General features: G+C 41.9%; 1 pseudogene; it reads left to right on the top strand.

Annotated features, from left to right (window-relative positions):
• The first annotated feature begins 28,117 nt into the window (after nt 1-28,117).
• LOC142440929 (citramalyl-CoA lyase, mitochondrial-like) lies at nt 28,118-132,993 on the top strand (annotated as a pseudogene).
• Nucleotides 132,994-139,852: the final 6,859 nt, after the last annotated feature.

Genomic DNA, 139,852 nt, shown 5'->3' with positions numbered 1-139,852 from the left:
ATGAGGGGGTTATCTTCCCCACCACCAAAAAAAAAAAAAAAACGGATTTTTTTTCAAAGCTGTGTATTTAATTTTTTTTTTTTTTTTACAAACAACCTTACCACCTTCAAAAGTACTCTCCATTACACTAACACATTTGTCAAATCTGTGATTCCATTCTTGGAAACATTTTTCAAACTCATCTGTTCTTTTATGTCCCTCTTCATTCCTGGAAACAAAAAGAAGTCACACGGAGCAAGGTCAGGTGAGTAAGCTCCATGGGGCAAGAGAGACATGCTGTTTTTTACCCAAAACTGGTGTGCTGAGATGGCTGCATGAGCAGGTGAATTGTCATGGGGGAAAAACCAGTCCCCCCTCTGCCACAAATGTCACGCACCGTTAAGAAGTCTTTTCAGAACCTTTTGATCAGTGGTCTAAACCTGTGGGTCACAACCCCTTTAGGGATCAAACGACCCTTTCACAGGGGACGCCCAATACATAACTAGCAAAATTACAGGTATACAGTAGCAATGAAAATAATTTTATGGTTGGGGGGGGGGTTCACCACAACATGAGGAACTGTATTAAAAAGTCACAGCATTAGGAAGGTTGAGAGCCACTGCTCTAGATAGAGAGTGTGATTAACAGTCTGACCTGTTGGAATACTCTCCAAATGCACTTCCCTCTCATATCAGCGAGTCTTTTTTTTTTCTGGTCCTTTTGGGTATCTCCTCATATAAGTTTGTTTCAACCATATAAAACAGAAAACTGTGTGAATGTCTGGGGATGAGAAACCATAAGCCCAGAAATTCTAAAGAACACCTCCCACAATCCCAGAGCTCCCAGGATCAGTTGGGGATGAAACTTGTACTTAAAACCTGCTCTGTCTTCAAAGTATTTCCTGTCCCATCCGGAAGCATTTCTTTTTTTTTTTTGTTTGTTTGAAACATCTCATGTAAATGTAGCTTATTCTCATCATCCTCTTTGCTTATTTCTCCCTTGCCTTTTAAAGCTATTATTTACACCTAAAGAAAAATTAAAAAGAAAGCTTGGGATTAATAAAGTAGAGCCATGGAGTACTGTTCCTTTTATGTACTGAAATAGTACAATGGGTTTCCTCATTTTTATAATATAAAGTTGTGAATGATCACCAAAGTATTTCAACTAAGATCAAAAGAGCAGCCTTCAGGAAGTTAGAAACCAGGAAAGACAAGATTGAGCGAACATCTCCGGAATCCTCCCTGGTCACATGCCACTGAGTCAGTTCTGACTCATAGCAGCCCAAGGTCTAACAGAATGAAATACTGCTGGATCCTCGTGGTCCTTGCAATGTTGGATCAAGCCCATTGTTGATGCCACGGGGTCAGTCCATCTCGTTGAGAATCTCTCTCTTTTTGTGATGACCCTCTACTTTACCAAGTGTGATGTCCTTCTTCCAGGATCAGTCCCTCCTGACAACAAAGCCCCTGAGAGTAAGTCGTTCCATCTTCATTTCTTTTTTAAAAAATCATTTTATTGGGGGCTCATACAATTCTTATCACAATCTATACATACATCCATTATGTCAAGAACATATGTACATTTGTTGACATCGCCATTCTCAAAACATTTGCCTTCTACTTGAGTGCTTACTACTGCTGCTCATTTCCCCCCTCCCTCCCCACTGCCCCCTACCTCATGAACCCTTCATAATTGATAAATTATTATTATTTTGTCATATATTACGCTGTCTGATGTCTCCCTCCGCCTTCTTCTCTGCTGTCTCTCCCGCAAGGAGGAGGCTATACGTAGATTCTTGTAATCAGTTCCCCATTTCTACCCCACATTCACTTCACCCTCCAGGCATCGCTACTCTCACCACTGGTCTGAAAGAGTCATCTGTCCTGGATTCCCTGTGTTTCCATTTGCTCTCTGTACCTATGTACATCCTCTGGTCTAGCCAGATTTGTAAGGTTGAATTGGGATCATGATAGTTGGGGGGGGGCATTTAAGAACTAGAGGAAAGTTATATGTTTCATCGTTGCTACCCTGCTCCGTGACTGGTTCATCTTCTTCCCACAACCCTTCAGTAAGGGGTGTCTGGTTGGCTACCAATGGGCTTTGAGTCTCCACTCTGCACTCACCCACATTTTCAATGACATGATATTTTGTTCCTTAATGCTTGATACCTGATCCCTTCAACAGCTCGTGGTCACACAAGCTGGTATGTTTCTTCCATGTGGGCTCTGTTGCTTCTGAGCTAGATGGCCACTTGTTTATCTTTGAGCCTTTAAGACCCCAGACGCTATATCTTTTGATAGCTGGGCACCATCAGCTTTCTTCACCACATTTGCTTATCCACACATTTGTCTTCATTGATTGTATCAGGGAGGTGGGCACCCATGGATATGAGTTTTAGTTTTTTCATGTCTGATAACTGGTCCCTTCTGCACCTTGTGGTCAGACAGGCTGGTGTGCTTCTTCCATGTGGGCTTTGATGCTTCTCAGCTAGAAGGCCACTTGTTTATCTTCAAGCCTTTAAGACCCCAGATGCTATATCTTTTGATAGCCGGGCACCATCAGCTTTCTTCACCACATTTGCTTATCCACACATTTTTCTTCAGCAATCATGTTGGGAAGGTGTGCATCCTGGAATGCCAATTTAATAGAACAAAGTGCTCTTGCATTGAGTAAGTGCTTGAGTGGAGGCCTAATGTCCATCTGCTGCCTTAGTACTTAACCTATAAATGTATGCACATAGATCTGTTTCCCCACACTCTTATATAAATATATTTACATATGTACATTCCAGTCTTTGGACCTCTGTGATTACCCTTTGTCACCTAGTTCATTCCTCTATTTCCTTTTACTTTCTTCTTGTCCCACTATCATGCTCAGCCTTCATTTGGGTTTCAATAATTTCTCTCGGTTACCTTGCCCTTGCTGAATCCCTACCAGGCCTCTCATACCCTCCTTGCTACTGATTTTGAATCACTTATTGCTCCCCTGTCCCTGGGTTGCTTAGCACCACCTCCTTAGTCCCTCCTCCCCCTCTCCCATGTCCCCCTGGAACCATTGATCCTGTTGTTTTCTCCCCCAGACTAGTCATCCAGTCTATCTTATCTAGATAGATCTGTAGAGATAATAATATGCACCAAAAATCAAGTCATAGCAAGGTAAGTGATGAGTGAGAACACAGGTATGATAACACAAAAGGAAACCAATTGCCCATAGAAGAATAAATTGATTAAATGAAAAAAATTTAAAAAGAATGAACACCCTGTAAATAGATCAAGGTCTGACTTTTGATCTCTAGGTGTGTCCTTCAGTCAGGTCCAATGGAGTACCATGCTCTGGCCCCAGAGTCTGTCCTTTGTACTCCCTCAGGAGCTCCCTGCTCTGCTCCCACAGTTGCTCTGCCACATGCTTTTAGTGGTTTGCCTCAGTGTCACATGGTCAGTCTGGGCTAGTCCCGCCCCTGAGTCTCCAGTGTTGTCCTCCTTAGGGCCCTGGTCCATCAAGGGTCTGGTTGTCTCATAGTGGGATCAGCCGTATTGTCCACTTTGTTCATTGGGTGTTCTGAGCTGGGATATCGTCCTCCAGGCCTGATGGGCCAGAATGTGCTCCACTCTCTTCCTCCCCCTTCTTTGCTCCCATTTGTTCTGATGGAAAATGCCCCTCTCACCTAGCTGCAGCTTCAGTATTGTCCTCTCAAGTAAATTCTTCTGGGGTGAGGGGCAGTTGTCCATGTAACTGGTATGGGGGACGAGCCCCCAGGCCTCTCCACCGGCTCCCCACTCTTTGCCGGCACCCTGCAGTGGTCTGGCACTGGCTTTATATCTGGTCTCTCTTTCCCAGTGGAGACACAAACAATACCCTCTCCTTGGGTGGGTCAGTGTCCTATTCCCCCATCACACATCTTTTGTTTTCTTTCCCCTTTCCTCCCTCCACCCCCATTTTAGTTGACTACCATCTGTACCCCTGGATTTGGTCTGGCCCCTACCATACTACCTGGACCACACCCCTGGAGTGTTTGTATACAGTAGCTTTTCCCCTGTGGCCCTTTTGTACTTACCTTTCTGTTCTTTATATATATATATATATATATATATATATATATATATATATATATATATATATATATATATATATATATATGTATATAAACTTACCTCAGCAGACTCATGTTATGCTTGTCCTTTTGTGCTTGGCTTACTTCACTTAGCATAATTTCCTCCAATTCTTCCCATGCTTCGATATGCTCCATGCGTTCATCACTGTTTTTTAGCGGTGCATAGTATTCCATTGTATGTGTATACCACAATATTTTAATCCATTTGTCTGTTGATGGAAGTTTGGGTTGTTTCCCACTCCTTGCGATTGTGAACTGTGCCTCAATGAACATTGGAGCACAGATGTCTGACCATGGTTTGTTTCTTGTCTCTTCTGGGTATATGCCCAACAGAGGGATTGCTGGGTCATATGGTAACTCAATTTCCATCTGTTTGAGAAATTGCCAAATCGATTTTCATAGTGGCTATACTTACCTACAGGTCCGCCAGCAGTGGATGAGTGTTCCTATCTCACCACATCTCCTCCAACACTTGTTGCTTTCTGATTTTTTTAATTGGGCTATCTTTGAGGGTGTTAGGTGGTATCTCATAGTTGTTTTGATTTGCATTTCTCTTATGGCTAATGATCGGGAACATTTTCTCATATGTTTATTGGCCATTCAGATTTCACTCTGTGAAACTTCTGTTCAGGTTCTTTGCCCACCTCCTCAGTGGGCAATTAGTTTTTCTCTTATTGAAAGCTTGCAAAGTATTGTAGATTTTAGTAATAAGGCCTTTGCCTGATGTGTCATTGCTAAAGATCTTTTCCCAGTTGGTGGACTCTCTTATTACTCTCTTGGTGAATTCTTTCTATGTACACAAGTGTCTTATCTTCAGTATATCCCATTGTCTATTTGAGACTTTTCTGTATTTGTATCCTTCCCTATTTCTGGTAGCCTATGTAATCCCTGTGTCAAGATTCTCAGATTTCTCCCAATTCCATCATTGATGGGCCTAATTGTTTGGGGTTTTATCTCAAGGTCTGTGATCCACCTTGAGTTTATTCTTTTGCATGGAGTGAGGTAAGGGTCTTGTTTCATTTTGCTGCCGGTAGATATCCATTTTTTCCAGCACCATATATTGAAGATGGCATCTGCTTCCCATTTAATATTTTTTGGTCCCTTATCAAAGATCAGTTGCTGATGTTTTTATTTCTGGGTCTTCCGCTCTTTTCCATTGGTCTGATTATCTGTCATTATGCCAGTACCACGCTGTTTTGTCCACTGTGGCCATATAGTATGTGCTAAAATCAGGTAGAGCAAGCCCTCCCACTTTGTCCTTCTTTTTGAGGAGTTCTCTGCTAATTCTGGGCTTCTTCCCTCTCCATACGAATTTGGTAATCTGTTTTTCCAATTCGTTGAAGAAGGATGGTGGTATTTGTATCGGGATAACATTGAAATTTTATAGTGCCTTGGGAAGAACTGACATCTTTAGTATATTCAGCCTGCCAATCCACGAGCATGAGATATTCTTCCATTTGTTGAGGTCACTCATGATTTCTTGAAGTAGTGTTTTATAATTTTCCGCATACAAATCTTACATTTTTTTAGTCAGTTATATCCCTAGGTATTTCAATTTGTGCTTGGCAATTGTAAAGGGTACTGCCTTTTTAGTCGTCTCTTTTGTGGTCTTGTCTGATGTGTAGAGCAGTCCATTAGACTTCTGTTTGTTGATTTTGTATCCTGCCACTCTTCCATATTCCTCTATTGCTTCCAACACTCTGCTTGTGGGGATTAAGGGATGTTTAATATATAGAATCATATCATCTGCGAATAATGACAATTTTGCCTCTTCCTTTCCCAGTTGAATACCTTTAATATCTTTCCTTTGTCTTATGTTGTTTGCTAGGACCTCCAGTACAATGTTAAATAGGAGTGGGGACAAGGGACATCCTTGTCTGGTCCCCTTTCTCAGTGGAATTGTTTAGTCTTTTCTCCATTAACTACCACATTAGCTGTGGTTTTTCATATATGGGTTGTATAATAATGAGGAATTTTCCTTCTATTCCTATCTTCTTAAGTGTCTTAAACAGGAATGCATGTTGGATGTTGTCGAATGCTTTTTTACGCATTTATTGATATTATCATGTGGTTCTTATCACTTTTCCTGCCAATATGGTGAATAATGCTGATGGTCTTTCGTATGTTGAACCATCACTACATCCCTGGTATGAATCCCACTTGGTCGTGGTGAATTATTTTTTTAATATGCTTTTATATTCTCTTGGCCAGTATTTTGTTAAGGATTTTTGCATCGATGTTCATTAGGGATATTGGTCTACAATACTTGTGGTGTCTTTGTCCACTTTAGGTATCAAAGTTATACTAGCTTGATAGAAAGGGTTTGGGAGTTTTCCGCCTTTTTCTATGTTCTGGAAGAGTTTGTATAGGATTGGTGTCTGTTCTTCCCTGGATGCTTGATAGAATTCTCCTGTGAAGCCATCTGGCCCAGGGCATTTTTTGTTGGTAATCCCTTGATTACCTTGTCTATTCCTTCCTTTGCTATGGGTCTGTTGAGGTTGTTGACATCCATGTGGGATAGCCTAGGGAGGGATTGTGTTTCCAAATATTTTTCCATGTCTTCCAAATTGCTGTATTTGTTAGAATATAGACCTTCATAGTACTGTGTAATTATCCTTTTGATTTCATTAGGGTCCATTGTAATGTCCCCTGTTTCATCCCTCATCCTTGCAAATGCTGTTTGTTTCTTCCTGTCTTTGGTTAGGTTTTCCAGAGGTCTATCAATTCTGTTAATTCTTTCAAAGAACCAACTTTTAGCGGCATTAATTTCTTCCATAGTTTTCTTGTTTTCCCTCTCCTGTATCTCTGCTCTGATTTTTATTATATCTATCCTCACACTATTATTAGGATTGTTCTGTTGACTCTGTTCTAATTGGTGTATGTTTTGTGTCAGCCTATCATCCATGATCTCTCTTCTTTTTTAATGTGTGCATTTATTGCTATCAGCCTTCCTCTGATAAATGTCTTTTCTGTATCCCACAGGTTTTGGTACGTTGTATTTTCATTCTCATTGGTTTCTAGAAACTTCCTGACTTCATCTCTGATCTGGGTCAATACCCACTCCTATAGCAATAGGAAATTGTTCATCCTCCAATTGTTGACCCTAGTTTTCTTCACTGTCCTTCTGTTAATTTCCAGCTTTATGACCCAATGATCGGAGAGAGATGTTTGTATAAACTCTATGTGCTTGAATTTACTCAAATTCTACCTGTGTCCCCGCATGTGGTCTATTTTTGAAAAGAATGGGCTTGAAAAGAATGTGAATATTTTGCATGTGGGTGGCATGCTCTGAAAATATCAGTCAATTGTGCAAAAATCCATCCAAATGTGCTATTTAGATCTGTAGCCTCCTTGTTGAGTTTCTTTCCCAATGATCTGTCTTTATCAGAGAGTAGTGCATTAAAGTGACCAACTATAATTGTTGAGCCTGTGTCCATCTTCATTTCTAAGGAGCATTCTGGCTAACAGACAGGTTTGTTCATCCTTCTGATAGTCCATGGTATTTTTAATGGTTTTCAACTCCTACCTCAATGGCATCGATCTAATGGAAAATTTTTAAATATCTGCATTAATTTTCTTGTGAAAGATGAACTTGCTATACTTAATAGAAGACAGGAATGTAGTGAGGATGCCTTGTGGCGAATGCTTTACATGTTGGGCTGCTAACCACAAGCTGGGTGCTTCAAACCCACCAACCCCTCCACCAAAGAGGGATGAGATTATCTGCCCCCGTAAAGAAACCAACAGAGGCAGATCCACTCTGTCCTATGAATTGGGTTGATATTAATGAGCTTAATGATCTAATGTTAGGGGGGAGTATGGAAATGTGTGTGTGTGTGTGTTAGTTATAAAGGAGCCCTGGTGGCACAATGTCTTATAACTGAAATGTTGGCAGTTCAAACTCACACTGTGGTTCATGGTGGAAAGACCTGGTAATCAGCTCCAGGTAAAGATTGCAGTCTAGAAACCTGGAGGGGAGGATAAACCACTGGCTAGAGGTCGACAGTGTTCACTTGGGTGAGGGAAGAAACAAAATACAATAAAAGGGAGATTTGGCCAAAAAATGGTGAGGGCAAGGGAAAACACTGGGAAGTTTGCAAGTGTTAAAGGTGGCAGAGTCAAATACTGTTACGGACATAATATCACCATAGTGGTGATCTACATAGTCACTCAGGCTAAACAGATGTGGTAGGGAGACTGGCAGAACACCCAAGGAAAAAAATATATATATATAAAACAGAGGATCTTTATATGTGTGTATGTATGCTTACTGCAAAAATACAAGCAGATTTTTTTCAAAGCTTTGCATTAAACATTTTAAAGGACAACCTTATCACCTTCAAAGTACTCTCCATTGCACTTAATACATTTGTCAAATCTGTGATTCCATTCTTGGAGACATTTTTTAACTCATCTGTTTGGATGGCTGACAGCACCTCTTTTGTTTTTTCTTCACCTCTTTTTGGTTGTCAAATCGCTGTCCATTCATGTTCCTCTTCATTTGCCGAAACTAAAAGAAGTCGCACAGAGCAAGGCCAAATGAGTAAGGTGAATGGGGCAAGAGAGGCATGCTTTTTTTGTCAACGACTGATGCACTGAGATGGCTGAGTGAACAGGTACCTGGTCGTGGTGGTAAAACCTGCTGCCCACCCCCCACCCCCATCTGCCACAATCAGGCCTTTTTTGTTGTACACTGTTAAGCAATCGTTTCTAATTAAAAAGTTTGATTAACAGTCTGATCTGGTGCATCAAACTCCAAATGCACTACAAGTTTCTCTTTTAATCCATTCAGGAAGTTGACCAATGTCAGAACAAGGTTTGTCATCAATCAACATTTCACCATTTTGAAAGAAAATTGCTCGCACACTTGAGATTTCACCATAGTGGTATCCTTGTAAGCTGTGTTCAACATCATAGCAGTTTCTGCGACATTTTTCCCAAGCAGGAAACAAAAATTCTTAATCGTGCTCTTAAATCAGCCATCACAAAAGATGAGGTTCGTGTGAAAGTGCTTTTACGAAAAAATTCACTGTGACCAAAGAGATCCTTCCCACCCGATGCCACTGGGGACAGTAACACAGAGTGTTTCTTAATGCTCACCTAGTGGGGAAAATGCGTACTACTAAAGTTTTGCCCAGTGGAGTTTTTTTTTCCTTTGGTGGTGGGGGCAGGGGTGTAGCCCTACATATGCTTGAATGTGGCGGAGCCTGTAGGAGACAACGTGAGGAAAACTTCTTAGACATAAACAACCACCTTGGGAAAGTAGGTTGTTGAACCTCAGGCCCCAGGACCACAGTTTGGGGGTCAAGGGGATGACATCAAGGTCAATTGTTCTGTTGTTGTTGTTATTGTTATGTACTACCAAATTGGCTCTAACCCATAGTGACCCTATGCACAACCGAACAAAACACTACCTGGTTCTGCACCATCCTTGCAACTGTGCCTGTGTTAGAGCCCAATGTTGCAGCCATGGTTTCAGTCCATCTTGTTGAGAGCCTTCCTCTTTTTCTCTGCTCCTCCACTTGACCAAGCATGATGTCCTTCATCACTTCATCCACTTTACCAAGCATGATGCTTCAATTGTTCTAGAAAAGAAAAAACAGAAACAAACCTACAGGGTGGATCCATGTTGTCTCAGAGTGTTGTTATGAATAGAAAGCAACTTGATAGCACCTAGCAACAACATCTATGTATGCATTGTTAAAGAGTGCATATAAATTTACAATAAGACACATTTGAAGGTTTTTTTTGCTAGTAAGCATAATTTGTAATCACAGGGAGAAAAATAAAATGCATCAGTGTGTGCTGCTCTAGTGACTACCAGAAACATGACTGTGCCCATTTCTCTGTTCCTCCATCATTCGTAAACACTTAGCACGTGAAGGTGTCCTTACACAGTCTATATTGCATCCTAAAGATGGAAGTGCATTCACACAGCCTTCTGGTACACCCGGGGGCTTTCCAACTCAAGCAGATCAGAGAGTAAACGGCAGGAGATCACAATTATGATCTATGTGCATCACTCGTATTGCTGTTTGAAAAATCGCTGCCCCCCCCCTTTAAATTACACAACTAATGTGAAATGTTCCATCGAGCTGTTGTAGAGTTCTGTATGTACTGGTAGTTAGACCCTTGTCCAAGGGGTCACTGGTAAAACAAAGTTTCCCAATCTGTAGGCTCTTGCTTTACTCTCCAAATAAAGTTTTTTTAAAAAAATCATTTTATTGGGAGCTCTTATAGATATCACAACATTCCATAGCTCAGTCACATCAAGCAGTGCTGTATAATGCCTACCACATCAATTTCAAAATATTTTCTTTCTTCTTAAATTCTTGATAGCAGCTCCCTTTTATCCCCTCCCTCCCCCACTGTACCTCTCAGGAACACTTATTCTTTTTCTTTTTCCCCCCTTATATAGGCCATATCTTACACAATCCAATATATTGATTCACATACAATTCTGATGTTCAATCCCATCGAGTGGGATTGAGTTTCCCATTGTTTCCCCATCTCAGGGGTGAAGCAAGCCACATTTACAAAGTGTTCTTGGCAGAGAAGTGTTTGCAGTTGGGTCTAAGCCATCTCTCTTGTCATTTAAAAATAAAACATTATAGTTTTTAAAATAAAATGATGGCCTAAGCACCAAATGCAATCTTTCAAAATACCAGGAGTCACAAAGGTAGGTTTCCATTATCAATTTCTAGGAATAAATACATTTCCTCTCTGTTTTAAAATAATCAACCCCCTAAACCAAATACAGTAAATCATTTAAAGATCAATATGATTACAACTCATGCTTCTTCTTGGGAAGTTTTGAAACCAATAACAATGCTCACCTGTGAAGCAGGTGAAATGCTACTGTGGATTTCCACTTACCTGACCTCTCTTTGGTGCATTGCTTAAACACTTGACTGCCAAGCAGAAGATCAGTGGTTCAACAGCAGCTCTAGTGAGAGAACGTCTGCTTCCATAAAGATTAGAGTCTTGGAAGCCCACTAGGGCAGGTCTACTCTCTTCTTCCTGGTTGCTGTGGGTTGGAATCGACTCCACAGCCACAGGTTTGGAACCTCTGTTTACCCACGTTCTGGATTCCCATGGCCAGTAGGTATGAAGAGAGCCCTGGTGGGGTAATGGATTACACTTCAGGCTGCTAAAAAGGTCAGCAGTTCAAAATCTTGGCGAGGGAGAATGATGAGGATTTGTACTTCCAATAAAACCTTAGTCTTGGGAAACCACAGAGGCAGTTCTACTCAGTCCTATAGGGTCACTTTGAATCAGAACCGAGTCTATGGCAGTGAGTTTGGATTTGTTGTTGTTGAATGGTTCTGAGTCTGGTCTCCGGACTAGCAGTATGAGTCTCTCCTGTAAGCGTATTAGAAATGCAAGTTCTGTGGTTCCACTGACGACTGAATCAGAAACTCTCGATGAAACCTGACAATGTGTATCCTTTTTGTTCTTTCTTTCAGTCATTTTATTGGGGCTCTTGGAGTTCTTATAACATTCAATACACCAATTGTATCAATCACATTTGTACATCATCATTTTCAAAACATTTTCTTTCTACTTGAGTCCTTGGTATCAGCTCTTTCTTTTTTTTTTTTTTTGCCTCCCTCTCCAACCCTTCCACTCTGTAAACCCTTGAAAAATTATAAACTATTATTTTCATATCTTATACCATCTGCTGTCTCTCTTCACCCACATTTTTGTGTCATTCCCACTTAGTGGTGGGGTAGGGAGCTGGGGGTTTTACTATGTCTATCAAGCCCTCCAGGAAATTCTGATGCATTCTCAAATTGGGCTTATGCTCCTGATTCACCCTTGAAAAACACAAAGTGACTCTTGAAATAAGCTCCACAGTCAAGACTAAAAGGCCACTTTTCAGAAAGCTCAGGTACCCCTGCCCCCAAGGGTCTAACTGAGTATTTACCAAGAATCAGTTATGTTTCTTTTAAACCATTTTCTGTTGAAACAACAACTCTGCTTTCTGGAGAGTCCTTGGGTATCAGTGGAGAACTGTGCTCCATAGGGTTATAAATGGCTGTGACATTTCAAAAGTATGTAGACCCTCAGGCCTTTCTTTTGAAGCACGTCTAGCTGGACTTGAACCATCGGCCTCTGGTTTTCAAGTGGGTTGACTGGTCCCCTGCCCAGGGATTCTATGTTGCTTCTGTTGTTCGTTGTCATCAAATCCCTTTTGACTCACGGTGGCCCATGTGCGTTCTGAAACTAGTTTATTCCATTTGCACCGACTATCATATTTAACTCAAATCAGTAGTACATCAGCCAATTAATGAGAATAAAAGAAGACTGTAAAATCTAGAAGAATTCTACATTCACATTTGTAATTCTCTAAATACAACCCTGCAATTTAAGGTAACTCAAATTATAATTGTAGACAGTGCATTATAGATGTGCATTTATATAATAAATCCAATCATGGATTGGCTCCATATCAAAACATTTCCAAGTGAGAGTGTATGCAAATGCCTTAAGTTAAAATACTGAAGCTACTGATTCACAGTTTCTAAGAATGCCTGTGTAGCCAAGAAGAATTACTGAAACTCAAATGAAGGCCAAACACAATAGTGAGACAAGAGGAAAGTAAAAGGAAATAGAGGAAAGAACTAGGAGGCAAAGGACATTTACAGAGGGCTAAAGACAGATGTGTACACATGTGAATATATTTATATATAATTATAGGGAAATAAATCTATGTACATACATTTATATATTAAGTATTAAGGTAGCAGGTGGATATTGGGTCTTTACTCAAGTAATCCCTCAATGAAAGAACACTTTGTTCTAATAACCCAGCATTCTGTGATGCTCACCTTCCCAACACGATCACTGAAGACAAAATGGGTGCATAAACAAATGTGGTGAAGAAAGTTGATGGTGCCTGACTATCAAGGGATATATCATGTGGCATCTTAAAGGTTTGAGGATAAACAGCGGCCATCTAGCTGAGAAACAACAAAGCCCATATGGAAGAAGCACACTAGCCTGTGTGATCATGAGATGTCAAAAGGATCAGGTATCAGGCATCAAAGACCCAGAACAAAAAATCATATCAATGTGAATGAGTGGGAGTGCGAGGTAGATACCTAAAGCCCATCTGTAGGCATTGGACATCCCTTACAGAAGGGTCACAAAGAAGAGACGAGCCAGTCAGGGTACAGTATAGCACCGGTGAAACATACAACTTTCCTCTAATTCTTTAATGCTTCCTCTCCCCCACTTTCATGACCCCTATTCTACCTTACAAATCTGGCTAGACCAAAGCATGTACACTGGTACAGATAAGAGCTCAAAACACAGGGAATCCAGGACAGATAAACTCCTCAGGACCAATAATGAAAGTAGTAATACCAGGAGGGTAAGGGTAAGGTGGAGGGAGAAAGGGGGAATCGATCACAATAATCAACAGATAACCCCCTCCCAGGGAGATGGAAAAAAAGAAAAATGGGTAAAGGGAGACAGGTTGGGGTAAGACATGAGAAATGTTTTAAATAAATTATCAAGGGTTCATACAGCGGGCGGGGAAGGGGGAAATGACCTGATACCAAGGGCTCAAGTGTAAAGAAAATGTTTTGAAAATTATGACGGAAACATACCATATGTACAATTTGGTTGACACAATGGCTGTATGTAGGGATTGTGGTAAGAGCTGTAAGAGCCCCCGGTAAAATGTTTTTAAAAAAGAATGTCTATTTGATTATTTTTTGTTAGCCCAAAACTTCCCAGTCCTGGATGTACATATTGTACTGTAAAGAAGATTTATAAGGCAACATCTCATGTTTTAGGTTTTTGAAAAGATTTTTTTTCATCTTTAATGTTTGTTATTCATGGCACAGATCATCATATGAAGAAGAGTCTGCCATCATCACCATAATTCATTGTAGAACAGCGTCTTCTTTCCAGTAGCTGTTGTGGTTAGCTCCACATTTCTCCTCAACTTCCCCTTGTGGGTATTATTATCAACAGAAAAAACATACAAAACAAAATCAAGAAACAAACAAAACCCCAACAAATATAACCAAATAGAACTGAGGAAAAAACACAATAAAAATTAAGCAAAAAATATATTTTTAAAAAGGACAAATTTGAAATGATTCAAAAGGAGAACTTCTGCCATACTCGACTTTACAATGTTCTCTGCTAGCAAGCTCTTCATATTCCTGAGCTACCGTCAGAGAGCATTCGATGGAGAGTTAATCCATGTGGGGTTCCGACAAATGAAATTTGGCCTTCCACTGTCATCCATGGCTGCTGACCTCAAGGTCAGCAGTCTGAAACCTCCAAAGAGAAAGACATGGCTTTCGACTCCAGTAAACAGTTACAGTCTGAGGAAACCACAGGGGTAGTTCTGTGTGATCCAAGGTATATTAAAAAATAAAATCCAAATTTGAAGGAGGGAGCAGTACCAGAACTTAAATTCTGAACCATCAGTTTGCAGAAGGCTATAAGGATGACAAAACCCCAACTCAAATTCACGGTCATTGAGTCGGTTCTGACTCACAGCCACCCTAAAGGACAGAGTACAACTACCCTTGTGTGGACTTAATTCATGCCTCACTTAGATGGCTGCTTGTTTTAAGACAAGCTTTTAAGAACCAGATGCTATTCTTTTTGACAACTGGACACTATCGGAAGTCACCAAACATTAAAAACTGATTTTATTTAAAATATAGTTTCTCATTAAAAAATTCTTAAGATTCATATATTTTAAAACTATTTATGGTGATTTTCAATCCCCCTCCCCCAAATTTAGGTAGTGAGGCTATTATTTACTTAATTAAATACATGCTACTAGAAATGGTGTTTATCTTCAATTTATTAATATTATAAATTATTCTAAATAAGCCTACAGTCGATGTAAAAGGGTCATCCTATTAGTCTTAAACCTTAACTCATAAAGTGAGAAAATAAAAAGTTGCTATCTTGGTTCTTGTGTCTACTCATGGCAGAGAGTTTTGACAATGCCAGGGAATTGCTATTTACCCAGAATGTAACCTGGCAGGCTTGGGACCAGGCAGGACTGCTCCATCGGTCTGAACAAAGTCAGGACTGTTAACATTCTCAGAAGAGCATCCCTGCAGTCAGTTGTCCCTCTAAGCTGTTGAAATCGGTGTGGTTTAAATTCAGAAAATCCAGGGCAGAAAAATAGAGAGCGAGCCACTTGCTTGGACTTGGGCCCTCAGTCCACGGTGAAGGCAATCGTGGGGCCTGTAGACAGGTACTCTGCAGACCAACAAGCTCCAGTCTTGTGTACTGTGCTGCCACAGAAAATGCAGTGTTCTTGAGAGATGGCTTCAGAGCAGTGGCTTGATTAAAATATTTCATTCCGTGGAAAGGGGAACCGATTACAAGCATCTACATATAATCTCCTCCCTGGGGGAGGGGGACGGACAACAAAAAAGTGGGTTAAGGGAGATGTCGGACAGTGCAAGATATGACAAAATAATAATTTATAAATTATCAAGGGTTCATGAAGGAGGGGAGAGTAGGGAGGGAGGGGAAAAATGAGGAGCTGAAGCCAGGGGCTTAAGTGGAGAGCAAATGTTTGAGAATGATGAGGGCAATGAATGTACAGATGTGCTTTACATAATTGATGTATGTATGGATTGTGATAAGAATTTTATGAGCCCCCAATAAAATGATTTTTAAAAAAAGAAAGAACTTCCTATTGGCCACCCAACTTGAGCTCTCCCAGGAGCCTCTCTTCTTACTTCCTCTGCTTGTATTCCTCTCTGTGCCTACTCTTCACGGGAGCCCTGGTGGCTTCGTGGGTTCCTCATTGGGCTGCTCACCACAAAGTCAGCCATTCGAGACCACCAGCCCCTCTACGAGCGAAAGCTGAGGCTTTCTGTCTACTCTTGTGAAGAGTTACCATCTCAGAAACCCACGGGGGAGCTCACGCTTCTCGCTGGCAGTGAGTGAGCGTGAGCAAGGCCTTATTTATCAGTCTTCCCCCAAACTCGGCTTCCCTCTTGATACTGCCCTCCTTCGTCTTCTATCGAGATCTTCCAAATACATCCCATGAAGCCCCTGTGGACCACAGTGGTCCGATCTGCAGCTGGGCATGGGGCTGGGGCAGGCTGGGCAGCCTCGTGTTCCTCGGTGCATGGGCTCATGCTGCCAAGAGTGGGACCAAATGAGAGCAGCGACACATCATCCAGAAGCTAAGTGTTGTGAAGGTTATTGACTCTGATGAGACCCCAGCGTGACGGTCCCCTTAGTTTCAGTTCATAAAAAGCCTTTCTGGTCATTTCCCACCACCAGCCAAGCCATTTATTAAAGTCAGAAAGGATTGCATTCCTTAGTTGCTTCGTCCTTCTTGTAGTAGTTTGCTTTGGTCTACAGCCAGCAGGTGGCGGTGAAAGATAGTTTATAGATAGGCGTTAGTGGTAGCAAATAAACCAGTGGTTCTCAGTCTGTGGGTCGCGACCCTTTTGCGAGTCGAACAATCCTTTCACGGGGGTTGCCTAAGACCATCAGAAAACACATAAATATTTCACAATATAGAATTACATATTGTTTTGTGATTAATATTATACTTTATGTTCAATTTGTAATAATGAAACTATATCCTGCATATCAGATATTTACATGACGATTCATAACAGTAGTAAAATTACAGCTGTGAAGTAGCATCGAAAATAATTTTATGGTTGGGGGTCACCACATCATGAGGAACTATAGTAAAGGCCCGCGGCATTAGGAAGATTGAGAACCACTGAAATAGACCTCAGATGTGCTGGGTTATGTAGCATTTTTATCTTTCACGTCATTGAACAATAGTCAAAAACTCGGACTGTCTGCTCCTTGAATATGTTACCAGGACCCTGGCCCCATAGCAGACCACAAGTTTCACACTCAACAGCAAAATTCCCCACAATCTAACATCACTTATCCCACTTCCTCTCATGTTTCCCTGTTTCCATTCAGCTTCCTTTTACAATCCCCTTGCACTCTGTAAACGCTGCCCTTTTGATCTCTAATGGTTGATGATTCTAACGTGTGTGCACCTCACTAGTGTTATTATCTCTCTTACAGAACTGCTTATTTTCAGGCTGAAAATTGAACTACAAGGGCGAGCTCAGATCCACATCTGAGGGGTGACTAAGTTCAGTTCCAGACCTGAGAGAAGTCTGGAAGCTTCCATCAGTCTCTACCGACTGATTATACACCCAACATCGTCTTTGTGAGCAGTTTGACTTCTTGTGCCTTCGTGATATCCTGTAAAGTGCCACTCTTTGATGACCGATCATACATTAAATTCATGATCCCTGATCCCAAGTGGACCCTTCTCCATGTTTGGCTGCCTCCCTAAGTTATTCTCTCTTCCCCAGGTGCTCTCACGGCCCTTCACCTCTCCCCTCCTCTGTGTGCTCACTCTCCTTAGACCAACCAAGCATCTGGACAATGATCTTGCTTCACATTTCACTGATGGGATCGTTGCCATCAGGAGAGAACCCCCATATCTGCCCATCTACATTCTGCACCTTCCTCCATGACTGGTGTCCGAAGTGAAGCTCATTACCCACTGTGCAGCTGAGCCCATCCTTTGTCAGCTCCTCAAGGAACATCATCACTGATTTTCCCTCTTTATGTGACCTTCCAAGGAGCCCTGGTGACACAGTGGGTTACACATTAAGCTGTGAGGTCAGTGGTTTGAATCCACCACCCACTCTTCAGGAGAAAAACGAGGCTCTCCCCTCCTGTAATGATTTGCAACTCATGAAACCCCAGGAAGCAGTTCGACTCTGTCCTATAGGGTTGCTATGAGTCAGCACGGGCTCAATGGCAGAGGGTTTTGGTTTTTGAAATGGGCTCCAATTAGAGCTGTCATTACCTCATGTTACCTCGGAACATTTTCCTCTGGATTTCAGTATGCCTTCCAGTAATATAATACAAATACCTGATACAAACAAAATTTCAAAGCAGAAAATGATTCAATCAGCAAAGGTTACCAATAATTCCACTTTCCCTGTAGATCAGGTGGAAAGCCCCCAAATCATCTTTGACTTCTCTCTTTCTCTCTCATAGTCTTTTCCCAGTCTTTTAGCAAATCCTGTCCCCTCTTCTTTCAGATTATATCCAGAATCTGACCAACTCTCACCACCTACACCATTATATCTCTCATCCGAGTTGCCAACAGCTCCAACCTGGAGTATGATAATGGCCTCCCAGCTTCCAGCTTTGTCTCCTTTGGCCTATCTTGAAGACAGCAGCCCGTTCAAACTTGAATCAGAGCTAGAACTTCTCCAGTCATCATTATAGAGATGCCCCCCCCCCCCCGCCAAAGTAAAAGTCAAGAGAGATGCAAGGGCCAGCCGGGCCAAATATATAATCAGTCCCCCTGTGTCCTCTGGCTCAGCATCTTCTCCTGCTGTTTCCTCATTCACTCTGCTCTGGACACCCCAGCTTCCTGCTATTCCACAAACACACCAGGCCTGGTCTTGTCTCAGAACCTCTGTCCTGTTCCCATCTCCTGGTGCACTCTCCCCCACAGATAGACATCATGGACCATTCTTCCTCACCTCCTTAAGCCCAGTGAGTTTTTCCCTGAGCACCTTGATGAAGTCCACAGTCCCAACACACCCATCATTTCCCTGATTCTATTCCAGCATCACTTTTCTCCATTGTGGGAGATACGGATGCAAATATACATATAGGAATACCGATAGCTACCAAGGGCCCTGGGTTATGTCAATGGTTAACCTGCTGGGCTGCTAACTGAAACCTTGACCACTGGGAGCCACCCAGGAGCACCTGAAGAAAGGTCTTGTGACACCCCCCCGGCACCCCCAAAAAGCAGTCCCTGAAAAACCCATGGAGCCAAGTTCACATGGGATCTCCAAGAGTTGAAATTAACTCAACAGCAGCTGATTCATAGCCATCGCTGAAGTTGCAAATATAGAAGATGTAGATGGTAACCTGTCTGCCTCTCTCCATCGTTGGAAGAGGGTCCGTGAGGACAGCAACTTGTGTCAGTCTGAATCACTTCTGTGTGCCCCCTACCAAGGAGCATGCCAGCAGATGGTTGGTCCTTGATGCACGCTTGTTGAGTGAATGAATAAATGCAAGATTGTTCGTGCATTGAGTTCACGGTTGGATGCCAGAATATTTCTTGGCACTCAGGTATTGCCTATCACTCCTTGTATGCAGTCCTTTGCCCTTTGAAGCACAGTACAAATACTCCAAGCCCTTTGCCAGTGTTGATTGACAGGGAAGATGAAAACTCAGAACAAATGGACTGACACGCTTTTCTAAATCATCTTCCAGCATGAGTTCTACAAATAACTCCCTTTCCTTGAGCCAGTTTTTATCGGAGCTCACAACTCTTGATAGCATACATCCTACAATGCTGAACACAAACAGGTATTTTGTAAAATACCAGCCAACAGCAGAAAGGTACTCCCACCCTCAGCATCACTTGTGCAGTATGGTTTCCCACATCCTTTTCAATATATTAGGAATCTGATCGTGGATAGCCATAATTTTTTTGAACAGCACTAAATTTCTCTACTGATGTGTCTCTATGTCCTAAGACACATGCATTCATCTCAATATAAAGGAAGGACTTTGTATTGTCTTCTAAATGACAGAAGGTTCTATATTTCAAATATGCAGGGTGTTGTTAAGTCATTTCTCTGGCTTTTTGTCAGACAAAATAATTACAGTATACTTGCTTGGAAGAGTGAGACCACATCCAAACTCTTTTGTACCAATTTTCTTTCAAAATCTAAGGTCCTTTTGAGGGAAACTGGAGAGATGGGGATGAGAGGCATTAATTCCTATAAAAGAAGCACTGTATTCTAAGGCAATACTTTTTGGGAATCTACACCTTTTCCATCACATCTAGTCTTGAAAACCATTTTCCAACCCAGCTGATATCCCCAACACTCATCTCAAGAGTGACTCTGCTGTCTTTTTCATAGAGCACTTCTGCTCATGAAGAGACAAGACTGCCAGTACTTCATCATCCAGTCCTTATGCCACACATGCTCATTTGGCTTCTAGCCTACACTGGACATCGTGCTAGGGTTTGATCATACAGAGATAAATATAATTCAGTTCTATTTCAAGAGGCTCACCATCTATCAAGGAGTCCCTAGGTGCTGCAAAGAGTATGCTTGGCTACTAACCAGAAGATTGAAAGTTCAAGCCTACACAGAGGAACCTTGGAAGAACGTTCTGGTGATCTCCTTCTTATAAGTCATTTAAAGTTCTACTCTGACACATGGGGGTCACCATGAATTGGGCTCAAAAGGGCAACGGGGGCTTGAAGAAAATCTAAAGCAATAGAAGTAGACTCCCCAGGAATGTTTTGCCCAATAAAAAAACTTAAGAATAATATTTCTTCAAGAAGTTTCCAAAACTCTTTAAGAAAGATGTTTTTGAAGAATTTTAGAGGTAGAACCAGACTACAAAGAGTTAAGATTTAAATAGGAATAGGCAAGAATTTATTGTGATAACAGATTAAAACACACACACGGAAGAGTGAGGGTTTATCCAGGAAAGGAGAAGTAATTGTTATTATATTGTGATGATGGTGATAATTAATAGACTTGGTGAACATATATGTGAACTAAGGAACAACTAATATTCAAAAGTTGAGAATCTTAAGGTTCAAATAACACCCTGTCATCATGTCAGTAGCAGCTCATAAGTTAACTTAGATTGATTTCTCTCCTCTGTGATTGACAATCTATTGGACTCAGACCTAGCTTTTATTATGTCCTTCAGGCCACAAGGCAGAAAATAGAAAACCACACGCACTGTCATGCATCATGTCAACTCATGGTGACCCTGTAGGACAAGGTAGAACTCCTTTTTTTGAGTTTCTGAGACTGTAGCTCTTTACAGGAATAGAAAGCCCCATTTTTCTCCTTTTGGGGGAGCAGGTGGTTTTGAACTGCTGACCTTGCAGTTAGAAGCCCAACACATAAACACTGCACCACCAGAGTTAAAGCATCCTTTAGATGAGTAGGTTTTAACAATTGGCTAAAGTAAATTGCAAGTACTGGACCACAACTTGATTTGCATTTACCTCAAAAAATGTTAATTAATTGGTTGTGGGATTGACTGGGGTCCATTTTTGTCGTACAATCTAATAGCACTGGCTAAATTAATTAACAGGAAAAATGAACTGTATTATCTGGATAGAACAACAGCTTTGCTATCTTGTACGTGAATGTTTCCATTCTGCCCCATGGTTCCAGTATCCATATAAATGGTGAAATTCTTGCAACCAGGAATTGCGAGGTAATCACTGTTCTCTTTGTGGCAGTTCGCTTCTGTACACCCTCTCCTGTTTGGTTATTTTTAGCATAATTCAAGTTGTAGATCCCAATGTGCCTGTAATGAGCCATGCATTCACCGGCATTGCTGTCTACTGTGGTCTGTAAAGTTCTTTAATGAAGAGTGTTGGAAATTTCAATTTTAAGGAGAGGGATCCTGGGAATATATAACCTGAAAGATGAATTAAATAGGTCTCTCATTTCTCCTATGAACAATACCAAGAGAACTTTCATTGAACTTAATTACTTCCCCTTCTCATTAATCACTGGCTCTTATAAAGGGATGCATATTCATCAGGGTGCTCTATAGAAACAGAACTACTAGGGTAGCTATCGATCTAATACATACTTAGGACCACGGTGTGGGATAGGATGCAGCTAATGCAAAAATTGCTAAAAATCAAAATTATGTTACACTAGGAATGTTTGTACTCTAATACTAAATAAATTATGGTATAATATTATTTGTAAACATTTATTTCTATTGAATTCCTTAATATATCTATATCCCTATAACTGTTTATCAATTGTGTATCGACCTATCCATGTAGGTATTACCTACCTATCTATCTGCCTATCTACCTACGTATCTATCTGTCTAGGTTGACTTACTTGAAGGAATTGGCTCATGTGGTTGTGGATGCTGGTAAGTCTCAAATCCACAGGGCAGATCATTGGGCTGGGAACTGAGGCACACCTTCTGTAGTATAGTCAAGAAGCAGAATTTCTTATTTTCCAAGAAACCTCAGTTTTTCCCCCTAATACCAAATGATGGGATGAAGCCAACCCACTCCTTTGGAAGGTAATTTCCTTTACTTAGGGTCAACTAATTGCTAATGTTCATCATATCTACAAAATGTCTTGGTGACAATACCTAGACTAGGGCGTGACATCACATTAGCCATCACAGGATGAAGACAGATGTAAGAGAATGGCTGCAGTTAAAATAATAGGAGAGATTATGCACCTATAGAAATGTCTGATTTTAAAAGACTAACAGATATTTCAAAACATAGACAACTCAATGTAAAGACCTGAAGTCATAATTACACCTTTGAAGGCAATCAATAAAAGATGCAAAATTTTTGCACGGGGCAAAAGAGGAATGTTTTTTGGAGTTGAAGATGATGCAGGTAGCTTAAAAACCCTTGAAATCACAGTTTATAAACATTATCTAATGACTGATTGATTGATTTAGCATTAGGGCCTAAACACTTCTAGATGCAACATGTTCTTTGTTTCTATTAATTTTGGTACTGCAATTCATTCTATCCCCCATCATGGTTCTAACTTACAGTTTGTTAACCTTTGCCCTATTGTTTAATACTTGAGCTGATTTTGATTATTACAGGTCACATGAGAAACATCCTTGTCCAAGTAGATTTTCTAGTGTCATGAGTTGTTCCGTAAAGGAAATTTGGGCATCGAAGAATAGGAACCTTTTGTAAGCCTTGATCCACCCCGACAGTTGAATTGCAAAATGGAAGTTCATTGGCACACTCATTTTGTCAACACTAACACGTTGTTGCCATGGAGCTGACTCCAAATAATAGTGGCCCCGAGTATATCTGAGTAGAACTGTGCTGCACAGGGATTTTAGTGGCTGGCATTTGGAAGTAGATCACCAGGCCTATCTTCTGTGGTGTCTCTGGGTGGACGGGAACTTCGAGTCACTCGGCTAGCACATTAACCATTTGCTCCACCCAGGGATTCCTTGTTAACAGTGTCATTCAAAGAGCTTTCATGGTAATTAGAAGGGGAAAATCCTGAATTGCATTCATATGATTGCTGCTGATGAGCAGTTTTGATATAGTCCATACTAATTCATTTCCCCTTTTTGGTAATGATTAGCTTGTGTGATAGTTGAGAAGCTGATGGCAGAGGCAAAGTTGAGTTTCACATCTTTCTAACGCCCTTTCCTCTCGTCTTTTCAGCCATTCCCAGTCTCTATGAATTGCAGTCAGAAAATTACCCAAGGGCTCTCTCTCTTCCCATATGGTGTGGTTCAGTTTCAGAATTGCCAGTTGCCAGGAGGTTCCAGGCAGATTCCAGGTAAGTTTTCATGACTTCTTCCTTCTTGCTCATCTCTACTACCCCAGAGATGTGTTGCTGCAGCTTCCTCGCTTGAGAAAATGCATTCCTGGAATCAATGGTTTGAAACCTTAATTCTGCATTAGACTCATCTGGGACCTTTTAAAATTCCCTATACACAGAACATTCTACACACCAGGTAAATCAGAGTCTCTAGGGATGGGATCCTGGAATTATGTTAAAAAAAACTCAGAAGACCCCATTTTGTAGTCAATACCATCCAAAGTCCCATGCAGTATGGCTGCTGCTCTTAGGAAACTCACAGCCTGGTGACAGGGACAATAAAGTGGCTATCTAACAAAGAGGCCCCTAGAAGACGCCGGAACAAGGAACTGGAAAGTGGTAGCATACAAGGAAGGCCTGGAGGAGAAATCTTTTGCTTCCAAAAGAAATCAAACTCAAAACTCAAATTCATGGCCATCAAGTTCATTCTGACTCCTGGTTATCTTATAGGACAGAGTAGAACTGCCCCTGTGGGTTTCCATGACTGTAACTCTTTACAGGAGTAGAAAGCCTCATCTTTCTCTCACAGAAAGGCTGGTGGCTTCAAACCATTGATCTTGCAGTTAGCATAAGTCCTATGTCTCCTGTGACACAAAGGAGTCCTTACTTAGTCAGAATAGACTAAAGGATCATGGATAATAGCTTGTATGGATATTTTGGTTGCTGTTGGTGATGATGCTGTTTTGATTTGTTATGCACAGTAAAACACTCTCTTAATGCTTTAAAAGGAAATGGTGGTAGTGGTGTGTGTGTGTGTGTGTGTGTGTGTGTGTGTGTGTACACTTTAGTGGAGCTGTTGGGTAAGCATTGGACTGTTAAGTACAAGGTTGGCAGTTCAAACCCAACAGCCACTTTATTGTCTGCTCCTTTAAAAATTGACAGCTTTGGACATCCTATGCCAGCAAGAGTTGCTGCGCATCAGAACTGACTGGATGACAGGGTGTATATATATGAAGGAGCTTCAAACCGTTCATGGGAAAGTGGTATTTTAAAATAATGGAATTTTTCAAAGAGTTTCATTAATCTCCTTCATGTATAATCAAACATTATCAATTTTAGTAGCATCGACTGGTGCTTTTCAGAAGGTAGTTTTTGTCATTATGAATTCTTGTATGAAAGATGACTTTTGTTAAAAATACGCATGTAAGAAAGATTGAGAGAATTTGTGATGATCCTCAAACGTTCAGCTAATACTAGCCTCCAGTGTTGATCTGATCCTCCACACCAAACCACACCCATTGTCATGGAGTGGATTCTGACTCACAGCAATGCTAGAGGACAGAGTAGAACTGCCATTCAGGGTTTCTGAAGCTGTAATTGTAGCCGAACAGACGGCCACAACTTTCTCACAAAGAGTGCCTAGTGGCTTCCAACCACTAGACCTTTCGGTTAACAGCCAGGAGTTTTAACTACTGCACCACTAGGGTGATTTGATTATCTCTCCACACTGGGAAATGACTCCCTTGAAGGGTGACCTTAAAGCATTAAAGATGCCGCTTAATAATAAGCCAGAGAAAGTCAGAGACAGGAATGTCAAAAACATGTTTTTTTGTTTTTATATTTTTTCTTCCTAACCTGCTTGAGAAATGATTGGTTGCATTCCTTCTTTTGTATTTACTAAGATAAATAAACAAACAAATGTACAGATTAGAAAAATCACTTTAAAAATGGGAATTTTGATAGCCAGGCACTATCAGCTTTGTTCGCAACTTTTGCTTAGGCACCCACTTTGTCTTCAGTGATCTAGTCGGGACAGGCCAGTGTGCTTCTTTCATGTGGGTTTTGTTGTCTCTCAGCTAGATGGCTGCTTGTTTATCTTCAGGTCTTTAAGACTTCAGGTGATATATATTTTGGTAACTGGGCATTATCAGCTTTCTTCACCACATTTGCTTGTGCACCCATTGTCTTCAGCGACTTCAGGTGCTATATCTTTTGGTAGGCAGGCACCATCAGCTTTCTTCGCCACCTTTGCCTGTGCACCCATTGTCATTAGCAATTGTGCCAGGCAGGTGAGCATCTCATAATGCTGAATTGTTAGAACAACGTGTTCTTGTGTTGAGGGAGTATTTGAGCAGGGGCCAACTGTCCATCTGTTTCCTTAATACTAAACCTATAAATATATGTACATAGATCTAGTCCCCCCCCCTCATCGTATAGCATTAGGGGTCTTAAAGGTTTGAATACAATCAGGCAGCCATCTAACTAAGAAACAACAAAGCCCACAAGGAAGAAGCACAACAGCCTACCCCAAATCGGATGCTGAAGACAAAGCGGGTGCAAGGGTAAGTGCGGTGAAGAAAGCTGATGGTGCCCAGTTGTCAAAATATATAGACTCTGGGGTCCCATGGGCTGGAAGATAAAAAGGGGCCATCTAATTGAAAAACAACAAAGCCGACATGGAAAATGCACACGGGCCTGTGAGATGACAAGGTATCAAAGGAATCAGGTATCAGGCATCAAAGACAAAAAAAAATCATAGCATTGTGAATGAGGGGGAGTGCAGAGTGGGGACCCAGGGCCCATCGAGGGGAAATTGGACATCCCCTTGCAGAAACGTTATGGGGAGGTGACGAACCAGTCGGAGTGTAGTTAGCAACAATGAAACATATAATTTTCCTCTGGTTCTTGAATGCTTCCTCTCCCCCCGCCCCATCATGATCCCAATTCTACCTTACATAACCGGCTGGACCGGGAGATGTACACTGGCAAAGATAGGAACTGGAAATACAGGGAATCCAGGACAGATGAGCCCCTCAGGAACAGTGGTGAGAGTGGCAATATCGGGAAGGTGGAGGGAGGGTGAGGGAGAAATGGGAAACAGATGGCAAGGTCTACATGTAACGTCCTCCCTGGAGGACAGACAGCCGATAACTGGGTGAGGAAGACGTTGGATGGTGTAAGATATGATAAAATAATAATTATTCATAAATTATCAAGGGTTCTGGGGGAGGAGGGAGCGGGGAGGAAGGAGAAAATGAGGAGCTGATGCCAGGGGCTCAGGTGGAGAGTGAGTGTTTTGGGAATGATGATGGCAACATGTGTACAAATGTGCTGGACACAAATGAGGTATGTATGGATTGTAAAAAGAGTTGTATGAGCCCCTAATAAAATGATTTTGAAAAGAAAAAAATGAGAATTTTATAAAAGGTTTCTGCTTTACTGCTGGAACTGTAAACTATCTCATCGGTGTCTCCTTACTGGCGTTCTTTCTAGTCTTTCTCTATTCACTAGATGGTGCTGTGGGCAAACCCATTTGTCTCCATCTTTGCCAGTTAATGCCCCTACAATGCCTTTTCAGACAAACTTGTTTCATTCTCTAGCAGAAAAGGCCTTTAATTCATGATCTGGATCAAAAGCAACCAGAAAATCTTTTAATAAAAAAAAAAGCATCCGGAAAGAATTTTCTTATCTTTGTTTAATTGAGAAATAATTAGACCTCCTTGAACTGGATTTATAACCCAAATCAACCCAAATATTGCCTTCAGATGAAAAAAAATTGTTGGTATTTTATTAAACTGCATTACATTTCTCCCCAATTGTTAAGACAGTTACAGTTTTAAAATGGCTCCACGGCTTCTTCTTGCCATCATTTAGTCTGTACTTTTCTCATTAAAGCCAATAATGACATACAGCTCCTATCATATATAGATCTCCCCAAACACACATTAGTCCTGAAAGAATTAGATTTATTATTACAGGCGAAAGCACGTTACTGCTGTGTGAGACAGGATTAAATGGGAAGTGTTCCTCACCCGAAATAGGACCATCCCTGGCCCCAAGCCGGAGGTTCAAATCTCTACTAGGGTATCCTGTGGAGTTAGTTAATCCCCAAAACAGGCCTGGTGCCAAAGTGTCCCTCAGGTTGGAATTGCTACCCCTAGCAGATGCACAAATTCCCAGGATGTTAGATCAGAACTTGCAGAGGCAATGCCACAGCTCTTCCTTTAGTCGCCCGAGAAAGGGCTGGATTCTTGGCCATCCAGGAGATTAAGTCACCACATTAGACTCATTGTTCAGCCTGATCTAACCAGGGGTCTGTCCTGCCTCACTGGCTCTTCGCTATGGCACCTGTGTTGGTAGAGATCAATGCTTCCCCAAATGAGCAATAGTAATCCCTGGGGTGGGGTGGGGGTTAGGGGGTGTTGGAATGACACACGGCATCTGCAAAAGCACATAATCGCACTGTGTTCTGGATTAGGAGTTATAGTTTTAAAGTTTGTTGTTTTTTGTTTTGTTTTGTTACCTATGATATAGATAGGGCATTAGAAGAAACTGGAACTCTTCAGTAGTGGAACTAAGCTTGACATGGAGAGCCACAAAAGGTCAAAGATATGTTTGTTTCCTTCTAGTGCTAGAAGAAATGTCACCTTAGGAAACCTGGAAGCAACGGGTAGGGAAACAACAGCAATATTTCATCCTTCCATTGGTATTGCCTAGAGTTTGGCTAGTTTCTGACTCTTGCCTCAGAAAATGTGATGCACTTGACATTCATAGCAATTTTTTGGATGAGCATATTGGTGCCTGAGAGTTTACATGGCACTCTTTCTGATGGCAAATTGGCTATCTTTCCCGACACCCTGTAGAGGTCAAGCTACTCATCTACATGGTTGGCCATCTACAAAGAGCAATGGCACCTATGCTGGTGCTCTCCTGTGATTACCGCCTGTTTCCATCTTCTAAGGAGACAGGCATCTGGAATGAAGACATGAGTAACTATGGAAGGTGAGAGGAAGGAGAACCAAGGCTCAGTCATCTAAGAGTTTGAAGGAGACTGGAATGGAGAGCAGTATTCCATTCAAGACATATTTGGGAATATATGGCAATTGTATAACAACAAATTAAGTAAGTTAGATAAGAGAGACAAATTCCTAGAAAGATACAGTCTACATAGAGTGAAAGGATAACGCAGGGAAAATCTGAGTAGACAATGAAGAGATTGAATTAATAATTAAAACACTACCCATTGAATTTTACCAAGAATTTGAGGAATAGTTAGAACTAATTCCTCATAACTCCACCTAAAAATAGAAGAGATGGGGACCTTCCCAACTCATTTTATCAGGTCAGTATTGCCATGATACCAAACCCAGGACAAGAAAACTACATACCAATGTCACTTATGAATGTAGATGTAAAAATCTTCAATAAAATACTAACAAACTGAGCCCAACGACATCTAAAGGGAACTGCACACCATGGACAAGTGAGATTTATCCCAGGAATGTGAGGTTGGCTTAGCAACCGAAAATCAATTAGTCTAATACTTTATGCCAATAAACTCAGAAACACAAATCACAAGATAATTTCAGGAAATGCTAAACAATAAAGTAAACCCAACACTCTTCATGATAAAATCATTTAGCAATCTAAGAAACCGAAGGTACTCTCAACTTAATTATAGAGAATCTACATAAACCCACAGCTAACATTATACTCAATTGTGGAAGATTCTTGGTCTAAAATTAAGACCAAGACAACAAAGTTCACTCTTGCCATTTTTCTCCAACAAGATGTTGGAGCCAACAGCAAGGACAATTAAACAAACAATGGCATCTGGATTGTGGAAGAAAAAATAAAACTATCTCTATTTACAGATCAGATGATTTTTTAATTGGAAAAGTATAAGGTTATACTAATACTACTAATAATAAATATTATTAGAACTAATGAGCTATTCCATGTGGTTTCTGGATAATCAATATATGAAAATCTGGATAATCAATATATGAACTAATGAGCTATTCCATGTGGTTTCTGCACACCTACAATACACAAGTGGATGATAAAATTAAGAAAGAAATAGCATAAATAATTTTAAAATACCTAAGACTATCTTTAGGAAATGTAAAAGTTACATAAGAAGTACAAAACATTGTTAAAAATTAACTAAATGAGAAAAAACCCATGCACATGGATCAGAACACTTTTAATTGTGATATGTCAATAGTCTTCAAGTGATCTACGAAGTCAAAGCAATCTCCTTCAGAATCACATCTGACTTACATGTAGAAATTTAAAAGCTAGCCTGTAAAATTAAACAGATTGTAAGGGACCCATGATAGCCCCAGCAATCTGATCATGAAGGATAAAACTACAAGATTCAAACTATCTAGTTTAAAATATATTACAAGGCAATTCTGATCGAGACAGTGTGATATTGGCACAAGGCTAGACATCAGACCAATGAAATAGAAGTGAGAGCACAAAAATAATCCAATGTGTCTAGGTGAAAATGTTAACTAATTTTTTATGTGGTTGCTAAAATCTACTTTCCCAATAACACTGGGCTACTAATCAGTCAACTGTGGGTCTCAAACCAATGGAGAAAGTAGATTTTCAACAAATAGTATGGGGAAAACCAAATTTTTTATTATGATTTGATGCCATCGGTGGGTTCCAACTCATTGTGATCCTATGTGGAAGGAAACCCTTTCTGATCCTGTGCCATCCTCAAAATTGTTGTGTCCATCTGTCTTTGCCAAGGTCATCCCTCTTTTTTGCTACCCCTCTACTTTACTAAGTGTGATGTCATTCTCCAAGGACTGATCTTTCTTGATAACATGTCCAAAGTATGCAATCTGAAGTCTCGCCATCTTTGCTTCTAATGAGCATCCTGGCAGCACATCTCACAGATGTGTTTGTCAGTTTAAACTCTTACCCCACACCATACGCAAAAATTAACTCAAAGTGAATTAAAGATATGAATATAAGAGCTAAAGCTAAAGTCTTAGAAGAAAACGTGGAGTAAATTATCAGTAACCTTGGATTTCGCTTAGATGTGACACTGGGGAAAAAAAGAAAGAAACAGAAGAAAAGGCAGATAAATTGAATTTCATCTAATTTAATTTTTTTGTGCTTCTGGACTCTACCTCACACACACTTGTAACTTAAGTGAGAAAACACTTGGTGTCCAAAGAAGCAGAAGGCAGGTGTACCAAGAGCAATGTGCTGTGGGTTGACAGACAGACAAGGTCTGGCTACATCAACACCCTATATGCTGTATTAAGATACATATTATTCTGGCAATCCTGTGACAGTCATTGTGTTATATTCTGCTTATGTTCTTTTATATTAGGGCATATCTCCGAGGTGCTTCACCATTGGGGATCACCCACTTGAAACTTTGTTATTGATTTCTCTGTTTTTTGGTAAAGGAAACCCAGGGACGTGATCCTATAGGGAAAGAAAGTGTAACAAGGGTTTGGGGAAAGGGCAATATAGATGAGTGTGGGAAATGATGAGATGATGTCAAGAAGTCCAGGAAGGAAAAGTATGTTTGGAAACAGATTATGGAAGCAATTGTACAATTATGCTTGACAGGATTGAACTACGAAATGATATGACACATGTATCAATGCCCAGGGTACAGTATACTAACAACTACAACAACAAAAAAGCACAGATTCAGGCATGGGTTATGACTCACACTAAATCCTAACTCTAAATTAGAACAATTCGTTGTTACATCATGGCCCTGCTCAATACTCACCTTCATGAAATGATCACTGAAGATGAGAGTGGTACAGTAAAGTGTGTCTAAGAAAGTAGATGGTGTCCGGCTATCAATTAGAATAGTGTCTGGGGTCTTAACAGCTTGTATTCAAACAAGCAGCCATCTGAGTGAGGAGTCAACTAACTCTACACAGAAGAAACACACCAGCTTGTGTGATCCATAGATGATAATATCAAAATTCGAATATTGTGAAAAGTATCAGAGCTAATGTTATGAATGCCCAATTTGTAGAAGGTTATGGAAGCTATGGGAGCTTAAAACCCATCTGCCAAGAGTGGTGCCAGACTGTCAGATCCATTCTAGCCAAAGACAAGAATCTCAAACAGCCTTTCTGTCAGGCAGAGACCCTTGTAACTTTGATTATGCTGGATCGAACTCTACACTTGGGCAATTGACCCCCCTATAGACATGACCTGTAATTTTACTGAGGGTAAGCATCTCTTACTTATTCCACGACAAAATTTCCTCCCTGATTTTTTGAATGCTGATCCTTCTTATGCATTACTTATACTTTTGTCTTTATATAAGTATTATTTTAGCCTTACCACCTGTGTTAGTCTGGGTACTTTAGAGAAACAAATCCACAGAAACTCATGTATAAGAGAGAGTTTTATACAAAGGTTACGTGCACATCAAGAAAACAACCCAACCCAGTGCTGCCCACAAGTCCAACATTAACCCACATATCCAACACCAATCCACAAAGTCTTCCTCCATCTCACACAATGGATGCAATGATGCCAATTGTAGGAGGAAAGCCAAGTGAGTGATTGTGTCAGCATCTCAGCACTGGCAGGGGTCTCCACACGGGTGCTCCAGCACCCAGGGCTGCATCAGGGTACGTCCATGCGACTTCTCCTCAGGGATGTCTTGCAGGAAGTGAGCCTTGCCAGCTAAAGCAGGCAACTGCTAAGGCAGCTGTACACTGGTCTGACCATCACAAAGCAAGAGACCCAAGACCTAGAAAGACAAGTCTCACTGAGCCAGTTATCCCTCCACCCTTCAATTAATCCCACGTGTGTTTATTGGCCAGGTTGGCACAATAAACTAACTCACCACCTTAGTGTGATTTTGTTTTTTATTGTTTTCTGTGGGTCTCCCAGCTGTAAAGCACAGGAAGAGTGGATACATAATGAGAATAACTGATGCAAGGGGTTTTAGGGAACGCAGGGGTGGGGGGGCACAATAGGAAGGGAAAGGGAATTTCAGTAATAAATAAGGCACGGGGGGAGGGAGCCCTAGAATTAATTGTGATTGTAGAACTCATTTTAAAGGCAGTTTAACCATGGGGGGTTGCCCTAAGATTGATTTGGCAGTGACTGGACAATGCCCCTTGATAGGATTGTACCATTAAACTATTGAATTGTATGATACGTAAATTACCAAAACTGTTCAGGGGAAAAATATAATTTCAATTGTGACCTAAAACTGTTCAGGGGAAAAAATGACATATAATTTCAATTGTGACCTAAAATCATGATCTCTAACCAAAAGAATAATGGTAAGTACAAATGGGTTACATTAAAAAAAAAACTTTTGTTCTTCAAAGGACCCCATCAGTAAAATGAAAAGATAATTCACAGAGTGGCAAGAGACGTTGAAAAATCATATATCTGATAAGGGACTTGTATCTAGAAAATATATATAAAAACTGCTACAGCTTAATAATAAAAAGATAACAATCCATTTTTAAAGCTTGGGCAAAGGATCTAAAAGACATTTCTCCAAAGAAAGTATACAACTAGTCAATAAACATGTAAAAAGATTCTTGACATCATCAGTCATCAGAGAAATGCATATCAAAATCACATTGATGCACGACTCCCAACCTCCTACGCCAGCTAGTATCCGAAAGGCAGATAATTACAAGTGCTGGTAAGAATGTAGAGAAACTGTAACTCTCGTATGCTGCTGGTAATAATGTACATGGATATGGCCACTTCGGAAAACAGCCTAGTAGTTCCACAAATGATTAAACGTAAAATTATCATATGACTCATCAATTTTACTCCTAAAGTGTCTAAGTTAGTTATCTAGGGCTGCTCTGGCAGAAATAGCACCTGTAGATGGCTGTAACAAATATGAATGTATGACCTCACAGTTGAGGAGGCTAGAAGTCCTAATTCAGGGTGCTGGCTCAAGAGGAAGGTTTTTCTCTCTGTTGGCTCTAGGGGAAGGTCACTGTCTTCTTAAAACAACTGTGGAGCCTGCAGTCCTTGGAGATCGCTCTGTGGTTGCCACCGATTTCCTGACTCTAGGGTGCTCTCAGTGCAGGGATCCCAGATCAGAAAAGCACACTCTGCTCCTGGCTTTTCTTTATGGGTGGCACTAAGGTCCGTCCCTCTGTCTTTCTCTGTTTGCTTCTTTCACCTTTTATCTCTGGGAAGATGGAAGGTGGTGCTGAGCACCCTCCAGGGAAACTCCCCTCGCTCCCCATCAGGGCTGCCTCCTCAGGAAGGGGGTTGCAGTCCAATCTAACCTCCTCGCAAATGACTGCCTGTCACATCATACGAGACGATTCCATCTCTTATCATTGCCAAACCATATAGTTACATAACTGCAAACTACTGAGAATCGTGACCCCGATAAGTTGGCACACATTTGGAGAGAACACAATTCCATCGGTGCCACCACGAGAAATGAAAACATATGCCCATGCCAAAATCTTTGCACAAATGTTTATCAGAGCATTATCCAAAAGAGCTCAATGTTAGAGATAAGCTAAATGCCCATCAACTAATGAATTGATAAGTAACATGTAGTATATCCACACAACTTAATAGACTGGAAGGTGGACATGTAGTGTCATGGGTAAAGAGGAAGATGATAATCCACAAGAGGGAAAAGAGAAATCAAGAGGGAGATGTGTAGTGTAAGCTATTGGGCAGGGGAGGTGGTGTCAATTTAAACTATAGACCACAAAATTGATGCTCTGAAATGTAAAATGCCCACCTAATTCACAATAAGAAACCTGTTTAAAAAATTAAAGGATGTAAATTATTCATACAGCATTGGTGAACTTTGAAAATATTTGGCAAAATGAGAGGAGACAGTCAAAAAAACCCCTGTGTTACATAATCCCACTGACACAAATGTCTAGAAGAGAGAACGGAATAGGGACAGAAAGTAGAGGGCCGGCCGCCTAGGGAGAGAAGGGAATCCATGGAGGGGCAACAGCTGAAGGACATGGTCTCTCTGTCTGAAGTGACGAAATGTTTGAAAATTAGCCCTACTGATGGGTGCATGCATCTGAATAGAAATCAATGCATTTTACATGGGTTAATGGTAAAGTGTATGAGTCATGTATCTATAAAGTTATTTTTTAAATCAAAAAGGTATATAAAACCACGGGTTTTCTTGTCCTGATAAATATATTGTAGTGTTTATTATATCCTTATATTTACCTATGATTCTAAGTATTTTTACACAATGGTTCTTAAAACAACATTCCAAACAGGACAACTGGCCCATTTTAACAAACCAGGATGAGTATTTTGACTTATGCATAAATGTTCTCTCTAGGGAAGCAATACTATATTCAAGGCAATATCATATTCAAATTACTCACACAAAAAGGATTTTTTATGTCACAAAATCAAGACTTGCATTTCTTAAGGGAGATGTCTCATGCTTAATTAGGCTGAAATATCTCAATTTAATTTGATGCACTTTCCAAAGGGAACTACTGATCCAGATATGTGAGGGCTAGTGTCCAGGAGGGGGTGTGTGCCTTGCCAATCTCAGCCAATCAGAGCCCTTCCATGGCATATTATGTTCATCTTGGGATTAGGGATAGTGTATTAGTCCTGTTCTCGTTGTGGGAACAGTGAGTGGTAAAATCTGGGCAGGTCTGTGGTGAGAATGGATCCAATAGTCAGAGAAAAGCGGAGACAAACCATCGATGCTTGGGGGTATTCAAGATCTCATGACCTTAGAATCAAGCTACTATCTGCCCTTCTTGGTCAGCTGTTGCCTGTCCTTAGAGCATGTCAGAAACCCCTGTGTCTTTCTTTTTCAAATCCCTTTCTGTGCGGAAGTTAGCTTGATTTGATATCTTATTACATTTGAAGAAAAGGGACTCGTGACTTATGCCAAACTGAAAATCAATGGAAAACTCTCCATATTGGGGCATTGCAGGGCAGTGTCGATTTTTAGCTTCTTGATACACAGAGGCCAATTATTTGGACAGAACATGTTAAGTGGTCTCTTTACCTTAAAAGGACTCCATTAGAAACGAGAAAGATGAAAGCAAGTCAGAGGCTAGCCCTGGTGTGGATCAGACACTTACATCAAAGGCCAGCGTTCCACACATCTGCACAGCACTGTACAGCTGGGTGGGGCGGGGGAAACGCTAATGAAATCTCATTCTGTTCTGGGCGGTGCTGCTGGAAAGGAGCTACATTGCTGAGCCTGTGAGATCTGAGGCTTTGACCCTAGAGACCAAGTCTCCAAAACAGTACCCCGGGGAGGTGGTTGAAAAGAGTCCAACTGTGATACAAATGACAGAGGCTGCTTGCTGCTAGCCTAAAGGTCGGAACCTGCCAGATGCACTTAGGAAGACAAGCCTGGCCATCTACACTTTCCAAAACCCATCCAGGATCCAGTCTGAGTCAATGAGCAGGAAAGAGATAGAGAGGATCCAATCACACACAAGCCATGTCAATAAGAAGCAAAACAGTAAGCCTAGACAACTGTTGCTGATGTTGTTGTCCTTAGGTGCCATTGAGTCCATTCCAACGGATAGCCTTAGGTAGGCACACAGTATTTTGAAAATGCTTCGAAGGTTTCCGGGCAGTGTTTCATTCTGTCATCATAGGTTACAGTGGGCCGGAGCCAACTTGATGGCACCTAACTACAGCAGCAACTACGGTCCTGCCCGGTGCCATTCTTGGCCAGTGTGATATTTGTGCTCACTGTTGCAGCTGCTGGGTCAATCCATCTGCTTGAGGGTCTTCCTCTTTGTCACTGGTCCTCCAAGTCCTTTTCTGGAGACTGATCTCTGGGGACAACATGTCCAAAGGATGTGAAATGAAGTCTCTCCATCCATGCCTCTATGCAGAACTCTGACCATACTTCTTTAAAGACTATAGGTGAGATGAAGTCTAGCTGACATTGCCCCTGATGCACACCCTGGCTGGACTTTCTCCAAGACTATGGGATGCCATTTTTCATGAGTGAATGTCACGAGTGAATGTCAGAAGCCTGAAACACCAATCTATGATATTCAAAACACGCTAGAGCCCCATCTTTGTGGAACATCCTAGGTTCCTCTGAATCAGGCCCCTCTGCAGAAAGAAGCAAGAAGTGGGTAAGCTGCAGGGAGAGAGGTGGAGGCAAGCTGAAGAGCGGCTAGTTTCCAGTATATAGCAGCTCTTGGGGAGCTTCAAGGTGGAGGCAGGGGTCAGTCAGTGGTAGAATTCTTACCTTCCAGGCAAGAGGTTTGGATCTGATTCCTGGACAAAGCACCTCACTTTGAGTCATGATTTATGTGTCTGTAGAAGTGTTATTATGATGTTGATTTTTATGGCCAAGATTAACGACGAAGAAAGGCCAGGTGATCTCTTTCCAAACAAGAGTCTCATCTGCAACAGATCATGAGGATGGAGCCAAGGCAGGTAGCATTTTGTTCCTTTGTGCCTGGGATTGTTATGAGGGAAGCACTTCCTCAAGAGCAAATAACAACAAACCCAGATGACTATGGGTTGTGTAAATGGTTAATGAACTTGGATGCTACTCATTAGCACTTCAGAAGAAATGGATGGCTAGCAATCTCTTAGGAAAACTCAACCCTTGGAAACCCTATAGAGCACAGGGCTTCACAGAGCCACATGGGATGGTCATGAGTTGAGGTTAACAGCAATCAGTAATATAGAAGGTACGAAATCCAAGAATGTGAATAGTGATACCAGAAGGGGAAAGGGAAGGAACGGAGTGGTGGGGGAGGAAGGGAGAACTGATCACAATGAATGATATCTAACCCATCCCCCGCTCCAGGGGGAAAGAACAACAGAAACCATGGGGGAAGGGAGACATTGGTTGGCGTGAGATATGAAAATAATAATAATTTATAATCAATCAAGGGATCACAAGGGTATGGGAGGAGGCAGGGGAAAAAGAAGAGCTGATACCAAGGGCTCATTAGAAAGTGAATGTCTAGAAAGGAATGATGGCAACATATATGCAAATATGCATGATATAATTGATGTATGGATTGTAATAACATTTGTAATGGTCCCTGTGTTAATCTGGGTACTTTAGAGAAACAAATCCACAGAAACTCATGTATAAGAGAGTTTTATGTGAAGGTTAAGTGTGCATCAAGAAAACATCCCAACCCAGTGCTGCCCAAGCCCACAAGTCCAACATTAACCCTCTAACCCAAATGTCCAACACCAATCCACAAAGTCCTCCTCTCTCTCACAAAACACACTCTATCATGCCAACTGCAGGAGGAAAGCCAAATTAGTGAATGTATAAGCATCTCAGCACTGGCAGGGGTCTCTACACAACTGCTCCAGCATCCAGGGTTGCAGCGGGGTAGGTCTATGTGGCTTCTCCTGGGGGTTGTCTTGCAAGAAGTGAGCCTTTCAAGTTTAAGGAGAGAACTGGCTAAGGTAGCTGCACCCTGGTCCGACCACCACAAAGCTAGAGACCTGAGAACTAGAAAGGCAAGGCTCACTGAGACATTTATCTTCAATTAACCCCACATGTGTTTATTGGCCATGTTGGCACAATAAACTAACTCAGCCCCCAATAAAATGATCTTTTAATATATATATCAGGTAAGGCACTGGTAGAAGTGCAGAGGGTTAGGCATTGGACTGAAAACTGCAAGGTTGGCAGTGAAAACCCATCAGCTGCTCCAGGAGAGAAACTTGAGGTGATCTACTTCCACCAAGATTTATAGTCCAGAAACACTTATTAAGGTAAGTCGGTGTCAATTCTACGGCAGTAAGGTTTGGGTTTTCAGAAGAGAGGGAAGCTTGATCCTTTCAGTGTCATCTTCAGAGTTGCAGGTGGCACATCCTGCCATCTCAGGCCTGTTTGTTTGGAGAGGCCATTTCCTACCTGGGCAGCAAGAAGAAAAGACTTGTTTTACACAGAGTAATCTCCTGTTCAGAACCACCCACCCCTATGGTCTCTCCTTTCTCCTATCTTCATATGTACAGGAGCCATGGGGGGTAGTGGTTACATGTTGGCCTGTGATCAGCTGGTCAGCAGTTTGAAGCCACCAGTAGCTCCACAGGAAAAAAGGCTGGGCTTTCTACTCCTGTAAACAGTTATAGTCTCAGAAACCCACAGGGGTTCCTCTGAGTCAGCATGGACCCAATGGCAATGAGTTTGCTTTTGGAGAGGAGCCCTTGTGGTATAGTGGTTATAAGTTGGGCAGCTAACTGCCAGCTGCAAGGTCAGCAGTTCGAATCCACCAGGCACTCCAAGGAAGAAAACTGAACTTTTCATTTCCTGCAAAGAGTTTTAGTCTTGAAAAACCACAGGAAATTTCTACCCTTTCCTAGAGGGTCACTATGAATCAGAATGGACTCAATGATAGTGAGTTGAGGGGCTGAGGAGAGGGAGGGAAGAGAAAACAGGAAAGCACTTGATGACTGCAGGATTTTGTTCTTCAGTGATGGAATGTTTGGAACTAGAGGGATACATCGGTGGTCACAATGTAGTGAATGTACTAAACTCCACTGCATTGTTGGCCACCCTAAAGTGATTGTGTTAGGCAGGGTTCTCTAGAGAAACAATACCAGGACACTTAAGTGTACACACACACACACACACACACACACACACACACACACACACACACATAGAGGTTTATACAGCACGAACAGTTAATATACTGGAAGTCCTTCAACTCTTGAGGGCTGCCAGGTCCAAGGTCAAGGAAGCAGACAGCCGAGTCTTCCCTTGGGCAATGCAGGCAGAGTCCACCCACAGGCAGCAAACAGAAAGGTGGGTCACCAACAGTCAGCAGCTCAGGAGCTTAACGAAGCATACCCGGATGGGATATCAAACTCAAGCAATGCAAGGCAACAAGATCCACCAGCCTCAAGCTCAAGTGATGTATACGGAAGCAGTGTGGTGAAGCAGTTCTCAAAGGAACCTCAAGCTCTAACGAAATGATCCATGGATTGGCTTGTCCCACAGGTAGTGTAGCTCACAAGTTGAGGCAGAGAACTAGCTAGAGCAGTTGCATGCTGGTCTGATCACCAGACAGCAAAGCAAAGATGGGCAGACCTCATGGAGCCATTTATCTCTTTGCCTTCCAGTCCAACTGTGACCTGATTAATCCCACACGTTCCTATTGCCCAGGTTAATACAATAAACCTACCTATCATAGCGATGAACTGTGCGTATGTGCTTTCCCCCTCCATACATTAAAAAGGAAGAGAAAAATCCTATCCCATTACAGATGGATACTCCAATTACACTTCATTTTAGAGATAAGGAATTCAAAAGGCATTGAAGTTAAGTAACTTGACCAGCAACCAGCAAGTGGAGGAAGGAGCCAGCTTCAAACCCAGCTCTGTTTGTAATTCCAATGCCTCCTTTGTTCTCCTGGGACTTGCACTGTAAATTTCCCATGACTTATGCTCCTTAGCTGTTTCTTATTGATCATCTCAGACTCAGTCATTCTCTCATCGGGACCCATCTGAAAATGAAGGGGTGGGATGTTGGAATGCTGGAAGCTGGGTGGGCTCTGAAGGTCTAGACTGTAGGCTCCACTTTTATCTCCCACCAGTCTACCCGGACTAAAATACCTTCCCTCATTCTCTTTTTCTAAACATTGTTTTGGTTTGGTATTTGGTTTGGACTGAGCTGGTCTTCCGATTTGTTATTTGTTTTCATTTTTAATTGTGGTATGTTCACACATATTTCATGTTATTGTGCTTCACAGCCATTCCATTTTGTTGTTGTCATTTTATTTTATAAATTGTAGCTCTGTGGCTACCTTGAGCCAGAAAAATCGATTCTAATAACAGGTGCTCACTTTGTGTTCTTGTGTCACATTTTGGTCAATCTTGCAATATTTCAAACATCTTCATCAAGCCATTTCACCATAAGAGATTAGCAAAACCAAACCAAACCCACTACTATCGATCCTCTCCTGACTCATAGCGACCCTATATAGGGTTTTTGAGACTGAAAATCTTTACATGACAGACTTTATACATGGCCTCATCTTTCTTCCAGGAGAGGCTGGTGGGTTTGAACCACCAACCTTAACATTAGCAGCCCAACACCTAGCCCACAGGGTCTCTAGGGTGAGAGTATACTGTAGGCACGACTTTGATCTGCACTGAGAAACCAAAATATTTGTGTGACTTGCTTTACTGCAATGTTTGCTTCATTGTGATGGTCTAAAACTGAACCCACAACATCTCCAAGGCTTATCTGTATACGAGGGGGTAGTGCCCCCCCAAACAAACAAACCCAGAAAAAAAGCTCTACTGGGTGGAGCTTTCATAGTAAAAATTTTCCCCCCAGACAAGCATTAAACAACTCCCTCTTAGTGCACCCAATGGTGTTGCCTGGGAAACTTCTCTCTGGTCACAGTGAATTTTTTCATTAAAGCAATTTCGCTCACTAGAAACTTGTTTTTGTGATGGCCAATTTAAGAAAACAGCATGTGGCTGTGACATTTTGTTTCCTGCTCCGGAAAAATGCCACAGAAACTGCTGTGATGTTGAACACAGCTTCCAAAGACAGGGCTATAGGAAAACCTCAAGTGTACAAATGGTTTTCTCATTTCTAAAAAGGTGAAATGTCAGTTGATGACAAACCTTGTTTAGGATGTCATCAACTTCTCAAAGGGACAAAAATGTCAATACAAGGCAGGCACTTGTGCTCCAAGACCTATAACGGACCATTGAAGAGTTAGGGAAGTTATCTGGACTATCTTGTAGCTCAGTTCAGCGAATTTTAATGGGAGATTTGGGAATGAAAAAAAGTGTGAAATTTGTGCTTAGGGTTCTGACTGACCAGAAAAAAGAGCAATGAGTGGAAACATGCCGTGCTTTGAAAGAACAGCTCCAAAGCAATGCAGACTCTCCCCCCAAGGTCATGACTGGTGACCAGACATAGTGCTGTTCTTATGATCCCAAAGCAAACATCAACAGCCAGTGGAAGACTCCATCATCACCTTACCACCACCCCTCCCCCAAAAGCTCATCAAGTAGAATCAAAGATCAAGAAGGTGCTCATTTGTTTTTGTTTTTTTGATGGGAATGTGTGAGGGGGTGGAGGGGTGGGGAATAGTGCAATTGGAGCTTGTTCCACCAGGTCAGGCTGTTACTCAAGCATTCTATTTAGAGGTTCTGAAAATATTGTGTAATAATATGTGACAAAAGGCCTGATTTGTGACAGACAGGGGCCTGTGGTGGTTTTGCCACCCCACAATGCACTTGCTCACGCAGCGATCTCAGCGCACCAGCTTTTGGCAAAAACCAGCATGCTTCTCTTGCCCCACGCCTCTTATTCACCTCACCTTGCTCCATGCGACCTCTTTTTCTTTCTGTAAATTCAGAGGGACATGAAAGGACAATGATTTGACAATGTAGAAGAGATGAAGAATAAAACAAGGGAGGTGTGGTCAGCCACCCAAACAGATGAGTTTAAAAAAATGTTCCAAGAATGGAATTGCAGATTTGACAAATGTATTCAGTGTAATGGAGAGTACTTTGAAGGAGATAAGCGGGTTTTTTTGTTAAAAAATTTAAATACATAGCTTTGAAAAAAAATATTCATTTTAGGGGGCTACCCCTCATATGTGTATATACCAAGACATTGGCTATTTCAACCGATCACCCTTGTAAAAATATGTCATCTTTCCTTTTCTGAGTATTTATTTTATCTTCCTTGCCCTAATAATCCTTTTCAATTTTTCCCAGTATGGAAATGTTGCTGGTAGAATCTGTTGGTTTGGTGATATTTGCTTCTGAGGTCTTTATTTTCTGTAAAATTAAATGAAGTGACAACGACAACAACTTTACCCATTCCTGTCATGTGGCAATTTAATTATGTTGAGAATTTGGTCTTCTGGGGGAAAGTCTATAAAAAAAATCTCCTACCAGACTCTCTTCTTTGATTCAATCTCATTAATTCAGCCAAGTCTGGCAGGTGGTGCTAAGCCATATGGGCTGTCATGAAGCCCAGCTAATATTCATGTAGCTGGATTCTCTCAGGTACTTGGCTATCAACACGGTTGTCTGGCTTGGACCCAGCGTTGTGCAAGAGAGACAAGTGATGCAGGAGGAAACCAACCCCACATGGAAAACCTTCCCCACACTCGGTTTCCCAGCACCTCTTAAACCCTGCAGTGGATGCCCCCCAACCCTTAAGAGGCTCTACGTGTTCACTCATGACTCCATAGAGCAAATTCTGACTTCTTGGGAAGAAAAGTACAAATTTCCTAAAATGAATGTATCTGTTTCACATCTGTTGATGTTTCTGTTCTTTCTAGGGTCTTTGCTTTCTTTCTTGTTTCATTTTATCCATTAAGACTATGGGTATGTTTTAAAAGATAAAGGACTTTTAAAAAGTAACCATATATAAGTTCATGTTAAAATTCAAGAAATTTAAAACAAGTCCATAAGAGCCAAAATATGACTGAAATTCAAGAACATTTCAAGAACAGACTTGACTCATTGAACAGAAATGACAGAAGAACTGATGAGCTGTGGGACAGCATCAAGGACATCATTCTTAAAGACTTGTATTCAAACAAGCCTACATCAACTACGTCCACATGGAAGAAGCACTCCAGTCTGTGTGGTACAAACACGAGGATGACGCAATCCGAATATGATGAAGGGAAGTGCATTCAAGCTTAAGTTATGAACACCCAATTTGTAGGAGGCTAGGGAGGAGAGTGGGAGCCCCAAACCCATCTGTAGAGTGTCTAGTCAGATTAAGAATCCCTCTCGTCACAGGCAAGGGATTCTAATAGCTTTACTATCAGACAGAGACTATTGTAAACTTGATTACGGTAGATCGACCCGTGGTTTAATATGATACTTAGTCAATTGATCCCCTTCCTGATCCAACATGAAATTCCTCTAGGCTCAAATATTTCTCACTTGTTCCACAACAGAAGTTTCTTATTTGGCTTTTAAAATGTCATTGGTGGTTTTTTCTTTGTTACTTTGTATTTTTATCTTTATATTATTACCTTTCTGCTTCATCCTGGCTTTTTTATGGTTTCTCTTAGGTTTCCCAGTTCATGAATCACAAAAGTAGTGGATTCATACAGACGATAACAAATGTAAAGGTTTAATGGAGAGTGGGGGGATTAGAGAAATTAGGGAGCGAACAAGGAGTGCAGGAGTGTGGAAAGAGAACTGGAACTGATTGTGATGCTGTGTAGACAAGTCTAAAGAGTGACTTAACTATGGAAATGTATGATAAGTGAATATTATTAATTATCAAGAAAACTACTTTAAAACAATTAAAAAGGAAATCAAAGTTGACTAATAGTTACCATGAGTGAAGGAGGAAGAGTTTTAGCTGAGGGGGCATTGGATTTATTTTAATGGTGGTGGAATAATTTGTAGAAGTTTATCAGTGATGATTGCACAACAGGAAGAGTATAATCAATGGCACTGATTTATATGTGCAGAAGTTGTTGAACTGGAGAATGTTTTGTTATGTATAATTTTGCTACAATTAATAATAATTACACTAATAACAATGAGTACAAAGAAGAAGAAAATGTTCTAAAATTGATTGTGGTAATGATTATGCAACTCTTCTTGATATGACTGAATTGTATGCTATGTAGAAGAAGGTCCAATAAAACTGAAATAAAAAAAGGAAACAAAAGCTCATGGGTGTCAGAAGACAATCTGAAACTTGCTTTCAGTTGTAGATTAGCTAAAGCAAATGGGAGAAATGAAGATAAAGAGCTGCATATAAACTTTCAAAGAATAACTCAAGATGACAATGTCAAATATTGCAATTAAATGTGCAAAGATCTACAGTTAGAAAATAGAAATGAAAGAACAGATTCAGCATATCATAAACTGAAAAAAAACTTAAGAAAGAATTCAAGCCTCAAGCTGAAATATTGGAAGATTCAATGGGCAAAATATTGAGTGATACAGGAAGTATCCAGAGAAGATGGAAAGAATACGCAGTCACTGTACCAGTAAGAACTAGTTGACACTTTATCATTTCAGAAGGTCCCATGTGAGCAAGAACCAATGGTGCTGAAGGAAAAAATCCAAGCTGCACTGAAAGCATGAGCCAAAACAAGGCTCCAGAATTGATGAGAAAACACTCAAAATTTTCACCATGCTAATAAATCACTGGTAGCACCTACTTACCTGTGCAAGAAAATTTGGAAGACAGCTAGTTAGTCATCTGACTGGAAGGTAACCAAATTTGTACCCATTCTGAAGAAACCTAACTGATTGCTCAAAGTATAGAATAATATCATTGGCATCACATGCAAGTAAAATTTTGCTGACGGTCATCCAACAACATTTGCAGCAGTACATTGACAGGGAGCTACCAGAGGTTCAGGCTGGATTCAGAAGAAGATGTGGAACGACAAATGTTGCAGGCATCAGATGGAGTTTGGCTACAGACAGAGAATACCAGAAAGGTGCTTACGTGTGTTTAATTGATTATTCCAAGACTGTGTAGATTATAAAAAATTATGGATGCCCTTGAGGAATGGGAATTTCAGAACACTTCATTGTGCTCATGCAGAACTTGTACAAGAATCAAGAGGCAGTTGTGTGAATGGAATAAGAGAACACTATATGGTTCAAAATTAGGAAAAGTGTGAGCCATGGTTGTATCCTCTCACTATACTTATTCAATCTGTGTGCTGAGCATATAATCAAAAAAGCTGGCTTATATGAAAAAAAATGTAGCATCAGGGTTGGAAAAAGGCTGATCAACAATCTACAATATGCAGATGACACAACTTTGCTTGCTAAAAGCGAGAAGGACTTGAAGTACTTCTGATGAAGATCAAGGATTGCAGCCTTTATTTTGGATTAATAATATATTAATTATTAATAATTAATTAAGTTGTATAAAGAAGACCAAAATCCTCATAGATGGATCAATAGGTAAGTAACTTCATAATATATTGAAAACAAATTTGAAGTTGTCAAAGATTTTTTTCTAGCTTGGATCCACAATCAATGTTCATGGAAGCAACAGGCCAGAGATAAAGACGCATTGCTTTGGGTAAATCTGCTGCACAAGCCCTCCTTTCACTATTGGAAAGCAACAATGTTAACTCCGAGAACTAAGGTGTGCCTGACCCAAGCTGTGATGTTTTCAATGATCTCATATGCCTGTAGGAGTTGGACATTGAATAAGGAAGACCAGAGATGGATTTATGCATTTGGATTGTGATGCTGGAGAAGGTTCAAAGTACCAGGGATTGCTGAAAGGATAAACTTATCTATCTCAGAAAAAGTATGACCAGAAGACTCCTTAGAGGCAAGTATTACATGACTTTGTATTATATTGTATTATATACTCTGGACATATTGTCAGGGAGACCAGTCCCTTGAAAAGGACATCACCTTTGGTAAAGTGAAGGGGCAATAAAGCAGAGGAAGGCCCTCAGGTCAATAGATTGACACAGTGGCTGCAACAATAGGGTCCGGCATGGAAACGATTGTGAGGATGATGAAGGACCTACCATGCAGTGCTTCATTCTGTTGTGCATATGGTTATTATACATCATAACCAACTCAACAGCACCTAACAGCTGTAGCTACTAACATTTCTATGGAGAGTCTAGAGATTTTTATTTTAAAAACTGTGTGATATTCCTTATTACATTTGCACAGTTCTTCATTGTGTGAATGGTCGCTAGCTTATTCAACCTTTCTGTTGAATGTCTTAAATTCCAAAATGAAGTAAGACAGGTGCTTAGGAGATAGCTTAACATGCAGATTCTCTGTAGGGCCTTTCATTACATTCCCCTGATTACTAGTTTGGTTGGGAAGCTTTTGATGCTCAGGGACTATTTTATTTCTATCTCGAGTGTGTATGAAGTGCATGCATTTGTGGGATATTTCTCTCATATTTTCCTATAGTTTCCTGGTTCTTTGCTTATTGAATTATAGGATTTTTAAAAGAAAATCCACATTCAAGACACTTGGCCTTTTTGGGGTTATAAAAACCAAATGTCATTAAGTGGATTCAGATTCATATTATAATATCAAAGTAGAACTGTGCTCCATAGGGTTTTTCAATGGCTGAGTTTTAGAAAGTAGATTCAAAGACTTTTCTCAGAGGCACCGGAGGGAGGCCTGGTGGCATATTGGTTATGCATTGGGCTTCTAACTGCAAGGCCAACAGTTAAAAGCCATGAGCGAGAGAAAGATGGAACTTTCTACTCCCGTAAAAAGATGCAGTCTCAGAAATCCACAGGGACAGTTCCATCCTGTGTCGGCATCAACTCGATGGCAGGGTAGACTGAAATGTTTATCCTTTGGTTTAGCAGTCACCAAATTAACTGTTCATACAATCAAAGCCTCAAACACATTACAAATATTTTTCTCTCTCTGTAATTTACCATCTTACTGTCTTGTACTCTTTGATAAAATATTTTCTAATAAAAGATAAAATAGTCCTAAATTTTATAGTACTTATATTCATCAGAATTTTGCTTTATCTTCAAGAAAAAAAGCCACCTTACTTTTGGTCATTGAGGACTCTCTATTTTCTAAATGCTTAATAAGTTTGCCTTTTACATTCAGTTATAACCACTAGAATTGATTTTTATGTAGGATATGGGATGAAGGTTCACTTTTGATTTTTTTTTCCCTACATGGATACCTGATTTCCCTATACCTCTCATTCAAAAGTTCAACTTCTTCCACTGGTATACAAAGCTCTTGGTCACATGGTACCTTTCTTTATCAATATATATCTGTCTCTAGGCTGTTTTTTTTCTAACCCATCATTTTGTTTACTTATCCTTGGATTAAAACAACAGTATCAAATCACACTCTCAACTCAAAAACTCACTGCCATGTAGTCAATGCTGACTCACTGCCATGTAGTCAATGCTGACTCACTGCCATGTAGTCAAGGCTGACTCACTGCCATGTAGTCAATGCTGACCATCTAGTTCTACTGATCTCAAGCTAGTGGAGGCTGTGGTTCATGTAGGCCAGTGATTCTTGGATTAATTGTTCTTTGAGTCTTTATTTTTCTTTACTTTCCTTTTCTAGATGTAGGAAGTGACCAAGAGGATTTTATAATTTTCAATTTTTTTAAAGGGGATAAATTCACCTCTTGTCTTTTTTCATCATAAAGGTTTTCCATTTTTCCATATTTTGCATTTCTTTACATTTTGGAAGCAGCAAGACAATTTCAACAGATAACCTGATATAATTCCAATTACAATTTTAAAAGTCTAGATTTCAATTCACAAAGTCTGGATTTCAATTCACATACTCAATCTTCCGATTCATGAACATGGTATATATCTTCAATTATTTAGATTGACTTTGGTGTTCAACAAAGCTTTACTATTTTTTCTAGAGAGATCTTTTGCACATCTTTTGTTGGATTTATTCCTGGGAATTTCATGCCAAGTTGTTATTTTTCAATAACAACTTATTCTTTTTTCATATTCACATTCTACAAATTTATTGCTAGCATATTGCATGCAATTATTGTCTAATTTTAAAATACAGAAATTTGGCTAAACTTTTATTTATTTTATAGTTTATCTGCATAGTTCTTTGAATTCTCTATATAGATTATCATATGAGTTGCAAATAAAAGCAGTTTTGTTTCTTACTGTCCAGTCGTGCTATCTTTTACTTTTTGTTCTTGCCTTACTTGCCTAGCTTGAATCCCTAATGAAATGCAAGTCATGCCAAGGAATGTCTTTGTCTGATTCCAATCCAAAAGGAAAGTTTTCATTTGTCATCATTAAGTATAACATGTGCTGTAAATATTACAGATACTCTAACCAACACAAGAAAATGTTCTTCTATTTTGCTGGGAAAAAACTTATTCATTACAAATGGATGAATTCATAGCTTTATCTAACGTTTTAGTTTTGTTAAATCACTCGATTTTTCTGTTGTTAAACCATCTTGTATCCTTAAGATAAATGTAACTTGTATACAATATACTGATCTTTTAAGATTACTGAGATGGAATTTATTCATGTAGACATTTGTATGTTTCCTTCAGTCAGTCATTCTCTTCCTGCCCGTACAAGCACTATCAGTTGCCATACAATGGATTGCTTCTCATGTTGACCCTAAATCTGTCAGAAGTAGCTTTGCAGGTCTTTCTTCTGAGGAGCCTCTAGGGGAACTTCAACATTTTGGTTAATAGTTGTGTGTACTATCCAGGAATTTAATTTTATTAAACACTTACAGATGTCAGACATAAATAAATCATACCAGGATCATTGTCTTTGTGGAGTTTAAATTCTAGCAGGGACATATGGGCAATAACGATTAATAATTAAATAAGACAGACAAGAGAGGAGGGGGAAGATGGCCGACAGGGACACCCGCATACTCTGAGAGCTCCTCCAAACAAAGCGGGATTGGCGACCAGGTAGCTGAATAGTAAGAGTCTGGTGAGTGAAATATCCCCCTGGGTCAGCACCCCAGTCCTACCCCAAGTATTTGTCCGGAGCAGGGCTCTAGGTGAAAGAGGACCGGACTAGTGGGACATCTCTGGCCACTAAGCTGCCGTGAGCTCACTGGCGACCGGCTTAGGCTCCATCCCCAAACCCGGCGCCTAGCCCAGAGCCACTTGCCTGCCCTGCCTACTCCAGCGGCCCACTCCCCACTCCCTATCGCGGATCCCCACTGGGAGAGAAGCTTTCCTCTCCCGCAGTTCCCCTCTCCCCACAGGGCAGCGATCTGCCCTCGGGCCCACGTCCCTCCCTCCATTCATCCAAGCTCAGGGTAGCGGACCCGCGGGTTGTCTGGCGACCCCCACGGGGGACCATCCACCCGCACCGCTGCCGCGGACCTCTCCACCTGCCCTCCGTGCGCTGGCCTCCCACCCCCGCCCGCCCCCGCCAGCCCCTGGCAGCCTAGCGCCAGCTCCACTCCTGGCGGGGACCCTGCGCTGAGCACTTCCCGCCAACAGGAGCCATAGCCCAACCCGCGCCTGTCCCGGACCCTGAGCTTCCGCGGAGCGCCGCGCCCCGCGCTGCTGAGTCTGCCCACCAAGGGCCCCCCCCTGCGCAAGGCACAAGAGTAGGTGCCCTCCCCAGGGTGCTGCGGGGACCCCGGCGGCCGCGACTCTGAGCCTGAGCAGAGGAAGGGCGCCATTGCCCCCTGCGGTTTCGCGCCAAGCCTCCTTTGCCAGCGCCATTACCCCCTGCGGTTTCGCGCCAAAAGGGCGGAGAGCGAACACCATTGTTCCCTGCAGTGTCCAGCCCGGGCAGATCAAACACTCCACCTGCAGTCTAGGCTTTGCAGTCCCTGAGGAGCCCTCAGTGAGCTCCAGCCAGCTCTCACCACCTGGGGCCCTGTTGGGTCCCCAGTGCCAGCCCTAAGCCTGCCGCAGCCCGCCCCAGCCACCCCAGGAGACGGCACAGTGGCCTGAGCCTCCACACAATAAGGTTACTCCTGTCTCCCAGAAGCATGGGGCCTATTAAAGGATCAAGGAAAAATCAACAGACCACATCACTCCCAACAAAAAAATCAGAAAAACGAGGCACTTTAACAGACCTAACGTCACTCATAGAAGAAACAGATATAGATCAGCCACAAAAGGAAATCTTCAGAACTCTGCTTGCAGTAATACAGGAGCTAAGAGAAGAAAACCAAAATAAGGATGCAACGATAGAAGGGATGAAATGCACAATAGAGGGGATGAAGTCCACAATAGAGGGGATGAATACTATCCACCAAAAGGAACTGCAGAAACTAACAGAGGAGGTAGCAGAGGCCACACAAAAGGTCACAGAAGCTATATCTAGGCTTGAGGAGGCTGAGAACCGTATCAGTGAACTCGAGGACGCTCAAAACAAACGAAGCAAGCGAGAAAAACAATCAGATAGGAAAATTAAAGAAACAGAAGACAGCCTGAGATCAATGACAGATGCTATGAAGAGGAATAATATTCGAATAATTGGTCTACCGGAACACAACATAACACACAAATCGACCGCCAAGATAGCAAAGGAATTCCTGGAAGAAAATTTCCCCAACCTAACAAAGGAGAATCCGACTCTCATACAGGAAGCAGAGAGGACGCCGGCTAAGCTAAACACCAAGAAGAACACGCCAAGGCATATAATTATAAAATTATCCAACTTAGAGGAAAAAGAGAAAATTCTACGAGCATCAAGAGAAAGGAAGACAGTCACATACAAAGGAGCGCAGGTAAGGGTATGCTCAGACTTATCAGCTGAAACCATGAAGAGGAGGAGAGAATGGAGCAGCATCTTCCAAATTCTGAAAGATAAAAATGCCTCCCCCAGAATCCTATACCCTGCCAAGTTATCCATTAAGATAGAGGGTAAGATAAGGTTCTTCCAGGACAAGGAAGAACTCAAAAAATATACTGCAAGTCACCCGACCCTGCAGAACATACTGGCTGACTCACTATGGCCAGAAGATCAAGCTCCAACTAGAACCTCCAGGAGACCACCATATATCCCATCTCCATCTAGAAGCCAACATGCCAGCAACACGTACCAGGACAACACGGTCTCAGATGGAAAAGAGGACAGGATAGAAACCCTCCACTCAAACGCAGTACACTGATATGAAGGAAGATAGGCAAAGACCCAAAACACAAAACAGAATATGGCAACCATGAAGCCAGAGATTGTAATAATCACTTTGAATACAAATGGGCTCAATTCATATGTTAAAAGAAAGAGGCTGGAGGATTGGATTAGAAAACATAACCCATCAATCTGCTGCCTGCAAGAGACACACCTTAAGCAAGCAGACAAGCATATGCTGAGAATAAAGGGCTGGCAGAAAGTTTACCAAGCAAATGGTAACTCCAAGAAGGCAGGAGTGGCTATCTTAATCTCCGACAAAATGGATCTCAAGATCCAAAACATAAAAAGAGACAAAGAGGGACATTACATAATGCTCAAAGGCTCAGTAAACCAGGAAGCAATAAGCATACTGAATATTTACGCACCTAATAATGGTGTGGCAAATTTAGTCAAACAAACTATTAAAAAAATGACAGAAGAAATCACGGAAACAACAATAATAGTGGGGGACTTCAACACTCCACTATCAGAGAAAGACAGGTCACAGGGAAAGAAGCTCAGCAAAGAGGCCAGAGAGCTAAACAATGTAATTAGGCAACAGGGCCTGATAGACATCTATAGAGCCTTTCATCCAAAAGCAAAAGGTTTCACATTCTTCTCCAATCCACACGGATCTTTCTCAAGAATAGATCACATGCTGGGGCACAAGGCCAGCCTGAGTAAATTCAAACACATAGATATTATCCAGACGTCTTTCTCAGACCACCATGCCATAAAGCTGGAGATTAATAGAAGGGCACCCAGAAAAGCAAGGGCCACCAATTGGAGAATAAACAACGATCTCCTGCGACATGAATGGGTTAAGGTCCAGATCAGAGAGAATATCAGGAAATTTCTAGAAACTAATGAGAACGAGCATACAACATATCAAAACTTATGGGACACTGCAAAGGCAGTTATCAGAGGTAGCTTGATATCACTGAATGCATACATGAAAAAAGAAGAAAGGCGTATGACAGATATGTTAACACAAAACCTCCAACAACTAGAACAGAGTCAACAGAACTACCCCTCCAATAGCAAGAGAAAAGAAATAATAAAAATCAGGGCGGAGTTAAACCAGTGGGAAGACAAAAGAACAATGCAAAGGATTAACGCAACTAGAAGCTGGTTTTATGAACGAATTAATAAAATTGACACTCCCCTGGCAAAGCTTACCAAAGATAGAAAGGAACAATCATCAATAGCCAGGATGAGGGATGAATCGGGGGCAATAACAACAGACCCCAATGAGATAAAAAGGATAATCACAAAGTACTATGAAGGTTTGTATTCTAGTGAATTCAGAAACCTGAAAGACATGGATAAATATTTAGAAAAACAATCTATCCCTAGATTATCTGAGACAGAGATCAAGAACCTCAACAAACCCATAGCGAAGGAAGAAATAGAGAGTGTCATCAAAAACCTACCAAGGAAAAAGGCCCCAGGGCCAGATGGCTACACAGCAGAATTTTACCAAACATTCAGGGAAGAGCTGACACCGATCCTCCACAAAGTATTCCATAACATAGAAAAGAACGGCAAGCTCCCAAACTCATTTTACGAAGCCAGCATTACTTTGATACCCAAACAGGGAAAAGACCCCACAAGCGTAGAGAATTATAGACCAATATCTCTAATGAACATAGATGCAAAAATCCTTAACAAAATATTGGCCAATAGAATACAAAGGAACATCAAGCATATCATTCACCACGACCAAGTAGGATTCATCCCAGCGATGCAGGGATGGTTTAACATCCGAAAATCCATCAATATCATTCACCACATCGAGAAGAAAAAGGATAAAAACCATATGATAATATCCATAGATGCAGAAAAAGCATTTGACAACATCCAGCATCCATTCCTAATCAAAACACTCATGAAGATAGGATTGGAAGGTAAGTTCCTCAAGCTCATGCAAGCTATCTATGAAAGACCAACAGCCAACATCATAGTCAATGGAGAAAAGACAAGAACAATACCACTGAAAAAGGGTACAAGACAAGGATGCCCCCTGTCCCCTCTTCTATTCAATATCGTTTTGGAGGTTCTGGCTAACAACATAAGACAGCGGAAGGACATCAAAGGGATCCAGTTGGGAGAGGAGGAGGTGAAACTATTGTTATTTGCAGATGACATGATCCTATACATTGAAGACCCCCAAAACTCCACAGTTGGAATACTTACAGCAATAGAGGAATACGGAAGAGTAGCAGGATACAAGATCAATAAACAGAAGTCGGTAGGGTTTCTATACACATCGGACAGGGCCATGGAAGAGGCGATTAAGAGGGAAGTACCCTTCACAGTAGCCAAGAACAAACTGAAATACCTAGGAATATACTTAACAAAAAATACTAAAGACCTATATAAGCATAATTATAAAACCCTATTACAGGAAACCAAAAGTGACCTTCACAAATGGATGAAGCTCCCCTGCTCATGGTTAGGTAGGCTGAACATAGTAAAGATGACAGTTCTTCCTAAAGCACTCTACAAGTTCAATGCTATACCAATCCAATTACCATCAACCTTCTTCAAAGAATTGGAAAAACTGACCACCAACTTCATATGGAGAGGGAAGAAACCCAGAATTAGCAGAGAACTCCTCAAGAAGAAGGACACAATTGGAGGACTCGCCCTACCTGATTTTAATGCCTACTACACAGCTACAGTGGTCAAAACAGCATGGTACTGGCACAATGATAGACACTCAGACCAGTGGAAAAGAATAGAAAGCCCAGGAGTAAAATCATCAGCATATAGACAACTGATCTTCGACAAGGGTCCCAAAAACGTCAAGTGGGAAGCAAATGCCCTCTTTAATAAGTGGTGCTGGAAACAATGGATATCCACATGTAGAAAGTTGAAACAAGACGTCTACCTCACCCCATGCACAAGAATACACTCAAGGTGGATCACAGATCTAGAAGTCAAACCCCAAACCATCAGGACCATTAAGGAGGGAATCGGGACTAATCTCAGAGCACTGGCCCAGGGAGCACATAGGCTCACTGCAACAGGGAAGGGGACACACACAGGTGATCTGGAAATCGACAAATGGGATCTAATAAGAATAAAACACCTGTGCACCTCGAAAGACTTTGCCAAGAGGGTGACAAGGCAACCCACAGACTGGGAGAAGATTTTTAGTAATGACACGTCAGACAAAGGGCTCATAACTAAAATCTACAACACCATCATGACCTGCAAAAAGAGGAAAACAGTTAACCCCCTAAGGAAGTGGGCAAAAGAAATGAGAAGAACTTTCACTAGAGAGGAGATCAATATGGCCAATAAATATATGAGAAAGTGCTCGAAGTCCCTTGCCATAAGAGAAATGCAAATCAAAACAACCATGAGATACCACCTAACACCCCTCAGGATAGCTCAGATCAGTAAATCAGAGAGCAACAAGTGTTGGAGGGGCTGTGGTGAAATAGGAACCCTCCTCCACTGCTGGTGGTCGTGCAGATTTGTACAGACACTGTGGAAAGCAATCTGGCGATACCTAAAGAAAATGGAAATTGATCTACCTTACGACCCAGCCATCCCTCTACTGGGCATATACCCGGTTGAAGCAGCAAATAAAACACGACCAGTCATATGCGCTCCAATGTTTATTGCGGCACAATTCACAATAGCAAAGACTTGGAAACAGCCTAAGTTTCCATCGATAGACGAGTGGATTAGCAAACTTTGGCACATACACACAATGGAGTATTATGCAGCACTAAAAAGCACCGATGAGCACATGAAACACGTTATTTCATGGGAAGAGCTGGAAGGAATTATGTTAAGCGAGGTAAGCCAGAGCCAAAGGGACAGGTACAACATGAGTCCCCTGAGGTAAGTACAATCAGCATGACAGAAATGGGGCATTAATCCACCCAAGGGGAGGGTATGGTTTATATCTCCACAGGGAAAGTGGGACCAGACTTCAACCCAGTGTCGCAAGGTGTGAATGCAATATCCCGGCGTGGAGGACGGAACCGGTGGAGAGGTCTGGGAGGCTGGCCCCAGCACCATAAATTAAGTGGATTCCTGCCCCTCCCCCGAAAAGAACTTGTTCCAAAGGACGACATTGACCCTGCAGCTATGGGAGATGGACATATTTGATCAGAGCACACGGGAGCAGATGAAGGGGCAGGAGGAGAGAGTGGAGCACAGCCTGGCCCACCAGGCCGTGATGATGATGTTCCTGAGTAGAGCAGTCAGTCCACAGAGAGAACAACATGGCTGGCCCTACTATGAGACATGATGCCCCTCAGTGACTAAGGGCGATACAGGGGACAGCACCGGAGACACAGTGTGGGAATTGCACCTGACCTGATCCCACCACACCGAGGCAATGCACTGGGGGAGTGCAGCGGAACAGCAAGGGAATGGAGTGGCAAGGTCCCCAGGGAATGCTGAAAGCGGACTTTGGGGCCAGGGCGTGGTGCCCCAACAGACTGGACTGGAAAACGCTCCTAAGGGCCAGCAAAGATCCCTGAACTAACTACAAGCTTTTCTCTTGTGAACTGTTTTGGTTCTGTTCTTTTTCAGTGGTTTGTTTTGGTTGTATTGTTGTCTGGTTGTACACTGTCGCTTTGTGTTCCTCTGTCTAGTTTTCGTGCATGTTAGTGACCCCACAGGTCTGTCTGAATAGGACAGGCTGGATGAACTATCTGGATGAAAAACAACGGGACCGACAGTTCCGGGGGGCTTGGGGTGGGGGGTAGGGGGGGTAAGGAAGTGGTGTTAACAAACCCAGGGACAAGGGAAAAACATGGGACCCCAAAGGGTAGAGAAGGGGGAGTGGCAGGCCTGATGGGAAATGATCAAGGGTAAGGTTGCTTAGAGAAGAGGTATACTCTAGCCCAGGGGGCGATGAAGCATGGTAGTAGGGCAGGAGGAAGGTCAAGGGAGATGGAGGAAAGAGCTAGGAGTCAAAGGGCATTCATGGAGGTCTAGACAAAGACATGTACATGCATATATATATAGGAGGTTGGGGAAATAGATCTTTGTGTCGATATTTATAGGTCAAGTATTAAGGTGGCGGAAGGACCTTGGGCCTCTACTCAAACACTCCCTCTATGCATGAATACCTTCTTTTATTAAATTGGAACTCTATGATGCTCACTCTCCCGACACAACGGCTGGAGCCAAAGTGTGTGAACAAGTAAATGTGGTGAAGAAAGCTGATGGTGCCCGGCTATCAAAAGAGATAGTGACAGGGGTCTTAAAGGCTTGAAGATAAACAAGCGGCCATCTAGCTCAGAAGCAACAAAGTCCACATGGAAGAACACACCAGCCTGTGTGATCGAGTGGTCCCAAAGGGATCAGTTACCAGGCATCAAAGAACAAAAAATCATATCATTGACTGCACACCTCCATGATAGGATCGCTGAAGACAAATGGGTGCACAAGCAAATGTGGTGAAGAAAGCTGATGGTGCCCGGCTATCAAAAGAGATAGTGTCTGGGGTCTTAAAGGCTTGAAGGTGAACAAGCGGCCATCTCGCTCAGAAACAAATAAGCCCACATGGAAGAAGCACACCGGCCAGTGCGATCACGAGGTGCCCAAGGGACCAGATATAAGGCATCATGCAAAAAAAAAAAAAAAAAAAGATATGTGTGTGTATGTATGTGTATATATGTGTATATGTATATATGTATGTGTATATATATATTATATTAAATGAAGGGGGAAGTGCAGAGTGGAGACCCAAGGCCCAAGTGTCGGCCAATGGAGATCCCCTCATAGAGGGGCTTAGGAGAGGAGATGGGTTAACTAGGGTATGAGGTAGTATTGATGAAGAACACAGCTTTCCCCCAGATCCTGGATGCTTCCTCCCCCCAACTACCATGATCCGAATTCTACCTTGCAGGGCTGGATAGGACAGAGGCTGTACACTGGTACATATGAGGGTTGGAGGTACAGGGAATCCAGGGTGGATGATACCTTCAGGACCAAGGGTGTGAGGGACGATGCTGGGAGAGTGGAGGGTGAGTGGGTTGGAAAGGGGGAACTGATTACAAGGATCCACATGTGACCTCTTCCCTGGGAGAGGGACAGCAGAGAAGGGGGGAAGGGAGACCCCGAATAGGGCAATATATGACAAAATAACGAGGTATGAATTACCAAGGGCATATGAGGGAGGGGGGAATGGGGAGGAAGGGGAAAAAAAGAGGACCTGATGCAAGGGGCTTAAGTGGAGAGCAAATGCCTTGAGAATGATTGGGGCAGGGAATGTATGGATGTGCTTTATACAATTGATGTACGTATATGTATGGATTGTGGTAAGAGTTGTTGGAGTCCCTAATAAAATGTAAAAGAAGAAAAGAGAAAAAAAAATGATTAGGGCAAAGACTGTACAGATGTGCTTTATACAATTGATGTATGTATATGTATGAACTGTGTAAAGAATTGTATCAGCCCCAATAAATTGTTTAAAAAATTAAAAAAAAAAAATAAAAAAAAAAAATAAGGAAGTCAACAAAAAAAAAAAAGACAGACAAAACAATGAAAATAATACATTTAATTGTTTAAGTGCTTTTTAAAATTGGTCTAGTAAATGTATGAAAAACTTTAAAATTTTGTGAATTAAGAAAAATAGAACAGAGGACTGGGGGGAAGGAGAATTAGGGACAGGTTGGAATTGAATGGTAAGAGCAAATCTCACTGAAAAGATAACAGTTCAGAAAAGATGTGAAAGGAATAAGCTCATTATCTATGTGTGTGTATGGGGGAATCATGTGCTTAGAATAGTGAAGAGTAAGTGAAAATGCACGTGCAAAGGGGCCAGTGTGGCTGACTTAGAGTGTAATGAGAGGGCCAGGAAGTATTGTGGTCAGAATTGTTAAAAGGTGGGTTCTCATAGACCATTGAAAGGTTCTGGGTTCTCTGCATAGAATGAAGAGCTACTGTAGGGTTGTGAGAAGAAGCATGATGACGTGATCTGATTTTCACTTTAAAGGAACCACTGGTGGATGTTTTGAAAACAGACTGTAGGACTGTGTGTTAGTCCAGGTTGACTAGTGAAATAAATTTAGCTTTATATAAAAGAGTAATTGTACATTAAGAAAATATCCCAGCCTAGTTGAGGTTAAGTCCATAAATCTGATATTACCCCATATGTCCATTACCAGTCTATAACTTCTTCTTCAGACTCATGCAGCATACACAATGATGCTGAATGCAGGAAGATCACAGACCCGTGAGTGGAAAGGCTTGTGGATCCAGTGGCAGTGGAAGCATCTCAGCGCTGGTTTGGATCTCCAAGTGGCTCCTCCAGCCCCTGGGCTCTAGCATAACCACATGTGTCTTGTTATCAGGAATATAAAGCAGCAAGTGTGTGTGTCCCACCTCCAAAAAAGCTTTTTATCTCCGTAGTGCCTCCAAAGAGGCCATCAAGCAGTGACCTGATTGACAGACTAAACTCTACCCCTTCACTCTTAATAGTCTCAAGTTGGCACCAGCTTATGTAATTACCACAGATTTCAGTATAGAAACAGAGCAAGATCAGTTAGGGAGCTGTTTCTATAATGGACAAAATGGTGATGGTTAGATAAAGATGATAGTATAAGAGGTGATATGCAATTGTGGTAGTTACATAATTTCATGTCAATTTAAATATATATAAAAGTGTATGGGTGATATTTAACCTGTCAATCAGGTCACAGGCTGATGGTGATTCCTTGTAGGTATTGCTTTCTCATAAGGAGAACCCTGGGAACCTTCAAAGTACCTTCAGCTTCCTATTTGCTGACCCTGGTTGCCTTCAGCTTCCTATTTGCTGACCCTGGTTGCTGTGAGCCCTGTGGTGCAACCACTGCCATTGGCTCCACATCACTTTACATCGACCAGCCAGTGATGTTCCTGCATTTTGTATCATTGCATGTGGCTGTGTGGAGTTTGAAGAGGGGCTTATAGATTAGTATTGGACTTTATATGGACTGGGCTTTAATATTTGCTTGATATATAATTACTTCTTGATATAAAAATCTTGCTTGAACATACAAGGAGTTACTCACCCAAAACAAAACAAGATGGAAAAAGCTCTGCTGGACAGAGCTTTTTTAGTACATATTTTTCCTTCTAGATGAGCTACAACAAAATCGCTCTGAGTTAGTGCACCCAGTGGTGTCACCTGGGAAGTTCTCTCTTGTCATAGTGAATTTTTTCTTTAAAAAAAAATTAAAAAAAAAAAAACAACAGTTTCACTAAAAACTTGTTTGTTTGTTTTTTTGTAATGGCTGATTTAAGAGAACTGAGTGTGGCTGTGAAATTTTCTTTTCTGCTCAGGAAAAATGCCCCAGAAACAGCTATGGTGTTGAGCACAGCTTCCAAGGACAGCACCATGGGAAAAGCCCAAGTGTATGAGTGGTTTTCTCATTTCAAAAAAGGTGAAATGTCCACTGATGACAAACCTCATTCCAGACATCATCAACTTCCCAAACAGATGGAAACGTCAACAAATCTGTACACTGATGTTTGAAGGCTGATAATGATGGCGACGCCCCATTGAAGAGATGGGGAGCTTATCTGGACTATCTTGGAGCTCAGTGAGGGAATTTTAATGGAAGATTTGGAAATGAGAAGGGTCACTTTGAAATTTTTGTGCCTCAGGTTCTGACCAACCATGAAAAAGAGCATCAAGTGGAAACATGCTGTGCTTTGAAAGAACAGCTCCTAAGCGACCAAGACTTTTCCCCCAATGCCATCACTGGTGAGGAGACATGGTGCTATACTTATGACCCCCCCAAAGCAAATATCAATCATGCCAGACAGAGGAAGACACCATCATCACCTCCCCCAAAACAATCTTGTCAAGTGAAACCAAAGATCAAGAAGATGCTCATTTGTTGTTGGCTTTTTGTTTTGTTTTGTTTTATGTAAGGGGGATAGTCTATTTGGAATTTCTTCCACCATGTCAGACTTTCTTGTGAGGTTCTGAAATATTGAGTATCAGTGTGTGACAAGAAGGGCCTGACTTGTGTCAGATGGGGGACTGATTTTGCCACCACAATAATGCACCTACTCACGCAGTCATCTCAGTGTGTCATTTTTTTGGGGGGGAAACTGCATGCCTTTCTTGTCCCACGCACTTGACTCATCTGACCTCACTCTGAGTAACTTCTTTTTTGTTTCCAGGAATGAAGAGGGACATGAAGAGACAGCAATTTGAAGATATAGAAGAGGTGAATAAACAAAGGAGGGAGGTGCTGTTAGCTATCCAAATAGATGAGTTTGAAAAATGTTTCCAAGAATGGAATCACATATTGACAAATTTATTAAGTGCAATGGAGAGTACTTTTAAGGTAATAAGGTTGTTTTGTAAACAACAACAACAACGAAAACTTAAATACATAATTTGTGGGGAAAAATTACATTTGGGGTGGGGAGAGGTATCCCCCTGTATATAAGTGCCACTGGATTTGTGTATCAAGTCAACGGGCCTACCAGAGCAATGATTAGCTTCTAGGTCTATTTTGAAGGTAAAGACACCAAGATTTCTGGGTTGGATGTGGGTGTGAGGGGGGAAAAAGATATTAAAATGATCTCTAAATTCTCTTAACATTTGTGACTAGAAGATAATTGATGCATGTTCATTTTGGGACATGCTGAGTTTGAAAATTGCCCAATTGGTAGCTGGATCTTGAAAGTGAAAGTGAAGTCTGTGGAGAATATATAAATTCAGAATCATCATCATCCTGAATAGAACCCTGGCGGCCCAACCATTATATGCTCAGGTGCCAACCAAAGGTTAGTGATTCAAACTCACTCAGTAGCTCCATGAAAGAAAGGCCTGGTAAAAATCTGATCCTGTAAAGATGATAGCTAACAATACCCTCTGAAGGAGTTCTATTATGCCACGTCTGGCCACTAAGAGTTGAAGCTGACTTACTTTGTGGCACCGAATAGCAGCAGTATACTGATAGTATCTAAAGTCAATCTTCTGGATGAGACTCCCTAGGGCTTACCTTGGGGAACCCCAGCACCAAAAGTTTAGGAAAGATAAGAAGAAGCAGTAAAAGAGATAAAGAAGATAATGAGGAAAGTGGAGAACTGTGCAGTTGTGCTGCCTTCAAAGCTAATGTTAAAGGTATTCCAAGACATAGGACACAATAGAAAGTAAATGTCTAAAAAGGAATGCAGGCAATATATGTACAAATATGCCTGATGCAATCAATGTATGTAATGTTAAAAAATAGGAGTCATTTACTTCACCAGATACTGATGCTAGGTTAAATGAAATGAGGGCAGAGATCAACCATTGTGCTTAGCAATGTGAAGATTATTAAGGAACTTGACAAGAGCTCTTTGGATGGAGTGGAAAACAGGCATGAATGGGAAGAGAGATGGGAGGAGCGGAGAGTAAGAGAGGAAATGGTATGAGTAAGTATAGGTTGCCTTTAAAGCCTATAAGATGGAGCAGAAAAATAGGCAGCCAGACGTGGCCAGAGAGAGTTTTGTCCCTGCGTTGGAGAAATAAGCACATCCTGCATTCTGAAGGGAATAATTCAATCAAGGTGATTTTGACTATGCGACAAGGAGAGGAGAAAATTGGTAAATCAATGCCTTTAAGGTTAGGGAGAGAGGGACATGTGGAGGGTTTGTGTTTAGATACGATTATGGGTAAACGCATCATATTAACAAGTAGGAAATGCATGGGCACAGAAGGGGATTCTGGTAGGTGAGGACAAGTACTTTTGGGACATTTCAAGTTTCTCAGTAAATGAAAAGATATGTTCATCAGTTTAGACATAGAATAGAATGCAGTTCTTAGAACAGAATGCAGTCATGTTAGTCTCTTATTGGGAAACCAACGGCAGTATCTTTAGTGAAGATCCACTTTTGATCTTTTTGTTTGTTTACTTAGACCTTTTTCTTTTAATATAACTGGATATTTGTCAGTATTATATATTTTTGTTTGAAGAGGCAAGCTTGCCATTACTGAAAACCTGTGTTTTCTTGAAAGGTTGATGGTCTTATTATTTCTGTCCTTTTTATTTCCTTTCTTTTACAACTCTTGGGGGTTTATTTTCTTGGTTGCTTTCTAAGTTCTGTGACGCATGCTTAGCTCACCAATTATTAACCACTCCTACTATCTAGTACATACATTGCTTTTTTTCCCTTTATGATCTTGTATTGGTCTAGGTTTTCTAGAGAAACAAATCCAGTGAAACTCATCTAGGAACAAGAAAGAGCTTTCTATGAAGAAGTAATTTTCTACCATGAAGGCATCCCAGGGCAGTCCAACTCAAATCCATGTCGCTGAAGGCCAATAATGCAGAAAGATAAAGTTGGATGCAGGAACATTATAGGCTGGTGGGTGCAGAGTTTCATGCTCTGGGGTCAGTAGAAATAAGGCAGGGCGCTGACAGATTTCAGAGTTTGTGGCCTACATGGGGCCAACCCCGGAAGCAAGCAGAGTCTCAGCAAACAATAAGAAGTGGCAGGGAGAGGGAAGTTCCCAGCTTCTTCCCTATAAAAAGGCCACATCCCCAGGGAGGCATCATAGATCTGTGATCTGACTGACAGATTGGACTCAACCGCTCTATAAATGCAAGTTGGCAGAAAATCATCAATGACCATAGACATGCTTTAGCTTCCTTGCAAAAGTAGATATATGTTTTGGTTTTATTAGTTCAAAACCAAAAGAGGTACTTAGACCACCAATCACTCATAGTAAGAAGAAGAAAGTTACTCAGCTATAAACATGAGATATATCAAAATTTTGCAGTGTGTCAGAAGAGGAAGCAAATAAACCAGAGGATGAAGTGAAGAGACCAGACCAGAGTGAGAGTTGAGAAGAAAAATGAGTTAAGGGAAAATTCCCATAGAATTCCTATTCCCATAGAATAGGAAACCAATCAATCCTAACCCATGGCCATTAACTTGGCTCCAGCTCAGCACAATCTCATGTGTTACAAAGCAGAACTACCCCTAGGGTTTTATGACTATAATCTCTATAGAAGCAGATCACCAGGTGTCAGTGGGTAGGTTTGAACCACAAACCTTTAGATTGGCAGGCAATCACAAAATGCAAAAGTCATCTAAGGATCTTTCAACGTAAAAGGAGGACCTAATCAAGAAGCATTTGTTGAGCTTGAAATGAAGAAGCCTTCTACTCTAAGGCCAATTGCAATTCTGAATTTGTATGGGCTAGGGACTGCTGTGGATTTAATTTCTCTCCTCTTTTTAAATGAGAGCATCTAGTGTTATTCTGACCTAGCTCACATTATATATTTGGTGTGTAAGATAACTTGCCCTATTAGTTCATGGGTCTCTAATCAAGAGGCGTTATACCAGAGACGCAGCACCAAGGGCCTCATTTATCCTTATACCAAGCACAGGTCACAAGATTTTGGTCCTGACACTGTTATTGCATGATTCTTTGGGTCTCGAGGGAAAGGGAATGCATTTTCTATGAAAGAAGGAAAATCAATCCCTGGGGTCAGTGGCCCACCTGTAGTTGATTGGCACACTGACTTCCTGTCGGCATTCATGTCTGTGTAATCCTCTCAATGCTGACTCTGCCTTTGACTAGCAAGGCACCAACAAATGTGATCTAAGCAGAAGCTTCTGTAAGCATTTTGTGCATTGAGGTCCTCTTTCTATGAATGCTGCTGCTATTGTCTGTGAGGAAGCACAACGTACCTTCTGTGAGGGAGAAAGAGCCTCGGGAGAGAGTGTCAGAGAGAAGGAATTATCCCATGAAACTCAGTTCTTGGTTCACTCACAAATGGAGCACTACTATATAAGTGAGCCCAGATGAGACCAACAGAAAAACCAATTGACCAACCACAAAACTGTGAGAAATCAAAATCACTGGTATTTTAATCAATTAAGTTTGAGAGTGGCTTGGTATGCAACAACAGAGAACAAAATAAAGGTGATCTGGTGTCCTATGACCCTGCCCCTACAGGCGAGTTTTAAGATCTCTTTTGGTCTTTTATCTTCTGCAATTTCACTGTCATGTCTGGCTGTTAATTCTTTATCTTGTTTTGTATTCACCCAGTGTCTTAGTTATCTAGTGCTGCTAAATAATACTTTAATTTGGAGACTAGACGTCTGGAACCAGGACACAGGATTGAGGGGAAGTCGTTCTTTCCCTGTTAGTGCTTGGGGAAGATCCTTGTCTCTTCTCCTCCTATCCCTCAGGTGGGGTGGCATCTATCATTCCAGATCTCTGCTTGTCTCTCACTGCCCAATGGACTCTTTTCCTAAGAAGAGATTGGCTCATGGCACCCTCTATAACAATATGATCTCATACACATAACAAAGAAAACCCATTTCCAAATGGAATTATAACCACACATATTGGGGTTACTGTTTACAAAATGTACTTTGGGGGAGACATATCTCCATTCATAACACCAGATTCTTTAAAGTATGGACTTGTAGCTATAATAATAGGAGGCTTATGAGTCAGAATTGACTTGATGGCAATGAGTTTGGGTTTTTTTAATCTGTAATAATTTCTGTACATTTCTTAATCACATGTCTTCTAATACTATTTTTTCTCCATTCTCTCCCTGCTCTCTTTGAAGAGCTTGAATAATACTTTCTCACTCTATCCTCCATGTAGTTTAATCTCTCTTCCACCTTTTACACATTTTTGTCTCTCTGTTTACATTATAGATTTTTTTTCAATCTTCCAGTTCAATAACAAGGTACATTTACTTGTTTTTAACGTGTCAGTTGAGTGCTTCACTCCAATACTGTATGTTTTTATTTCTGGAATGCCTATTTAATTCTTTCTCAAATCTACTAGTAATTTTAATAGATTCTGCCTCCTTTTTAAATTCTGCTCCTTTTAAGATTAAATCTATTTAATGTTTAAACATTATTAGTAGAGCTTTTGCTCAAGTTCTGCCTAGAATCTGAAGATTTTGGGGGGCCTGGGGAATCAGGACCATAGTCTTGTGGGGTGCCAGAGTCAATTGGCGTAAATTTACAAAGGCAATGCCCAACATTCCACTTTGTCGAGAAGTGATGGGGGTCTCAGAACCTTAGGATCCGGTGTTATGAAGTCCTCTCTCTCCATAGATGGAGAAAAGAAGAACGATGAAAACCAAATGATGCGTGGAAGCCTCAGTCCAGCCGACTAAGGGACACACCAGCCTGCAACACCTTAAAAACAGAAGTAGATGGTGACCAGCTGTCACTAACAACTTCTCTGAAAAGCAGTTTAGAAGGTCCTGATAGAGCATGAAAAAAAAAGAACAAAGCCCTAAATCAGCGGTTCTCAACCTGTGGATCGCGAACCCTGTAGGGGTTGAACGACCCTTTCACAAGGGTTGCCAATTCATAATAGTAGCAAACTTACAGTTATGAATTAGCAACAAAAATAATTTTATGGTTTGGGGGGGTCACCACAACTTGAGAAACTATGTTAAAGAGTCACGGCATTAAGAAGGTTGAGAACCCCTGCCCTACATCATAAAAGAGACTAAGTTTATTGGTCGGGCAGATATAGTGGAACAAACAAGACTCAGGTCCTCAGTCACCCTTCATATCTGGAACTGAACTTACCCCCACATTCAAAGAACCAATTAAGCTCAGAAGGACAGCATGTGCCCAATGACAAAGCTCAGAGGGTTAGGAAAGAAACAGATGGAAATAGGAAACTCTCAACACTTGGAGGAAGTGGGATCAATACATTGATGGCCTTGCAATGGATAACTTGAAACAAAATGGGTATGAGCTATTGACTATTAACCTGCTCCATAAGCACTCATTCAATTGATGATGAAAAACAAACAATTGAAGTCTTGTGTATCTCTTCCTGCTAGCTGGGCTCTGAGATCTCCTCTGTGATTCCCTGGTATCTTGTTTATATGCTATCATTGTCCCTAGGAAATGATTGGGGAATTTGTTGCTGGCTATGAGGAAGGCACATTCGTCCTGAGAAGATCTGTTCTTGCTTCTGCCAAATGCCTAGAGGCAAACCCAGTGTGACATCGTGTTAAATGAAATTCTCTATTTTAGGTGCTCAAACCTCTCCACTAAGAAGAATTTGAGCTGAAGAATACTCAGAATGTCATGACTGCCAGGTACAACTTCTCAGGGATGATATCAGTTGCTTCCTGCTCTGCTTGTCCACAACATAACATTCCTTAAGGTCTCCTGGGTGGGGACCGGTAGGGGTGGGGTCTCCTTTACCATTATCGTCAATAGCAGATTGGGGCGGGGGTTTTAGAATCCAGGGATTTTTAAACTTGAGACCCATCTGTAATACAGGCAAGTGCTACCAGATTCGTGACATGTATGATTTTGAATTAACTTTTGGTTGTTACATGTTCACAAAACGTTTCCTGTTGCAAAATTTTTTGAGTCCCCCCACCCATGTTCATGACACATATTAAGGTAGAGACTCACAGTTTCAGAAGCTTTGTTTTAGACGACCCACCTTAGGGGGCACAAGGCTTTAGCATCTTTCCCCTGTATACCAGGATGTTGATGCTACCTGCTTCTGTCAAGAGCAGGCCTGGAAGCCCCAGGCACAGCGGGACTGGCTTCCAGCATGGAGGATGAGAATTCTACCACTGAACCACCACAGCCTCAGGTATATCATGACCCTAACTGTGAAAATCTTTGCCTAAATCCACCTGACTCAACATATAGCCTCAGGGTATCAGAGATTCTAGTGCTCAAGTTCACGCTGAACTCCCTCTACTCTCACTTCTGATTAGAGTTTAACACATTCGTTTCTGATCACCTTGTTACTCATATCGTTAAACATGCAACCTCCCAGAGCATCACAAATGATCCTCTATTGATCTTTGCCTGGTTAAAGATATCAACAGTCCTGTCAATTACATGCCATTACATTCTCATCGTGTATGAGTTTTACATTTCAGTATTCAGGGAGGTAATAATTGATCCTAGCAGGGAACACTGCGCCCAGAACTGGTCACACAGTGAGAGCTCATTATATATTTGAATAATTCATGGAATAAATGAATATATGAATTTTCTGAATTTAACTGTGGTCAGATTTGTTGGCCTTTTCCATTATAAATGTCCCTAGTCCCAGGCTGCAAAGTTTGGAAGGTAATTCCTATCACCCATGCATTAAGTATAAGGTATACTCAGGAGCAAGGAAATAAAAGCACTAAATATTTCTGAATATATAGTAGGCTGAAATGAATATGGGCTTTCATTTTACTTAGCCAATTTGACCAATAATTAAGCACTACATCTCTGCAGCTATTCTATGTCTGAAGACCTCGTTAAATGTGAATAATACCTTGAATTACATCTCCCTGCACTTCTAACATAATTTAATCTTATTAGGAATGTGCTTGCATATTCCACCAAAGGATATTGTGTTCATTTAACTGTCCTTGTAGAACTTTTTTTTTCTCTCAGACATCCCCAATGACTTGAACTTGGGAAACAGCAACTCAGTCTTACTGACAAGACACAGCCACAAAATACACTTCCCAGGGCCCTCGCTTCTCTCCTCAGTTTCCTTAATCCAGTTCACCCTTGCTGCAGGAAAGCTCATGGAGTGGACAGAACAGTAGATCTCCAATGAGGCCCCTCGCTCCCAAAGGTCCGGGAGCACGTTCCTCGTTCCGTGAGGTAGCCTATTTATAAAAGTGACCTTCCCCACATGCAGAATCTGAGCAGCTGCACAATATACATAACGGAATGGAAAGTAATACGACACATGCTTCAAAGAGAAAATTAGGAAGGGAATCTGTATCCAAAGGCCCTTCCAGCTCCGAAGAGCTTTGCTCCTTGAGATTTATCATAAAAATAAGTTAGAGGCTAGCACAGGGCATGAGCAGGCTGTCCGAAGAAATGATTATTGACTCTAAGGCGAGTGCTTTCAATAAAGATGGAAATGGGTAAAGAAAAAAAAAGTGGCTACCCTACCGACTCTTCATGAGTTATGTAAAATCATTCTCTTTCTGAACCAGGAACAGTCCATTTTTAAAATATATAAATCATTTTATTGGGGGATCTTCCAGCTCTCTTGTAAGAATCCATATATTGATTGTATCGAGCACATTTGTACATATGTTGCCATCATTGTTAAAACATTTTCTTTCTATTTGAGCCCTTGGTATCGGCTGCTCTTTTTTCCCTCCCTCCCTCCCTTGTGATCCCTTGATGAATTATAAATTGTTATTATTTTCATATCTTACACTATCTGCTATCTCCCATCACCCATGTTTCTGTTGCTCGTCCCCCTGTGTGGGGAGTAGGGGGTGGGGTGGGGGCTTATACACTGAAATGGAGCGAGCACAACAGAGCACAAAGGAAGCATGGCAACAAAGTCTCCGAGGAATCCCCAAAATGGATTTCAGACTCAGAGGGCAGGGCTTGGCACCTCATCAGACTCAATTGGAAAACATACAGAGGGGTCAGCAGACAAACCTGGAACTATTTATAGGGTTTTTCTTCTTCTTCTTCGTCTTCTTTTTTTCGTCTTCATGTGTATGTATATAAGATAGCCAAGATAAACAATCCCAAGGAAAAAACAATGGGATCAGTGGTTCTTTGGGTGAGAAGGGTGAGGGGGAGGTGGGGGAAGGGCAGGGGGGAGCCAACAAATCCAGGGACAAGGGATCAACAAGAGATCTAAAATCAACGGTGAGGAGGGTGTAGAACATCTGGAGGTGTTTGATCACTTACAATGTAGCCGAGAGGAATTACTGAGAACAGCATGGTTTTACACAATTTATTTTACTGTATTCATGGCTGTTGAAAATATACACAGCACAGCATACAACAATTCTGCCTGCACCATGCAGAGGCATGGACAAAATCCTTCAAGCTGTACGCCATCCTTGCCTTCCTCTTCTGAATTGTTGCCCCGCCCCCCCTCCCCAACCCCTAACCCACGTGAACAGAAGTGCATGCTTCACGAGCACCTCTCTCACTTTTCCAGTTCCTGCTTTCACTTTGAGCCCCTGTAGACAGTTCTTTAAAAGCGCACATGCTCAAGGCAGACATCCTTGATGGATTCAACCAAACCACAGTGGACTTTTATCCTTCCATTTACCATCCTGTGAACTAATCACAAATGTATTTGTTCCTCTGAGATTCGGGATGTCACTCTGTGTGACGTTGTCTACCCAAGGCCCGTTTAACACAGCACCTCACCCATAATAGTCACTCCATACATGTGTTGTAATTAATGACATTTGACCGTCCAAGAGAGACAAAGGGCGCGCGTGTGTGTGTGTGTGTGTGTGTGTACACTATTAATTATTGGGGGAGGGGGAAGGTTACTCCATAATCTTGATGGAGTATCCACTGTGCATACTACACTGTACAAAAAATATATACTCTATTCAAGTCATTAATAGAGTGAGATACTAGGCTTTGTGACTCAAAAGACTGAAACTCACTGCCCTGACCCACAGCAAGCCTGTAGGACATGACAGAACTGCCCCTGTGAGCTCCAACACTGTAAATCTTTGTGGGAATTGAAAGCCTTATCTTATTCCTACAGAGCTACTGGTATTTTCGATGCTAAACAGGCAAATAGCAGCCCATTGTTCACCCACTAGACCAGTGGTCCTCAACCTTCCTAATATTGTGACCTTTTCACAGTTATCCTCTATAGTGACCCCGAATGTGGGCATATCTGCATGTGGGCGGACCTGCCTGGAGATGGATAGAGGAATGGTGTCTCGGTTCCTAAGACCATCAGAAATATCGTCTTAGGCAACCCCTGTGAAAGGGTCATTTGACCCCCAAAGGGGTAGAGACCCAAAGGTTGAGAACTGCTGCCCTCGACCAATGGGGCTTTGTGACATGATGAAATTCAGCATGCAAACCTGTTTTAAGTAATTCTTTTTTAAAGTTAACTCTCTTCCCCACTAATTAAATGCCTCCCATTTAGCTGACTGGCTAAACATTAAGCTTATTGCTGACCTATTATTGAATGCCGTGGAGTCCATTGCAGCTCATAGGGGTTGCACATAACAGTCAGACTGCTCCCATAGGAGTTCCTGGCGTGTAATCCTTATGGATCATCAGGCCTGTTCTCCATGGAGCCACGGGTGGGTTCTGCCCATTCAGTTAGCAGCCAAATATTTAACTATCTCCCCACTACGAAAACTTAGCTCTGACTTACAGAGGTGCAAATGCAAGATCAAAGGAAGGAGGGTTCATCTGCCTAAAGGTCCCTGGTTGACTGCCTGAAAGCCTGATACACAATTCCCCCTTCTCCTCCTGCCCAAGCCCATCTCTTCCATGAAATTGGAAGCAAGTATTGGGTGACTTTGCCCCAATGGCTACAATTGCTAGATGCAGCTCTGCAGCTCACATCCCACACTTTGATTGTCTTCGTCTCTGCTACAGGCTCCATCTTGCAGATTGTGTCGCGATGAGACTGTGAACACAAAAGTGTTCTTCAGAGGCTATTAAGCTGTCAGTACTGCTCTGGAGAAAGCACAAAAAGCGTTCAAACTCGCGAATGCATTCAGATGATTTTAAAATAGGTTGGCTTTTCATTTGATATAGGAACGATGCTGGGACTTGATTCTTTGCACTCCACCCCGCTCTTATTTTTACCCACAAGCCATTTTCTGAGACATCAAGTCAGTGTTTTCTTTCTCAGAAAAAAAGGTGGCTTCTAACGGGTAGAATGGGGAAGTAATTTCACCAATATGAGGTGCAACCTTACTCCCAGACTTGAAATGGACAAGAAAGTGCACATTTGGTGAAGAACTACAGATGTGCTTGTATGTAAAACTTGGAACTGAGTGCTAATCTGTGATGCCCCTCCATGCTTTAGAATATCCTGACTTTTGAAGGAAAAGAGTTGGTACGGAGGAAAGGCAGGGGAACAAAAAAGTGTGGAGCTACCTCAAGATCCATCTGGTAAGTTGCGTCTTAACGACAGTGGTCCAAGGATAACCAGGACTGACAGGAGGACTAGTTCACACCTGTTCATGCAGTAAGGTCCCTGGGTGGGATCAACCGCTTGCACTCAACTATGAAACTGATGGATTGTAACTACTAAACATTGAATGAAAGATTGAAGAAGAATCCTGCATCAGAATGATGGTGCTGGAGAAGAATAAAGAAAGTATCAGAGACTGCCCATAGAACAAAGAAATCTGTCTGGGCAGATTTATATACTACAATCATAATGTTCCTCAGAGACAAGAATGGTGAGACCTCATCTCACATACTTTGGACGTCTTATCAAGAAAGACCAGTCCTTAGAAAAGAACATCAATGGCCAGCAAAATGAGAGGAAGACCCTCAATGAGATGATTGACCCAGTGACTGCAATAATGAGAGCTCAGTCACTATGCGCTGGAACCCACTTGATGGCACCCAACAGTAATGAGATTGGAGGTTCAAAACCACCGAGCGGTGACACGGAAGAGAGGGATGGCAATCTCCCTCGGTAAAAATTACAGGTGCAAAAATCCTTTGGATCAATTCTACACTGTAACCTATGGGATTACCTGGAATAAGAACTGACTCAACAGCAATGGAGTTTGTTTTGGCTCTTGATTTGGTAGGAAAAGGTAGTAGAAAGATAAGCCTAGCTGTGGGATCTAGGTGGGAGAAAGATGGGGGTTTCTACTCCCATAAAGAGTAAAAGCCTCATAAAGAAGCTCACTGGAGGCAGGTCTACTCTGTTCTATGTGAGTTGACATTGACCTGCTTTTTGGACTTTTGGTGAGCTCTAGGAGGAGCTGTAGAAAAAACAGAGACTGATATATGGCTAGCTCGCTGCTGTAAAGTGGATACCAGGAGCACACAAGCCCAGAAGTGGCGATCTCATACTACAGGTGAAGAACAGAGACTGAGAATCTGAAATCTGACAATATTCAAAAACCCAAGCAAAACACCCACAACTGGTATCAGACAGGGTGACTGGGACTCAGATTGACTCAACTAGACAGTATCTGTGTATGGAGTTGGGTTCACGGTAGCCTGAGAAGGAAGCTAATTCTTCGAAGTAGATATTTTTGTGGAGCACCCGGGGAGCCGGTGGGGATTTTTTTTCAGAGCTATGTATTTAATTTTATTTTTTTAAACCACCTTATCACTTTCAAAAGTACTCTCCATTATACTTACTGCATTTGTCACATTTGCAATTTCATTATTGGAACCATTTCCCAAACTTATCTGTTTGGATAGCTGACAGTACCTCTCTCATTTTTTCTTCCCCCCCCCCTCTTCTACATTGTCAAATTGCTGTCCTTTCATGTTCCTCTGCATTGGTGGACACAAAAAGAAGTTGCACAGAGTAAGGTCAGAAGGCATGGTGGGTTTTTTTTTGTTTTTGTTTGTTTGTTTGTTTGTTTGTTTTTGCCAAAAACTGGTACACTGAGATGGCTGCGTGAGCAAGTGCATTGTCTGATGACAAAACAGTCCCCATCTGCCACAATTCAGGCCTTTTGTTTTTGTTGCACCCTGTTAAGCAATCTTCCCAGAACCTTTAAATAGAAAGTTTGATGAACAGTCTGACCTGGTGAAATGAACTCCACATGCACTGTGAGTGGACATTTTTGTCCATAAGGGAAGTTGATGAACATCCAGAACAAGGTTTGTCATCAATCGAATTTCACCTTTTTTGAAACAAGAAAACCATTCGCACGCTTGAGTGTTTCCCATAGCACTGTCCTTGTAAACTGTGTTCAGCATCACATCAGTTTCTGCGGCATTTTTACCGAGTAGGAAACAAAATTTTACAAGCATGTTGTTCTCTTAAATTGGCCATCACAAAAAATGAGGTTCCTGTGAAACTGCTTTTATGAAAAATTTCACTGTGACCAGAAAGAAACTTCCCAAGTGACGCCACTGGGTGCACAAATTACTCGTAACTTGCTGGATGCTCACCTAGTGGGGGAAAAAATGCGCACTATGAAAGCTCTGCCCAGTGGAGCTTTTTGCAGTTTGGGGAGGGTACCCTCTCATAAGTAAAAGTGGCTTACAGGTACATGACAATCAGTTGTTGTAGACTGAGGTTGACCACAAATTGTCAACTACTGCTTCCCGTGTCTTGTACACTTATTCTTGGACCCAGTTGCCATGCTGTGAGAAGTCCAGTCAGTCCCACACATAGATCCACACGTAGACAGAGAAAACAAGGTCCCTCACTGCTAATCCCAGCTGATTTCCAGCCAGCTTCCAGCACTAACTTGGAAAATGGGTCCTGCAGCCTGAGTTGAGCTGGCCCAGCTGAGGACAGATGGGGCAGAGAGGGGCCATCCCTCTGTAACTTTGTTTGAATTGCAGATTCACAGGCAAAGCAAACACGTGCTGTTGTTGTAAATGGCTGATTTGGGGGTGGGGGTGGGGGTGCTTGTTCTACCCACAACAGACCACCAGAACTCCTGTTTCTTTATGTGGATGGTAACATAGGGAATAGGGACAGAGCAGCACTGTGCATTTAAGCCCTAGAAGGGCAAAGGCTAATCCGGGACCCATTTGCACTGGCATTCACATAAGGCACTTATTAAATAGGTTACAGGACTCAGTCTCAGACCAACTGAATCAGAGTCTCAGGGAGTGGGGGAGGGGTTTCCTGCATGGTCACAGACACCGATAGATGACTCTGATGTCCTACTGTTGGAGAAAGGAACCCGGTGACACAACAGTTGAAGCATTCAACGCCTGACAGAAAGGCCTGTCATTCCAACTCACTAGTAGCACTGCAAGAACAATGAGGTGGGGAGCAGCTCGTGTGTTTTAGCCCAGGAAATCCTCTGAGGCCGCTCTATTGGCCCTGTAGAGTCGCTGTGCACTAGAATCAACTCGACGGCACACAATAACTTGAACCCACTGGGTAAGTGCAGTATTTCCCAACCTTGGCTCATGACATATTTGCCCTTGAGCTGATTTTGACACCAGGCACCCGAGGAGAACTGTGCTCTGAAGGGTTTCCAAAGACTGATTTATTGGAATACATCTCCAAGTCTTCATTCTGAGGTGCATCTGGGCATACTAGAACTGTCACTTGCTCCATTCATAGCTGAAGATGTGAGATGTTTGCTCCCTGGGACCTAGAAGCCTTAAAATAATATATATGGGTGTCTGTATGCCACCCTCAGAGGTGCTGGTTTAAGAAGTTTGGGGTGTACCTGGGTGTTTGGATTTTGTCAAAAGTTCTCCAGATCGTTTCATGATGTAGCCATGGTTGAGGACTACTAAGCAGGGGGATTAATACCAGGGAGCCGGCAGCATTTGAGTTATAGAGGAGTCAAGTGGCACTGGGTATTTGAGGGAGAGTTCTGAAGGGTCTGGAGAAGCAAGCAGAGCCTGGAGGTCCTCCGTGAGGAGACTCCTCCACTCTCATTCAAAGGCCACCTGGATTCTCTGGGACAAGGGCCACCTTCATTCCTACAGGAGGGAAACTGGAAAAGGGGGAGGGAATTCCACAGCCATAATCTGGAACTAATAAAAAAATACGCAAACTAACGTTTTCCTTCACAATTGCATTCACAATACATGTTCTGCAGCTAAGAGAAATCTTATTTTTATTGCCCTCTCCAAATTATTCTTACCTCCACTTTACATGTTAGGTTTTCTTCCAGTTTAAATATGTTTCTATGTCTCTGATGGGGGACATTGTGGTGAGTTATTAGGATGGAGCTTCAGAGAAGAATGCTAAGTTGTCAGAGACCTCCAGTGAATTGCAGGGTAAGCCGGTCTATTAGTCAGGGTACTTTAGAGAAACAAATCCACAGAAACTTATGTATAAGAGAGAATTTTATATAAAGGGTAAGTGCACATCAAGAAAACATCCAAACCCAGTGCTACCCAAGCCCACAAGTGCAACATTAACCCATATGTCCAACACCAATCCACAAAAATCCTCCTCCATCTCACAAACACACACTATGATGCCGACTGCAGGAGAAAAACCGAATCAGCGAACGTGAAGCGTCTCAGCGCTGGTAAGGGTCTCCACACGGGTGCTCCAGCACCCAGGGCTGCATCAGGGTAGTTCCAAGTGGCTTCTCCTCAAGGATGTCTTTCAGGAAGAGAGCGTTACAGCTGGAGCAGGGAACTGGCTAAGGCAGCTGCACCCTGTTCTGACCATCACAAAGCAAGAGACCCAAGAACTGTAAAGGTAAGGCTCACCGAGCCATGTATCCCTCGGTCCTTCAATTAACCCCACATGTGTTTATCGGCCAGGTGGGCACAATAAACGAACGACCTCAGCCTATGTACAGCCAATGGGATGAGACAAAAAGTATTAATGCATGAGTATTCTTAGCTTTCCCTGTTCCCTACTGCTGAAGACAATTTTGTAGTTGTTCACTCCATTTCAACACTCCCTTTCCCCCCAAAGGATCCCTGGTGGCATAGAGATTTATGCATAGGACTGCTAACTGCAAGGTCACCAGTTCAAAACCACCAGCCAGAGGGTCCCCTGGAGAAAGATGAGGTTTTCTACTCCAGTAAAGATTTACAGTCTCAGAAACCCATTCTACTGTTTCCTATAGGGTCACAATGAGATGGAATCAATTTGACTGCTGTGAGCTTTTTGAGTTTCTTCTTAAACTCAGAATAAAGGCCTGGTTATCTAGTTCCAAAACTATCAGCCAAGGAAGACCCTATAGAGGGCAGTTCTCTTCTGATGCATGTGCGGCTGTTAGGAGTGAGAGCTCACTCCATGGCAACTGGCAACTGGTGGTCCCAGGCCCCAATGGGAAAGAATTTAGATGGAGGAAGTGGGAAGGGAAAGTGGAAAAGAGAATCTCAGTGAAGAGAGGAGAGAGATCGCCGTGCTGTGCTGGCAGTGGTGGGAGTTTGACTGTGGACCAGCCATGCCACGCAAGGAAACTGTGTAGGAAAGGAAAGTAGTGCAACTAAGGGCCGCTGTGGATTCTGAAAGGGAACCTCTTAAAGGAACCTCGAGTGGAAGATCAAGTGTCCCTTTAAGCATTTTCACTTGCTCCCTGAATGTATCACTATTCTAACACTGGCCCCGGATGTGTAAGGATGCATTGAGGAGCATAAATTTAGAAACCGCAGCGCTATAACCCCGAGGGACTTCCTGCCCTCTCTGTGAATTAGATTTGCAGGTTCTTAGGCCAACATTCCACGTTTCCCCTATGTCCACATACCTTTATGAATAAGCTCCTGTGAATCACTGTGCTCGACCAGCTCATTATGATTTTTGTTTCAACAACCCAAGAAAATAGCGCTTGGTAAGCCATTTCAGATGAAATCTTAACTCTAAAAGTATGTTGTAGAAAGCAACAAAAATAAAGGTTGCTATGGTTCGTAAGCACACACACACCTTCCTCCAAGCTAATGCCAACTCACAGAGGCCCGATTTGTGTCAGAATAGAGCTGTGCTCCTTAATGCTTTCAGTGACTCATTTTGGAGATGGAAATCACCAAGCCTTTGCACACACTAACTGTTTGCACTACCCAGGAACTTCAGGCGTACATGCACCATCTATTTTATATAAGCCTCATCTCTTATAAGGAGAGGGTATTTTTATTGGCTTCAAAATAACCACATAAAGGGTGAGAACCAGTGTTCCGTGGAATCCTTGGGGGCAGAGATTGCTAAAACTCCAAAACCAAACTCATTGCCATTGAGTCAACGCCGACTCAGAGTAACCCTATAGGGCAGAGTAGAACTGTCCCGATGGGTTTCTGAGGCTATAACTCTTTATAGGAGCAAAAAGCCTCTTCTTTCTCCAGAAGAGCAATGAGTGGAGTCTAACTGCTGAGCTATCAGTTAGCAGCCCAATGCTTAACCCACCATGGCTGCATTTTTCAAATATTGGTCTGCTCCTATACATTTCCCATTTGGTTTGGGGCCAGGCAACTAGACCTGGACAATAATATTGCAAGGACAAATAGAAGTGATAGGGTCACCCTAAATCTGCTTTTCAAATCCAATGTGCTTGCTTCATTGCACTCTTTTCCTTCCCACAGTAAGCTGGAAGGTATACGATGGAGATATCAGAGCTATGACGTCAGCCTAGACTTCAAAGTTACCGATCGGAGGTCAGCTTTCTGGGGACCCTGAGCTGGCAGTGTGCTTCTTGTGGTGGTTGTTAGGTGTCATCCCGTAGGTTCTGACTCAGAACAGCCCAATGAACAACTAAATGAAACACTGCCTGGTCCCATTCCATTCTCACCATTGTTCTTAGGTTTGAGCCCTTTATTACAGCCATTGTGTCAATCCATCTTGTCCAGAGCCTTCTTTTTCTTTGTCGCTCCACTGTACGAAGCATAATGTCCTTCTCCAAGGATGGGTCTCTGAAGTACATTTATATTATACCAAGACCCTGAGAAGTCGGGTTTTTTTATGACTGAAGTATGGTGGGGTGGTGGTGGTGGTGGTGGTGGTGGTGGTGTGTGGGATTATAAAGAGACTTCCCCAGCTGTGTCTCCCTTAAAGACATGCCAAACATTAGAGGTTATTTGCCAGCATATGGCGGGAGGTCAGATGCTTAGAGACATCCTCCTTGAAGGCAGTTATTTGCCAGACTACTGTCTGATCCCACCACAAGTAGAGTCCACTCTCTGCTGTTAAGGACAATGGGCTACTCTTCCCTAAAGGCTAGAGACCGTTAGTCTGGTTCCTGTAGGTGGGGTTTACTCCCTAATGATAATGGTTTCTATGGAGATCCAGAGAACAGATCAGACCTGTTCAGTGGCATCCAAAGTTAGGCTGCCATCCTGAATCTAGGATCCGCTCATCTTGTCACATATGTGCCCCCCAATCCTTCCCCTTCCTATTGTGTGCATATCCCTAGATTGTCCTCCTCTCGTTGCTGTATAAACTATAGTACAACCCCTTCCTGTGATGTATGTCTTTACCTGTAATTAGTAGGCTTGCACACCCGACAAAGATATATAGGGCTTGATTAGCAATAAAGAGCTCTCTTGGACTCCCCTCTTGACCTCCATTTCTCATTCTATCCTGCTCTGTCCTCGCTCCCCTGTTCCCTTCCCCTTGTCCTCCTTCCCCTAGCCCTATCCACATGGACCACAAAACAGGGCTGAGGTGAGCATGCTATCATGAAATGTGTCTGACTCCATTATTTCGATCTCTCTTTTATTTCTCATACTCTCTAGGACTTTACTATAATCTTTATATCTATTAACCCTACAATTGTGCCTATAGAACCCATGATTAGTTGTGTGGGGGGGCTGGCATTTCCCCCCACAGTGGTGGTGGTGGTGTTCTGTTGTTGCTAAGAACCATCGTGTTGACTTGACCCATAGCGACCCTGTGCATAACAGAATGAACCCTTGCCCAGTCCTGCAATGTTGTTCATGTTAGTTGCTCTCAAATTGGTGCCAACTCATAGCAAACCCACATGCAACAGAATTTGCGGTCCAATCGGGCACCACCTTTAGAATCACCGTTACACTGCAGGGTGATGGCTGCTGACCATAGCCCAGCTCGGCCACATCTGACATAGTCCCTGGGGGAAATGGCATGCTGCTCGGTTGTCCTTCTTACCAGGGAAACTATGTACAGAGAGGAAAACCTGTGGCTAATACATCCACACAGAAAGGATACTCTCACCTCTGGAGGGACCTGCAAAGACAGGTGAGATCTCACCATAGTGACACAGGGTGATTTTCCCTATGTCCCGATTCTCTGCAGTCCCTGCTGACCTCGTAACTAGTGACTTTTCTGACGCATTGTCAGTAAACCAAGTGTCTAGCTCTGGACAGAAATGTGCAGATTCCGAAAAAGAGATGATCCAACCTTTGCAAGAGCCATCAGTGTTTATCTCCTTAATAATGTCAACACAGCTTTCTCAGTTATTCAGTGGACATGGAAAATGTTCTCTCGCGCCAGCCTCCTTAGGAGACAGCTCCCTTCTTCGAAGATTTTTTTGAATAAGGCTGGCTGATGCCCAGAAAAACAACCTACAGTTTGGTTTTATGCTCTCGGGGCTGTAAAATAGTGCTACAGCACTTGGGTTTTGCTCAGGTAGCACAAAAGGTTTGCAATCCACCACTAACCTAAGGGTGGGTTGGCCACAAACCTACACAAGCACTCTGCAGGAGACGGTGCTGGGGACATGCATTCATATGTAAAGATTAACACCAGAAACCCCTATGGAGTACTCCTGCTCTCTAACATACTGGATCACCATGAATCATCTCCATGGCAACGAGTTTTGTTCTGTGTGTGTGTGTGTGTTAACAGAGCTTGTCACTTAAGAGAAAATAAATTCCTCTCAAGTATATATAGTAAAATAAGGTTGTTGTGAAGAGCTGCTGAGTTGATCGGCACTCATTCATTGGGTCATCGGGGCTCCTTAGTAAAATAATGATCAGTAGTAACTTCAACCCCTTTGGATCTCAAAACCATTGACAAGTGAGAATGTTCCTTAAAGGCGCAGCTCAAGGATGTTCTCAAAGTCCCAGTTGCATGTTGTATACGAAAGTGTTTTATGAGTTGTTTGGTTTCGGTGCTATGTCCTCTTGATCGGTTTCACAGATGAAGAATAATCACTGTGTCTTTTCAATATTAACTAGTCAACCCCACTAACCATTTAGAATCATTGTCCTAACTCCGAGGTCTCTTTCTCCTCCTTCTCCTGGGGCCAAAGGAGCAGCACTGTAGGTTGGCATCAGCGTGATGGTAACGAGTTGGATTTTTTGGTTTGTTTTTTGGAAAGAGGCTATAGATGACTCCTTAAGCTCATCTCTCGTCCATACTTGGCACTCTGGTGAAGGTGTGAGGTTTCTTTCTCTTTCATTCATTCTTTCTTTTTAAAATAAAACCACGCACACCCAAACTCTCAGTTTAGCCTGTGGATTTCTTTATTACCATCTAAGGAGTCCTGGCAGACTGGAGCCATTTTTCCCTTTGACAGACCTTTAAGTGATGCTTCATGCTTTTGTCACAGAGTAATTAAAATTAGATTACTTCAACTCCCTGCTGGCAGGCCTGAGTTGGGGCCCTGTAAAGCCTCCAGCTGGCCCCCAGAGCCTTTGGCAAGAGGGGCTCCGTCCAAGTATGCACAGCCACTGCAGTGCCCCACCCACACCTAGGAAATTATGCCTTTGCTTGCCGATTACACAAGGTCCACCCCAAATGTATCAATGGCTGCCTATATCCCATGGGCTGGATTTTCCATCCTGGATAACTTGGCACCAGAGATTGATATATTGGTTTCTAGGGATCTGGGGCTGTTACTGGTCTCTCATTTTTCAGCACCCAGAGCTCTTAGACCTCAAAGATGTTTCCAGGTGGGCACCAGCCAGTGAAAATGGATAGGTAGGGAGACCCGAGAGTTGGAGCAGCTGAGCGCATCCTTGCAGTATGAGAGAAGACTCAACAGTATTGTTATTAGGCCATAGAGGCCTTTATTTTAAAAAAAACTATCAATATGTGAAGTGATTCTTTCTTGACATATCTTCCATCAAGGTCTATACATTTCTGGAGGTGTTTCCATCTCCCCAACCCTTCCCCACCAAAGAATAATGTGTTCTTTGATGCACATCAAAGACTGACATCTGAATCACAGATCTAGCGTCTTTGAGGGACCCACATGTTGTTTCTTTTCAATGCTCTCTGAGTTTAGGGAGCAAAATGATGTTCAAGGGTCAAGAGCAGGGCTGGAGGGTGAACGGGGTCAGGTTTCTAATGAAATGCTCACAGGGCGAGCCCCTTGCTCTCCTTACAGAATGAGCAGGTGCATTGTCATCTGAGGGAAACATTCCTCCAATCCCCTATCCTGGCCTCTTCCTCATCAATGGAGTGTTCAATGTTCTTAAAACTTCTTCATAATAATTCCCTTTGGTCATTCTATGTCCTTTGAGAAAGTCTGCCAAGCTTACCTCTTTGAGAGAACCCTCCCCCCCCCCACACACACACTGTGTGTTTGTGTGTCTGTGTAGGCACCCTAATAAAACAAAGACCAGCGTACAACTGAGAGAACGTGTCTATAGTCATCCACTGATTGTAGGTTAGGTGAACCTAGTCTCACCCATAACTTGCAGGGATACTAGACTGGTGTAGTGGTTATGTTTTGGGCTGCTACCCACGTGGTCAGGAATTCAAATCCACAAGCCACTTCTCAGAAGACGAGGCTTACTACTCCCATAAAGAACTTCAGTATTGGAAAACTCACAGGGGCAGTTCTACCCTATAGGGTCGCCATGAGTTGGAATGGACTCGATGGCAGTGAGTTTCTCTCTATGTGTCTCCACAAACCCCCTGTTGACGTGGAACTTGTTGGTGCCTTTATGTCCCCACAATGACTAATGAGATCTGGTCTGATTGTGGCAACTCCTCCCAGCACATGAATCCTGCTGCAATTTTGTCATCTGCTGCTTATCCCTCCTTCTCAATTTCCCTAAAAATAAGCGTTTTGTGTTGTGTTCTACCAAGAGACTTTAGTTTCCTCTGCTAACAAAACAGGGAATCCTGGTGGTGCATTGCTAATCACTCAGCTGTTAACTGAGAGGTTGGCAGTTCTAACCTACCCAGAGGCTCCATGGGGGCAAGATCCTGTAAAGGTGACAGCCTCTGGGCAGTTCTACTGTGTCCCCTTGGGTTGCTGCATCCAAATCAGAAACAGTGGCCCAGATAGCACCTCACAACACCTACAAAACAAACAGCTCTTGTCTGTCAGTCTGGGCATTCTCTCCATCCAGTGGTTTCCTTTCCATGTGCCACTGAAGTGCACTTCTCTACCTGCCTTTCATGCATTCATGTTCTATGCAAACACAAATGTGAAAGTAAACCCAAACCCACCACCATCGACTTGCGTCCAGCTCATAGACATCCCATAGAACAAAGTAGGACCAATCAATAGGGTTACTGAAATGAAATTTTTGCGGGAATAACCTCGTGTGTCTCCCAGAGAGCCTGATCTTTCTTATGTGGAGTGGCTACTGGGTTTGAACCACCGACCTTATGGTTAGCAGCCCAACACACAACCCATTGTGCTACCAGGATTTAAATGTAAATGAAAGGACTTGAATTCAATGGGAAGTGCGCAAACTAATTTCCTGCATTTGTAATGTGTTTCATCTGTGATCTTGAGCAAGCAACTGCACCTCTCTGACCTCTATTTCCTCATCACAAAATGGGGAGAAATCGTGCCCGTCTCATATGTCACTGTTGGTCGCCCTCTCATCCACCCTGGGTCAGACATAAGGACAATTGCAAAGATGGCTCAGGACAGTGCAGTGTTTCTTGCTGCTGTTCATGGGGTCACTATGAGTCAGAACCGATTAGAGGGTGCCTAAAAACAATAGTCCACCCCGATATGTGGAGACATTACATACAGTAGAAAGAAACGTGACCTGCTCCTGTGTCTTCTCCATACCCACCGGAATGCCCAAGTTCATCATTGTAGCTACTGTGCCAAGCAACCTCACTGAGGTGCTTACTGCCCTCCTCAAGAAACAAATCCTCCCTCGGGATCTGTCCAAAGCAAGCAAGGAGGATAGCATTCGGCTGTGATCCACTGATTAAGTTTTGGAAGTAGATCACCAGACCTGTCTTCCTCATTGATCTTTGAAAGCTCTGTTGAAACTTGTCTGCCATGGGTGACTCTGGTAGTGTTTGAAATACTGTTGGCATTGCTTCCAGCGTCACAGCCACATGAAAGCCACCAGGTAGAACAAACTGCCAGAGGTGGTGGCATATGGCAGGAGGGAGGACTAACCAAAAACAGTAGGCTTTTTCTCCTTTCCCTTCACTCCAGCGAACACCTGTCTCCCATCCTGCCGACTGCTTCCCCGTCCCTCACTTCTCCTGGCCCTGGTAGCCAGCAAAGTCTGCTTCTTTTGAAATTTGAGAATTTATTTTGATTTTTTTCCTTTGACAACAGTGGTCTCATTCAATATTTGTCCGTTTGTGATTGACCCACTGCACTCAAGATGACACCCCCCAGTCCCATCCATGCCCTGAGGTGGTTCATAGTTCCCGCACTCCCCTTCAGGGATGTACAGTATACTATTTGTGCACGCACACCAGCATGTGTTTATCCGTTCTTCGACTGATGGACAGTAAGGTGGCTTCCATCTCCTTGCTATTGTGAAGAGTGTGTGATGTACATGGGTGTCCAAATATTTGCTCTGTTTCTTTCGGGTATATTCCAAGGACTTTCTATGCCCCACTGTTTGAGGAAGCACTACACTGCTTTCCATTGTGGTGGAACCATTTCAGAGTCCCACCAGCAGTGTACAAAGGTTTCAATCTCACTGAACCCTCTCCGGCACTTGCTGCTTTCTGTTTTATTTTTCCCTTCTAACTTTGCTATCCATGCTGGGGGAGGCAGGACCTCATTGTGGTTTGGTTTCATCTCTCAAATGACCACTGATCACAGGCATTTCTTTCTATGTTTGTTAGCTGCCTGGATGTCTTCTGATAACAGCGTTTTTATTTGTAGCAATTTCTGTCAACCGTGTTAGTGTTTTGTTTTTTTCTTTACTTGCTAGATAATGTTACAATAAATGCTCCATGTTTTGGGAAGCATTGAAGCTGTACTGCCGGGTGACCTACTCTGACTCAGCAGGGCAGATAGATGTAGTCATGAGGACTTAGGGCCACAGTAATTTTTTTATCTAAATTCCTTCCCAAATCAGAATAAAATGTGTACAACAATGAATATAACACTATGACTCTGATTTTGACGACATTCATCTTTATACCAAAGTAACCTTAAACTATAATTTTAACATATTTTCTTTTATGCAAGAAGGGACCAATAAAGTGAAAGAGCTCATAAAATCACAATTTGAACCAGGGGCTCAGCATTGAGCTGGGTATTAAGGACATAGACAAAGTGTAGTGGTACCCTGTGTTTATGCCCCCCTCACCCCAAAAAAACCGATAGCGTTCAAGTCTGGCCTCGTCCGAGTACAACTGTGCTCCATTGGGTTTCTAAGGTAAGGAGTTTGGAAGTAGATTACCAGGTCTTTCTTCCGTGGTCTCCGTGGGTGGACTTGAGCTTTTAACTAAGGAAGCACATTAACAATTCGCACCATCCTGGGACTCCCGGCATTGCCAAAGCGCTGTGTTGTGCAGCCTAGACAACAGCATCATTTTAAGCAGCAATTGTTTTTATTTCAGCCGATGTGTGAGGGCAGGGCATCTTCTAGGCTGCCCTGATGACGTTGCTGCCTTCCTAAACAGACATCATTTAACTTCGTCATGGTGGTTCAAAGTTAACCACTTACAGCTACATGGGGCATCACTGCCTCGCCTGCCTCTCCACGGCCAGCACATTGCTGTAGATATCCCCACTGCCTTTACTGTCTGTGATTAATTTCCTTTTTACATCTGTCCCTTTCTGGTTTGCTGCTAGTTTTTCCTGTGGAATAAGACAAATTAGTTGGCTACGATTACGAACCACTAACAACAACTCATCACCATCAAATTGATTCTGATGCAGTGGGACCATATAGGACAGGGTAGAACTGCTCCTGTGGGTTTCTGAGACTGTAACACTTTCTTCCTGCCAGCAAGTCAATGCTGACTCATAGAGACCCTAGAGAACAGGGCAGAACTGCCCCTGTTGGTTTCTGAGACAATAGCTCTTTGTTGGAGTAGAAAGCCCTGTCTCTTTCCTGCGGTGCCTCTGGTGGTTTCTAACTGCTGATCTTTCACCACTACACCACCGGTGATAGAGGTATCAACAGCCTCTGTATGATTGACAAAGTGGCTCAGCAAATGCACACTCTGTTAGAATCTATTTGACCATTCCAGCGGCTCAGAGAGCCTCCATCCACACTGCTACCCTGAAGTCCTCTAGTTAAGGAGACAAGGCACACACACAAAACAATTAGGGGAGCCATGTCAGTCAGACTAGACTGAAACATGCCCTGCCTACACACACACACACACACACACACACACACACACACACACACACACACACACACATCTCTGGTGGTGCTACTAACTTGAGATCAGCAACTAGCAAGGCATTCTACTCCCATAACGAGTTGCAGTCTCAGAAACCCCCAAGGACATGTCTACCCTGTCCTATAGGATCGCTGTAAGTCAACTTGATGACAGTGAGTTGGAGAGTTTTTGACTTTGACTAACAGACAGGTTGACAGGTCAAACCACCCAGCAGCACTGCAGAAGAAGGGCCTGGTGAGCTGTTTCTGTAGAGATTTCAGCCAAGAACATTCTACAAAGCAGCTTTACCTTACAACACACAGGTGGCCTTGAGTTGGAATCTACAGCAATAAGTGTGGTAGTCTGGGTGCATTAGAGAAACATATCCACAGAAATTCATATATGAGAGAAGTTTATATAAAGGTAAAGTGTGCATCAAGAAAACACCCCAACCCAGTGCTGCACAAGCCAGTACAACATTAATGCCTTAACCCATATGACCAACACCAATCCACAAAGTCCTCCTCCAAGTCACAAAACAGATGCAATGATGCCAACTGCAGGAGGAAAGCCGAGTCAGTGAATGTGTAAACATCTCAGCACTGGCAGGGGTCTCCATGTGGCTGCTCCAGCACCCAGGGCTACATCGTGGCAGGTCCATGTGGCTTCTCCACAGGGATGTTGACAGGAAATGAGCCTTGCAAGCTACGCAGGGAACTGGCTAAGGCAGCTGCACCCTGGTTTGACCATTAGAAAGCAAGAGACCCAAGAACTAAAAAGGCGAGGCTCACTGTGCCATTTATCCCTCTGGCCTTCAATTAACCCCACATGTGTTTATCGGCCAGGTTGGCATAATTAACTACCTCAATAAGTTTGCCTTGGTTTTCAACAAGAAAAATGTGGGGGGAGGGTGTTGCGGGGGAAAGAAAGGAGAACATGGGGGACAAAGCAAAGAAGCAAAGAGAACAGCCCGATGTTGAAGAGCATGGTTTCTAGGTCCCCATTGTGGCCCTGCCGTGCTGCATGATGTGGGTAAACTGCTTAACCTCAGTTTCTCCTCTGTAAAATGGGAAGGATCATACGATGCATTTCATGCTATTTCTTTCCAGCAGCTTTATTGGCATATACATTTTACATTATTATTTTAATCATTTTATTGAGGGCTCATACAATTCTTATCATAATCCATACAAATATCCATGGTGTCAAGAACATATGTACATTTGTTGCCATCATCATTCTCAAAACATTTGCCTTCTATTTGAGCCCTTAATATCTGCTGCTCATTTCCCCCTCCCTCCCGATTCCCCCCTTCCACATGAACCCTTCATAATTCATGAATTATTATTATTTTGTCATATGTTACACTGTCCGACATCTCCCCCCACCTTCTCTGCTGTCCATCCCTCAGGGAGGAGGCTATACCAAAATTCTTGTAATCAATTCCCTTTCTACCCCACATTTTCTCCACCCTACAGGCATAGCCACTCTCACCACTGGTCCTGAAGGAGTCATCTGTCCTGGATTCCCTGTGTTTCCAGTGGCTATTTGTACCTATGTACATCCTCTGGTCTAGCCAGATTTGTAAGGTAGAATTGGGATCATGATAGTCGGGGGGGAGCATTTAAGAACTAGAGGAAAGTTATATGTTTCATCGTTGCTACCCTGCACCCTGAATAGCTCATCTCCTCCCCACAACCCTTCAGTAAGGGGGTGTCTGGTTGGCGACCAATGGGCTTTGAGTCGCCACTCTGCATTCACCCACATTTACAATGATATGATTTTTTTGATTCGTAATGATACCTGATCCCTTCGACAGCTCGTGGTCACACAGGCTGGTGTGTTTCTTCCATGTGGGCTTTGTTGCTTCTCAACTATATGGCCACTTGTTTGCCTTGGAGCCTTTAAGACCCCAGACGCTACATATTTTTTTATAGCCGGGCATCATCAGCTTTTTTCACCACATTTGCTCATGCACATGTTTGTCTTCATTGATTGTATCAGGGAGGTGGGCACCCACTGATGTGATTTTTAGTTGTTTGATGTCTGATAACTGGTCCCTTCTACACCTTGTGGTCATGTAGGTTGGTGCGTTTCTTCCATGTGGCCTTTGATGCTTCTCAGCTAGATGGCCACTTATTTATCTTCAAGCCTTTAAGACGCCAGTGCTATATCTTTTAATAGCCTGGCACCATTAGCTTTCTTCACCACATTTTCTTATGCACATGTTTGTCTTCAGTGATCGTATCAGGAAGGTGGTTACCTGCTGATATGATTTTTACTTCTTTGATGTCTGATAACTGGTCCCTTCTACAGCTCGTGGTCAGACAGGCTGGTGTGCTTCTTCCATGTGGGCTTTGATGCTTCTCAGCTAGATGGCCACTTGCTTATCTTTAAGACCCCAGACGCTATATCTTTTGATAGCCGGGCAACATCAGCTTTCTTCACCCCATTTGCTTATGCACACATTTTTCTTCAGCATTCGTCTCAGGAAGGTGTGCATCCAGGAATGCCAATTTAATAGAACAACGCATTCTTGCATTGAGTAAGTGCTTGAGTGGAGGCCCAATGTCCATCTGCTGCCTTAATACTTAACCTATAAATATATGCACATAGATCTGTTTCCCCACGCTCTTATATAAATATATTTACACATGTACATTCCAGTTTTTAGACCTCTATACATACCCTTTGTCACCTAGTTCTTTCCTCTATTTCCTTTTATTTTCTTCTTTTCCCACTATCATGCTTAGCCTTCATTTGGGTTTCAGTAATTTCTCTCGGTTACCTTGTCCTTCCTGAATCCCTACCAGGCCTCTCACACCCACCTTGCTACTTATTTTGGATCACTTATTGCTCCCTCTCCCTGGGTTGGTCAGCACCACCTCCTTACCCCCTCCGCCCTTTTGCCCATGTCCCCCCGGAATCATTGGTCCCATTGCTTTCTCCTCCAGACTATTATCCAGTCTATCTTATCTAGATAGATCTGAAGAGATAATAATATGCACCAAAAATCAACCATAGCAAGATAGGCGACGAGTGAGAACACAGTGATGACAATAAAAAAGGAAACCAATTACCCATAGAAGAATAAATTAATTAAAAGAATAAAAATTAAAAAGAAAGAAAAACCTGTAAATAGATCAAGATCTGATTTTTGATCTCTAGACGTGTCCTTCAGTCAGGTCCAATGGGGTACCATGCTTTGGCCCCAGAATCTGTCCTTTGTACTTTCTTAGGGGCTCCCTGCTCTGCTCCCATGGTTGCTCTGCCCCACGCTTTTAGTGGTTTGCCTCGGTGTCACAGGGAAAGTCTGGGCCAGTCCAGACCCTGAGTCTCTAGTGTTGTCCCCCTTAGGGCCCTGGCCCATCAAGGGATGGTGTGTCTTATAGTGGGATCAGACATATTGTCCACTCTGTCAATTGGTTATTCAGAGTGGGGATATCGTCCTCCAGGCCTGATGGGCCAGAATGTGCTCCACTCTCTCTTCCTCCCCCTTCTTTTCTCCCATTTGCTCTGATCGAGCATGCCCTTATACCCTAGCTTCACCTTCAGTGCCATCTTCTCAAGTAAATTCTTCTGGTAGTAGCAGCAGTTGTCCACGTAGCTGGTATGGGGGCCAAGCCTACCAGCCCCTCCTCTGGCTCTCCACTCCTTGCCGGCACCCTGCATTCATCTGGTATTGGCTTTATATCTGGTCCCTCTTTCCCTGTGGAGACACAAACAATACCCTCCGCTTGGGTGGCTCAGTGCTCTATTCCCCATCACACATCTTTTTTTTTCTTTCCCGTTTCCTCCCTCCACCCCCATTTTAGTTGGCTAATGTATGTAGCCCTGGATTTGGTCTGGCCCCTGCCATACTACCTGGACATCACCCTTTGAGTGTTTGTATACAGTAGCTTCTTCCCTGTGCCGCTTTCGCATATATGTGTGTGTGTGTGTGTGTGTGTGTGTATACATACACATATACATATAAACTTACCTCAGCGGACTCATGTTATACTTGTCCTTTTGTGCTTGGCTTACTTCACTTAGCATCATTTCTTCCAGTTCTTCCTATATGGCCATATGTATCATGCGTTCATCACTGCTTTTTAGTGATGCATAGTACTCCATTGAATGTATGTACCACAGTTTTATAATCCATTCGTCTGTTGATGGAAATTTGGGTTGTTTCCAACTCCTTGCGATTGTGAACTGTGCCACAATGAACATTGGAGCACAGATGTCTGACCGTGGTTTGTTTCTTGCCTCTTCTGGGTATATGGCCAGTAGGGGGATTGCTGGGTCATATGGTAACTCAATTTCCATCTGTTTGAAAAATCGCCAAATCTATTTCCATAGTGGCTGTACCTACCTACAGGTCCACCAGCAGTGGATGAGAGTTCCTATCTCACCACAGCCCCTGCAACACTTGTTGCTTTCTGATTTTTTGAATTGGGCTAGCCTCAGGGGTGTTAGGTGGTATCTCATAGTTGTTTTGATTTGCATTTCTCTTATGGCTAATGATCGGGAACATTTTCTCATATGTTTATTGGACATTCGGATTTCATACTCTATGAAACTTCTGTTCAGGTCCTTTGCCCGCCTCCTCGGTGGGCAATTAGTTTTTCTCTTATTGTTTCCTTGCAAATTATTGTAGATTTTAGTAATAAGGCTTTTGTCTGATATGTCATTGCTAAAGATGTTTTCCCAGTCGATGGATTCTCTTATTACTCTCTTGGTGAATTATTTCAATGTACAAAGGTGTCTTATCTTCAGTATATCCAACTTGTCTATTTGTGACTCCTCTGTATTCGTATCCTTCTCTATTTCTGATAGCCTATGTATCCCTGTGCCAAGGTTCTCAGGTTTGTCCCAATTCCCTCATTAATGGCCCTAATTGTTTGGGGTTTTATCTCAAGATCTGTGATCCACTTTGAGTTTATTCTTGTGCATGGAGTGAGGTAAGGGTCTTGCTTCATTTTTCTGCAGGTAAATATCCATTTTTCCCTGCACTATTTATTGAAGATGGCATCTGCTTCTCAGTTAATATTTTTGCGGCCCTTATCAAAGTTCAGTGGCCTATATGCTGATGTTTTTACTTCTGGGTCTTCAGCTCTTTTCCATTGGTCTGAATATCTGTCATTATGCCAGTATCACACTGTTTTGACTACTGTGGCCGTATAGTACATGCTAAAATCAGGTAGAGCAAGCCTTCCCACTTTGTCCTTCTTCTTGAGGGTTCTCTGCTAATTCTGGGCTTCTTCCTTCTCCATATGAAGTTGGCAATCTCTTTTTCCAATTCTTTGAAGAAGGATGGTGGTATTTGTATCGGGATAGCATTGAACTTTTATAGTGCCTTTGGCATAACTGACATATTTACTATATTAAGTCGGCCAATCCATGAGCATGGGATATTCTTCCATTTGTTGAGGTCACTTTTGATTTCTTGAAGTAGTGTTCTATAATTTCCTCATACAAATCTTTCTTTTTTTTACTCAGGTATATCCCTAGGTATTTCAATTTATGCTTGGCTATTGTAAAGGGTGATACCTTTTAAATCATCTCTTCTGTGATCTTGTCTGATTTGTAGAGCAGTCCAATAGACTTCTGTTTGTTGATTTTGTATGCTGCCACTCTGCCATATTCCTCTATTGCTTCCAACACTTCGCTTGTGGAGTTTAAGGGAGCTTCAATATATAGAATCATATCGTCTGTGAATAATGATAATTTCACCTCTCCTTTCCCAGCTGAATACGTTTAATGTCTCTCTTTTGTCTTATGTTGTATGCTAGGGCCTCCAGTACGATGTTAAATAGGAGTGGGTACAAGGGGCATCCTTGTCTGGTCCACATTTTCAGTAGATTTGTTTTCATCTTTTCTCTGTTAACTACCACATTAGCTGTTGTTTTTTCACATATGGTTTGTGTAATATAGAGGAATTCCTTCTATTCCTAACTTCTTAAATGTCTTCAACAGGAACATGTGTTGGATGTTATTGAATGCTTTTTCCTCATCTATCAATATTATCATGCGCTTCTTATCATTTTTCCTGCCAATGTTGTGAATAATGCTGATGATCTTTCGTATGTTGAACCATCCCTGCATCCCTGGTATGAGTCCCCTTGGTCATGGTGAATTTTTTTAAAATATGCTTTTGTATTCTATCGGCCAGTATTTTGTTAAGCATTTTTGCATCAATGTTCGCTAGGGATATTGGTCTATAGTTCTTTAGTCTTGTGGCATCTTTTCCCACTTTAGGTATCAAAGTTATACTAGCTTCATAGAAAGAGTTTGGGAGTTTTCCGTCTTTTTTTATGTTCTGGGAGATTTTGTATAGGATTGGTGTCAGTTATTCCCTGAAGGCTTGGTCGAATTCTTCTGTGACGCCATCTGGCCCAGGGAATTTTTGTTGGTAATCCCTTGATTGCCTTGTCTATTTCTTCCTTTGCTATGGGTTTGTTGAGGTTGTTGACATACATCAGTGATAGTCTAAGAAGGAATTGTGTTTCCAAATATTTGTCCATGTCTTCCAAGTTGTTGAATTCATTAGAATATAGACATTAATTGTACTGTGTAAAATTATCCTTTTGATTTCATTAGGCTCCATTGTAATGCCCCCTGTTTCGATCCTCATCCTTTCAAAGGTTTTTTTGTTCCTTCCTTTGTTTGGTTAGGTTTCCAGAGGTCTAACAATTCTGTTAATTATTTCAAATAGCCTACTTTTAGCGGCATTCATTTTTTCCATAGTATTCTTGTTTTTGCTCCCTTGTGTCTCGGCTCTGATTTTTATTATATCTATATCTTGCTATTAATAGGGTTGTTCTGTTGACTATGCTCTAATTGGAATAAGTTTTGTGTCAGCATATCATCCACGAGTCTCTCTTCTTTTTTAATGTGTATTTATTGCTATCAGCCTTCCTCTGATAAATGCCTTTGCTGTATCCCACAGGTTTTGGTACATCGTAATTTCTTCTCATTGGGTTCTAGAAACTTCCTGATTTCATTTCTAATCTGGGTCAATACTCACTCCTTTTGCAATAGGAAAGTGTTCATCCTCCAATTGTTTGTCCTTGTTTTCTGCACTGCCCTTCTCTTAATTTCCAGCTTTATGGCGCAATGATTGGAGAGAGATGTCTGTGTAACCTCTATGTGCTTGACTTTACTCAAGTTTGACTTGTGTCCCAGCATGTGGTCTAATTTCAAATATGTGCCAAGTGTACTTGAAAAGAATGTGAATTTTTTCATTTTTTGTCATGTGGGTGGAAAGCTCTGAAAATATCTATCAAGTCAAGTCATCAATTGTGCTATTTAGATCTGTAGCCTCCTTGTTGAGTTTTTTTTCCCAGTGATCTGTCTTTTTTCAGAGAGTGGTGTAAAAAAGACATCAACTATAATTGTTGAGCCTGTGATCTCTTTTATCATCTTTTGGAGTGTTTGATTTACAAATTTCGCAGGTCTCTCGTTATGTGCATATATGTTTATTATGGTCACTGGTTCTTGGTCTATTGTTCCCTTGAGCATTATATAGTACCCCTTCCTGTGTCTTGTTATGGCCTGTATCTGGAGGTCAGTTTAGTCAGATGTTAAGAATGCTACCCCTGCTTTTATGCACTACCATTTGATTGGTATATTTTTCTCCATCCTTTAATTCTCAACCTGTTTTTGTGTGTAAGCTTGAGATGAGTCTCATGGAGAGAGAAGATCGATGGGTTATGTTTCCTGAGCCAGTCTGTTAGCCTCTGCCTTTTAATGTCTTAATTCAGCCCATTGATATTCAGTGTTATAATATCCTTCTGTGGACTCTGATGTCATCTTGTAATTTTTGTGATGGATATTTTCCTATCTACCTATATTATTGGCTTGTTTTGTGTGTGTGGTTTATGTTTGCCTTCTTTCCACTATTGAGCTGATACTATCCTGGGGGCTGTTTCCTCTTTGTCACCCTATAGGTGGAGTTGTTCTATGTGATGGTCTCTTATTTGCCCTCTGTGAGTGTTGATCTTCTGCCCATACTGGAACGGCAAGGATCTTTTGTAGGGCTGGGTTTCTTTTTATGTATTCTTTGAGTTTCTCCCTATCTGGGAAGACTCTTACTTCTCCATCTATCTTAATAGATAATTTGGCTGGGTAAAGTATTCTTGGGTTTGCGTTGATTTCCTTCAATTTTTTGGAATGTTACTCCATTCCTTCATCTACTTCATCATTTTCGCTGATAGAACTGAAGATACTCTTATTGGGATACCTTTATAAGTGACTGTTTTATTTTCCCTAGTTGCTTTTATGATCTTCTCCTTTTCCTCATAGTTGGATAATTTGACTATATGCGTCTTAGTGAATTCTTGGAATTCAGTCTGGCTGGTGTTTCAGCCTCTTGAATGGGCACCTGATTTCCATTTATTAAGTTGGGGAAGTTTTCCTCTAAGTATTCCCTTGCTATTTGCGCTTTTGACGTCTTTGTTGTGCCTTGTTTCTGTAGTCCAATTATTCTAATATTGTTTCTTTTCATAGCATCAGACATGGCTCTCAAGTTTTCTTCTGCTTCTTGATTGTCTTATTTGACTGCATTTCCCATTTACTGAGGTCTGCTTGGTTGTCTGCTAGGGCACTGGTGAGGTTTTTGACTCATCAAGCCTATTGGCAAGGTCTGTCAATTTATCACTGGGTTTTGTTATTTTATCCCTTAACCCTTGTATTTCCCCTTGATGCGTTTTCTTTATCTCCTCTATCATTTCATCATTTTCTTACATTGCTGCCCTCATACTCTTTATGATTTCAGGCAGTATATTGAAAATTTCTTTTTGTGACAGGTCAATATCTGTTTCTTCTATGCCCATCATTAGGTTTATGACTTCTTCCAGCTTTGTGTTCTGTTTATCCTGCTTTATTTTAAAGCAGTTAAAACTGCTTGCTGTTTATGTGTTGTTTTAGAGTAGCCTGGAGACGTCTTCCTAAGTCTAAGAGCCCTGGGTGCTCTCTTGGGGGATTTGTATGAGTACTTCTATTAACTACCTGCCCATAGCTGTTCTGAGGGGTCAGGCTATGTTTATATCTTCCTGTGATTTCACTCTTATCCTAGCCATCCACAATTCCATTACTTGGATTGTGTGTTCAATATTCCTCTCATGTGACACTGGTCGGGCTGTTGTGGGCCCATGTTGGTGGCGCTTCCCTAGCCAATCTCTAAGTAGGCTTCACAGTTCTTGGAGAACCTCAGCTGCCCTGTGGTGCTTTTCTCTGCAGCTGTAGTGCTGAGGAGGGTGTATGGGCATACCCTTCTTGGTGTAGAGCTCTGTAGCTGGCAGGGGGATTATCATAGACAGAGAGATAACCATGGAGGTTGGGTGGACATTCCTGCAGTAGCGTGGAGCCCCACAAGTGGTGGTCAGGAATTTCCCCCAGTCACTTGTAGGGCCTCAGGATTTAGGCTGGACATGCCCCACTTCTTGTAGGGAAGAATCCTCTTCTGGTTGGTGGGTGGACGAGGACCGGTGTGAATTCTCCAACTGCTTGCCAAGCCAATAAATGCTGGTGGGAGCTTCCCCAACTGGGCCTTCAGAGTTGCGCTAGGCAGAGGTGAGTGTGCTGGAGGCCACTAGTGGCTTGTGCAAGGAAAGAGAGTGAAAGGAGAGATAAAAGAGAGAAAGAGGAAGACACAAGCTGTGGCAATAATGCCGTGCAAACTGACACCAACTCACACACGCACAACTAAAATGCACAGAGTAAACAAAGGTGAAAACAGTAAAAAAAGAAAGAAACAAAAGAAAACAACTAAAAAGGAGAACTAAATCTGCTGAGGCTATGATAAGAAATAGAGAAGAGATAGAAGAAGATCAGAAAAGAAGAAAACGTGAAAGAAGAATGCAAAGAAAGAAAGAAAAGAGAAAAGGAAGGAGGAGAGATAATTTTTAAAATAATTAAAGAAATAGCTGACCCCATGCTGTGCTGTGTGTAGCACTGACTTGTCCTGTGTGCAGCACTGTATAAGGGGTCAGACTGTCCACTGGGAGGACAGGGTTGCCCTAGGCAGAGTGTAGGGGCCTGGGAACCAGCAGTGGCATGTGAAAGGAATCAGAGGAGCAAAGAGAATCATACAAGCAGAGAGAGAAGTGGAGAGAACAAAGACAGAAAGTGGAAAGAAAGAAACTGAGAATAAAGAGAAAAAAGAAGACAAAAACCCAACTGAGATCACTAAGATGGGCTGTGATAGTAAAGAGGCAAGAGAGAGAGAAGGAGGAAATAAAGAATAAAGAGATAGCTGATCCCTGATTGGTTAAATGTGGGGTCAGAGGGGTTTAGACCCTGCCAAACAATGACAGGTTGGTGTGCTCTTTTAATGCCTGGATCCAGTGGTGCTGGGCAGAATCCCCCTGTTGACATGATCACCTTAGAGGTCTGACAGAGATTTCATCAGCAGCACAGCGTGGTGTAGATGTTTGTCCCAGCTGGCTTGTGTGGTGTACAGCATTCCCACGGAGGGCAGGCTGGAGTTCCTGGGTTCTTGGGTTGGTTTGCCCTAAGTGGAGGGTAGTGACCTGGAAACCAGTAGTGGCATATGATAGGAGAGAGTGAGAGAGAAGAGGAGAAAGAGGGAAAAAAGAAAATTTAATAAGAGGGAAAAAGAAGGAAGAGAGAAAAAAACAACACAAACCTGAGCTCATGGAGACTGACTGCAGTGGGATACATATAAGGGCCAGTGAATAGTGCAGGAAGAAAAATAGTAGGTAAGGAAATAACTGAGACTTGATCACCTGTCCGTGAGGCTAGAGGAGTTCCAACTCTTCCTCAAGGTAGCGGGGTGGTGTACCCATTTTATGTAGGATTCCACAGATGCTGTATGGGATTACTTCAAAGGCAAGATCGCACCTGTGTCCAGGCATCAGTTGAGTGCTGGAGTTTGCTGATGTAACTGCCTTGTGCTGTATGTAGCACTGAAGCAGGGGTGGGGAGGGGGCCCCTAGGGTGTTCCCACAGTCCCGTCTAGGGCCACAGGACATGCAGGGTCTCTCCAGCTATGTGTAGTATCACTGAGAGGGAAGCTGGCCTTATTGTCCTATCTAGTTTGCTGGTGCTTACTAGATGAGAGGGTTTTTTTCTCCCCATGGCCAGCTAGAATAAAATCAAACAAAATTGTCTCATACAGTCACTGAGCTGCAGCTCCACTTGAAGCTGACACTTGCAATAGTGGGTCTTTGTTATGCAAAAAAGGCCCCAGGCCCTGTAGCAGAGTTCTGGCCTTCCTTAGCTAGGTTTCTTCTTATGCTGATTTATGTTAATGGACTCCCACCTATGTGCTCCTTGGAGCTGAGCGACCAGACTTGGGTTTGAGTTTTAAACCAATAATATATATTTCACCCTTTTAAAAAATTATGCTTTTGATGTATTCTGATTTGGGGGCTCTCAGGCTGACCCCCAGAGGGGGAGATCCAGCTTATCAGGGGGGTTGTTTCCCTCTTGGCTAATTGGAACTAAATTTGCTCCCTGGAGTCCCAACTTTCTTCCACACTGAGATCTACCTGAGGTAAAAATCTGCTTTTTCTTCTACTCTAAATTATGGCTACCCACCACCACCACTACCCAGGCCATGAGCTCAATGCAGCCAACTGTGTGGAGAGCTCCGGCATGGGGTTCCCCTCAAATGCTCCTTTCTTGTGTCTGCCTGCAGAAATCTCTGCTCCCGGCAAGGGCAGAACCGGCACCTGCTGGCTCGCCAAACTAGAGTACTTTAGAGCGTTCTTGGTTTGCTTTGTGAGTGGAAATCCCGCACAAAAAGGAGTTCAGGGGAGACCTTGGTACTCTAGTTCTAATTTCAGGACTCCACCTCCTTGTTTCCTTTACCTTACCTCCCAATTTTCTTGTCTGGCAGCAGGAGCACAGGATGGTGAGTCCTATCTGGTCACCATTTTCCCCCTCCCTCACATTTTACATTATTTTATGGGAAACAGATATGTGTCTGATGTTCTTAAAATAGTGCTTTGCATATCATCCATGCTATCTGCATCCTTTTTGGAGTCCCTGAGGCATGCAAATTGTTCATGTGTGTGGCTGGCCAGTGTCAGGTGGGTGCTTCCAGTTCATCATCCACAGGGACCTCAAGGACCTCAGAAAAACGACCAGGAGATATAAACTTGCAACAACAACAACAAAAAAAAAAACCCCAAACAACAAAACAACCAATGCAGCCATTGTAAACATCGTGGAGTGCAGTGTGACTCGAACTTGCTTGCAGAATTGCCTTGAGTTGGTGCTGACTTGACAGCAAGCTGTTGTTCTGTTTTGTTTTTTCCCCATTAGATTGCCTGGGTTCAAACCAGTAAGCGAAGATGACAGGGTGGGATTTGTTCAAACAAAGAGGGAAAGAAGACCTGGAATAAAATGAGCAGTCCAGCCAAGTCAGAATGCGATCACTGCATCCCATATTGCTGAGCAGGCATGCGCCTCCTCACCGATGACTTCCCAGCATCTGCCACTTCCTGAAGTCTCCTGATCTTTGTCCTCCCTGAGGAGGGACTTGTTTCTCTGTGAAAGGCCATGCGTCCTGATTTTCCCTCATCAGACCTTCCTGGGACATGGCTCTTAGAGGTCAATAAGGGAATTTTTAATAGGCAATTGTCACTACTCTTCATCATAGAGCTAATGTTTGTGGTGAATATATATTGATACATGCAGGCAGCTACGTATGCAAGTGGACTCCTGGTGTGGCAAGGAGTTGATGCACTCTGCTGCTACAAAAAAAACAAAAATGCAGGTTCTAATCCACCCACAGGTACTTCAGAAGTAAGGCTTGCCCATTTACTTCTGAATGAGCACCCACTAAACCCTGGTCACTGAGCACTCTTGTCTTAAGGCATACAGCGGTTGCAATGAGTTGGGGAGGGCTTGGCAGCAGCTGGCTTTGCCTGTTGCTGGTGGATGCTGTGAAGTCTGTTCTGACTCATCGCAACCCAATGCACAGCAGAATGAAACACTGCCCTGCCTCGTGGCATCCTCACAGTTAGTAGGTGAGATCCCACAACATGCCCACGCCTACTGTGTCAATATATGTTATTGACCGTCTCCCTCCTTTTTGATGCCCCTCTACTTGACCAAGTATGATGTCCTTCTCAAAGGACTGGTCTCTTCGAATATTTCCAAATTATGTAAGTTGAAGTCTCACCATCCTTACCGCTAAGGAGGATTCTGGCTGGACTTCTTTGGAGACAGATTTCTTTGTTCTTTTGGCAATCCATGGTACATTCAAGATTCTTCATCAGCACTGTAGTTCAAGTGCATCGATTCTTCTCCTGTCTTCCCTATTGAATCTCCAACTTTCATAGGCACATGAGGTTTTAGGTCTATAGGGGTGTACTGCCTAGTTTATTTCCAATAATGATCTGAAGCTGCTGGGGAAAGTCTTTGTGAAGGTGCCTATCATCTGCCCAATACTAGACATGACTTCTGGTGCGCATGACCTTAACACTAGGACACTGCACCTGGATGCACTTCACAGGTTCTCACTGCAGGGATGACATTGTTCCTGAGTCTCACAGGTAACCAAAAAACCTCAGGGCTCATGTCACTGCACTGTGGATGTTGCTGTTATTAGCACCGAGGATTAGCAGGTAGAAATGGTGAGTGGCAGTCCACCTGGAAGCCCAAAGACTCTTTCTGAGTAGAGAAGGTGGTAGGTACTAGATGGGTGGCCAGCAGCTCCAGCTCTCTGAGAAGTGGGAATCAAAGATGGCCAGGAGCCAGGTACTTGCACCCAGCATGGTTGCTGTGGACTTCTTAAAATTTCATCTAACCCAAAATGTAATCCCAGGAGCAGGTGAGAAAAGGCAGAGGGTAAGAAACCCAGTTATGTTCAAGAGTTGGTTCCGTGGTGGGATTAGGGGTTTGGGACATCTTTTATGCCTGTTTAACATCCTCTCATCTGTTCAGTGGAGGCTCCTGTGTTGCTTATAGAGACTAGGAAGAAAGACCTGATGATCTACTTCGGGAAATAGGTCATTGAAAACCTTATGAATCACAACGATCTGATGTGGGGTAGGGCTAAGGATGATGCAGGGCCAGGCAATGTTACCATCCATTGTGCACAGCATTCCCCTGACTCGGATGTCTGATGGACTAGCCTCAGCACAGTGCTCTTCCTCTGTCTCTGAGAGACCCTTGAATACCACCTGGCCACCTAATCCCCACACAGGCTGAGACTGGTAGTAGTCTACACCCTAGAGCAATCCGGAGTGACAGAAGTAAAGCCAAGAAATAAACAAAGAGTTGTTTAGTTGAGTCCCTGGGAGGTGTGAACTGTGAGCATACATGGTTGCTAATTGAAAAGTTGGAAGTTCAAGCCCACCAGGGGTGCCCGAGAAGAAAAGCCTACTGCTCTTCCAAACAGCCAACCACTCACAATGCTATGGAGCGCATTCCTACTTTCGCACACATAGCCTCGCCGAGCCCCAGGATCAACTCGAAGGCAAGAGGTACTTTGCTTTCATTGGTCTCCCATGGCTAATCTTCGAGTACATTCTAAAAGCTATCCTTGCACAGGTTCCCTAGTGAGCAGCAGCCCAAAATGTGCTTCTAAATGGCTCGTTTCTTTCTCTGTTTCCCCTTTCCACATCCCCTCATTCCTGTCTCTTGTTCCAAAGTACATTAAGTGTACACTGGCCTGGTCCTTGGACTCTGCTCTTCCAGGCTGAGTTGGAAGGTATGATGGGAGTCTAGCAGTGTCATAAGCAGAACCACATGTCCTGGCTCTTTGACTCAACCCTGCAGCAGTGTTCCCACACAGTGTGACCACACCTGAAAAGGGCAGCCACATCATGTTAAGTTGTGCTTGCTGCTATCAGTGGCAGATATAACTAACTGAGTGTCGGCAAATTGGAGACTTGGAAAAATTCAAGTGAGTCTGAGCAAAGGAGGCAGATGCACAAAATTGTTCCAAAATGAGCTAGAGGCAAATTACCATGCTTAGGGAAGAGGGCATTTGGCTTAATGCTCTCATTATGGAGTCGAATGTAGTGTGTCTTTCCAAACTAAAGTGTGATTGAAATGTGGCAGGTCCTCAAGAAGGAATACTGTTTGATTCCCAGAATTTCATTTTGCACGGACAAGTGCCTGCCTTTTACAGGAATCATTTGCAAACACCTTCACACAGTGTAAGGGCGGCTTGAGATCCACAAGGAACCACCCTTGTTCTGCCCATGGCACATCCTCATTGAATGTCACTCTCTCCACATTAGAGAAAATGACACGAGTAAAACGCAAAGGTTGACTATATCAACATTCACAGAACTTGCTGCTATGAACAAGCACATCTGCCACGAGACCAGAAACACTGGATGGTGCCGAGCTGCCATTACTTAACTTTTGCTGTACTATTCTAGAGAAGACTACCGGTCAAAAGGAGGTAGTAATGCAGAAAAGGATTTCAAATTCTAATGGAACCTAGACTTTCTGGAGACATGGAGGCTGGATAAACCACTGAAACCATTGCCCTGAGATAATCTTTAAACCTTAAACTAAAATTAATCCCTAATTTCTTATGAGAACTAAACCGTATTTTAACTAGTCAAGAATGACAGCCTTGAGCACTGTGCTCTTTGAAGCTCTTCCTATAGGGGACCAAATGGACAATAGCAGTTCCAAAGGGTAGAAGGAAACTGAGGGCACTCTCAGTTTATGTTCCTCAGAGAGGAATGACTCAGGGAAGGGGGATAAGACTGGCTTCACGCAACTCAAAAGATGTGAGTCATGTCCTTGAATTGTACATGCATGTTTTGCTATATATACCATCATCATCAAGAACAACAACAGCCAAATCATAGAACTTTTCTAGACAAAGTGTGAAGCCCAATGTAAAACCTAAGGCATTGCTGTTGCTTCATCAATCATAACAAATGCACCACAATAAGATAAGATGCTGGTAAGAGGGGGAAAAGTGTGCAAGGGGCCATGTGGTGGCTCTGTACTTAGGTGTTGCTGCAATTTTTCTGGAAAATCAAAACTAGACTAAAAAGTCAAGGGTGTGCAATAAGAAATGTTCTTCCTCCTGGCTGGAGAAGAAAGGATGGTAAATTGCTACCTATAGGATAAAACCAAATTCACTGCCATTTAGTGGATTCCAACTCATAGTAACGCTATATAACATTTCTGAGGCAATACATTTTTACTAGAGTGGACAGTCAACTTTCTCCCAAGGAGCAGCTGGTGGGTTTGAACCACTGACCTTGTACTTAGCAGTCCAATGCATATCTGACAGAGCCATGAGGTAGGTATAGCTTTTTCTTGATAGTTCTGTGCCGGCCTCCTCTTTATCATACATTACCTTCCCCTTCACACAATGTGAAGTTTGACAGAGACTATGTCCACATACAGATTACAAGTGTACTACAAATACATCCATGAAAGTGATAGAATATTCTCCAGAAAAAAGTTATGAAATTTTTTTAGCCTTGAGGAAATGAGTCACTGGGCCTGGGGACTTAGCACCATAGTCTCAGGGGACACTAACACGGAGTGGTAGAGCAGAGTTTATAAAAGGCAATGCTATGTCCTCCTTCGGTAACAACTGGGGTCTTACAATTGTGTTTATGAGCAGCGGTCTAAGGTGTAGCTGTGGGTCTATTTTTATTTAGAGGGAGGCCTGGTGAGGAAAATTGATTATGCAAAGAAATAATTAGCCCACAAACTGAAGCCTGAAGAATTTTATGGTGCCCAACTATTATTGCTGAAGAAATTAAAATAGACGAGATCCTGTATAAAGTAGAAGGAAAATATTTGTTTGCTTTTTCATTCAAAATCATTTAAAAAATTGTTTAAGGCAAACCTTACTGGACCAGAGGCTAGCCACGTACAAAAAGAAAGAAAAGGAAATCAACATCTAATTCCTTGTCCCCAAATTCCCAATAGAAAACATGGCAAAGTAATTCATACCCACTGCCATAAAATCAATTTTTGACTCATAAAGGCCCTGCATCAGGTTTCTGAGGCTGTAAATTTCTATAGGAGCAGTTAATCCCTAGGGAATCCCTAAAAGGAATCCATCGGACCATAAAATATTCAAAGAAAAACATTTAATCCACTGCCCTCGAGTTAAATTTCGGCTCAGAGCAAGACTGTCCCACAGGGTTTCTGAAGCTGTGAGTCTCTGGGAAAAGCAGCTGCACATCTTGCTCCCATGAAGAAGCTGATGGAGTCAAACCATCAAACTTTCCATCTTGCTGCTATGCTGGTGAACAGGACCAGTTCCCTGGTCGTAGACTGCTCAAACAGAAGCATCAAGCATTGTCCATCCTGTCCCTCGGGCTCCAGGAGTCACACATCAAGCTCCCCCAATGGTCCCCAGGGGGTTGAGGAGCCATAAGGCAGGAATGTCTACCCTATTTCACCGATGAGTCCTGGAGTCCTGGGAGCTGCTTGCTTCATGGTAACAGATTTAAAAACAGATTCTATTGCAGTGGTTCTCAACCTGTGGATTGTGACCCCTTGGGGGGGGGGGGCGGTGTCACATAACCTTTTCACAGGAGTCACCTAAGACCATCGGAGAAAACATGTATTTCTGATGGTCTTAGGAACTGAGACGCCACTCCTCTGTCTCCAGGCTGGTCCACCCACATGCAGATACGCCCACATACAAGTACCAGAGTCCATGCTACACCATGCTTCAAGACAAAATTTCATTTATTTGTCATTAGAAATTAATATTTCACAATTAAATATTTCACAATATATAATTATATATTGTTTTTGTGATTAATCACTATGTTTACTAATGTTCAATTTGTAACAAGGAAAATACACCCTGCATATCAGTTATTTACATTATGATTCATAACAGTAACAAAATTAGTTATGAAGTAGCAACGAAAATAACATTATGGTTGGGGTCACCACACATGAGGAACTATATTAAAGGATCACAGCATTAGGAAGGTTGAGAACCGTTGTCCTATAGACCTAATTAGTAGAGGCCACAAACTGGTAGCCAGCCCCCACCATGCCTGGCAGCAGAGAAATTTTGCTTGGCCAGAGTTATGGTTGACATTCTCAAAATGGATAGTTTTTACTTCAAAGTTCCCATTTCCAAGCTCTGCCAAGACAGGGCCTGCCCTCCTCCTGGGCGGTGCTGGATTGGAGTGGAGCAGTGGGTGCACCTTGAGTGGGATTCTCCGGGAGCCAGAGTTTACACCGCTCCTTACTGTCTTGAGTCCACCGCGCTGGCTAGGTTGCCTTGTGTCCGGTTTGTTACATTGATGTACACTTGAGTTTGAAACCACTGGCTCGGTCAGAACCCACTGCTGTCCAGTCAATTCCAACTGTGGGAACTCCACAGGACAGACTAGAACTGCTCCACAGGGGTTTCAAGGCTGCAATCCCTATGAAAACAGAGTGATACATTTTTCTCCCATGGATTAGCTGGTGGGTTTGAAAGACCTGCCAGCCTTTGGGTTAGCTCCTGTGCCACCAGGGCTCCTTAGGGTCCCTGTCACAGAGATCATTAACAATGGAGAGGGACTGGCCTCCAGTGGGAGAGAAGCACCCTACCGCTTTGTACACTTTTCTCCCTTTGCTAACTCTCCTTCCCATGAAGTCAGCACCTTCCTAGTAATTGATGGTGAAGGGGGCGGGGGCAGGGAGGCAGGGAAAGAAAGGAAGACAGGAGGGAGAGAGGGCAGGAGGGAGGAAGAAATTTCATTCACACTAAATTGTTTTTGATTGAAGCCATCTTAGCCCTGATGGTAGAATACTTATGCTTTGGGTTGCAAACCATCAAGTCAGAAATTCTAAACTCTTAGCCACTCCGTGGGAGAAAGATGAGGCTTCCTATTTTCGTGAAATGTTACAGACTTAGAAACCCACAGGATCAGTTCTATCCCTTCCTATAGGCTCACTATGAGTTGGCAGCGAGTTTGGTTCTTGGTTGTTTTGTTGGAATCTGTGGGTCAGTTCTGGCTCAAAAGACCAGAACACTGCCCAGTCCAGTGCCATCCTCACAATCGTTCTTAAGTTTGAGCCCATCGATTGACACTGCATCAATCCACCTTCTCACAGGTCTTTTTTCCATTGCTCTGCTACTCTACCAAGCACGATGCCCTTCCCTAGGGACTGGTCTATCCTGACAACATGTCCAAAGTACATGGGAGACATTTTGCCGTCTTCACCTCAAAGGAGCATCCCAGCTGTACTTCTTCCAAGACAGATCTGTTTGTTCTTTTGACAGGCCAAAACATTCCATCTTTTCCAGCACTAGAATTTCTTCACCAGAGCTTTAATTTAAATGCGTTGATTCTTCTTCAGGCTTCCTTATTCAATGTCCAACTTTCACTAAACATAGGCAGTTGAAAGCATCTTGGGTTGGGCCAGGTGCACCTCAGCCCTCAAAGTAACCTCCTTGCTTTTCAACACTTTAAAGAAGGCTTGTACAGCAGATTTACCTAATACAATGTATCTTTTGATATCTTGACAGCTGCTTCCATTAGAAATGATTGTGGATCCAAGCAAGATGAAATCCTTGACAACTTCAAGCTTTTCTCTCTTTGCCATCATGTTGCCTCCTGGTCCTGCTTTGAGGATTTTGGTTTTCTTGTCATTGAGTCATGATCCATCCTGAAGGCTGCAATCTTTGATGTTTATCAGCAAGTGCGTTGGTTTTGAGTTAGGGGGGCAAAATAGGCACTAAGATGCCTGAAATCACAGATTGTGATAATCACTCCTTCTCCACTTTATGTTAGCTAGATGTTAGTCTTTAGCTGAAGTGACTGAATGCCTATCCCTTTCTGCTCCCCAAGCTAGTAGTTGGCCCAGAAGCCCCTGCGCTCCTTGGGAGAATCATTCACATACTTAGTTCCTTGTCTGAGATGGAACCCTGGATGTTTTTGCCTATGCCATGTGAGATGGTTAAGGTTTATTGTGCCAACCTGGACAATAAACACCTGTGGGATTAATTGAAGGGCAAAGGGATAAATGACTCAGTGAGCCTCGCCTTTCTAGTTCTCTCGCCTCTTGTTCTCTGATGGTTGGACCAGGGTACAGCTGCCTTAACCAGTTCCCTCCCTCAGCTTGCAAGGCTCGCTTCCTTTGAGACATCCCTGAGGAGAAGCCACATGGACTTACCCTGATGCAGCCCTGGGTGCTGGAGAAGCTGCATGGAGACTCCCTCCAGCACTGAGATGCTTACACTGCTACTGGATTCAGACTTTCTACCCACTGCCTGTGATCCTCCTGCATTCAGCGTCGTTGTGTGTGTGTTGTGAGTTTGAGGGGGACTTTGTAGATTGGTATTGGACATATGGGCTAAGTCAGACTTATGGGCATGGACTGGACTGGCTTGGGATGCTTTCTGAATGTATACTTACCCTATAAATAAAACTCTCTCTTATACATATATGAGTTTCTGTGGATTTGTTTCTCTACTTTACCCAGACTAACACACCAGGGTTAGATTTTCCAATAAGCAAGATAAGTGTGGGCTTATTTGTGTTTACTCACTAATCTGTAGTGAATAATTTCACATTTTGTCACCACCCCAGAGATTCTGCTTCTAGGTCTAGCTGGCATCTCTCACTCTCCCAGCCCCACAGCACCTTCCTGACAAATCAGAACCTCCTTTCAAATGTATAATCTCTGACAGGGACAAAGTACCCCGTAAACAAGGTAAGTCCAGGCTTGTGATTTAAGTAGTAAATAATTTCGCTTGGATGATGCAAATGTAAAATTCCAACCCATAGGAAAAATTTCACTGCAGATTAGTAAGTAAGCAAAAATCAGCCCGTGTTTGCGTGCTTCTCAGGTAATCTACCCCGGCCTACCGCCAGCCTCAGCACTGGCAGCAGTGCGGTGTGGCTATAGAAACAAGGCCAATGTCACTTCAGCTCCTTTCGCCGACACGGAATGCACTGGAAGTCGTTTGGCTGTCCGCAGAAATGCTCAGCCCACTCCCTGCAATCTGCGGCAACTGTGCGGAGAGTCTACCTTTTGAGAACATGGAGAAAGAAAGCAATTTCAAAGAAAGGAAAGAAACCAAGAGAGAAAAGAGCCTGTCACTGCACCAACCGTTAAGAAAAACCTCAAAGCAAGGCACATGTGAGCAGGAGTGATCGGGTGGAATTCTCATCTTCCCTGCAGCTCGCCAGCGTCTGCTTTCCAGTCAGGGCCCCTCGTTCAGGGCAACCACCTGCCTCTGTGGAGGCTTGTGTGGTGCTATGACCTGCTCCTCAGGAGAAAGAGGGGCCTTCCGACTCCTAGGGGTTCTATTCTCAGAAACTCACCTGGGGCAGTTCTACCCTGTCCTCTAGGGGCGCTATGATTGGGCATCGACTTGACAGCAGACTGCGCAGAAAAGCCTGACAATTTACTTCTGGAAATCAGCGCGTGGAAACCCGCTAGATGACGCAGGTGCCCAGCATGGGGGCGGCATGGCACCAGAGTTGCCAAGAGTCTGAGTGGCTCCCAGCACCCACCAGCCACAAAGGCCGTAGGGCTGCTTTCCGAGGAAACCGATGATTTGCTCTTTGTCCCCGAGAACAAACTAAGGCCAAGGGAGGGAAGGTTAAGGCGAGGGGAGGGGCAGATTTTGGTTCAGGAAATAAGTTTAACAGCTAATTCGAGACTAGAGAAAAATTATTTTCTCTTTCACTAAAAATATCCCAATGGAGGCTGTTTGGCCATCTGTGAGGAATGCCACAGAAAGCCTCCTGGCACTGGCTGTGGGGTCTGATTGGGCATCTGCTGACGGCTCCTCAGACATCCCCCTTTCCTATCCTAACGAGCCTGGCAGCCACAGGTGCATGGTGACGTCCGTGTCTCCATCCTGCGTGCGGTGACCTTCACCTGTTCTTTCCGACTGCGTTCCTCGAGTCCTGGATTTCTGCAGCGTGATATTCATGTTCTGTGGATGGGCACACTTGGTGTTCGTTGGTGTCCGTGAGCTTATGAACGAGATTTTCACTCAGCGTTTGTTTACTGGTTTTTATTTGTTGCTTCCCCGCCCCGCCCCCCTCTCTAAGTGCTCTGGCAAAGCAGATGATGTGGCTGATTGTTTAATGTAGAGCCATTTGTTTTGTTATTGTTGTTGTTGTTTTGGTTAGGACTCGCATTCGCAGGACAGAAGGATTATACTAGCTGATGTTTGCACTTCTTTTGGCCAATTGGAGGGTTATTTATAAATATTTATCTATTTGGATTCATAAAACCAAAGGCGGAGGCAAGAGCTTGCTGAGCTGGTTGCTATGGTAACTAGTGTTTCACCCGCCTACTGGCGCACTGGCCCACAGTGAGGGCTCAGAACAGGAACCCAGAGCCTACCTGAGCTTCTCAGTGGATATTTGCTCTTTTGAAATTTCATTGAAAATCAATGATTTCTCACACCGGGGCCACATGATAGCATTGTATTGATGAGAGATGAAAAAAAGTTCCTCCCTCCTTCACTTGTCCATGGGGGAGGCGGTGTTTCGGTACATCTCTTGAGACCTTTTCCAGACGGATGTGACTTCTAATCAAGTTTCATTGTCAAGAATGAAGGAGACTCCCACCACCAACTCAACTCTCCACCATGTGTTGAGGTTGAGAGGGCAAGAATGTGGTCTCTGTTTATTTATTTATTTTTAATCTGCTGGAGCTTATATGACACCTGGAGTCAAAGGGCACAGACAACAAGTAGCAGGCAGGGGGCACGGGAGAAACTCTTCTTATATCGTCAACCGTGCGACAGAGAGGAGAGCAGAAGTAGAGGCTGCTGGGTGAACCACAGGGTGGAGAGTGAGATGAAACCAGTGTAAACTAGATGGACTTGAGCAAATGATTTCTCTTGCTCTGAAACTCACTAAATGAGAACGGTTTCTGTTCACGGTGTTATTTTCAGGACTATACTAAGAGTCAGATGCAAAGGTCCCAGAGCAGTGTTGGCCACTCGCAGGCACTCAGAGAATAGGGACTGTGATATTGTGCTAGAGTAATTTATTGGGCGTGATTATGTGTGTTTGTCTTAGCTAAGGCAATAGCTGGGCTCTCTGAGTACACAAGTTTATATATTTGGGTCCCAGTTTTTTTAAAAAGGAAAGAAAACACATAAAACATAAAATTAGGTGTAAAGAAACACTCTACATACCTGTTTTAAGAAGCTGACTATATCTAAAAGGATTACATGTGATTTTATTATTTAGTTGCCTGATAAACCTCTCTAATACATCTTCCTGCACTGTTTGGCAGTCTAGCCTTTGATTGCCTCTTCATGTGACACTGAGAGGACAGAAAGGTAACTTAGTCTTTGTTCTAGTGCAGTAAAGTGACATTTTCATTTTTATTATTGATCAACAGTGCAATGCATAAAACATTCAACTTCACAGAGAAAACACTTATTTTTGTAGTACTACTGTAGTCTTATACCCTGCACCCCAGAATATTCTAATCAACCCTATTTCGTGGGATTCCTGTGAAATTAAACACACACACACACACACACACAGTGTATGCATTATTTATTTATTTTTAAACTTTAGCTGTGAACTGGGTGAATGTTTACAAGGCAGGTCCATTTTCCACTCAAAAATTCATCCACACTTTGTTTTGCGTCATGGACTGCAATCCTCACAATGTAATATCACTCCTCCCACTTCATCATGGTTTTCCATGTGCATCTCTCCTTCTTTCCTAACCTTCTGAGTTTTTTCCTCGGTAAATGCTCCCTTTTGATCTCAAATGGTTCATTAAGTCTTATTTATGTCAGTTTTCTTAGTATTACCTATCCCTCTCTAGTTCTCTCTGTTATTGTTTGGCTGAAAATTAAGCCATGGGGTGAGTTTGTTTTGAGATTTAAAGGTTGACTAAGTCTTGGGGGTTTTATCAGTCTCTATCTGGCCAGCAGGACTGGCCTTGTGTGTGTCTGCGTAAATGTGTGTGTCTGTATGTGGTTTTATTTTACATTTCTATCACTTTATCCAAGGGGCTTTTAATGTGATCCCTTCCACAGTAGCTAGTATTAGTAGCTGGGCACCATCTATTTATTCTGGTCTCAGGGTCATGGACACGTATATTTAAGCAATCCATTAACCAGTTGGGCTCGTTGTTTTCATGGGTCTTTGATTTTAATTTATTTGCTTTTGGGCCACTATTCTTTCCTCTAGGGAGAGAAAGATCAAATGTTGGAACTTATATAGATTCTCATGAAATGTGCAAGACCCCAGTTACTATTCCCCAAAGTAGGATGAAGAACATTATCTTTGTAGAGTATAAATACATATATTACCGTATTTTATATGCTGCTTTATGGAATATATTCCAGAGAGAAGAGAACTTCTGTTTCAGTCCAAGCATTCATGAGAACTGAATACTGTGCTTAGAATTTACAATATTGGGTGTCTGAAAGGATTTTCCACAGAGTGCAATCTAACTCCCTGCCTTTCAAACCTTCTTCCTCTTTCATCACCCATGTATTTCTGTACTCAGATGCCAAAAGAGACAGACACATCCTAATTGACATTTAACCCTGCACTTCAGGCCTCAATGATAGGAACTTAGCCCACTGAGGGGTAGGAAGATTCCTAGATGCCATTCCTATACCTGAAGGACAAATAATAATGTCATACTACATGGGAGCAGCTGTCAACCATTCATATATCCAGCACTCATCAGTCAGTGTGTTGCTGTGGTGCTAGAAGCAATGCCACTTATATTTCAAATACCCTCAGAGTTGCTCATGGTGAACAAGCCTCAGTAGACAGGAAAGAAAGGTCTAGCCATCTGCTTTGAAATGTAGTCCATGAAAATGTTATGGATCATACCCAAGCCCTGTCTGCCTTGCTTATTTGGGATGCATATCACAAGGCCTCACACACTGGGGGAGAATCTCATGTATGGGCAAGTCGAAGACAAATGAAGACGAGGGAAACATTCAGTGAGCTGGATTAGCAACGTCTCCATTGAATTCATTGCTGCAACAATGAATTCAAGCCTGCTGATAATCATGAAGATGGTTTCCTAGTTTAGCTTCACCGGAGCTGGATCTCAAACGGCACATGGCCACCCATCACCACCCAAGATCAGAGGGAAGAGAAAGCTATTTTGACAGTGATAGTTTGTATGCCTTAGTTTTGTTCACTTTGCAATGACAGTCTGAAAACCTTGTTATGGCCCCTCAGAGACCTAGGAAAGGGCCTGTGCATGGAAGAGGGGTAAAGCTTAAATTTCATTTTCTTCATGGAAATAGTTCTTGCTGTTTCTCCTATAGAACAACGCAAAACAAACTCACTGCCACGGAACTGACTCATAATGACCTAATGTAAGTTTTCTGAGACTGTAGGTTTACAAAGCAGCTGGTGGATTTGAACATCTAACCCACAGTGCCACCTGGGATTTTATTTCATCTGTAGGAAGAATACAGACCCTGAGTCAGATGTAGGCAGAGATCTTGTCAACAAGATTTAATGAGCTCCACCAGTGATGGCAGGCAAGAGGAGAGCAAAAAGTGAAAGGCTTTTTAGAAGGTGAGAGACAAGAGAAAAACATTTCAAATTATTTTAATTTGAATGAATGATTTCTGAGCAATAGGTATTTGCAGAGGGCGGAAGACAAGTTTAAGGCCTCATCAAGAGGCAGAATGCCACATGGCAATAAAATAAAGCAAAGCCTAAAACATGAAGTTAGAATCTGGAAAGGGAAGCTCACTTCCCTGAGATCTAAACTAGACAATTCAGTTGAAATTTGTTCAGTGTTCCTTTGGGCCACCAGCTACTAGGGTTCAAATGCAGAGGAGTTTTTAAAAAATGCTACTAGACCTCTTGGGACACCCAATGAACTGGAATTTTAAATTAATAGCTTGGCTTGTCCTCAGAAAACAAGGTGAGAATGACAGAGGCCAGAGACTAAGGTTGCTCTCCTAGTCAGTCAGTTTCCTACTCTCTATCTCCCAACCATCATCAAGAGGATCCCAGCTTATTTGAATGGCCACTGTATTTGTCCCTGAGAAGTAGGTAGCAATGGCCTGGGCAGAAACAACATTAACTATGGTGCTCCCAGTTCCAAGAGGAAAAAGAAAGAGACAAACTCAGAAACCAGGAAAGACTTAGCCAGAATATCTTCAGCCCTGTGAGAAACAGAAGAAAGCAAACGTTTGGAGACATACTGGAGTCCCAGTGTGTATAAACACAGGCATCTTGGGAGGGAAGCCTAGCAATCTACTTCTGAAAAATCAGTCAGTGGAGATCCTGTGACCCACAGTTCTACTCTGACACCCAGGGAGTCACCATGAATCAAGATCAACTCCACAGTCTAGGTCTTAGCTTGTTGTTGTTATTAAGTGCCATCAAGTCAGTTACAATCCATAGTGACCTGACGCACAGCGGAAGGAAACACTGCCCGGTCCTGTGCTGTCTCACAATGGTTCCTATGCTTGGTTGAGCCCATTGTTGCAGTCACTGTGCCCCTTCATCTCATCCAATTATATGTATTCAATTAATTCTGGAAGTCCAACTAGAGGAGAGCCAGGAGCTTCATGGAGTTCTGTGATTCATGGGACCTCAGGCAAACAAGGACATTCCCCATACAGCAAATGTTTGAGCACTTGAGAAGTTGGGCCTGCAATGGAGGGAAAGTACAAAGAATAGCTTCTAGAGGGAGAGACCAGATAGAGCAAGAGCATAGAGAGAGAGAGAGGTGGGGAGGGAGGGCGAGAACCTCTAGTACACACAGAATTGGGCTACGGTTCTGAGGAAGAAGCTCTGATCCAATATTGCCCCCACAGAAAAGCTAATTGAGAGAATGAAGAAATTGAACAGATGACACTGAAATTGTCAGCCAACTTTATTTATTGCCATAAAATCCTGGGCAAAGTTAGGCTTTGGAGTTCACCCTAATTGACATTTCCTAGATCAGCATGTGTAACAAAGGAGCCTGATAGGTGAAGAACCCTTTTGGGGGTCTGGAATGAAGAGGAAGAAATTCCTGGTTCTATAATATTTCCCAAGGGAAGTGCTTAGTTTAACCAGTACATTACTTTACATTCACCAAGAAACAGCCTCTGAAACAGACATGTACATGCAGTAAGTTTGTCCGGGGGTGCTCTCAGAACACCACCTGCAGGAGCAGGGGAGAGAGTCGTATTGCAGAGACAACCAACTACTTGAAGTGGTAACAAAGGTTCCTGCCAGTCACAAGGAGATGTTTGAAGCATGGGTAGCTCTTCAGAGATTTATCTAATTGAGGCAAAGGGACCTTGTCTTGACTCCCAATCAACATGTTAGCAGATTCAGGGTGCCTCCCTTCTGCTGGGAAGAGTTCCTTGGGAAGAATTTGGTACAAGCCCTCAGCAGGCTGCACGTCCAGCACTACCTGAGCAAATGCTTCAGTCTGAAAGGGAAACCAGAATGGGATGCAACAGGATCCGGTGTTATCTGTTTAGCAGGACATTGATATTTTCCTCTTACTCACTGATAGAGAAGGCATGGAAACTAATTCAGGTATCGCACCCTTGGCAGCATCATTCAGTTATCATGGTTAATGATATATTAACATTCTATACCAGGTCACTGTGTCCAAAGACCTAGAGTTAGAAAAACCCAAAAGGAAGTAAAACGCTCAGCATATTTTTCCATTTAACTGAAAGAACTCAAGAAAACGTCAAGCCTCAAGTGACAATATTGAAAGATTTCATGGGCAAAATATAAACTGATGCATGAAACATCAAGAGAAGAAGGAAAGAATGCACAGTCACTGTACCAAAAAGAACTAGTCTACATTCAACCATTTCAAAAGGCATCATATGAGCAAAAAGCAGTATTACTTCATTTACTGCTAAGGAAGAAGGAAAAAGATGTCCAGACTACACTAAAAACATTCACCAAAATCGAAGCTCCAGGAATTGATGGAATACCAATTGAAATATTTTTAAGAAGCTATTGAAGCATAGAAAACACTCACTCATCTCTTCCAGGAAATATGGAAGATGGCTACTTGGTCCACTGACTGGAAGAGATCTGTTGAGGTGGCTCAACAGAATGTGCAAATTATAGAACAAGATCACTGATACCACATGAAAGTAAAATTTAGCTTAAGATCATCCACAAAGGTTGCAGAGGTTCAGGCTGGATTCAGACTAGGATGTGGGACAAGAGATAGCATAGCTGACATCAGATGGATCTTGTCTGAAAGCAGAGAAAATCAGAACGATGTTTACGTGTGTTTCATTGACAATTTCAATACATTTGATCGTGTGGATCATAACAAACTACAGATCGCCTTGAGAAGAACACTTAATTGTGCTAATGTGCAATTTGTACATGGATCAAGAGGGATTTTGTGCAAACAGAACAAGGGCATATCACATGGTTTAAAGTCAGGAAAGTATGTGTTGGGGATAACTCCTCACACCATGCTTGCTCAATCGGTATGCTGAGCAAATAATCAGAGCACCTCTCTTACATGAAGCACAAGGTGGCATCAGGACTGGAGGAAGGCTCATTAGTAATCTGTTATATGCAGATGACACAACTTGGATTGCTGAAAGCAAAGACGACTTGAAGCACTTGCTGATGAAGACTAAGAATTGCATCCTTCAGTATGGACTACAACATAATGTAAAGAAAACTGAAATTCTCATGACTGCTCATATAAATAGTAATGGGAACAACAATTCCCCGCAGGTACAAGAAGAGAGGGGGGCAGAAAAGGAGGAGGGAGACCTGATCGCAAAGATGACTGTATAACCCCACTAGAGGGGAATGAATACAGTGTATGGTGTAATATATGGCCAAAAATAATAATATTAACTTTACATTATAAGAATAAGGATTCCTTGGAGATAAGGTGGGGGAGGGAGGGGATAAAGGGGAGCTGATATCAAAGAGTTCAAGAAGAAAGAAAATGTCTTAAAAATGATGGTGGCCATAATTGTACAATTATGCTTTATCTGATTGAATTATGGATTGTTATAATATCTATAAGAACTCCAGATAAACTTATTTTTAGAAAGATTTGGTGTCAGAAACTCATAGGGGCCATTCTACCTTGTCCTATTGGATGACTATGAGCCAACATTGACTCAATGGAAGTGAGTTTTGGACCAATAGGTAACATCATGATACATGAAGACAAGATTGAAATTGTCGAGGATTCCATCTTGCTTGGATCCACACTCAGTGCTAATGGAAACAGAAATCAAGAGATCAAAAGGCTCATTGCATTCAGTAAAACTTCTTCACTAGACCTCTTTAAAGCATTGAAAAGCATGAATGTGCCTTTGAAGACTAAGTATGCCTGACCCAAGTCATGATATTTTCAGTCACCTCATGTGCACATCAAAGTTGGACATCGGATAAGGAAAACCAAAGTAAAAAATCGAAGTAGTGGGACTATAATGTTGGCAAATAATTTTGGAAATACCATAGACTTCCAAATGAATACATAGAGCTGTCTTGGAGGAAGTACAATCAGAATGCTCCTTAGAGGCAAGGATGTTGAAACTTCAGCTCATGTAGTCTGGGCATGTTATTATGAGAGACCAGTCCCTGGACAAAGACATCGTGCTTAGTACAGTGCAAGGGCAGGGAGAAAGAGGAAGGCCTCAAAAAGAGGAATTGACACAGTGGCCTCAAGCAAAGGAACAATTGTGAAAATGGTGCAGCCCCATGTGTTGTCTCTCTCAGTTGCCATGCAAAGTCGCTATGAGTCAGAACGGACTCTACGGCACCAAACAACCATATCACAATGAGTCAGAATCAACTCAATGACAGTGACTTTGGTTTATATATCAGCCTGTGGTGGAATGAGTTACACATTGGGCTGCTAACCACCAGGCCAGCAGTTCAAACCCACTGTCTGCTCCTTGGGAGAAAGAATCAGGTGGCTTTCTACTTTCACCAAGCATTAATGTTTCAGAAACCCACATGGGGAGAAGGGAGGCAGTTCTACTCTGTTCTATAGTGTCCCTATGAGTAGGAATTAAATTAATGACAGGGAGTGTGAATATGACTGATATTTATTAGTGTGCATTTAATAATTATACTAGATTTGTTCATATAAGTTAGAATAACTTTGTTAGGTGGTGAAAAAAGAGAAAAGCTGATAGAGATCCCAGACAAAAGAAGGGACCTAGAGAACATTTCTGATTTTTACAGAATGAAGAGGTTTGAGCATAATCAGATGCAGGAAGAATTAAAACAAAGAAATAAAGATTCAGCAGAGAAAAAACAACATTGAGACCCAGTTTAGAATGAAGAATCCATGTAGAAATGAACCTTAGAGGGGACAGGGAAACATCTTTCTGAGCAGAAAAAGAAATCAGTTGAGGGTGGGGCAGGGCTTGAAGTAACCTTTGTGACTTTGTAGTAACCTTTATAGGGCTGCAATGTGTCAGATTTAACTCTTATTTAAATAATTACTGTATGGAATAATAAACCACTTTCAGTGTAATTTTTTATACTTAAAGTGTTCATTAGGGCAGCAAACCTGTTGTTAAATTATTCAAATCCCACCACTGGACTGACTAGAAAGATGGTGTCATAAGGACAAACCTGTGAATAGTAACGAGAACTTGCTGAAGTATTTGCTCATAGGCACTGGGACTGGGAAGTGTGAATGTACAGCCCGAAAGAGATGCTCAATGTGGGTCTCCAGAGGAACCAAAATAAGGAGATATTTAGGGGAGGTGGTATGACAGCAGTCTGAGGGGCTGCTGAAGGACAGTGATGCTTGCCAAAAAACAACCATCTTCAGGTTTAAATATTTCGGGTCCTGCTGGCTTTCCTATCTTGGAAGTGAGTAGCCACAATGACCCTGGCAGTCTTCCATCTGATTGTTGTATTTCTAGTACCCTCTGACTCTTGGCTCTCAGTGCTCTGTTGATGATGATCCTTAGTTTAAGATCCCACTGCTTTCTGTCATCCCCACCAAGAGAGAGTTATTTATCACACCTTTGCAAAATAGGGTGAGAATGCCTGGCATCTAGGTACGGTGTTGCTGGGAAGACTATCCTTTTGCCTCTAGGATTATCTTTCCTTCTCAAGGCTAGAGCCTTTCTTCCAAGTGAGAAGACAGGGTAAGTGCTCTCTGAGACAACTGATTTTATACCAAGACACAAGCCATATGCACCAAACTGAAGACTTTCTGCATGGGATGTGTGCATATGTAACAACATTGAGTTGGGGGTTAATTAACTTGAAGGCACAGCTACATAAGAACAAGAATTTTCTGTGATGCTCACCTTCCCTGAAATGATTGCGAAGACAAAGTGGGTACATCAGCAAATGTGGTGAAGAAAGCTGATGGTGTGTGGCTATTAAAAGATATAGCACCCGGGGTCAAGTGGCTATCTATCTGAGAAGCAACAAAGACCACATGGAAGAAGCACATCAGCCTGTGTGATCTGGAGATGTCAATGGAATCAAGTATCAGGCATGAAAGACCTAGAACAAAAAAATCATATCAATGTGCGTGAGGGGAAAGGTAAAATGGAGACCCAACACCCATCTGTAGACAATTGAACATCCCCTTAGAGAAGAGTCAAAAAGAAGAGATGAGGCAGTCAGGGTGCAATATATCACTGAAGAAACATAAAACTTCCCTCGAGTCCTTTAATGCCTCCCCCCATTATCATGACCCCAATTCTGCCTTACAAATCCAGCTAGATCAGACCATGTACACTGGCACAGATAAGAGCTTGCAACACAGGGAATCTAGGACAGATAACCCCCTCAGAACCAATAATGAGAGTAGTGATGCCAGGAGGGTAAGGGGAAGTTGTGGGGAGAAAGGGAGAACGGATCACAATGATTGACATTTAACAACACCCCCTAGGGGGACAGATAACAGAAAAATGGGTGAAGGGAGACAGTGGTCAGTGTAAGACATGAAATGAAATTTATAAATTATCAAGGGTTCATGAGGGAGGAAGGATGGGGGAGAGGGGAAATGAGCTGAAATAAAGGGCTCAAGTAGAAAAAAATGTTTTGAAAATGAAAATAGCAACATATGTACAAATGTGCTCGACACAATGGATGGATGCATGGATTGTGATAAGAGTTGTAAGAGCCCCGAATAAAATGATTTTTTTTTTAAAAAGAAGAAAAAGTAATGACAAAAAAAACCACAAACAAACAAGAATTTTGTCTGGTACCACATATGGCAAACACCCTATTAAAAATCTGTGTGAGAACATAAAATGCTTCTGTTCTGAAGGATCACATCTGGTTCAAAATAATGTTTATTTACATACCATTAGTGAGGTAATAGGAGAACTACTTTGAGTTTATTTGGGGAGTCAGGTGGCACGGGGAAGGTAGGAGGGGACAACCGTAGAAACTGAGATGGACAAGGCCAGTTTAGGTCATTCTGCACTTTAATTTCCTTGGCAGAAAAGTTCTGCCCAAGCCCTTGTACTTGCCTACACTTTCCTTTGGTCAGTTTTTATCTTGTTGCTTTAAATTGTGGTAAATACATTCATATAAAAAGTACTATGTCCCTTCAACAGTTTATAGCTGCATGCATAATTCAGTGGCATGTATTACATTCCTAAAGTTGTGCAACCATTCCCACTATAATTTTCCTGATTATTGTACCAACATTAACATCACCTTTATGCCCACTAAGCAAAAAATTTCCATTCCCCCCATCAACTATGAAGGAGAAACACTGGGCTTTCTACTCTCTTAAAGAGCTACAAAACCTTTGGGGGCGGGGGCACGATGAGTCAGCATTGACTCCATAGCAACCAGTGAGACGGTGACCTTGCATTCAATCTCTGAAGGAAACATCAAGTCGTTTCCAGCAGAGTCTGCATTATTTTACATTCCCACCCGTCACTGATGAGCGTTCTAGGTTCTCCACAACCTGCCAGCATCTACTGTTTTCCTTTTAAAAACCATTGTTTCCATTTGAACAGACATGAGCCATCAAGTTGCCAGTGGCTGCTCAGAAGTATCCCCTTTCCAGAGGTAAGGAAGCCTTCTAGCCTTGTTTCATTTTGATCAGTTTGGTTATCCGCTTCCTGATGTAGCACTGTATTCAAGTTTATGTATGTATTTCCTGCTTACCAGTTGCTGGCATTCGAAATGTCTCCAAGAAAAGAGGGGAAGAGAGAAGACTTCCTGGTAATGAAGCTTTGAACCAAATGATTCCCAACACTTGGCTCACCATTAACCTAAACCACAACCACCCCCCCCACCCCTCTACTCAGAGGCCACCCCATTGCCATAGAGCAGACCAACAGAGAGAGCATCCCCGGCTTCAGAAGTGTGTAGGTAGCTCGATTGGAGATGCTATAAATAAGTAATTCACACCCAGGTCCAATTTCTTTTGTTTCATTTAAGTGTCCAGAAGCTACCTTGTTGTTTTATTAATGTGGGTGTCCATTTCCAGTTTCAGTTTCAATGCTGATGGAATCAGATGTAGGGTAAGGGGGTTGGATGGGAAACAACTGTATTTCTTAAAAGCCCAAGACCCTTCATTTCCCAGTAGAGAATCATGCTAATTTTGTAGTTTAGAAAAAAATATTATATTAGCATTTTCCCGAATTAGATTGTTTAGACTAGAGGCCTTCCTAATTCACCATTGTTTGCTGCCTTTCTATTGTTCTTTACTGAGAAGCTGTGGCCTATTGTGCACAAGTGGACTCTAGCCCATCTGTGTGATCATCCAGAAACGGAAAATTGGCTCCCTTCCTTTGAGATGGATCCCTGAAATGAGCCGCAGCAAGTCTGGGTTATGGTAGAGAACTCAGAGAGAATTTTTACTGACAGATTGATTAAAAAACAAAGCAACTTGCCATCAAATTGATTCTGACTCACAAAACCCCACATTTGTCAGCAATGAACTGTGCTCTGTAGCATTTTCAGGGGACAATATGTTTGGAGGCATGTCACCACGTTTTTCCTCCGCAGCAGAATTGAACCTCTGACCTTTTGGTTTACATCTAAGTGCACCAACCGTGTGTACTACACAGGTGCTCTCACAGCGGTTACTAGGGTTGGCTGTAGCTTAAAAACTTGAATAGATTCATGAAGGGTCATAACTGGAGGGTCAGAACTAGAAAGAACCCTAAAAATGATCTTGTTCGATTTCCTCATCCAGGCAAGGAAACTGAAGTCCGGGCAATTCAAATAACCTCTCCAACAGCATTCATTAGTGACTGAGATTAGACAAAAACCCAGGAAACCCCATGGGGCAGTTTCTACTCTGTCCCATTGGATTGAAATGAAATGGGAGCAACTTGAGTTTTGGTTTTAAACCTGGGTAGCAATTACTTGCATATTTTACAAAGAGAGAATTTTCTCCTTTGATTTTATATACTGATTTTCAAAGATGTTCCTCAAATCTACATTTAATTTCTTTTGTCCTAAATTACTCCTGCTGTCATATTTTACAACAGTAACACAATTTTTCTTCACTTCATTTTTGGTTTTTAAAAATCATTGTATTGGGGGCTTGTACAACTCTTATCACTATCCATACATCCATCCATTGTGTCAAGCCACTTAATTTATCTTCTATTTTGCAAAAGAGTTTAGTAAGAGCTTCTTCTGTGTAAGGCACTACTTCCTGACAAATATAAATTGAAAGATTATTTCGCTGGATTAAGACTACCTACCTACTTCTAAGCAAAACTAGCCAGAATGGTGACTTTGTAGATTTTGGGTCAGAAGAGCAAAGATTGAGATGCTCCAAACTGATTTGTTTCTGGTTTAGTCTTTCTCCTGGGATGTAGCTCTTCAGGGTCCTTACCCAAAGCCTAAAGTAGCTACTAGTGAATTCCACATTGTTGGTAAGCCATGGTTCATTTTGTCCCTTTAGCTTTATCAATCAATGGAACTCTTTTCCTGGATTATCTTCTGGAATCAACAGCTGCTTGTGTTAATCTGGGTGAACTAGAGAAACAAAGTCATAGCACACATATATGTATAAGAAAGAGCTTTATATTCAAGAGCAATTGAACATTGAGGAAACATCCCAGCCCAGCCCAGATCAAATCCAAAAGTTTGATATTAACTCATACGTCTGATACCAATCTAGAAAGTCTTCTTGAGACAGCAAAACACATGTAATGATGCAAACACAGGAAGATCATAAGCCAGTGGGTTGGAAGTCTTGTGGATCCAGTGGTGTAAGCATCTCAACACTGGCAGGGGTTTTCACATGGTTCCTTCAGCTCCGAAACTCTGCCTGAGGGTAACTTCATGTGGCCTCTCCTCAGAAATGTCTTGCAAAGAGTGAGCTGAGAGAGAGTCTCCTGCTTCCATGCATGAAATACAGGACTTTCCAGAATCCTCAGGAGAAGGCCATGCCCATACAGAGGCTTCATCAGCTATATCCCAACTGACAGGCCAGACTCCACCCCTACACTCTTAATCCTCAAATTGACACAAGATTATGTAACTGCCACACTGCTTCCAAAGGGAAAAAAAATTCCAAAGATGGAGTCAACCTCTTCCATGTTTTTACCCCATAATTTTCACTACCTTGGTAACTTGCCTCTTTAATGTTTTTACCCCATAATTTTCACTGCCTTGGTAACTATCTGATGCCATCAAAGAGATTTTTCCTCATTTTCTCTATTTGTTCTCAGTGGTGAAAAGGGAGGAAATTTAGTTCAAAAGGAATACTGAAGATGCATTTATTCTTAACGTTTGGAAACAAAACAAAAATGGTATGTCATTTCAAGTGATGAAAGAAACTAGCTACCAATTCAAAGTCTTATATTTAGCAAAAAAACAAAAAAAGAATACTTTTTCCCTAAAAGTAAAGATGAAATAGAGGCATTTTCAGATAAATACAAATGAATAAGACCTGCCACAGTCAATCCATAATAAAAGAAATACTCAAGAGAGTTCTTCAAGCAGAATAAAAATGATCCCATCTGGATATGCAAGAATTCAAGATGTGAACAGCAGCAGAAGTGAGAAATTTTAGGTAGAGCTATCTAAATATCAATGATAAAAACTATGATAATATTTTACAGGATTTTAATATATGTATAATTAAAATGCATGACAACACAAAAGGCAGAAGAAAATAATTGAAGTTTAAGATACTCTGAAGTTCAGTAATTGTTTGTAAAGATGTAAAAATACTATTTTACATTAAATTCTAATAAGCCACGGGTTCATTCTGTAATTTTAAGAGCAACCATCAGTCAAAGAAAATAGCAGCAACATGCTGTTGGAAGGGAGTAAGCAAAAGATAAAAATAAATTAATGAATTCAAATGTACAAATGGAGAGAATGGAGATCACAGAAAACATAGAGAATATAGAAAACAAATAATTAAGTGACAAACATAAATCCAAATGCATCCATATGTAATCAAATTAAATGTAAACAAATTAAGTATCCACATAAATTAAAATGTTGTCAAAGTGATTTTAAAAATATATTTAATTATATGTTACTTATAAGAAACGTTAAATTCAGAACAAAAAAAAACCCCTTGAAAGTAAAGAGATAGCAACAGAGATGCCATGAAAATACAACACTAAAGAAATCTGGTATAGTTATACTGAATAAAGTAGATTTGGGGGTTAAAAAATGCTCCTAGAGATAAACATGAAGAAAAAGATACAACCATTATAAATTTGCATGTACTTCATGAAATCATTTCAAGAAATATAAAGGGTAAATTGAGAGACATAAAGGAGAAATTGACATGTTTCACAATCTTAGTGAGAAACTTTAACCCCTCAGTAACTGAGGGATAGATGGGGGGAAAATCAGCATGAATTAAGAAGTTTGACAATGTGATGAACAAAACGGAGCTATTTGATATACCTTAGTATGGAACACTGAGCCCAACAACAGCAGAATATATTTATCAAAATTGACCATATGTTGGTCAATAACACAGGTTTCATCATATTTCACAAGATTTTAATCCTTCAGACTATGCCTTATGACTGTAGGAGAATTGTGAATTAAGCTATAAAGTAAGGAAAAATATACAACCCAAACATCCCCAAATATTTGAAATAAATATTTGAAATAAAACAATGTATTTCTCAAAGCCCTATCAGTCAAAAGCTTACAATAGAAATTAAAAATTATTTCAATGAGAGATAAAGTGCAGCATATCAAAGTTTATGAAAAGAAATTGAAACAGTGGGAACTATAAAGCCTTAAAAGTACATAGAAAGGAAATGCAAAAAGATGAATAATTATAGTACATATTTTAATAAATCAAATTAAATCCGAAATTTACATAAATAGTAAAATAGAACATAATTATACAATAAAATTTACATACATAGTAAAATAGAACATTATTATACAATAGGGAAAATTATAAGGCCCAAAGTCAAATACTTGAAAATAATAAGTTGATAACACATTAACAATAGTGGTTTATAAAATTAAATGAGAGAAAGAACAAATATTAAGAATGAGAAAGGGGATAGCACTATATTGAAGGAAGAGAAAAAACGGAAGATCAGATAGTATTACGACCAATATCTAGAATGGGAATTCTAGAACCCTTAACTGTGCTTATGGGAAACTGGAAATAGATGAAGAGACAGATGTTTAAATAGACCCAGGTGATACCACATGCTTTAAAATCATGAAAGTCGTGTAGCAGGGTTGTCTCTTTTCAGCCTACTTATCCACCCTGGATGCTGACTGAATAATGTGAGAATCTGGACTCTATGAAGAAGAACATGGCATCCTGGTTTCAGGGAGACTCAATAAAAACCTAAGATATGGAGATGACACAACCTTCTTGGCAGAAAGTGATGAGAGCTTGAAGAAATCACTAATCAACACCAAAGACCACAACCTTCTGATTGGATGACACTGCTAGATAAAGAGAACAAAGGTCCTTACAACTAGACTAATAAACAACATAAAAAAAACAGAGAAAACATTAAAGTTGTCAAGGATTCAATTGAACTTAAATCCACACTCAATGCCCACTGAAGCAACAGTGAAGAAATCAAATGACATATCGCACGGGGGCAAATCTGATGCAAAAGGTTTCCTTAACGTTTTAAAAAGCAAAGACATCACTTTGAGGAGGAAGGTGCATCTAACCCAACCCATGATATGGTCCATCACCACATATGTGTGTGAAAACTGAACAATGAATTTTAAAAGACCAAAGAAGAGTGGATGCCTCTGAATTATGGGGTTGGTAAGGGATACCAAATATTCCATAGACTGCCAGAAAAACAAACAAATTTGTCACAAAAGAAGTACAGCTACAAAGCTACTTAGAAGCAAAGATGGTGAGCTGCCTGGTAAAACAGAGGCTCATCAAAACCAAGGAAAACCTTCGCTGAGATTGACACAATGGCTGAATATTGTTCGATGCTGTTGAGTTGGTTCATTTTCACAGTTGTTATGTTTGAGCCCACTGTTTCAGTCTCTGTCAGTCCATCTCTTGAAGGTCGACCTCTTTTTCACTGGTCGACCCTCTAGTTAAGAAAGCATGATATCCTTTTCCAGGGACTGGTTGCTCCTGATAACATGTCCAAAGTACGTGAGACCAAGTCTCATTCCCCTAGATTCTAAGGAGCATTCTGTCAGCACTACTGGTCCAATTATAAGAGTTTCAGTTTTCTTTACAGCATATTGTAATCTACACTGAAGGTTGTAGCCCTTGATCTTCACTAGCAAGTGCTTTAAGCTTGCCTCTCAGCAAGCAAGGATATATCATCTGCACATTGATCGTTACGTATTGCATAATAAGCCTTTCTCCATTCCTGATGCTGCATTCTTCTTCCTATAATCCATTTGCTTGGATTATAGTGGTTGTAAGTCTAGTGAAAGACTACAATCCTGACATACACCTTTCTTGATTTTAAATCACACAGCATTCCCTTGTTCTGTCAAAAAAAAACCCACAACACTGCTTCTTGGTTCATGTACAGGTCCTGCATGAAGGCAGTGAAGTGTTCTGAAATTATCGTTCTCCTCAGTGTTATCCATAGTTTATTATGATCCACAGAGTAGAATATCTTTGAAATATTTCAACAAGCTAATGAAGCACCTGAAGCACTTTTTTTATCTTTGCCAACACATTGGAAAGCCAGCTACCTGGCCAAGTGACTGGCAGAGCTCCATATCTGTAACCGTTTCAAAGAAAGAGGATTTAACAAAATGCAGAAATTATCAAACAATAGCATTCATGCCATAAGCAAGTACAATTTTGTTGAGGATAAGAGTTCCAGCAGTACATTGACAGGCAGCAGCCAAAAGCTGAAGCAGGCTTCAGAATGATGTGGCACGAGGGATACCATAACTGAGAACAGATGGCTTAACACATGAAGGCCATTTGGAGCCATAGAAGGTATCATACCCAATAAAACAGACATGGGGTAAACAATTTCGGAATGAAGCAAAGTGAGCAGAACATAAGATAGATGGAAGAAAAGAACTTTCAGGAAAGTGGATGAGAATTCCTCCTACTCTGCCTCCTCTACACAGTTCACTTTGACTGCATTCCCTTTGCCACCCCTGTAAATCCTTGTCACATTATACAGAGTCAGCAGACCACAAGAATCTGCAAATTTTGTACCACATCCTACTGCCCACACTGTCGATGGGGCATGCTAGCACAGACTAAGTGCTGTACACCTGCAGCATCTGTAGTTGCAGATATGTGCTCTCGTGTGCCCTATGTATACCCATTGCTATTTTCCCAATGATGAGGGCATGTGCTGACATGCATTGCATGAAAATAGTTTGCTGACTTCATGGCCAACAGCATGCAACCCCACAGATAAAGAGCTATCTACCAAACACTTTCTAAGCTGATGAACCAACTGCTTTGTCATTCTTTTGTTTTTCCAATCTTTTTATTATTCATGTATTTCCCTTATTCCTCTCATTATTTTTTTTGTCTGTTCCATCTGGCAGCAGGAAAGCATTAAGTCCCCACTAACGAGCCACACTTGTCACTCTGCCACCTATCATCCATAGCCAAGAGATAAGTATCACTACCTGTTTCAGTAACACTGGATCAATAAGAGAAGGTAGACAATACCTTTTCACCATGTCTGCAGCTGCTCTATATGAACAGCAAACAGAAAACTTCACTCACACTCACATTGTCACCTGTTACATCACCCAGAGAAAGGTGGGCAGAATCCTTGCTGCCAAATTAGCAATCAAAATATAATACCTACTATGCCCAACTGGATTAAGAACAACAACAAACGCTATATCTTTTGATAGCCGGGCACCGTCAGCTTTCTTCACCACCTTTGCTTATTCGCCTGCTTTGTCTTCAGTGGTTGTGTTGGGAAGGTGATCATCATAGAATGCCAATTTAATAGAAGAAAGTATTCTTCCATTGAAGACGTACTTGAGTGGAGGCCCAATGTCTTTCTGCTACCTTAATACTAAACCTATAAATATAGGCACAAATATCTATTTCCCCATCCTCATATATAAATATATTTGCATATGTACATGTCTTTATCTAGACCTCTATATATGCCCTTTGCCTCCCAGCTCTTTCCTCTATTTCACTTGACTTTCCTCCTGTCCCACTATTATGCTCAGTCCCCACCTGCGTTTCAGCAATTCGTCTTGGTTACATTACCCTTGATCATGTCCTACCAGGCCTCCTACAGCCTCCACACCACCGATTTGGATTGCTTGTTGTTCCCTTGTTCCTGTGTTTGTTAACACCACTACCTTTCCCCCAACCATCCCCCCACTAATGTCACCCCAGAACTGTCGGTCCTGTTGTTCATCCAGCCTATCTTATTTAGACAGACCTACGGAGATAATAACATGCACAAAAACAAGACAGAGCAAAACCAAGCAACAATATACAACAATAACAACAAAACAATGACAAAAGAGAAAACAAAACACAAGAAAGAAAAGCTTGTAGTTAGTTCAAGCGCCTGGGGTCTTAAAAGCTTGAAGGTAAACAAGCGGCCATCTAGCTTAGAAGCAACAAAGCCCCCATGGAAGAAGCACACCAGCCTGTGTAATCACATGGTGCCAAAGGGATCAGTTATCAGACATATAATTGTGTGCTCACCTCCCTGATACGATCGCTGAAGACAAATGGGTGCATAAGCAAATATGGCAAAGAAAGCCGATGGTGCCCGGTTATCAAAAGATATAGCGTCTGGGGTCTTAAAGGCTTGTAGGTAAACAAGCGGTATTCAAGCTCAGAAGCAGCAAAGAATACTTGGACCCCACATCAGCCTGTGCGATCACAAGGTGTCAAAGAGATCAGGTATCAGGCATCATCAGAACAAAAAACTCATTATAGTGAACAGGGGGGAGGGGGGGAAGTGCAGAGTGGAGACCCAAAGCCCATTTGTAGGCCACTGGACATCCCCTTACAGAAGGGTCTTGCAGAGGAGATGAGCCAGTCAGGGTGTGATGTAGCAACGATGAAACATACAACTTTCCTCTCGTTCCTAAATGCTTCCTCCTACTCCACTATCATGATCCCAATTCTACCTTACAAATCTGCCTGGACCAGAGGATGTACACTGGTACAAATAGGAACTGGAAACACTGGGAAGCCAGGGAGGGTGATCCCTTCAGGACTAGTGGTGTGAGTAGTATACTGGGAGGGTAGTGGGAGGGTGGGCTGGAAAGGGGGAACTGATTACAAGGATCTACATGTGACCTTCTCCCTGAGGGATGGACAACAGAAAAGTGGGTGAAGGGAGATGTCAGACAGGGAAAAATATGACAAAATAATAATTTATAAAACATCAAAGGTTCATGGGGGGGGAAGGGAAAATGAGGAACTGATGCCAGGGCTTAGGTGGAGAGCAAATGTTTTGAGAATGATGAGGGCCATGAATGTACAAATGTGCTTTACACAATTGATGTATTTATGGATTGTGATAAGAGATGTATGAGCCCCTAATAGAACTATTAAAAAAAAAGAACAACAACAAAATGAACAAAAAAGTCCAATAACAGCAAAATGTCTCAGACACAGAGACAATTTCAAAACAAACAACAAACAGAAAAAGGCTGCTAAAGCAATTGTTCAAAATAAAGAAAAAGGAAAACATCTTGAAGAAGAAATGGTAATGGAACAATTCAATCAGGAATTGAAAAGACTTAGGACCCTCCAAGGGATCCAGGAAATCACAAACAAAATCAGTGAAAACACAGATAATATTCTTGCATTCAGGAAAACAGTGCAGTTGCAAATGACAAAATAGAAAGACAATTAGATAACCTGGCATTCTGTGATGCTCACCTTCCCTACACCATTGATGAAGACAAAGTGGGTGTATAAGCAGATGTGGTGAAGAAAGCTGATGGTGCCCGGCTATCGAGAGATATAGCATCTGGAATCTAAAAGGGTTGAAGCTAAACAAGAAGCCACCTAGCTGAGAATCAACAAAGTCCACTTTGAATAAGAGCACCAGCCTGTGTAATCATGAGGTGGGATCAGGTATCAGGCATCAAAAACCCAGAACAAACAATCATATCGATGCAAATGAGGGACTGGGTGGAGTGGAGATCCAAAGCCCATCTGTAGACAGCCGGACATGCCCTCACAGAAGGATCACAAAGAAGAGACGAGCCAGTCAGGATACAGTATAGCACTGATGAAACATACAACTTTCCTCTAGTTCTTTAATGTCCCGTCCCCCTCCCCCCCTCCCCACTATCATGATCCCAATTCTACCTTACAAATCCTGCTACACCAGAGCATGTAGACTGGTACAGATAAGAGCTCACAACACAGGGAATCCAGGACACATAAACCCGTCAGGACCAATAAAGAGAATAGTAGTCCCAGGAGGTTAGGGGGAAGGTAAGGAGAGAAGGTGGAACCAATCACAATGATCAATGGATTAACGCCCCCAAGGGAGACAAACAACAGAAAAGTGAAAGGAGACAGCAGGTGGTGTAAGACATGAAAAAAAATTACAAATTATCAAGGGTTCATGAGAGAGAGAGAGAGAGAGAGAGAGAGAGGAAGAGGGAGAAAAAAAATGAGGAGCTGTTACCAAGGGCTCAAGTGGAAGGAAAATGTTTTGAAAATGATGATGGCAACATATGTACAAATGCGCTTGACACAATAGACATATGTATGGATTGTTATAAGAACTATAGGAGACCCCAATAAAGTAATTTCTTTAAAAGACAATTAGAAACCAATAAAAACCAAACAAACAAATTACAATTAAAGATCCAAAAGATTAACACTGACATTTCTCACTGGAAGGATAATGGAGTAGAAGTGAATGGCAAATTAGAGGACAAATTGCTGACCTAAGTTTGTTGAGGAAATATCAGAAGAGAGAAAGCCTAAGAACTATATGGGACATAATAAAGAGGAAACCTGTATTTATGATTGGAATTATTGAACAAGGGGAGGTTAAAATTTTTTTAAATAGACAGTACTATTGATTTGATGGCAGAAACCATCTCTACTATAGTGTAAATATATCTATGTACAATAGAAGACAATACATCCACCCAAGGAGCTTAATGAACCCCATATATGGTAGACAATAAAAGAAAGTCACCAAGACATTGCATAATCAAACTTTCAAAATTCAAGGAAAAGAAAGAATACTGATTGTTGAGGGGAAATGAAGTGTTATCTACAAAGCCAAACTGTTGCAGTTACATAATCTCCTGTCAGCTTGTGAAGGGGTGGAGTCTAGCCTGTCAATGAGGTCGCAGCTTGATGACTTACTTCATTTGGAGGAGCAAAGGAAATTAATAGCTCACTGGAGGCTAGATAAACCCACTGCTTGTCTCCCTGAGAGAGATTCCTTTTGACAAGCCACATGGAGCCAAGTTGATGAAGCCCAAACCCTGGAGCTGGAGGAGCCATGTGAGACCCATGCCAACGCTGAGATGCTTTCACCACCACTGAAGCAACAAAACTTTCCAGCCGCTGACCTGTGATCTTCCTATATTTAGCATCATTGGATGTGCTGTGTGAGTCTGAAGAGGAATTTGTGAGTCCGAAGAGGAATTTATAGACTAGTAACGGATTTATGGACTTGAATTACACTGGGCTGGGATGTTTTATTCATATACAATTACTCTTTAATATAAAGTTCTCTCTTATACCCATATGAGTCACCCTGGATTTGTTTCTCTAGTTTACCCGGACTAACACAGAAACCAACAAGGTGAAGTTCTGGTTTCTCAGTAGCAAACATGCAGGTAGCAAGGCAGTAGGATGACATTGAAAACACCAGAAAGAAAAATAAAATTACCAGCCAAGGATTACATATTCAGCAATACTGTCCCTCAAATATAATGGCAAATTTAGGGTATTCCCAGGTAAACCCAAATTAAGGTAATTTGTAAAAATCAGATTAACCTTATAGGAAATGCCAAATCCCAGGAGTCCCTTTAGACAGCCAACATGTCAAACAACAATTGAAGATGAAAACATCTAACATCATCGCTCAGAATCCAATCCAGGAAAAGAATGAGATGGATTAAATGTGTATTAATTGTTGAATATAAAACTGATGATCTTCCCTGTAAAAAATTTACTCAATTCACAGTAATAATTTTTTAGAAGAATTTTCAAAAGTGAAATATTTACAAGGCCAAAAACTGGAAGTCAGGAATTTTGACCCATGAATGATGACAACGACAAAGCAAAACGAGGGAGTGGATTACGGTATAATTAAAGAACTCTCAAATGGAGATGAAGTCAGGATATATCAAGATGGAACAAACTTTTAAACTTAAAAAGATAAAAATAAACTTCAGGGTAACCACAAAAAGTCTTAATTAACCCTCAAAGCAAACCAAGAAAGAAGAAACTTATAAAGACTCAGTTAGAATGAGATTAACAGTGTGTTAGTCTGGGTGGACAAGAGAAACAAATCCAGAGACATTCATATGTGTGTGAGAAAGAGCTTCATATTAAAGAGTAATTGTATATTAAGACAACATCCCAGTCCAGTGCAGGCCAGTTATAAGTCCATAAATCCAATATTAGCACCTATGTCTGATACCCGTCTATAAATTCCTCTTCAGACTCACACAACACATGCAATGACATATTAATCCCACATGTTTCTACTGGCCAGGCTGGCACAATAAACGTAAGTATCACAAACAGCAATGGAGTAAAATGAAAAGAAAATCAGATAATAAAATGAACTCAGTGCAGAAATATAAATAGAACAAAGAAACTGTTAGCTCCATAGTATAAAACACAACAGAATAACAGCAATACATTTGTATCTATCAATAATTACACAGAATGTGAATGGATGAAATATATTGGTCAAGATATAGAAAGTAACAGAAAAGATAATGGGACCCATAAATATTCTGCCCATACAGAGATAAAAATAAACTAAAAATTGAATGATAGGAAAAAATACATAAAGCAAATGGCAACCAATGTATAACAATTGTGGAAATATTAATTTCTAATAATATAAACTTCCAGGCAAAATGACCATAAGGGGAAAGAAGAGGCATTATATAATGATTACACAATTAATCTAGCAAGAAGGTATAACCATAATAAGTATCTATGCACCCCAATAGAACCCCCACATATATTCACTAGCAGAATTGAAAAGAAAAATAAAAAGCTTCATAATAGTAGTGGGAAACTTAAAGATACCACATTCATGGAAGACAGAATAACTAGAAAGAAAGAAAGAAACTCAACAACCCTACAAAAGAAAGAAACTTAACAACTCTAAATAACACAATCAACCAACTTCACCCAACAAAAAGATAGATCACATTCTTTACCAGTTAACATGTGAGATTCATACTACATTTTCAAAGATGGTTCAACATTATAAAAATGATCAACATAACCCACCACGTAAATAAACAAGAAAACATGATCATATCAATTGCTGCAGAAAAGTTATCTAATAAAATCTGACACCTATTCCTGATAAAAATTTGCAGCAAAATAGATAGAAGGGAAAGTCCTAAACATAATTAAGGATATATACACAAAATTAATGGCCAGTAGTTTTTTCTTTCCTATGTGAAGGCCGATCTTTATTTCGATACAGAGACTGAATCCATGTGACAGCCTTCTACCTTATCTCTGAACAGACACTTGGCAGCTCCCCACCACTTGCCCTGATACCACAGGCCTGTGGTGGCTAAGGCACAGATGCAAGGTACCAAGAGTCAAGTCGAAAGGGATGACTGGCTGGGACGAGGTGTACAGATGCCTGGGTCATTAGGGTCAGCCCAAGAGTCCACACAATTGAGTCAGTGAGTGATCTTGGAACTTTTGACCAGCCTAGGGCAGGGAGGGTGACAGACAGTGCAGGAGCACCGCAGATAACCAGAAGCTCAAATTCTGTGGGTGGGCCTCACTCAGGACTATCTCCCTCCCATGATGGGTCAAGGCTACAGTCACCAGCAGTGGAGAAGAAAGGTGTTTCCCTGCCTGGCTTCTAGGAGCCCCCGAATGTCCCTTTCATATTTGAACGGTGGACAAGGCCAAGGTCCAGGGCTTTTCCAGGACCAGAGATCAAGGCCTACCTGGGACCCTGGGCATGTGAAAGGCCATGGCCTGGGTGAGCCCATGGAGACCACAGCCCCAACAGGACCCAACTCAGCCTCCTGCCCGCATCCCAGCTGGGTTCTGTCCACAGTGGAGACTCTTTGATCTTTCTCCAAGACCCCTATCCTGGCCTGACTCCTACTTGGGGCCTCAGCTCCTGGGGCTTCCAGCATGGCCCCACCCTCATCCTTGACCCCCAGTATTATTTTCAAGAAGAGAAAGCATTCCCTTTGAGAATGGGAACCTGACATGGATGCTCTCTGTACCCACTCCTTTTCAGTATTACACTGTAACCCCTACCCAGAGTAATAAGGCCAAAAAAAGGGGGGGGGGAGAAATTAAAGGTACACAGATGGTTAAGGAAAAGGAAAACTATCACTAATTACAGATAAAAAGATTTTATCCATAGAAATTCCAGAAAGTTAGCAAACAAACAAACAAACACTAGAATAGAAAATTTGGCAAAATGGCATGGTACAAAGTCAACATGAGAAATTTAGTTGAATTCCTCTGTATCAGGGGTTCTCAACCTATAGGTCTCAACCCCTTTGGGGGTCGAATGACCCTTTCACATGGTTGCCTGATTCATAACAGCAGCAAAATTACAGTCATGAAGTATCAACTAAAATAATTTTATGGTTGGGGGTCACCACAACATGAGACACTGTATTAAAGGGTCACGGCATTAGGAAGCTTGAGAACCATTATTCTGCATTAACAAACAAAACTCTGAAAAGGGATATACCATTCACAACAGCTACCAAAAAGGTACAATGTTAAGAAGAAACCTAACCAAATACATGAGACTTATACAAAGAAAACTTCAAAACTCTACTGCAAGAAAGCAAATGAAATTTATATAAAAGGGAGGACGGGTCATGGTCATGGATAGGAAGACTTAACATTACACAAATATCTGTACTACACAAAGCAATCTACATATATTACGCAACTCTGATCCAGATCTCATTAGCATTCTTAAAGAGATGGAAAACCCAATCACCAACCTGGTATGAAAATGCAAGAGACATTGCAAGGCAGATGCTGAAACTGCTAGAAGAGACTGGCAATTAATTCTTGAGTTTTACACATCAGACCTTATAAGGAAATTCTCTGTGGCAGCTGATGTTTCTAGACATGGATATAGTTCCGCATCCAGTTACAAGTGTACTCTCTAAGGGGCAGTGCGCTATGTACCTGGAAATGATGAGAAGAAAATAAAGACTTTCCATCTCTGAATTTAGAGTTCGATTTTGAGGATCACATAGCAAATGGCTGTGAACAAAAAGAGTGAAGTTTGAATGAGAATAGTTAAAACTCTTGGAGACGTTGATCTTGGCCCAACAGAAAAGTGAGTGAGAATTTACTCAGATCCCAGTGGTCTTGTGGAGGAAGACGTGGAGGCCCATTTGCAGTTCCAGGTTCTTCCTTCCAGCTTGATCAGACCCAAGGTGAAAAATCCTGAGGAAATTCAATGGTTTTCAGACAAATTTTCATTTAATTTAAAGGGCCCAAACTTGAATAACCTGTGAACGTAATCCTCTTTTGTGGACACTGCAGTGAGTTTTCTCAATTTTAAAGACGTGAGGTAAGAAGCATTGAAGATGGGGCCACAAGTGGGTTTTTTCCTAGACATTGTCATTTTTAAATTAGAAGATTCTCGAGCCAGCACAGGTGCAACAAGCAGTAAAGAAACCCGGGACAATCTCTACGCCCAACAAAAGGTTATCATTGTAGCAAAGGCCTTTGGTTAATATGCCATAAATCTTGTAAACATTGACCTCTGAGATGGAGATGGGGTTCCTCAGGCATTCACTAGAAGGAGCCCTCATGGGCTTTACTGGTGAGCAGGTGATCCACCTTGATCAGATTGCTACCTTCCAGGAGCAGTTTCCTCTTTCTCGTGAAAACATTAAATGGGCTGAAGAATTGATTGCTGCCTTTCAGGAACATCAACAATTAGGAAAGGGAGCCTTCTCTTTCCAAGACAGTATGATCACCATACCACTGCAGAAGCAGGCCTTGAACACTGTTACATTTGCCACGGCCATCAAATGAAAATGACGTGTTAAATGAAGTTTTCTTCAGGTGGGCTGAACACATACAGTTGATTTTTTTAAAAGAAGAGTCAAAATACTCAAGGCAACGTATCTTACTTACAGTGTATGTTAATTTAACACAATTTGTTGTTGCTGTTCTCTGACTGACTCAGTTATTCCTCTAAAAATGAACTTTATCCCCTTTGGCTCCAAAATAAAGGAAAGGAAAGTGACCCTGGATAAGCAAAGCACTACTGAAGAAGAACAAAGTAGGAGACCTCACACTTCCTAATCTCACAACCTATTCAACAGCCACGGTGAAGTCCAAGCAGTTGGCTCCTGCAACAATGAAAAACACAAACCAATGGAACAGAACTGAAAAGCCTCATCTACCTACAGACAGGTTATCTTTGATAAATGGCTGAAATCCATTAAGTGGAGAAGAGACAGTCTCTTTAACAAGTGGTTAAAATGCTGGCAAAACTGAAGGAAAATGAAATCAGATCTGTAAATTAACCAGGTACAAAACCCAAATCAAGATGGAGCAAAGTGTGAACTCCATCAACTATAAAGATCATGAAAGAAAAAAATAAAAGATAAATGTAGCTTCTATAAAGTATGGCATAAAGAGCCTGGGAATCCAATGTGTTGAACTGCAAAGTCAGTAATTAGAGCCTGCCAGGTGGAAAGAGGTGGCTATCTGAGCTTGTGATAGTTCATAGTCTAAGGAGCAGTTATATACCCAATTCTTCAGTGTCCCTGTTAGTCAGTAATTGAGTTGATAGCAGTAAATCGGATTTAATTTATAGCATAAGTAGTATATCAAACATAACCAAAAATGCACAAGCAGCAGACTATGAAATAGACCTCCTAAAAATTAAGCTTGCATGTGCATCAAAATATTTCTTCTGAAGATTAAAAAAGAGAACCTGCAAATGGGGATTCAATTTTGACAACGGCATATCTAAGAAGTGACTAAGGCCTAATATTTCTAGAAAGTTTTCATACTTCAATAACGAAAAAGAAAGTAATCCAAGTAAGACTATGGCAGGAGGCATGAATAAATACTCCATCAAAGAAGATATTCCAGGGACCAGTAATCACATGAAGAAATGCTTTCAATCATTATCCACTAGAGAGGGAGATGTAAATCCAAACAATGAGCTATCATCTCAACCCCACAAAACCAGCAAAGATCAGTAAGCCTACAAGTGCTGGTGTCAGTGTGGAGGAAACGGAGCCCTCATAACTTGCTAGTGGGGCTGTAAGCTGGTACAGCCACGGTAGAAAATGCTTGTAGAGATACAGTTATTTTCCTGTCACTGGTAGCATTGTACTTCAGGATAGATCTTTAAGTCCTTTTTGAAAATGAAGTTTATGCCATGCCTCTTCATTTGACCAGTTCCTTCTTCTAATGTGCTTTTTAAAAAAAAGTTTTAAAATAATAATTTCTAACTTATGGATGGTTGGTGAGGGAGGTAGGGGGGAAATGAGAGCTGATACCAAGGGCTCAAGTAGAAAGAAAATGTTTTGGAAATGATGATGGCAACACATGTACAAATGTGCTTGACCCATGGAGTAAATGAATGGATTGTGATAAGAGTTGTATTAGTCCTCAGTAAAATGATTTTTACAAAGTTTTATTGGGACAAAATCCAAATATCATACAGTTCAATCGTTCAGTCATATCAAGAAGAGTTGTACCCAAACCCAGCCCCTGAAGAATGCACTTCACAGAACAGCACTGAAGCTACAGCTCAGGAAGAGGGGTGCATCTGATCAGAGCACACAGGAGCAAATGAAGAGGGAAGGGCAGAGAGTGGAGCACATTAAGGTCCACCAAGTCCAAGGGCGATATTAATGCTCAGAGTTGCCAACTCACAATCAATTTTAGAGCACTTTTTCTTGTACTCCTTGTTATTAGCTCTCCATTTTCCCTCAACCTCTCCTGCCATACCCCCAAGGAACCATTAACCCACTTGCCATCTCTATAGATTCACCCATCTGGGGTTTCTATTAAAACAAAAACAAAAAAATCCACATGCAAAATCAAAGCAAAGAGTCAAAAAAAGCTTAATAACAATAAGGAAAATCCCTAGTTAAAAAGAAAACAGAACATATTAAAAACTAGAGCAACTTTAAAATGGGTATTACTCATTTCCCTTTTGGCCCCTTTCCAATGCCCCCTGTATGATAGCAAGGCAATTCAACATCCCTGGTCTACGCTCAGAGGGGATTCACCAGAGGCTTCACCCTCACTTGTTTTTTAACTGCTAAAACTTTTAGATTTGTTAAAAATGGGTTCAAATCAGATGTTATATTTTCATCTGCCATAATCATATCTATAATTCTTTTTGTCTGATGACCAGACTATTTGAATCCCTCAACTAGAGTCAGAAGGAAATGATGGAAGTTGTAATCTATGTGGTTTGGGGGCTGCCACTGTCACTCTTGGCCCTCTACAAACCAGGAGCTCACAATTTAAATTCTGATGCCATTTCCTCCTTCAGATTTGGATTACGCTATTTATGATCCTTGGGTCCCACAGACTGGCGTGCTTCTTCCATGTCGCCTTTGTTGATGCCTCACTGAAATGGCTGCTTGTTTGAGGATAAGCCTTTAACCTGCCCCAGATGTATTTTTGGTCTCATAGCTGGGCACTATCAAGTTTCTTCACTACATTTTGTTGTAACACCCATATCTCCACTGATCTCTGCATGAGAGTATGTATCAAGCAGGACCATGTCATAAGAACTAATTGTTCTTAGATTGAAGCTAGAATTAAGTGGGAGTCAAAAATCCATTCATACATCTGTGGTTTATATATGCCTCTGGTTCACCTTAGAGGCACCATTGCCATTTTATGTTAGAGAGCATTATCAATCAACTCCCTGGTGCATAAGTTCATTCTGTTGGTAGTGTCATTAATTTAGCCAATGGTAAAGAATTTAAAACACAGTTGATAAGAGGCGATTATACAAATGTAGGCTCGTTATAAATCACAAGACATGAATTATTGACATATCCACCTAGATTCTAGGTCCTACAGGGACCCTGCTGGTTTGGACATAGCTTCTAGAATCATAGCAACACTCAAGCCACAATACAGCACACCGAACTGACAGACAAGCATTGGAAAGTAGCCATATGGCCCAGCAAGTCCATCTTTGATATAAACCCCAAATCTTCAAAGCAGAGACTCAGATAGTTATATATCACTATAACAGATATTTATATATCAGTGTTCATGGAAGCATTGTTCACAACGTCCGTAAGTTAGAATGAACCCACATGTCCATCAATGAGTGAATGGATAAGCAAAATGTGGATTGACCATACAATGGAATATTATTTAACTATAAAAAGAAATGAAGTTTTGGTACATGTTACAATCACTGACAAAGGTACCTCAGAAGCACAAGAATAAATATTGTATATGTCCACTTACACAAAATCACTTAATCTCTCCCCCTCTATCCATCCCGTCCCCCTTCCCTCCCCTTCTCTCTTTCTTCTGTTGACTTCTGAGACTTTGACTCAGAAAATGTAAAGCCTTGAGTGGGTTTCAAGCTGCTGACCTTGCCATTAGCGGTCCAATATATAACCTCTATGCCACCTTCACTCTTCTGAAATAATAGCCAAAGTCACAGAAACAAACATTTATTATTAATTATCAGGGGGTGAGGAGACAGGGAAAGTGGCAAGTTATTCCTCAAGGATATGAAATTTCTGTATAGGATGATGAAAATCATTTGGACATAAATAATGGTTGCACAATATGGTGACTGCAATTAATATCACTGATTTGTAACTCTAAAATGGGCAAAATGGTAAATGCTTTCTAATACAGTCATGCCTCTGTGTCTGCAGGAGACTGGTTCCAGGACCCTCTATGGTTCCCCCAAATTAGAGGATACTGATGTATTAAATGGAACAGTATATGCATCTAACCTGCATACATTCTCCCATATACTTGAAATCATCTCTAGATTACTTATAAAGTCTAAACATAAAGGCTCTGTAAATAACACTTGCCCTCCCTCTTAGTCTTTGACGGATTGTGGCTTTGACCACTTAATTGCGCTTACCCCAAAACCTTGGATCATTTCAATCCATGCTTGGTTGAATTAATGCATACACAACCAGTGGGTATGGAGGCCCAATTATTTATATATATATCCATAATATAACTTTTTGAAAGCACATACATGAATATACACAGCAGCTGTGCATTTAATCATTAAACACTAGATGAGTTCATCAATGGAAGAATGGACAAATCACTTGTTATACATTGCAGTTAAATAATAAAATATCGAATAGAATTCCAAACATTACTACAGTGAGCTATTAAAGCATCAACTACAGGGTGGATTTCATCAATGAATCCTTGGCTATGTAATTCAGGCAACCCCAAAATACATACTGTATGGTTCTCTTAAAAAAAATTAACAGGTAAAACAAATTTATAGTGTTAGAAGTTAAGTTAAGCCTGCAGGAGTGGTGACTGGTAATAACTAGTAATAAGGTTGGGCCCTCAGCGTGGTAGTAGACTTATACTTCATCATCACTGTGGTAATTCACATAAGTGATTCACTTTAAAATATATACATATATTCATATGTCCACTTGTTATTTGTATGCCTCTTGACATAACCTTGCATTTTAACACGATGTTTATAAACAATAGACTGCTAAATCCAGTGAATAATATTAAAATAATTTTGTTGTGAATGATGATAACATACACAGCAAAAGCACCTGCCGATTAAAATGTCCACATGCATGTGCCAGTGGCATGGATTACATTATTCAAACTGTACAACTGTTCTCACCCTCACTTTCTGAGTTGTTCTTCCCCCACGAACATCAACTCGCTGCCTTATGGGTCTTAGCTAGCTTGTGAGCAGCACTTGCCAGTTTGCTGCCGTAGAGATGGTTTTTGAAGAAGAAAATAATGCTCCAAGCAGATGTTCTTTAATACCTAATTGAAGTTATTGTTTAATTTTAGGAAGATCTGTGATGAATTTTTAATCCTTGTTCTAATTGACCTCTTAGTAATGTTTGGTAATAGAGCGGTACCTGGGAAGGTGAGCAATTGTAGCATAATTTAAAATAAAGATGATGCTCTCACAGAAGCATAATAAAATACTGGTGCTCCCTACAGTCATCACTAGACAATGTAACACACTATTTTCCTTCCCCATTTTTTTCTATAGTTCCCACTTGTGGACATTAAAGCCTATAGATTAACTGATGGTGAAATCCATATTCTGCCTAGTAACAAGGGCAACCGGGATGCTCCTTAGGAGCTATGGTGACAAGCCTCTGCCTCACATAACTTAGACATGCTCTCAGGAGGGAGCATTTCCCCAGAACAGGACATTGTGCTAGATAGAGGGTCAGTGAAAGCGAGGACCCTCAGCAAGATGGACTGGCACAGTGGCCGCAACATGGGTCGGAGCACAGCAGGGACAATGAGGACACCGCAGGGTTGGGTTGGGTTTCAATTCCTGTCAAGGATTACAGCCTTGGAAATTCTCAAAGGCAGTTCTATCCTGCCCTACAGGGTCGCGATGAGTCAGAACCAACTTATGGCAGTGAGTTTGATTTGGCATAGAAAATAAAAGATGTAGACTGTGTGTCTGAGCCCAAGTTTAGAATAATGCTCTCCCGTACTTAAATTTTCTCGGGCATTTGAAAATACATTTTACCACAGCTGTACCAGCAGGATGAACATCTTTCCTCCGTTTTGCTCCTTGGGATTTTAGACAAGTTTTCTGGTTTGCTTTTAGTTACAAGGAAAACCTTTGCTATTTCCAGCTTTAATCAGGATGCTCTCTTAATGAGGTTCCACTTTTTCTGTCATAATATCCTTTCAATACATTCTTTACATTGTCTTTTGTCCTTTTAATAATTTAAATATTTTCCAATTATATTAGATATAATATTTCCAATTATCTTTGATGACTATCCAGAATTTTCCCTTGCATAAGTCCAAGATCATATAAGGAAAGAGGAGGACTGCCCCTCTCATTCTTCTATCCTAATTCAGCTTTAACCCCCTGTGCAGTGCTGCGGGCCTGCTTTTATCTTAATTCAACTTTAACCCCCTGTGCAGTGCTGCGGGCCTGCTTCTATACCAATTCAGCTTTAACCCTCTGTGCTGTGCCGCGGGCCTGTTTGGGGGGTCTGGTATCTTCTTGGGAGATTTCTCGGGTCTTTACTACACCTCCAGCTTTGGCTTTCTTCTCTATTTCTGGACCTAAGTATTCCCTTTGCTACTGAGCTAGACAACACATTATATTTAGTGGCATTTTGTGTTATTTAATATTGTATATATAGGAGCCCAGAGAGCCTAAGTGGCTCTGTCGCGTAAGGTATGAACTGCTAACCCCAAGGTTAGCAGTTCAAACCCGCCAGGCACTCTTTGGGAGAAAGATGAGCCTATAGGCTCTTGTAAAGATGTATAGCCTCAGAAGCCCTATACAGAGATGTTGTGAGTCTAGACTCCATAGGTGTGAGTAAAAGAACCTTGGTGGTACAAATGGTTAAGCCCTTGAAAGTAAACCAAAAGGTTGGTGGTTCAGACCTCCAGAGAAAGATGGAGTTAACTCTTTCTACAAAGGTTGATAGCCTGGAAAATCCAATGGGGCCAGTTCTCCTCTATCCTATTAAAAAATAAAGCAAAATCCCACTGTCATTGAATGGATTCCAACTCATAATGACCTGATAGAACTGGTTCTGTGAGTTCCCAACAGAACTGTAATTTTTATAGGATTAATAAGCCTCATCTTTCTCCTCCTCTATCCTATAGGACCACTGCAAGTCACAATTGACTTGATGTCAATAACTTTTTAGTATCATGTGGAAGTTAC

This window comes from Tenrec ecaudatus, chromosome 1 (assembly GCF_050624435.1).
Source record: "Tenrec ecaudatus isolate mTenEca1 chromosome 1, mTenEca1.hap1, whole genome shotgun sequence".
NCBI classification, from domain to species: domain Eukaryota; kingdom Metazoa; phylum Chordata; class Mammalia; order Afrosoricida; family Tenrecidae; genus Tenrec; species Tenrec ecaudatus.
This window is presented reverse-complemented; position numbering and strand designations above follow the sequence as displayed.